The 121,596-nt window shown below is 41.2% G+C and overlaps 2 protein-coding genes across 2 annotated transcripts; one reads left to right on the forward strand and one right to left on the reverse strand.

Moving 5' to 3' along the window:
- Nucleotides 1-13,297: 13,297 nt before the first annotated feature.
- Nucleotides 13,298-38,361, reverse strand: CXHXorf58 (chromosome X CXorf58 homolog). The gene is made up of 9 exons (XM_081793600.1): nucleotides 38,187-38,361; nucleotides 35,129-35,270; nucleotides 33,986-34,085; nucleotides 32,096-32,190; nucleotides 31,624-31,735; nucleotides 25,111-25,242; nucleotides 16,429-16,658; nucleotides 14,140-14,302; nucleotides 13,298-13,607 (listed from the first exon to the last, which is right to left on the reverse strand). The coding sequence occupies exons 2-9, from the start codon at nucleotides 35,251-35,253 to the stop codon at nucleotides 13,419-13,421; spliced, it is 1,146 nt and encodes a 381-aa protein (XP_081649726.1). The 5' UTR covers nucleotides 35,254-35,270; nucleotides 38,187-38,361; the 3' UTR covers nucleotides 13,298-13,418.
- Nucleotides 38,362-38,514: 153 nt separating this feature from the next.
- On the forward strand, nucleotides 38,515-101,178 carry APOO (apolipoprotein O). Its single transcript, XM_081793601.1, has 9 exons — nucleotides 38,515-38,715; nucleotides 66,357-66,464; nucleotides 67,858-67,977; nucleotides 71,203-71,257; nucleotides 74,215-74,310; nucleotides 81,116-81,207; nucleotides 85,294-85,374; nucleotides 96,369-96,435; nucleotides 100,909-101,178. Exons 1-8 carry the CDS (start codon nucleotides 38,707-38,709, stop codon nucleotides 96,402-96,404), a joined length of 597 nt encoding a protein of 198 aa, XP_081649727.1. The 5' UTR covers nucleotides 38,515-38,706; the 3' UTR covers nucleotides 96,405-96,435; nucleotides 100,909-101,178.
- Nucleotides 101,179-121,596: the final 20,418 nt, after the last annotated feature.

The raw sequence follows: 121,596 nt of genomic DNA on the forward strand, positions 1-121,596 counted from the left end.
TAAAATGTCTATACTACCCAAAGCAATTGACGCATTTAATGCAATCTCTGTCAAAATAACAACAGCATTTTTCACAGAAGTAGAACAAATAATTCTAAAATGTGTATGGAACCAAAAGACTCCAAACAGACATAACAATCTTGCAAAAGAAAAGCAAAGCTAGAGGCGTCACAATTCTGAACTTCAAGTCATATTACAAAGCTGTAATTATCAAAACAGTATGGTACTGGGGGGCCTGGGAGGCCCAGTCAGTGAAACGTCTGACTCTTGATTTCAGCTCAAGTCGTGATCTCATGGTCCATGGGATCAAGCCCCACATGTGCTCCATGCTGACAGCATGGAGCCTGCTTGGGATTCTTTCTCTCTCTCTCTCTCTGTCCCTCCCCCATTCTCTCTCTCTCTCTCTCTCTCTCTCTCTCAAAAATAAATAAATAAATAAATAAATAAATAAATAAATAAACAAACAAACTAAAAAAACCCAGCATGGTACTGGCACAAACATAGACACATAGATCAAAAGGACAGAATGGAAAACCCACAATTATATAGTCAATTAATCTTTGACAAAGGAAGAAAGAGTATCCAATGGAAAAAGGACAGTCTATTCAACAAATGGTGTTGGGAAAACTGAACAGCAACATGCAAAAGAAAGAAACTGGACCACTTTTTTACACCATTCACAAAAATAGATTCAAAATAGATGAAAGACCTAAATGTGAGACCTGAAACTACAAAAATCCTGGAGGAGAACACAGGCAGCAACTTCTCTGACATCAGCTGTAGCAACATTTTTCTAGATATGTCTCCTGAGGCAAGGGAAACAAAAGCAAAAATAAACCATTGGGACTACATCAAAGTAAAAAGCTTCTGCACAGCAAAGGAAACAATCAACAAACCTAAAGGCATCTATGGAATGGGAGAAGATTATTTGCAAATGATGTGTCTGATGAGTGGTTAGTATCCCAAATGTATAGAGAACTTATACAACTCGACACCCAAAAAACAAATAATCCAATTTAAAAAATGGGCACAAGACATGAATAGGCGTTTTTCCCAAAAAGACACACAGATGTCTAACAGACGCATGAAAAGATGCTCAACCTCACTTACCATCAGGGAAGTGCATATCAAAACCACAATGAGAATCACTTACACCTGCCAGAATGGCTAAAATCAATAACACAAGAAACACCAGGTGATGGCAAAGATGTGGAGAAAAAGGAACGCTTGAGTAAATGCAAACTGGTGCAGCCACTGTGGAAAACAGTATGGAGGCTCCTAAAAAGTTAAAAATAGAACTATCCTATGATCCAGCAATTGCAATGCTGGGTATTAACCCAAAGAATACAAAAACACTAATTTAAAGGGACACACGCACCCCTATGTTTATAGCAGCATTATTTACAATAGCCAAGATATGGAAGCAACTTAAGTGTCCATTAATTGATAAGTGGATAAGGAAGATGTGGTATATATACATATATATATATATATATATATATGCACACACATACACACACAATGAAATATTATTCAGCCATAGAAAAGAACGAAATCTTGCCATTTGCAATGACATGGATGGAGCTACAGAGTATATTGCTAAGTGAAATAAGTCATTCAGAGAAAGATGAATATCATATGATTTCACTCATATGTGGAATTTAAGAAACAAAACAAACGGAGGCACCAGGGTGGCTCAGTCATTTAAGCATCTGACTTTGACTCAGGTCACAATCTCACAGTCCATGAGTTTCAGTCTCGCATCGGGCTCTGTGTTGACAGTGTGGAGCCTGCTTGGGATTCTCTGTCTCTCCCTCTCTCTCTGCCCTTCCTCTGCTCTTGTTCTCTCTCAAAATAAATAAATAAAGTTAAAAAAAGAAACAAATGAGCAAAGGGGAAAAAAACAGAGAGAGAAGCAAACCAAGAAACAGGCTCTTAGCTATAGAGAACAAACTGATGGTTACCAAGGGAAGACAGGTCAGGGGATGGGATAAATGGCTGATGGGCATTAAGGAGGGCACTTGAATGTCTGGAAATGTTGAATCACTGTATTGTACACCTGAAACTAACATTACACTGTATGTTAACTAACCGGAATATAAATAAAAACTGTTTTTAAAAAAAAAAGAGTGGTTAGGGGCACCTGGCTGACTCAGTCGGTTGAGCGGCTGACTTCGGCTCAGGTCACGATCTCATGGTTCATGAGTTCCAGCCCCGCATCAGGCTCTGTGCTGACCAGCTCAGAGCCTGGAGCCTGCTTTGGATTCTGTGTCTCCCCCTCTCTCGCTGCCCCTCCACTCCCCCGTCTCTCCAAAGTGAATAAACATTTTTAAAAATGGTGAGAGTAGACATTCTTGCCGTATTCCTGATCTTAAGAGGAAAGTCTTTTACCATTAAGTATGAGGTTAGCTATAGAATTGGGTTTTTTTAGAATGCTCTTTATGAAATTGAGGAAGTTCCCCTATTTCCTAATCTGCTCAGAGTGTTTATTATGAATGAGTGTTTGATTTTGTTAAATGCTTTCTCTGCATCAATTATGTCATCATGTAATTATTCTCCTTTAGCATGTTGATATGATAGATTACACTAATTGATTTGTGAACACTGAACCTTTACATAAACTCTACTTGGTCATGGTGTATTCTTCTTTTTATACATGGCTGGATTTGATTTGCTACTTTTTTTTTTGAAGATTTTTGTGTCTAAGTTCATGAGCGATACTGTTCTGTAGTTTTCTTTTTTGTACTGCTTTTGTGTGGTTTGGCTACTCTATTGTCCTCGAAATGAGTTGGGAAGTATTCCCTCCTTTTCAATTTTCAAGAATAGTTGCTATAGAATTGGTGCTAAGACTCATAGAATTTTAAATCTGGAGGACACTTGTGAAACCACCAAGTGCTGATTGCGACCTTGATATGACTATAGAGACACCAGAGACTCCATTTTTTTTCTCTCTAGGTAGCCAAATCCAATTGTAGATATCTATACCTTGGAGGATTAGCAAAGGAATTAAAGTGACTATTTTTGACACAGAGTAAAAAGAAGATAGGATGGTCAGAAGGAGCTGAAGAGTCATTTCCTAACTAAGTTGACATTTGCTCTCTTCACTGCCTTATAAACTCAGGAAATGACAACTGAATTCAAATACTGAGGAAAGAATGAGCCAAAGCAGTAACGGCTGGTGAGCCTTAGGTCCGTTTTCCCCAGAAGCTGACTCTAAGGATTCCAGTGCAAGTAGTTTATTTGGAAGGTACAAAAACACACAAACGAAAATCTCAGTAGGAGAATGAGGAAGTTACTAGAGAAGTAAGACAAGGAAGACAAGACAGCCAATAGTATGCGTTAAGTTTGTTACCACTAAGGGTGACTAGAATTTAATGTGCTGGGGAGGTTCTAAGAACCAGTATCTCACACACACACACACACACACACACACACCCCTCAGTTACTCCACCGAAGACAGAAAGAGCTGGGATATTTACACACCGACTCATTTCAAGCACTGAGGGAGAGCCCCTCCGGAGGGGTATAAATTGGCACTTTGTGGCTTGCTGCGTAAAAACCAGAAGCAGTGGGCTCCAGTGGGAAAATGCCCTGAACAAACGTTGGTCTGCTTACCACCAACCACACCAGTTTTACCGTTGCTCCCAATATTTATTTCTTTTCCAGGTTTTGCATTTGTCTTTCAATCCACTCTTGTCTACTTTTTGTGGCTGTCTATGCTGACAATTTACAAAATCACAATTTCCCAGGTTTAAACTTAAGAGCGAGGCCATTAAATATGTATACAGAATTTTATGAATAAGGAAAGAAAGGCAGCCAGGGCTGGTAAGCTGGCAGTTAGGCTGTGTGTACCAAAGTAGTAAAGGCAGAGGGACATGGGCAGCATGTCTACAGCACCTGCCCCAGCTGGGTAGGGGAATCGCATTTTGGAGACAGAGAGAAAAATTACCTTCCAGGGGAAGAGTTGTATTTTTTTAGGAGGAAAATATGAGCACCATGATTTCATTTTTTCCGAAACTGTTGAAGCTGTAGAGATATATTCCTAGGAGTGACACCCTAACATTTTTGTCAAAAATAATATTCATTTGATGCCATGCTTTCAGAAATAATTGGGCAAGGCAAAAAGAGACTGGCGATGCATGGTCTCTGCATACAGCATTTTTTCTTACTTGAAACTGATATAACCTGATTATCATGCTCTGATCCTACTGTCTTTAGTATGTTACAAGAATTACATTAACTTACTTGTGCTAAATGAGAAAGCATTCTCAATGAGAAAAAAAAAGTAATGGATTGCATGCTGAGAATAACCTAAGGATTAATATTTAAAGTTTCTCCAGAGATGATGTCATAATAAACCTCACCGGGACAGATAGTATCATGGCACTAGTCATGGACTTCCGGAAATGCTGATCCAACATCTTTGAACACTGGAGGCCTTTTATTTATAGAAACCCGTAATAATTATTGATCCCAGATAAGCTCAGGTTGTGTTTGATTCTTTCTTAATATTCCATGATGGAATGGTGTAATTTGTGCCATTTATTTTTTCAGTCTGGTCCATAACTATCATATCTCAATATTTTCACTTTCAGAAGTTTGCATATCTCTGCACGTGTTAGAGAATTTTGGAGAATATAATTTGACAGGTTAATTTGCATGCTAAGGATTGTCATAATTTAATATTATGAGGCAGAAATGAATATTCACTTTTCCAAAAATACAGAAGGAAATGACTTCCTCTTGGAGAACTTTAAAAAATGATACACATGAATATTTTAAACTTAATGTCATTTCTATGAATCATAGCTGAAGATAATACTGTAAAATGATAGAGTAGGGTTGAAACATTTGAGGTTTTGGGCAATCTTCACTCTTTCCTATCTTCTTGGCCCACAAATCTGAACATCTTACCTTACTTGCAAGCAAAGATTTAATAGTACAAGTGAAATAAGCTTGTGTTCCTAAAACCTCATTAATTTTATAAACATTATATATGTATATGTATACGTATATGTATATGTATATGTATATGTATATGTATATGTATATGTATATATAAGATACTCACTAGGAAACTACGAAAATAAGCCAGAAATCTATTTTAAATTAAACTACAGTTAAAATACTTTACTCAAGTACTGTTCATAAGCAGGAAGCCTTGATGTTTGATTTTAAGCAAATCAACGTTTCTTCAAGTTGTATTATTCTAGAAGTAATTAGCATTAGTTAAAGAGACTACTATTGCTTTATCATAGGAAAAAGTTGTAGAGAGCAGCAAGTTATAGAATCTTATTATTCGGTGTCCTTTTTTAAACTTAAGATTCTGATTATTTAGAAATATATAATGAAATTTCCTCCTCTTCTTTTTTTGTAATTAAAAAAAAATCTTTATTTATTTTTGAGAGAGAGACAGAGTGTGAGCGGGGGAGGAACAGAGGGAGAAGGAGACACAGAATCTGAAGCAGGCTCCAGGCTGTCAGCACAGAGCCTGACTCGGGGCTTGAACCCACGAACTGTGAGATCATGATCTGAGCCGAAGTCGGACACTCAACCAACTGAGCCACCCAGGTGCCCCTCCTCCTTTTCTTTTTAAAAATCCTTTATTGCTGAGTCCCTACAAATAGTTCCTATGAAATTTGCAATCATCGGCAGCAGTGCCTGGCAAATGTACTAGCGCTAAAATCAGCCTTGAAAACAGAGGTTTCTGTACAAGCGGTTCAACAGTTAATAATTTCTTCGGGGAGGCATTGCTGCACGAATTCTATACTATTACCAAGATTCCCTTTGTTAGTTAATATATGTTTTGCACATAAGGCCTACCGCTTTTGGAGATGCCTTCTGATTTGGCAACCAAGCTAACGTTACAGCGTGAACTGTAACAATTTGTCCCTCAAGATTCTGTCAGTTGCCTGAAATAATGAAAGTCTTTAAAAAATTACTTAAAAAATAAAAAGATTTTCATAGTGCCCCATTCAGACATTTAATAAATGTTCAGTACATAGTTGCTGAATTAGTATTTTGGTTGTCATTGTTGTTAATAATAAAGAGCAAGTGTCTAGAAACACCTACCAAGTCACCGGAAACACAGAGGGCAGAAGAACATGTTAAGCTATCCCAGAAGAATTCAACCAGCAAAATTCAGATCACGGGAGACGCTACAGATAAACAATCCAGTTTGTCAATAAACTGTAAGGGGGGAAAAGAGGTGGATGGGGGACCCACAGATAAGAGGTAAAAGCCATATAAAAATAATAGGCGAAACAAAAGCGTAGTGTTTGTCATTTGTGGATGCATGTTTACGTGACGAAACTATAAAGCAATGACATGATTACCATCAAAGTCAGAATTGTGACTACTCGCAGGAGATGGGGAGCAAGTGGGGAGCTGCCGGGGTGGTCAGCCATGGTGCTTTTGCCGACATGGGTGGCACTTACAAAGTTCTGTTGCCTTACAGTAATTCATTAAACTGTGTATTTGTTTTACACGGTTTTCTACAAATGTGTTATACTTAACTAAAAAGTTTAAGAAATCAGCAGCCAACATGAGAGCACAACACAGAAGGGAGAAGAGATGTCCAATAGCACGCTGTTTTGGCATTTCTACCAGACAGATGCAATACATATAAACGACATTGAGATTAGAGGGTCATAGTAAAATGTAGTAAAATAATTAGCAAGTGATGAGTTTTGAATAACTAACTGTTATTTAATATGATAGTTTACTTCATTGTAAGTTTATACAATGTCATTTTTAATAATGGCTGTATTTAACAAGTGGCTTATGAAATTTCCAGAAGCTTCACAACCAGCTTGAGCCAGCTGAGCATGACCTACTCTGGCACACTCATGTCTTCGTCCCAACAATTCTGCTTTCTTGTGTTAAATTTTTTTTTTTTTTTGGTTTTTAAAATCAAATGCATACTTGCAGAGAGTTTTAAATGTCAAACAGCTCTACGATGATAAGTGTAAAATCTACTAGACTCTGCCTCTCTTTCTACCATTTCCTGATCCTTAGAGGCAACCATTTCAATTCCTACTTTAACTGATTCTGTTGAAGATACCAGTCCTAATGGATGAGGGGCCCACCCTACTGTAGTATGACTTCATCTTAACTAATGACATCTGCCACACCTCTCTTTCCAAGTAAGGTCACATTCTGAGGTAATGAGGGTTAGGACTTCAAAATATCTTTTCTGGGGGAGAGGACGGGACACATTTCAACCCATAACAGGGACTTGGAGTTCTAATTGCTTACACAGATTTTCAGCCAAGTCCTTTTCCTTCACCCTTCACTTCCAAAGGTAACTAGTTTGTTACTGCCAATTCCTGAGTCTTGCGGGGGGTCCCATGGTATAAAGTGCTTTGTTTCTTAGCTTTCCTCAAGGTCAGTTTAAGATACAGTTTCTCAGGCCTGCCATGTCAACTACCACTTGTAAGTTTTCCAACCGACAAAATTTTGTCGCTCTTCTCTCTGCTATTATTATTGAAGGTTTACGCCTTAAAAAATCTCTTTACTGTTATTTTATTGGGGTTTGAGGGTGGAGCTGAAACTTAGATAGATAGTAAAGCCAGCATTACTAACCAGAAGTTCTTCTACATGCATCTTCATTCTCTCCTTCTCAAATGATGCCTTCTTTCGTAATTCTCTCGCATCTCAAAGCACAACAAAACTTTTTAGGAAAGAATTTCTCTAATCTCTATACGTGTGACTAGCGGATGGATAGATAAAGATGGGATGAGGAGAGGGAGAGCCAAATTTGGTTGATTTAAAGCCCATCTTCTTTGATACCACTCTGCCTCCGTGAAGTGGATAAACAAACAAATATAGTGGTCACCACTCACAAAGAGAATGGCTGGAAAGCCATCCGACAATGCATATGAACAGCTATAAGAATGTTTAAAATCTCTGATGCGGTAAGTAGTGCCACTCTCAAGATTTTATCCTGAGGATAGAATTCAATAGAATGAAGCGACGATGTGGACTTTCACTAATGAGAAAATGGTGGGCTAAATATTCTGAACCATTCCACCGCAAAAACCATAGAAAGTAAAAAAAAATACAGAAAAAAAACCCATCTTTTTTTTTAAAGGTCAACTTTTCTTTTTTAACGTTTATTTATTTTTGAGAGACAGAGCACGAGCAGAGGAGGGGTAGAGAGAGACGGAGACACAGAATCCAAAGCAGTCTCCAGGCTCCAAGCTGCCAGCACAGAGCCCGACACGGGGCTCGAACTCCTGAACTGTGAGATGAGGACTTGAGCCAAAGTCAGATGCTTAACCGACCGAGCTACCCAGGCGCCCCCAGAAAAAGCATCTTTTAACATGTATTGTTGGGCTTGTAAGAAGGAAAATCCTCAGGAGTGAAAAAAACAGAGGGAGCTCCAAACTAACTGTGGTCATGACTGATGACTACAAACACATTCGCCACTCTCAGGAACCTAAAGTCTTGGGTTTTAATGACCTCATGTGTGTGGGAGACAAGATGCTGGACTCAGGGAAGGTAATGAATTGGGATGGAGACTTCTGCATAAAGGACCTCTGTCTCAAAGGACAGTAAAGTAAGACAAAATGGAGGTAGAAGAGAGAGAATGCCGAAGAATCAATCTGTAGCATAACTGAAGAGCACAAGGTACAAACAGAAAATTTTTAAGCTTGTCAGAGAGAAAGGAGAGATCATCTAAAAGGAACAATAACTAGTCTGGCAGCAACAACTAGACTGGTTTGCTGAGAGAAAACCATTGTCTAGGTAGAATTTGATACCTACTTAAATTATGTATTTAAGAATAGGGTGAAATGAAGGCATTTTTCAGAAAACCCAAACCTGAGAGTTATCACCAAAAGAGGCTCATTAAGGGAACTTTTAAAAGTATACATTAGGATAAAGAAAAACACGATCCCAGGAGGACAGTCTGAGATTTGTACAACAACAATAATGTCTGATTTGGAAGTTAATAAGATGGTGCTAAAATATTGAGTAACAATAACTTTTAGGACAAAAGGATGGTGATTAGCCATCCTAAGGCCCCTGGATAGTTTGGGACGGAGGGCGGAGCTGTTGACTTAGATTTTCAGTACACATGCTGAAATTTAACAATAATCACTAACAAGAGAAAAAGAGTGTCTTACTTCCAAAACAATAGAGGAGAAATGTGGAATGAAAACAATAATCTAAGAGAAAATAAGAAGGGGGGGAAGATATAGAAAAAGCAGGATAGGGATTACTAAGTAAATTGGCAAACAGAATTCCACATACCGACAATTAATTAAAACCACAAAAAAGTGTAAATGATCTAAACTCACCAGTGAAAAGAAAGATATCCTCAGATTGGACTAAAATGAAACAAAACAAAACAATCCAGATATCTGCTATATCCTAGAGAACCTAAAATACAAAGACATTGGTATATCAGAAATAATTAATGGGGCACCTGGGTGGCCCAGTCGGGTAAGTGTCCGACTCTTGGTTTCGGCTCAGGTCATGACCTCACAGATTGTGAGATCAAGCCCTGCATCGGGCTCTGCACCGGCAGTGCAGAGCCTGCTTGGGATTTTTTTCTCTGCCCCTCCCCAGCTCACGCTGTCTCTGTCTCTCTCAAAATACATAAATAAACTCTTAAAAAATTAAAATGTTTTTAATGTGTCTTTATTTTTTTTGAGAGAGAGAAAGAGAGAGAGAGCATGAGCAGGGGAGGGGCAGAGGGAGAGGGAGACGCAGAATCTGAAGCAGGCTCCAGGCTCTGAACTGCCAACACACAGCCCGACGCGGGGCTCGAACCCACGAACTGTGAAATCACGACCGGAGGTGAAGTCGGACGCTTAACCAACTGAGCCACCCAGGGGCCCCTAAAAACATTTTTTTTTAATTAATATTACCTGCTGGAATAAACAACCCCTAAGATCACTGGGGCTTAACACAACAAGGTTTAAGTTTTGCTCACATCATAGTTCATTAGGCCAGGTTGCTGCTCTGGCTGTCATTCCTTCCATCAGTGACATAGGAATCTGGGATCTGTTGATCCTAGTTCTGCCATCTTGGAGTTCTTTGCCTTTGCCTTGCCTTATATGAGAGAGCACATATAAGTCTATGCATGACATTTTAGGGGCCAAGCCTAGAAGTGGCATAGATCTCTTCTCCCCACATGCCTCAGTGGTCCCAACATAACTGCAGAGAGCTGGGCAATGTGGTCCTGTGTTTTCCCAGGAAGAAGAAATGGAATGGGTGAGCGTCTAGCCAGGCCCTGACACATAAAAAGGTTGAAAATACAAAAAGATGGAAAATGATATTCCAGGTAGACACTAAGCAGAAGAAAGCTGGAGTGACTGTCCATATTGGGCAAAATTGTCCTCAAAGCAAATGTGTTATTAAGAATAAAGATAGTAACTACATAAAGATAATGTTCAACTTGCCAGGAAGAGACACTCATTCTGAAATTATAGATGTATCCGATGATATCTTTAAGTAACATAAAGCAGAAATTGACAGAATTATGAGGAGAAAACACTGATATATACCTTGCTCACTAATTGTTGTCATGCAGACCAAAAATTAGTAGTATATAGAAAATGTAAATAATACAATTAACAACCTCAATCAAAAGGACACAAATAGAAACTTGTATCCAACTACAGAAAATGTGCACTTTTTTCTTTTTTTTTCTTTTTTTAACATATATTTATTATTGAGAGACACAGAGAGACAGAGCATGAGCAGCGGAGGGGCCGAGAGACGGGGAGACACAGAATCTGAAGCAGGTTCCAGCTCTGAGCTGTCAGCACAGAGCCCGACGCGGGGCTCAAACTCACAAACCGCGAGATCATGACCTGAGCCGAAGTCAGATGCTCAACCGACGGAGCCACCCAGGAGCCCCTGCACTTTTTTCTTAAGAGTGCAAGAAACATGAATGAAAACTGACCATGTACTTGGCTATAAAGTCAGTAAGTTTCCCAGAATTGGTATCAAATTATGTTCTCTGATTACAGGGCAATTAGGTTAAAAATAAGTAACAGAAAGATAACCAAAGGTAAAAAGATTGTATGAACATGTTCACTCTAGTGTTAATCACCAACAACAGTGAAAAATTAGAATCACTGAAATATCCAATGATATGGGTATGGTTAAGTACATTATGCCACATCAACCCAATGGGCTACCATGTGGCCATTAACAATTATTTTTTAAATGCACCATGTTTAGATATAATATTAAGTAAAAATTTTAAATCTGTAAGTTACTTATGATTACCACCATGTGAACATATGTGTGTATTTATTTTGTAAGTTATTCATTTATTTTGAGAAAGAGAGAGAGAGTGAGAGAGAGTCCCAAGCAGGCTCCTCACCACCAGCACAGAGCCCTATGTGTAGCTCGAACTCACAAACTGTGAGATCATGACCTGAGCTGAAACCAAGAGTCACACACTTAATCTACTGAGCCACCCAGGTGCCCCCAAATATGTGTGTATTTAGATTAGAAAGATAAAAGCAAATGAAAACAGTTGTTATAGTGATGAGATCATGTGTAATTCTACCTTTAAAAAGATTTTCTGTGATGTGGTTACACTGTTTAATGTGAGTTAAGATAATCAATAGAAGACATGATCTCCGTCTGGCAGCTGATGCTACTTATGCCTTAATATCCATTATCCTTTTCTTTTATAACAATAGAATTTTAGTTGGGTACATATCTGCCCCAAACAAGTGTACATTTCCCAGTCTCCCTTGTAGCGAGGCATTGCAGTGGGACAAAGTCAGAGCCAATGAAATAGGAGAAGTGGGTGCCCTGAAATGTAAAGACTCTGTCCTTCCTTTGTCTTCTTCTTTCATCTTGTTATCTCAAATCTTCCTTAGTTTTGTTGTTACACATACTATGGATAGACTGAACCGGATATACATTTGATTGAATGAGGGACTGCCTCCCAATTTAATGAATGACAGTACATATGACTCATGAGGACAAATATGTGTTTTCTATTCAACCAGTGTCCAGTACAAGGTCTGAAAACAAGGGGATTGTCCATCCTAATTTTGGATATCAAATGATAATATATTATAGTGAAGAATACATGTTTATATTAAATATATTCTAGTGGGAATCATATGCATTTACTCCAATATTCCTTATCATTTAAGAGAACGTTTTAACAGGGGTACCTGGATGGCTTAGTCCGTTAGGCGTCCGACTCTTGATTTTGGCTCAGATCATGCTCTTACGGTTTGTGACTTCGAGCCCCATATCAGGCTTTGTGCCGACAGCACGGAGCCTGCTTGGTATTCTCTCTCTCTGCCGATCCTCATCTCGTGCTCTCTCAAAATAAGTAAATGAACATTTAAAAAAAGAGAGAGAGAATGTTTATGGGGCACCTGAGTGGTTCATTCCGTTAAGCATCTGACTTCGGCTCAGGTCATGATCTCGCAGTTTGTGAGTTCGAGCTCCCCGTCGGGCTCTGTGCTGACAGCTCGGAGCCTGGAGCCTGCTTTGGATTCTGTGTCTCCCTTTCTCTCTGTCCCTCCCACGCTCATGCTCTGTCTCTGTCTCAAGAATAAACATTTAAAAAATTTTTTAAAAAGAGAGGATGTTTTAAAAGCAAATGAGATCCATTTATAGGCTGCTTTGCCTGAGTTAAATCAGCAGTCGATCTTCACATTTTAAATTTTAAACCAAATAAAAAATTGTATTTTTATAGTTCAATAAAGAATACACTTTGTTTAATTATCATAGCTGCTGGTAAGGTTTGATATAATCCAATAGCCTAGATCACAAGAAGTATCAATAATTTATACTATATCAGGAATAAAATTATCAATTCAAAAGGAAATTGATGAATATTCCTCAAAACAATTTTAATATTTGAAAAATATTCACATACAACTTGAAAGCATGCACAACGTTCTGCCCCAGGTCCTTAGGATCCTGGATAATGATTAGGTATGCTATGTCATGCCTACTGTAGCAAAAAATTCATTATTATTTTTATTATAATTTAGAATAGGTCTATCACAAGGTGCTCTGTGAAGACAACATGCCAGTTTAAAAAAAAAAAAGGAACTGGAAGCTGACTCAAGAGCAACCTTTTCTTCTGTGAATTCTGATATTTATGCTAAGCATGACCTGTTCAGATGCTTTTCAAAAATGAAGGAAAATCAAAATTGAATAAAAATTCCAGGGACTAATTTGCACATCATTTCTTGACTCAAACTGGATACAGCTAGTTCGAGGGCATCTACTAGAAATAATTTATTCAGATTAAAATTTTGTCAGTAAAAAATATTTGTACTTCTAGTAATACAAAAAGGGCTTAAGAATCGGTCACACATTTATTTGGTTAAGAGAGCATCCCGAGGGCTTGTGGACATTTCATTGTCCTTTAATACTCATATTAGCAAGACAAGCACATTGTTAAATGATTTGGGTTTCTATCAGTTAGCTGTGCATTGATATGATGGAGAACTATTAATACACAAGCCTTGACACCAGGCAAATAATTCCTTTTCTTCTTTTTTCAATTCCTCATCTGACATGGGTTCAACTTTCATGCTGTCAGAAGATGGGGAGGAGAAGACGACTGTCTTTTTTTGCTTTGTACGTGATGTATCTGTCTGTGGTTCCTAGGAAGAATTATAAATAAAAGACGGAAAAAAACTGGTTTTTACTACTTTGTTTTTATAGTGACTGTTTATACTTAGCCTCCTGGTAAAAAACTTAGAGCAGATTCTTTAAGAATTACAAAGTAACACATCAATACGTGCTGGTAGGAATATACTGAGGGCGACTTTACACATACCGCTTTTGTAAGTTTAGATAGAAATGGATTTTGTTTTGACAAAATCACCATTAGCATCGTGCTAAATCGACAGCGTCAACGTACAGAGACGACAGTTTTTCATTGCTGCTGTTGTCGTTCACCACCTCATACTTATGCGGAGCCCAAACAGCCAATATTTATCAGGTTAGCTCTATTGTTGAAGAATTTTAAAAACATGGGGCACCAAGAGGAACATAGCTTTAGACTATCTAAGTAGATACCAAAGGCATTTCAACCTTCACCTTGGAGATAAGGAAAATTCTACTTATAGAAGTAGAATTACTTACAGTTTGAATAGTGTACAAAACAATGAATTCAGTACAAGTTCAACTTACAGTCCCCACAGAAGCATTTTTTTCTTTAGCCATCTTGTAAGCTTTTTTCATTTTTTCAACCTTCATTTGAGCTTGCTTAGATCGACGACCCAGATGTTGAATTTGACTCTGCTGTTGGTAGGGCCCATACAAAGGTTGGATAGTTGGAAAGGATGAAGGGCATCTAGAAAAGATTTGTATTATAGACAGAAAAAAATGCACAAAATAACATTTAAATGTAAAGCAAGTTCCCTATTTTTTTAAAGCATCTTCCAGCAAATGTATCATAGACCTCAGTTTTTGGAGCAGTACTGCATGTAACTTTTTAGGCCAAAGTTATCATTTCTGCTTAAATTCCACAGCACAGTTCCTTATCTGTCACCTATGAAGGTGTATAAATGAGGATGTGGACCACAATGATGGTGAAAATGATAAAACATGGTATCAATCTAAAATCCGTTTTCCTGGAAAATACCATGTAGTAGCCACTTGAATCTTTTTTAACACACCATATACTAACACCAAAAAACGAGTAAATTTCATAATGGCCGAAAACAAGCTGTTTTTATCAGTGCTGGGATCAGATACAGGTGGTGCCACGCCCTACGCCTTACCACTGCAAAGCACATAGGCCCAGCTTCCAACTGACAGCATTGGCCTCACTCAGCCCGAGGGCTTGCTTGCGAAAACAAGAGCCCATGTGTGGAGAAAGTGCCCGAGAATTACTACCTCACCTCCTAAGCAGTCCTTAGCCAATGACTGCTGCACATTGGCGTATACATATCCCAGCTCCCTGCCCCTGCAGGATAAGTTGAGTCACGTGTTCTACAATGGCTTGGACATTCCCGGGAGGGATTAAACTCCACTTACCCGCAGAGATAACCTGTTTGCTGACACACACTGTTTCGGCAGCCTGCCAACCATGGATGGTTCTGGGGTCACCTCCCAGATAAACTACTCATATTCAAATCTTTGATCTCCCAGGAGATCCCAAACTAATACTGCGTTCATAGAAACCTGTAAGAAAATACTTTTACCTCTTTAATTGATTTAGAATTTGGCTACTTAATTTGGCTCTTCCAGTGACTCATCTTAGCCAATCAATGGCAAGGGTTCAAATAGCAAGGAGCCGAGGGTATACATCATTTATTTGGCCTTGGTGGTAATAGGGTTAAGTTCTATATTCAGTGCTTATATGGATGAGTTAGAGAAAGTCTATTTCATGATGACAGACTGCCCCCTACACCAGGCCATCTGTCTGGCAAATGTATACCCTTGATCATAAAATATATGGGCTAAATTATATTATTGGGGCAGCACCACTCATCTCTAGCCCTGAAAAAATCCAGCGCATTTGCCTGATACTGGGTCACCAGTGTCTTCTTCATGTACTGAGTATTTTTTTCCTTTCAAGTATGACTCTGTGGAAATTGACTACCAATACATCCTCTTCAATCTGATTACCTCTTTCTTTTTCTTAAGAAAGAAAGCTCTTCACTTGTAAATAAGATGGGCTAGGTGAAACTTGGAAAGAAAAAAGGAATATAATGAGAGCAGTCGTATTCTGTCCATACTGTTTCAGATCATAATACAGTCTATTTTGCTACAACATGAGTTTCTATAATGTGAATTGGCTCACATGTTATTGCTAAAGAAGGGAATAATGTGACTGTAATTTATATGCAATTTGTCCTCAGCAAGGAGAGCCGGGATAGCAAGAGAATTATAACCTTCGGCAGAAAAGGAAAGAAGGTCCTCAGCCCTGTGTGCCACAGGCAACGGGAGCCCTTTTGGCTGTATTTATGAAAACGAGAATTAGCACCTGCATCTAGGGCCTCTCCCCAGAGTGGCACCCCTCAGCCCACGATCCACCCTTACGGCGCTCCACCATACTCCCCACCTTGAGGGGGTTTCGGTTATTGGCAGGTTGCCCGGCCTCTCGTGTCCGCTTACAAGGCAACCACACTAGCCCAGGGCCACACTTCCATCTGCGCTAGCACCGTGCCCACTACCCGCTCTAATTAAAGAGATGCCAGCATTTCCACTCGATCGTTCTACATGTTTTATATTTTCTGTGCTGGCCTCCAGCCATCCTGAGCTGCCTGTCTGCTGGTGCAAGTTATCTCCCCAGGTTCCAATTGTCCTTTTTGTTAGTGTTCTGTTTACAAAGATGCAGAAGTTTGGAGCAATCTGCCCCAACCCTGTTTTTCCCATATGCCATATTATGATCTTTCATGAGCTATTTGGCAGAAAGTGAACATTTTCAGAAATGCCCCTAGTATCGCAACCCAGGTAAAATGTCACTTTTACCTAACTTCAGAAACAATCCGTAGCTGGTGCTTACGCATCTCTTCCGTTTGTGGCTTCTGTAACAGACACTTCATTTCTTTTTGTAGACGGTGTGAGATTATTCCAGACTCTGCATAATGAACTATGTCATATATTATCATCGTCCTGGGGATGTTTTTGAGGTTTAATTTTCGCCAGTAGTTATTTCTGCCACCATAGGATGCAGGAGTCTCATCCAGAAGACTGGAGTACTATATGGAAACAACAGGTAAGAATGATTGGTTGTGGGTACTCTAGAATGTTTTTAGACACATTTCTCAAGGTTCACGTGTCCAATGTCACTTCATCAAAAAGCATTCCCTGATCCCATCTCTGAACCTTATCAGCAACGTTCTTCTATGGCTTCTTACCGACTACTTGATGTTTTAGTTATCTGTGTACTTAGCTCCCCACCGGAAGTGCGCAGGGTCCTTGTCACGCAGCATCATGTACACAGTACCACACTAACTCTTTATTTAATGCATAAACATTTTAATGGCAAATATATGATCTGCATACCTGGTGGTACTTGTTCCTAACATGCTTAGGTTGAGAGGACATTTGCATAAGCCTTTTCAGAAATAATGAGTTCATCTCTGGTACTAAGGGGCGAATTTCACTATTTTCATTTATAGTATTCGTAGAAATCCCACTGCTATTTATTTTTTGAATTTAAAATATCAAATTAGGAAGGTTAAAATTCAAATATATATAATCAATTCAACCTTATAAAATGTTCATTTAAGAAATAAAAATAGGGGAGATGCTCTAGCAACTGCCCGTACCACGGCAGCCATGATCTCCCTAACGGACACCCAGAATGTTGGAATGGGATTAACAAGATTTGGAGTGTTTTTCCTGTTCTTTGGAATGATTCTCTCTTTTTTTTTTAATTTTTTTTAATGTTTATTTATTTTTGAGAGAGAGACAGAATGCGAGTGGGTTAGGGGCAGAGAGAGAGGGAGACACAGAAGCAGAAGCAGGCTCCAGACTCTGAGCTGTCAGCACAGAGCCCGACGCGGGGCTTGAACTCACAGACCTCGAGATCATGACCTGAGCCGAAGTCGGACGCCTAACCGACTGAGCCACCCAGGCGCCCCATGATTCTCTTTTTTGACAAAGCACTACTGGCTATTGTAAATGGGTTTCTTTCCTGTGGTCACTGGCTTTATTAGAAGAGTGCCAATCCTTGGATCCCTTTTGAATTTACCTGGAATTAGATCATTTGTAGATAAAGTTGGTAGCAACAATATGGTATAACAACAAGTGAACTGAAGACTCATTTAAAATATTGTATTATATATAAATCCTTTGAGGAATATTCAGCACAAAATGAAATGACATGAAATAGCTTGTAATGTTCTTTACAGAAGTTTAAAACGTACAGTCTACAAAGTACCCATAGCAGTTAACAAAGAAGAACTGAGAACAGGCTTCTAATCAAGTGATTTGAGAAGTCAGCGAGCAAACTAAAGGAGATGAAATCTATGTTACAATACTTATTGAAACTCTTGAAGGCGATTTTTATTGTTTATCCACAATGTGTGAAACACAGCTGTCCTTGGAGAACTGCAGTGCCTGTTTCTTTCCTTTTTATTTTGAGGGTGCAGGAACACGCACAGGCATTTGCTTTTTAGAAATATCCACTGGAATGGCAAAAATATTTCTAGTTGCACTGTGTCTCTGAAAGTGATGCATGAGTTAGCTTGGATTATGTCATTTTAATGTATTAAACCCAAGGAAAACCCAGTTTTGATGGATGAATCACCTTTTTTAAATATATAAACGTATGGCTAAAATAAAACATTGGTGGTTCTTCTGATCCCTAATATTTTAAAGCCAGATGAAAATCTGAACTAGATATTCACTGTTGGAATACACAAAGGTCATTTATTCTTTATAAACGAACACTCAGAACTACTCATGTGTCTTGAGAGTCTGACTTGAATATCTGTATCCTACATTATATGTAAGCATCTAACAAAAAGAGTTCTTGACCATGAAGTAGTCTGTTACATTGAATAGTCTTTTATTTAAGATACTAAATGATGCAAACCTAATGGATTTTTCCATGTCATGGTGTTTTCCTTTCTTTCTTTCTTTCTTTTTCTTTCTTTCTTTCTTTCTTTCTTTTTTTATTTTAGCAGTGGTTTTACTATTTTGCTTTTCATAAATCGAATAACTATTGGTAATGTTTACTTTAAGATGTAATATGTTAAAAGGTTAAACTTATAGGTATTTGTTAAGGGCTTTTCATGTAAGGCCGAGTTTTCCTTTATTTTTAGCCTTTTCATAACATAAAAATCAATACACATGATGAATGCTTCATAAGATGCTTCGTCTTGAGTTCATGGAGAAAATATCTGAATCCACATGCTAAAGTTAGTTTACAGTAATTAAATGGGCTATAGTTTCTTAAAAACATGACACTAAAAAAATGTGTTGTTTTTTCTACTATTGATGCTTGACTGGCAGTAAGAAACAGTAGTTGTTTCTTGGTAGTTTTCCAAGCTGGCAGCTTTTCTGGTAGATGTAAGAACACATTTCAACAGCCATAGTACTGTTTGTTTTACCACTAATGACTGCACTATTTACCTTTTTTTTTAACAGTTGCAAAGCTTTTTAATGCGCAAAATTATAATTTAAATCTGTGATTTTTATTTACAAACATGTCTAAAAAATATATCATAGATTGCATTATTTTTGTATGCACAATGCACAAAGAACTCCCATTTTTGCTTGTCAAAAGAAGGAAAGACTTGGTCCACAGTTTAATAGTTCAGTCTTGTGGATTACTGTCTTTTGGTACTGGCATTTGACTTATGACATAATCAGTGAAACTAGATGATATTGACAAAATGAGACTCCTACCTCAATAGTTCATGGAATAATAAAAGACCTAGTGTTGTGTCTAATGTTCTTCAAAAAAGTAATATCCTCATTTGGAGAGTGTCAGATATATACATATTTTGGGGATCGACTTAAACAAGTTGCCCTGTAGGACTCTTCTACATATTTTTGACTGATCCATATTATTTTCAGTGGCTAGATAATTCTACCTTTTTAGAACAAGAACAGTATCTGTTAATGTAATGAACATTTGTATTATTTAGCTCCTTTGTAGACATGAATTTCTACCAAAATGTTCTTTGCACCGTAACAGAAAACTTTTTCAAAATCTTATTTCATAAGCATTATTAGAAGTTGTGTAAAGGATTTGATAATTTCCCAGTCCTTAGTAAGATTGAGGGGCTGGAGCAGTTTTCAGTTTTCAAAGAGCCAACAATTAATCTCAAATTTGAGTTTGGGACTGCTTGGCAGCGCTATTTCTTATTCAGAACCACTGATGAGGCTCTATTTTTAAACATATTAGTCTTCTGACAGAAATCACTGTACATTGTATTGTTTCTTCCTTTCCAAAATGAGCCTTCTTTGTGACAAAAATGTACTTTGATTATTGCTATACAGATGGAGGAAAAGGTCTAATACTACCTAGCCTTAAGTGTACCTGGCACTGTTCAAATGTATTTTCTGTAACACAAACATTCTTGCAATGTTTTTCTTTTCCCCTTATAAATTGTAATTCCTGGAATAGTGCTGCTTTAAAAAGTCTCAGAGTCATTTTATATGATCTAACAATGGAATATTGTAAATACACTAGTCTTACCTCTCAATAAAAGGATACTTTTCTGTCAAAGAAAAAGAAAGAAAGAAAGAAAGAAAGAAAGAAAGAAAGAAAGAAAGAAAAAAAAAAAAAGAAAGAAAGAAAGAAAGAAAAATAGGGCCAGGGGAGCCCAGGTGGCTCAGTTGGTTAGGTGTCCAACTTTGGCTCAAGTCATGATCTCGCGGTTCGTGGGTTCGAGCCCCGCATCAGACTCTCTGCTGTCAGTGGAGCCTGCTTCAGATCCTCTGTCCCCCTCTCTCTCTGTCCCTCCCCAACTTGTGTACCCACACTCTTCTCAAAAATAAATTTAAAACTTAAAAAAAAACTTTAAACAAACAAATAAATAAGTAAATAAATGGAATAGGGCCAAAGGATCTACAATGCTGGGAAATAGAATATCAGCTAGGCATTTAGGGTATCTCTCTCTCTCTCTCTCTCTCTCTCTCTCTCTCTCTCTCTCTCACACACACACACACACACACACACACACACACACACAAGCAGTCTTTCTTTTGATTATTTAGGCAGGTACAAATTTTAATTACTACCATTTGATTGAATAAGCCCAGTCCTCCAACAACACTTTCAATTTCAGTTTCCATAGTGTAAGTTAGTAATTGTATAAAATGCAAACTTTGCTGAGAGCTCTTCAGTCCATAGGTCACTACATAAATAACAGATGTGTGTAGTGATTAGTGACAAATCAGGTCGCTTCTTCCAAAATGTGTCACTGATTGGTCACCGAGGATCTGTTTTGTTCAGTTCACACAGAGACAGCAAAGTATGTAGTTGTATCACCTCTTTGTCTCCCGGTGATAAACCCATGTGACATTTACCCAAAAAATATATATATAATAAAACAAAAATAAAAGATAATCAAAAGAACAGGCCAACAGAGAAACACAAAGTGATAATGTTGGAAATGTAAATGGAGTTCTACAAGAAATAGGTGACCAAGGGGATACTGACATTGCCATCATTCAAGAGCTTGTGGCTGGGCAGCTAGAGGAACTTGGTGAAGGTGAATTTACCAGCATAAATGAGGAAAGTGGTTGTGACAACAAGGATGAAGCTGGCCCAGAGGAAGTGACACTGAAAAAAAGATACTTCACATTACAAGAACTCTGAGATTTCACAACATTTAAAGCGTAGGGGTGCCCGGGTGGCTCAGTCGGTTAGGCGTCCGACTTCAGCTCAGGTCATGATCTCATGGTTCATGGGTTCATGCCCCATGCCGGGCTCTGTGCTGACAGCTCAGAGCCTGGAGCCTGCTTCAGATTCTGTGTCTCCCTCTCTCTCTGCCCTTCCCCCATTCATGCTCTGTCTCTCTGTGTCTCTCAAAAATGAATAAATGTTAAAAAAATTTTTTTAAAGTGCAAAGGACAGGGGCACCTGGGTGGCTCAGTCAGTTGAGCGTCTGACTCTTGATTGCAGCTCAGGTCGTGATCGAGCCCCATGCCAGGTTCTGCGCTAACAGTGTGGAGCCTGCTTGGGATTCTCTCTCTCTATCCCTACCCCGCTCTCTCTCTTTCTCAAAATAAAGAAACAAACATAAAAATTTTTAAAAATAAAGTGCAAAGGATAAAATGTTGGTAGGTAATCTAAACTTAGGAAGGAGTAGGACAATTCACCAAGGCATAGAAAAGATGCTCACTCCGTATTGTAAGTTACACGAGAAGAAGAAGAGGCAAGTGCAGTTGAAACTACTGCTGATAAACTGTTTTTTAAAGCTTTATTGGGATTCACATCCCATACAATTCACCTATTTAAAGTATATAATGCAATAGTTTTTAGTATATTTACAGTTTATATGTTTTTTACAAAGAAATGAAACACTCTTGATCCTCAATGTTCCTAATGTTTTAAATTATAGGGTGATAAATGTTTTGCTTTTTTTCCATTTTCCTATATAACAGATAGCAAGAGAGTTTTTAATGTTTTGATAAGATTTAAAAAAAATTTTTTTAATGTTTATTTTTGAGAGAGAGAGAGAGAGAGAGCGCAACAGCAGGGGAGGGGCAGAGAGAGAGGGAGACACAGAATCTGAAGCAGGCTCCAGGCTCCGAGCTGTCAACAGAGCCCGACGAGGGGCTCGAACCCACATACTGTGAGATCATGACCTGAGCCGAAGTCAGACGCTTAACCAACTGAGCCACCCAGGTGGCCCATTGAGAAGATTTTTTTTAAAGGCATGGCACAATCATGATTTTTCCCATTGATTATTAAATTTGCTTTGCACAGTTTCAGCTTGCACGATCTTTTTTTTAAAAAGATTTTATCATTAAGAAATTTCTACACCCGATGTGGGGCTCGAACATACAACCCCGAGATTAAGAGTTGCATGCTCCACCAACCAACCAGCCAGGCACCCGTGCATGGTCATTTTTAGGGCCCCGCACTACGGTGTGAAGTGAGCACTGTTTGTCTTGCTGAGAGTGGAGCAGTAAAATGGGTAGACACCTCAGAACCATCAGTGACCTGCTCTAAACTTAGCTATGTGACCTTGGGCAAGTTTTTAAAAATCTTGTTAAACTCCATGTTTCTCATCTGTTAAAGGGTCACATAATTCACAAAATTGAGGATTGAAGGAGATAATAAGCAAATGAAGAGCTAAAAACAGTGCTGTGTCCATAAAGGGCTCAAAAAATGTCAGCAATCATCATGTCTCTCTCTCCCAATATGTCTATCTGGGGACTTCTTTCTATGACACCAATCCTTGGCTTAGCCACAGTCTGCAAGTACGTGACCCATGTCCTTAGCAAAGACAGTCGGCATCCCCAAGCACTACTTATTTCCCGGTTCAATTCTCTCATTTTCCAGGTTAAGGCTCTAAAGGAAAGAAAACACAACTGGGAGTCTCTAAGGCATGGCAGTAATTTCATGTGTCACACTGACACAAGTGAGTGAATAGTTATTATTATGAGCCAGAATTTTGGGATCCCTTGTTTCTTTAGGACTTGTAAAATGGCGGTAATAATAGTACCTACCTCTTAGGATTGTTATGAGAACAAAAGGAGTTGGTATTACAGTAGCGTTTGCTATTATTATTATTTAGGTATCTAGTTTACGTTCACTGATTTAGCACTGCTGTCCAACCTGTTATGCAGACCAGAAACCGAGGAGCCATGCCCGGCATCTTCCCTTAGCTTGCCTCCCTGTCACCAAGGCTCCACTCATTTTATTCTCTAACTATCTCTTGTGTCTCTAGCCTCACGGCCCTCAACCAAGAGACCACCATCTCTCCTGAAGTACAGCAGAAGCATCCAAACTAGGAGAAAGCTCTCGCTGTCTGTCCTCAAATCCATCCTGTACACTGCAGCCGCATGGGTCTCTTCACTTACTAGATTAGATTACCTCATTTCTTAACACACTGTACCAGCTTCTAGTTGGACACAGGATGAAAGAAAAGAAAAACACCTCACTATGGTCCAAAGGCCTGCCTGAAGCTCTCTTACCAGCCCTCCGGGCCACCGACATACCAAACCCTCTGCTCTCTCTTCTCCAGCCCCACAGACCTGCTTTCAGGCCCTGCATTTCTTCCTGCCACAGAGTCTCTGCCTGGGGCGCAGCACCTGCTCAGCCCCAGACTGAGGCTGTGACACATTGTTGATTGCCTGCCCGTCAAGCATTTCCCACTTCTCCCTTGCCTCCAGAGCCCTGTTTTGTTTTGTTTTGTTTTGTTTTGTTTTTCCAAGTATGGAACAGTAATATGTTCCAGGAAGGAGGGCCCCAGCATATGAACCATGATTGTTCTAAGTCAATCATGGAAAACGGTCCCAAGTCCCTTTATCAGTGATTAGTTTAGGGGGAGCATGTGATCCAGTTCTGACCAAAGGAACCAGAGGGGAAGTCTGCTGGGGGCTTCTGGCAAAGATTTTTCTTCTTGAGATAAAAAGGAGAATTACGCTTAGGAGTCCCCTTGTTCCTGCCTTTGAAGGAGGTTGAGAACGTGATAGGCATCTTGTTACCATGTGAAGGAAGAGAAGAGCACTGGAATGAGCTGACCCAGAGCCCTGACGTCCTGGGGCTGCTGCATTAGCTAGCCCAGGACCCACCTACCTGTGCACTTCGGACATGGGACAATAAACGTCCTTTGTTGTCTAAGCCTCTTGTGGCTGGGAACATTCTGTTACTAGCAGCACACAGCATCCAAACAATAATCGGACCCTTCATTACCAGGCCAAATCTCCATCTTGCACTATTTTAGCACCATGTATTTGAGTTTTTGACTTTTTTACTGAGATAAAATTCACGTAATCTAAAATTCACCATTTTAACCATTTTAAACTATACAATTCAGTCTAAATAAACATTGTATCACTACTATCTAACCACAAAACATTTCCATCACCCCCAAAAGAAAGGCCACATTCAGTAGCTATCACTCCCCAAATGTAAAAAGCCAAATATTATACAATTCCATTAATAGAAACTACCCAGAATAGGTAAAGCAGAGACAGGGAGACAGAAAGCAGATCCGTGGTCGATAAGGGCTGGAATGATGGAAGAATGGGGAGTGACAGCTTAATAGATACGAACTTTCCCTTTGGGGTGACAAAAAGGTTCTGGAACTAGATGGGGGTGGTGTTTGCACAACATCATGAATGCACTTAATGCCAGTGAATTGTACCATTTAAAATGGTAAATTTTGGGGGTGCCTGGGTGGCTCAGTTGGCTAAGCATTCAACTCTTGATTTTGGCTCAGGTCATGATTTCACAGTTTGTGAGTTCAAGCCCCATGTCGGGCTCTGCAATGACAGTGTGGAACCTGCTTGCAATTCTCTCTCTCTCCCTCTCTCCCTGCCCCAACCACCCTCGCTCACTCACACGCGCTCGCTCTCTCTTTCAAAATAAATCAACAATAAAATGATAAAATGGTAAATTTTATATTGTGTGTATCTTGTTACAGTGAAAAACATGTATGATCCTTTCTTCTTGGAGTACAAGGCCAGAGCCTTTTTTTAATTGTTGTTTCTAATATCTAAATCTCAATTCCTTACTTGCATGTAATCTTGCAGGGTGACAATATCAATTTCATCAGTTATTTTGAACTTCTGGAAAAAACGTTCCTCTTCCATAACTTGATGACAAAATCTCCTTTTCCCCATTATTTTGCAAGCATCGGCCACTGCCTATAAAGAGAATAGAAAATAGACTTTTAAAACAGTAGTATAATAGCAGTAATTACCAGTGCACGATTCACATATTGCTTCTGACAAACACATCAAATGTTGTTCCTTCCTTCTGGCAGCTTGCTGGTCAATAAAAATACTGTATTTACAAAGAAAAGACTGTATAGGAATTTTTAAACCACTTAAAATTTGTTTCCATAACCATGTCTACATAGTTTTAAAACGTAGGTGGAGCAGTAATGAGTTTACAATTCTCAGAGAAACACGTTTTTTTTTTTAATCTGTTTTTCCCCCTCAAAAAAACCCCATTCTTTTCCCTTAAAAAAACACAACAAAACAAATCTCTAACGTCACTCATGCTGTCAAGGCAAAGAAAACGTCCTTGGTTGTTACATAGGTCGCCCTGGGAACTGCTCTGAAAGGTGTCACCGGGTGCCTCTCTTTCATGTGTTAGCTAATCCCTCACCCCCAAATGGAAACACGGACGTTTCAGATTGCTTAGACTTCCCTCTGTTTCACACTTCATTCTCAGGGGCCAGAGAGTAGCAAAGCAGTTTTTTTTCAGTCCGAACTGTCAGCATTTTATACTCAAGGAAAGCACCTGAGAGGGCAGAGGTACAGGAATGACAGTAAGTGCAGAGGACCAGATCCCATCCGGCCCTATTTGCACCGTACCCTTCCACATACACCCATCCTTTGCTAAGCGCTATACATAGACTGTGAGTAGAGACTTAAGTACTCCCCACCCTTGTTCCCACCCCCCATAAGTATGTGCTGACTCTTCTAACACATATTTATATTACATATCTGTGCTTCTGGCCACAAAGCATATGCTTATGAGAAGGGAGACTGGTGTAGATGAAAATCCAAATATCTTTAGATTCCAGATTAGTCTCTCCTTTCCTTTGTATCTCAGGATGTGTATTTGTGAAAGCATGGGAACTCCGTGTTATAAGGCTGATAGGAGGGTGGCTGAGACGAGATCGAAATTTGGAATCTCTGTTCTTTTTTACTTAACATACAATGTAACAATGAGCCTGAATGTATTTCCCATTTCAATTTTTACTTTTGGTATTGAGAATATTCCTTTTTAAGTTTTTCTAATTCCAAAGCTTAAAACACAGACACGTATGGAAAAGGAAAGAATATTCAAATGGTTGTAGTTTTATTCCTAATGTGCTACCTGCAAGGGACAGAAACAGCTTATGTGATGGAACCTTCCTTTAGGCAGATCATCTTTGTTTTCCATTTCATTAGTTTCTTTATACACTATGCCTCTAAAGAGAAGGCAGTATTGGCACGTATCTCCATTATGCTTTCTTGCAATTAATTTCCTGTGGGTTCTCATTAACCATCCTCACAGTGATACTAGAGGTAAAAGCAAATAAATTGTACAGTGAACAAGTCTGAAAGCCATATAATTTTTGCTCTGAGGATTTCTTTAGATACAACTATATTTTACTTTAGCTTAAGTTACTTAGTAAGGGTATTTCTTGTCAGTTCTTCCCCACTCTACTCCACTCAGCCACCACCCACAATCCCTCCCAGCCCTGGTTTCCTTATTTGCACAGCGCCTCAGCTGTGTGGCTCAGCTGTGTCGGGCCCAGCCCAGTATCCAGCCAAAAAAACCCTATGCCTGGCAGCGCAGGGCAGGCTCGCTGCCCACTTGCGACAGGGGTTTGAAAAAAGTTTGCCCTCCGACGGCCAGGATGTTCTTTCTCAGGCATCTGCCGCGTAAGGCCAGATTCGGGAAAGTACTTCTGGGTAGGAAGGGATGGGAGAGAAGAGCCCAGACCCAGGTGAAGGGGAAGGGCGGAAACTGGGCAAGAAGCCCAGGACAGCAGCCAATCAGACTAGAATTCAAGAGGCAGGTTCCATTCTTAGTGGGTGACTCAAAAGGCCCAAGAGGGGCATCTCTAAATGTGACACCTCCCCTGATACCTGGCATCACTGTGGCTCAGAAGCCCCCACAGCCCTGCCGCTGGCCCAGATCCACACCTGCGCTTGTCAAGTTACTCTGCTATCTGAAGTCACTTCCCCGGCTGCCTGGAAATTGACACTCTCGAAACTAGCAAAAGCTGGCATCCCTGCACGGGAACCGTGTTTCTGGTTTGGAGCAGTACAGTGATATACAGGCTCAGAATTGATAAAACCACCACAACCACTGGTGTTGTTTCAACCTCAAAGTGTGCACAGGGCAGCGGACAGACTGAGAGTATGCAAGCCTCAGCTCTGCCCCTGACAAGCCCCTCCAAGTTCCAGCTTCCTTGCAGTCAGAATGGGAGTAACATGCACCTCACCAGAGTTATCGGGGGGCCGTGGAAGAGAACACATTTAGCAGGCCTCCTGACTCAAGATTGGTTAAGAACGCAGGCTCTGGAGTCAGGATTACTGGGTCTTGATAACGGTTCCTTCGCTTTCTAGATGTGGGACCTTTGGCAAGTTACTTAGTCTTTTAAAACTGAGGATAACAACAGGCTGTACATTCTAGAGTTTATGAGAATGCAATGATAATGCACACGAAATGTTTAACATAGTACTTGATAGTGCTCAATAAGGGCAGCTAATATTAATAATAATGTTTTTCCTTTTTATCTAAATGCCCAATCCTCAAAAAGAACAGGGATCTTCAGTTGAAACTAATGGTTGCTGGATATTAATGTGTGAGAACGGGCAATTACTCAGAGGCATTCCAGGCCATGGTGTGTGCAGCGGGCAACTTTAGTGCTTGTCAGACTCCATTGTACGTAGGGTCATCTGGGGGGGGGGGGGTCTTGTTAAAATCCAGGTGTTGATTCAGTGGGTCTGGGGTGGGGGCTGACATTCTGCATTGCTAATAAGTTCCAGGGGATGCCGGTGCTGCGGGTCTGTAGATCACACTCTGAGTAGCAAAGCTTTAGAATATTCTAAATATAGTTGGGAGGATGAACTATAGTGACAACCCTCTGAAAATAAGCATTGCTCTGAAAATAGATCATCGAAGTAGGTAACTGAAATGAGATCTCTTTTTGGTACACGTGGCTATCTGATTGTTCTAGCACCATTTGAACTGACTTGGTACCTTTGATGAAAATCAATTGATCATCTATGAGCGGGTGTATTTCTGAATTCTCTATCTTATCTCATTGATCTGTGCATCTCTTTATGCCATCACGACACTGTCAGGATCATTTTAGCTTTTTAAATCTTGAAATCAGCTAATGTAAATCTTTGTCCTTCTCTAAAGTGGTTTAGGCTATTCTACATCCTTTCACTTGTTTTTACTTGTGTGTGTGTGTGTGTGTGTGTGTGTGTGTGTGTGTGAGAGAATACGTGAGAAATACCATTGGGAAATGGTAAGGAAATGAAACTAGAAATGGAAATAACAACTAGGGAAAAGACAGAACAATAACAAAACTCTGTGAAACTCCCCTTCTTCATAAGTGAACTTAGATTACATGTCTGAACTAAAACTGACTTGTTTATTTCATATTAAGAAGTAAGTGGGGGCACCTGGCTGGCTGAGTTGGTAGAGCATGTGACTCTTGATCTTCGGGTCGTGGGTTCGAACCCCATGTTGGGTATAGAGATTACTCCAAAATAAAATCTTAAGGAGCACCTGGGTGGCTCAGTCATTCGAGTATCTGACTTGGGCTCAGGTCATGATCTCACGGTGAGTGAGTTCAAGCCCTGCATCAGGCTCTGTGCTGAGAGCTCAGAGCCCAGAGCCTGCTTTGGATTCTGTGTCTCCCTCTCTCTCTGCCCCTCCCCCGCTCTCTCCCTCTCTCTCAAAAATAAATAAACATTTAAATAATAATAATAATAATAATAAAATCTTTAAAACAAGAGAAAGTGAACTTAGAAAAGTTGGATCAGTTTGCTAAACACACAATTTCTACATTCAAAGGACCTGAGTAGACTTATAGTGAGAAAAATTCTACTCCTACAGGTTTTCTATCAACCATGTATCCAAGTGTTAGCAGAGTTTGTTACAAAGTTGAACTAAAGGGAAAAAGGAATTCTAAACTGTTCTCTTGTGTTCTGATCATTTAAATCCCCTTAGAATATTTAGTGAAAAACTCAAATAGTGCTATCACATTTTTATAATAAGATCAAATATTTTTAAAAATATATTTGTGTGAGTATTTTTTATGGAAAAAAAGGAGACACAGTAAACTATTAACAGTGATCACCCCAGGATAGTGAAAGTCACAGCACAGAGAGAAAAGGCATGAGGTGGTTTTCTTTTTAAAAAAATCTCTGTGCTATGGGGCGCCTGGGTGGCTCAGTCGGTTGAGCGTCCGACTTCAGCTCAGGTCACGATCTCACGGTTCGTGAGTTCGAGCCCCGCGTCAGGCTCTGGGCTGATGGCTCAGAGCCTGGAGCCTGCTTCCGATTCTGTGTCTCCCTCTCTCTCTGCCCCTCCCCCATTCATGCTCTGTCTCTCTCTGTCTCAAAAATAAATAAACATTAAAAAAAAATTAAAAAAAAATCTCTGTGCTATTTCCTTTTTTCCCCAACAGTTACTTTGTAATTTAAATAAAAATTGAATTTATTATACAGCATTTTAATGAGTTTTAATATACACACAGTGCTTTCCAGTCACGAACTCTAAGTTTTTCATTTGCTCCAGCTTGTGGACAGTAGGGGCCACCAAGGGCAGATCCAAGAGAATTTCAGTTCCTGGAAAAGTCTCATTATGTAACCTCAGAAAACCAAGAATTGATGATATTTTATAGGAACAACGACAAGCTCATTCTGTACATAAATGTAGCACGACTTTATTCCTCAAGATGTAGGATAAATATCAACTTTTGCATTTGAAGTTATTCTATATAAATGAACAAATATTGTTTCCGGAACACCATATTCCATATGAAAACACACAGTCCATTTGATACATTCTGAAACTGAATTAAATTTTCTCTGATATTGCCTGAGAACACAGAGAAAAGCAGTCTCTTTTTCTTTTCTTTTTTTTTTTTTCAACATTTTTTATTTATTTTTGGGACAGAGAGAGACAGAGCATGAATGGGGGAGGGGCAGAGAGAGACGGAGACACAGAATCGGAAACAGGCTCCAGGCTCCGAGCCATCAGCCCAGAGCCCGACGCGGGGCTCGAACTCACAGACCGCGAGATCGTGACCTGGCTGAAGTCGGACGCTTAACCGACTGCGCCACCCAGGCGCCCCCTCTTTTTATTTTCTAATATTCTTCAGAGAATAAATGCCGTACATCCTGAATCTGATCAGAAACTCCCAGGGGCACCTGGGTGGCTCAGTTGGTTGAGCATCTGACTCTTGATTTCGGCTCAGGTCATGATCTCACAGTTTGTGGGTTTGAGGCCCACATACGGCTCTATGTTGACAGTGCAGAGCCTGCTTGGGATTCTCTCTCTCCCTCTCTGCCCCCCCCTTCCTCAAAATAAATGCATAAATATATTTAAAAAAAAAAAAGAAAACTCCCAGGCTGTATGGTCTTCTATCCTGAACACATTCCATTACTGACGATTTCAGATGGACCATACTTTTCATGTAAACTATTTCCAGAAGGCTACAGGAAAATAACCTTTGATGTATGGTTTATAAAAGGCTAAATATAAGAATGCACATGTTTTTCTCAATCATTGTCGTGTATAAAGGCCAAAGGAGCAAAACCTACACTGTAGATCCTTGTTATTAAAAGTAGGGTCCGTGGGCCAGCAGTAGTGGCAGCACCTAGGAACTGGTTAGAAATGCAGAATCACACATCCTGTCCCAGAGCTAATGAATCAGAAATTACATTTTTGAAGTTTATTTATTTATTTGGGGGGGAGAGAAGAAGTGGGGGAGAGGTGGAGAACGAGGGGAACAGGGGACTCAAAGCAGGCTCTGTGCTGACAGCAGAGAGCCTGATGCGGGGCTCAAACTCACAAACTGTGAGATCATGACCTGAGCTGAAGTCAGACGCTTAACCAACTGAGCCACCCAGGCACCTCAGAAACTACATTTTAACAAGATTCTCAGATGATTCCTATGCTGTAGATAGAATTACTGTATATATACTGGTATATATACCCAGAACTCAGGGCATTGCAGGGCTTGAACCCATGAACCGTGAGATCACGACCTGAGCTGAAGTCAGACGCTTAAGTGACTGAGCCACGTAGGCGCCCCCAAAATTTTAATACAAAGAAAAGTGATGAGTATTTTTAGAGCCTTATATAAGGAATTCTTTCCAAATATTTTTTAGCTGATAAACAGAGACCCTCTTGAAACATAATGCTTAAAAAAATATTACCCGCCTGCTGGGCTGTTTAATGGTGAAATAACTTAGTCTGTACATTTCAAGGGCAATTTAGATACTACATAGATGTTAAGAAGCTAAAGCAACATAAAATGTATATTGTGAAAGAAACATCACCTCACTCGATGGCTTTAAGAATTTTTTTCCACTGAAATAGTTGTAACCATGTCCTTCGGTATGAAGAAAAATTTTAAATACGATGACAGGCGGAAATGTTTCACCACTAAATCTGAAATAAAGACCCAACATTAGTCATCTGGCATCAGGCTTGGGGCTGAGTTACTTCTCCTCCGTAACAGGTAACAAAATGGATTACAGAGGTGAAAGAGTCACACTTTGGTGTGTGGGCTCACAACTATTCTCATTCGTGTGTCAGATTGGATACATCATGGAAAAGGAGCCACTCTCAAGGCAACTTGTGGCCCAAGAGTCATGTCTCTGTTTCTCCACATAATAAATGAAAATAAGAACAACACATTTACTCTGTAATTATACCCTGAGAACTTATGAGGACTTAAGAAAATAAATTTCTAAGGTTTCTTCATTTTAACTAAGTACTTCTTGAAATAAATCAGTATAGAAATATTACCTGAATCTAACTTTACACTTCATGCTAGGATCTTTCACAAGCTCAGCCTCTAAGGGGCTCACTTCCTTCAGTATTTGATGTGTCACACGAAGTTCCTGAAATAGATGATGATGCTATCAATGAAAAATGGTACCCTGCCCAGACGTAATTTACTGAAAATAACAGAGGTGGCATGGTGAAGTGAACAGCACGCCAGACTTGATGTTCTAAAGACCCAGGTTCTAGTCTTGGCTCCTCCGTTTATTACCTGTGTAGCCTTGAGTCAGTTACTTCATCCTTTTAGCCTCCAAGTTTGAGTAGGTGTCCCTCCTTGAGATCCCAGGCACTGTTCTTTCCCTCTGACAACACTTTTCACAATGTACTCTAATTAACTATAAACTAATCTGTGTCTTCCACTAGACTGTAAGGGGCGTGAAGGTACGGGATACTGTCTTTTTACTCTATCATGTGTTCTCAGCATTTAATACAGTCCTTGGAATACAGCAGGTGGTTAACAAATATTTGATATTGAATGAATCACTGTAAAATGAGGAAAATAACTGTAATGTCACTAGCTTTTAAGCACCTTTTATATACCACATGCTCTGTTAACGCCTTATATACATAACCTCATTTAATCTTTACACCTCAGCAATATTATTCAAAGATTATTGTTCTCAGCTTTCCAATGAGCAGGCTGAAACTCTGGGAGTGTCTGTAATTTATTCAAAGGCACGCGGGTAATAAATGGACAAGCCAGGATGCAAACATAGATCTCTCTGGCTCTAAAGCCCCCACCCCCTGCCCCCATATGACCCGGCCAACCTTTATGCCTATGACGATCACATAAAAAAGTACACCAAAGGCCTTTTATAATGACAAATCATTATTAATGTAAGGTAGGATCTTGAAGTGTCAGGACAACAGATTTTTTTAAAAAAGAATTAATTTCCTTTTTTCTGTTACCCTAAGCATCTACAGTTATACCAAAACCAGTATTATGATAATTAAATGCCAGTGCCATACATGAAGACAATGAACGGGTAATGGACCTGAACCGGCACCCACTTACCTGAGTGGGTTTTCCCTGAGGTATTCTGCTTACTGGCATCAGAAATGGGTCTGTGGCTCAGATGGTGAAGAAGTGTACAAGCTGCTCAGAGCTGCTAAAACTCCCTTAATGTGACTATTACTAATTACAGACTACTGTAATCAGGGGTGATATGCTTAGAATACTTGGTACTGCATGAAGGAAAGCTTAATACTCCGCTGGCATTGCCAGAGTTGTTCTTTTGGAGAGTGGAGGTGGGGCATGCCCACCTTTGGGGTGTTTTTGTTTTTGCTTTCGTTTCTGTTTTGTACTTAAATAGGACCATATTACTCACACTGCCCTGCACTTGCCTTTTTTCACTAATGAGCTGCCTTTGTTTGTATTGCAGAACCACATGCGAGGCTGCGAGGTTTAACACTACGAAAGCACCAAGGCTTATTTAACTAGCATCCCACAGGTGAACACTCTATGGTTTACTTTCTTTGCTGTTACAAACAATACTGCGATGAAACTGTACACGTGTTGTAGAATGCATTCCTAGAAGTGAGATTGCTGGCTGGAAGGTAAGGGCACTTTTAATTCAGAGATTTTTCTTGTTGATGATCACTGGCCCACATCTTCAAATAAGAAATTGAAATTTTTAAAAGATCTTATTTTGGTTTCAGAAAAGGAAATGATAGGCACGTCATTTACAAATAAATCCAGAAATATTCATTTAGGGCAATCCTAGAACCGCATGCGTTATTATTAGGTTCAAATAGGACATCAAAAAAAGGTTACATGTTCTATCTTTACTTCACACACCTTTTAGCTTGTAAGTAATTAAATCTTCCAGAGAAAACAAAAAGCAAAATACATACTGCTGCACGAATTGTGTGCTTTAGGAGTTGAAATATTGTTTTGTCCATATGAGATAACCAAGCTCTCTGTATCCTTTGGGCTGAAATATCTTTATTAGTTCTGAGAGGGAACAAAAAGAGGTTAAGATGAGTGAAGTAGTTTCCATTTTCCTAAAATCTTGGGGAACTCTGAATTTCTGCTTCTTCCCCCTGTACCATCCCATCCCCCACCCTAAGACTGACCTATGAGGAACATTTCGATGTGGTAATTGGAACTGGTCATTTGCAGAATCTAGTCAGAATGAGGATATAAAATATTTGAGAATATTTCCCTTGAGATCAAAAAAAAGTCCCAGCTAAAACTGTATCAGCAAAAGCATATATATTATAAATAAAAACGTGTGAAGGGACAAATCTGCTTTCTTGAAACATCCATGACCTAAAATGATTCCATTACAGTTAGTTCTTTAAAACACTGTCCGACTAGTCCAAGTCAATGAAAATAGCATGCAGAATACTCAAAGTTACGGTAGGTCCAATTTTCTTCTGGGAACAGACAACCATGCCCCAAAAAGAGAAACTCCCTTCTTTGATCTTTGCTTGAACCAGGCTCATCCCGTCAGGTCAGGTAAAAGAATTATTTTACTTTTGATCATGTGTCAGTACTAGCGAATTGTAGGGACCACCCTTTCCCAACCCCCACCCCCCCATCCCATCATTACCCCTCACAAGGCCTCATGTAAAGAGAAGTAGGTACTCTTATATAAAGTCACCATTAGCTGGCGAATGCAAACTACAAGACGCAGAGTTGAAAAGGCCTGGAGTATGGAAACAAAGCTTTAAATCCTAGCTGATGCCATTCATTAGCTAGTTAACCTTATGCAAATCACTTACCTTCTCCCAGTGGCTGCTTCCTCACTTATAAAATGTAATAATAAGACTGCTTCACAGTTGTCAGGATCAAAGAAATGTGTGTTAGCATGCTTTGCAAATTATGAAATACCATAATTATTATAATTACTATTCAATTCAAAAGTAATTTTAAAACAGACAAAAAAACCCTCTAATTTATAAAACAAGAAGTGTTTGATGTTAGCTGGGTAAATACCGTATGGAAACTGACCCGTGGTGGAAAATGATAAAGGACGAAAGACAGCTACTTACTGTTGTGCTGCCGTTCCCTTTACAGTATTTGACAAATGCACTTTGTGGTCTTTTCCTGAGCATGGCTTATCTGGTTTCAGAACATCAGTAACTGATGCCTTTGAGAAGCACTTCCAGTGCTTCATTTTCCTGACGAAGTACTCTGAAAGTACACAGATTCGGCATTTGAGGTCATAATCTATATTATTGCACTGTTTGGACAAAACTGAACTGCCATATGGTTGTTGGGCTAATAACAGAACCCTTTACAAAGGAAGGCAACATGGATCTTAATGTTGCTTACAGTTTGCATGCTTTATGTACTGAAAATATTCTGAGGTATATGGAAAAGACAAGTGGATCTATCCATAGCCTTCTAACTGGCCTTCAGTCTCCAGTCTGTGTGTCCTTCTGGGTTCCTCCACACTGCAGCTGAGTTAATCCCGTAGAGCAATAATCTAGCCTTCTCACTCCCTAACTTAAAATCTTTCAGGGACACTTCATTTCCTCCACATTGAAGTCCACACTCCTTAGAATGGTGTTCCAGACTTTTCTGTCTAGTGTCCAATCTCTCAAACATCAAAATACCAACTTTCATCAGCATTCCTCTCTAGACTGTGAGAACAAGAACTTGTCCACAAAATTAGTCAATGTCTTACACACCTGTACCACTGATCATGCCATTTCCTCTCCCTGCAGTGACGTCTCCACCACCAGCAAACATGAACTCAGGCTCCAAGACACCAGCTAATTGATGCCTCTTCTCTGAAGTTTTCCACCCTCTCTTTTTCATACAACTGCTCACCCTGTTTCCAAGGTCCCATAATACCATACACGTTTTTCTTTTACAGTACTTCTCATATTGCATCATAATTTGTTTTCTTGGCGGTCACCCCAATAAGTTTGTTGAGGGCCGGAGGCATCTTGCTAACTATGGAATCTTCCGTGCCTACCGAGAGTGCAGGGTTTTTACATGCTTGCCTGAGAACTTTCTGTCCTGGTTTTATCATGAAATAGCAGTGAGACTTTGGGCAAGTTCCTTAACCTCTCCATAGCTGAGCTCCCTCCATGGTAAAGTGAGAGGGTGTATACTAAATGATTCCACCTTTGGAATCATTGTCAAAGGTTTTCCATCCTTTGACACATTACTCCAATTTGAATGTAGTTCTGAAATTTGAAGTCACTGCTTAGTCTCTTCTACTAAAGCAGGGACTCTTTATCCTTTCTTCTGGTGCCATGGACCCGTATGGACAGACTCTTTTTTTTTTTTTTTTTTTTTTTTTTTTTAGAGAGAGAGACAGAGCATGAGTTGGGGAGAGGGGCAGAGGGAGAGAGAGAGAATTTCAAGCAGGCTCCATCCCATGACTCTGATATCATGACCTGAGTCAAAATCAGGAGTCAGATGCTTAACTGACTGTGCCAACCAATCGCCCCTGGACAGACTCCTTCTAAGAATTATTTTTTTTAAGTTTATTTGTTTTGAGAGAGAGAGAGTGTGTGCACACGTGGAGGAGCAGAAAGAGAGAGAGAGAGAGAGAGAGAGAGAGGAGAGAGAATCCCTAGCAGTCTCTGTGCGTGGGGCTCGAACTCACAAGCCATGAAATTATGACCTGAGCTGAAATCAAGAGTCAGCTGCTTAACTGACTAAGCCACCCAGGCACCCCTAAGAATTATGTTTTATAAATTTATAACATAAAACACGTACGATCACAAAGGACTCCACAATTATATTGAAATCACTGTCAAAACATTTTCAAAATCAAAACTATAGGAATTTGTCCTCTTTATGCATTAAATAAAATGAGAGTTCTCAAAACTACTGTACTCGTCAAGAGGTAATGAGCAGAAATGCTATGTCAAGATGTCTGCTACGACTGTACCATTATATGAAAATATCTGTACTTTCTACTGGGGAGAAAGTTGCCAGTACTGCTGATACTACTGTGCTTTACTGCCTACACTATAATTGAAAGAAATGCTAAAGTTCAGCTACAGATGAGTGAAAATAAAGTTGTAATTTTTTCCCCATCTAAGTTCATACACCCCCTGAATTAAGAACTCTTACCCTAATCTATCACTATACTTCACACTTTTATATACACGTGACATTCCATTACTGATACAGAGCCTTCAGAGGCTTTTCAATATTTGTCCTTGGGGATATGGATGGGGATGGCTTGGAATATACAAATGTCTGGATCAAGAGAAAATCAGCCCATAACATCTGGGAGTTGGCCTGACACTCACAGCTGGGCTTTGGTGTTACCCTGGCTTCCTAACAACACCCATACCAGAGCAAAGCCGGGCTTCCTTGAATTCGCTCCCACATGACCCAACCAAAGCCCAAATCTTATTATACATCTTTCTAGCACCCCCTTAGTGAGATGCCCCGTTGTGCCAAGTTGTGAGTTTTCCTCGCAGCAATCAGAGATATACTCAACTTGTACAACTACAAGTGGTTGAACACTTGTCTTTGGTCTTGGGCTGGAAGGCAGCGACATGCCACCACACAAACCACAAAAATCTTCCAGATGCCTGCCTGGATGAATTTACACTTTCTATGGGGTGAGGAAGCATAATACAGATTGAAATATGAAACCCTCATTATGAGACACTATAACAATTATTAGGCGAGATCACAGGTTTTAAAGGCAGACTACCTAGGTTTGGATCCCGGGTTCCCACTTTTTCGGTGTGGCCTTGTACAAATTACTTCTCTGTGCCTCGGTTTCCTAATCTACTAAACTGGGACTAATAATCATACTCATCTACCTGGGTTGTTGGAAAGATTAGATGAATATATGTAAGGAGCTTAGATTAGAGCTGAGCACATAGTAAACACTACGTTAGTTTCTGCTATTCTTGTTAATAAGATAAGTATTCTCATTATTACCTATTTCTAGTAGTATGAAGGGACATGTGATTCCCAGGGACGGGTATACGCTTAAGTATTTTAAAGGGAAAAAAGTCAGGGCCTTTCGAGGGCCTAAAGGACATGGCAAATTATATTAGATTTAAAACCTTAGGAACTTCCACCCCACGGTAAAAAAAAAAAAAAAAAAAAAAAAAATCTGAAAACCTTTTGTGAGATAAATCCAGGCCCCAGAGGTCGGCGACTTCCGGCCATGAGACTTTCTCGAAGCCGCTCGATACCCGTCGAGCGCCCCCGCCCGGCGTCCTCGGAGCAGAGGATTCCCAGCCCAAGTCGCTGGGCGCCCAATCGCGGCAGCGAAGGCCGATTCCCAGCGCGGCGCGGTGCCCGGCACCTCCCTCCTCGCGCCCCCGCGTGTCGCCCACACGGAGCTCGTGCTTTCCTGCCGCCTAGCAACGGCTGGCGCAGGGGCGGAGCCTCCTGGAGGCGGGGCTTGCGTTCCCAGGCAGTCTGAGGAGCGACGCGCTGCAGCTCGGCGACGCCGCTACCAGACCAGGCTTCTGAACTAAGCCTTCGCGGGATCGAATTGGCTGTACGGCAGTCACCCGAACCGCGGCCCGCTTGCGGTCAGAGGAATCAGGGCCCTACCCGGCCGCCGTAGCGACCTCTCTGTAGTGGGCGGGGCCGAGGCCGGGGTGACCCCGCGGGAGCCACCTCTGCCAGCAACATGTTCAAGGTGAGAGCGTGGAGCCGGGTCACAACTGTCACCGCCCCCTCCCGGCCTTGTGGAGCCCTGCCCGCGCTCTCGTGGGCCTCTCCGGGGGCCAGGCCCGGCTCACCCTGAGGCTTTTCTCGCCTCTGGGCCAGCTGCGTCCCGACCCAGCGGTTCTTTTCACCGGTCACCTAGGAGCGAAAGGTTGCTGGGCGGAGGCGTGAGATCCCGGGATGGGTGGGTGGGCCCTGTGGGTCTTGCTCTCGGGAATAAAACACTTCGAAAAGTTAAAGTCCCCCCCAAAATAATCACACACACCCCCGATGGTGCCCTCGGGTTCGTGTGTAAGGAGAGGCCAGCTCAGGGCACTGCAGAGTTCGGCTTTGGTTGCCTGGCAGGATCAGGTTTCAGAACCTGACGTGTGAATGGGGGAGGGTCACCTTCGGAGAAGCTGCTGCAGGATTTGGGGAAGCTGGTATGGCAATGTGCGAATGGCTGGAAGGGTGGTAAGCTGCAACTTTGTTCCCCTCTCAAGTGAACATTATTTGGTACAGACAAGTCGACCCCATTGTTTTACATTTTACAAGTTCATTTCCTTTGAAAGAGATCGCCTTTCAGAGTGAAGACTTTGTTTCAAAAATCTGCATTTTAAACTTGAAGCCATCATTCTATTTAAAAAAAAAAATAAATGATGTTTTCTATCGTGAAAAACAAATCATAAGCTCCCAGAAGTTAGTGTACAACATTGAGTCTTCAAGAAGCACAGCACCTGTAAAATAGTGCTAATGAAATCTCAAAATTGTACTACTCATTTAGAAGTTTTATTGTGCTTCTGCAATGTGCTTAGGGCACATTAGGACACGCTATAAAATCAGAACATGGATTCAGCCTTCCAGTCTTGGCATTGCCACTTTCCAGCTGGGTGACCTTGGGCACATCCCTTAACCTTTCTGTGCCTGTTTTCCTGTCCGTAAAGTTGGGGGAATAGCATATACTTCATAGGGTTGTTATAAGGAGTAAATAAGTATGTTTAAAGCACTTGGAAGAGCCTTTGGCATATAGAAGTGCCATCTAAGTGTTTGCTTTTAGTTTGTTTTCAGGCAGCTCACAGTTTAGTTACGGGACAGATCCCATAAGCAGTTTACATTCATTTGATAAATTTGTGTTGAACACCTATTGTGTGCAAGGAGTTCAGCTCAGTTTTAGTGTTGCAACAACAAAAGATGTGCTGTGATCCGTTTATATGGGTATCACCAATCTACTGTGGTAGTAGAAAGGAGAGCAGGATCTCCTCTGCCTCGGGGGTTCCCCTCTGCACCAAGTGTTCTTAACCTGTGGTCTTCAGCCTCTCCGAGGGTCTGTAGATAGAATTCAGGGAAGTCCCTAAACGCTGATGTGAAAAAACTTCATTTTCACCAATTGCCAACTGAAATGTAGCATTTCCTTCAGTTACAAGTGTATGTAACTGTATCAGTTAGCTTTTGTTAGGTAACAAGCCAATGCAAACCAGTGCCTTAAAAGTATAATGATTTGTTATGTCTCACGGTCAGTGGGTCTGCCTGGGCGGTTCTGCTGGCATCCCCCATTGGCTGAATTCGGCTGGTGGCTAGACTGTAAGGTGGCCTTATTGTCATGTGTGAGGGCTTGGTGCCTCCATTGTGCCTACCTTGGGCTTCCTCACATGGTCACTAGGTCCTAAGAGGGCAAGTCTGATTGTGCAAACACTTACCTGCTTGCATCACATGTGCTGATGTCAAAACAAGTCACGTGGCCAAGCCCAGAGTCCATATGGAAACATTACTCAAGAGTCTGGCTATGAGGAGATGTGGTTCATTGGGAGCGATTAATTTAATAAGCTAGTACAGCAATAAAGCACACTAGTATTAGCAATACTCATCATCAGTGGAAGTCACAGGACCAATACATATCATAGACATTTTCGTAGCACAGTTATTGCAGATCTCAAGGTATCAATCATTTGTGATCATCACGACTTCAATATTACAGTAGTTATAAGACTCACTGTTAAGTCTTTTTATTTAATGAGCTAATAAGCCTATATTCCTATATCTGATTTTGAGTTTTAAAAATGTTTTTCTAACTATTGAAGTATAGTTGGCATTTTATACAGTTAGAAGCATTATTTTGAGTAGTGGTCCATAGGGCTCACCAGACTGCCAAGGAGATGTATGGCACAACAAAAGGGCATAGAACCCCTGGGGACTTCAGGGGAAGCTTCACAGAAGAGACATTTACATTTAGGTTTGAAAGCCAAGTAGGAAGTACTAGTATATCTCAGGTTAAATTAGTCAAACACGTAGTTTGAGTAGAAAAGATCACAACAAACCTTGGCAGACACCTAAGTGTAAGGAATAGGCAGAGGAAGAGGGGAGGCTAGAAATCTGGTAAGTAGGTGTACAAAAGGGTGACGTTTAGAAAATCAAGGGAAAAAAGTTTCATGGACAGGCTATGTTAGGATGGTTTCAGCTGGGAAAACCCACTTGGTTAAATAGTAAGGAGAATTCTCTCACAAAGTCTAGAGGATGGGTGGACTCCAGTGGGTCAACAATGTCATCAAGGACCTGGTCCTTTTCTTGGCTTTTCATAGTAAGATTGATTTCCCTTATGGTTGCAGCGTAACAGGCAGTAGTAACACGTTTTCTCATTCACTAGAGCAAGGGAGAGGACAGAACTCCCACGCTTGGGTCACCCTCTTCCTTCAGTCTGATTGGACCAACTTCAGTCACATGTCTGCCCCTCAGCTGATAACCATTGCCAGGGCAATGCCATGCTCTGATTGGCCGAGACTAACAAAATCAACTGGGGATGGGGTCAATTTATCTCAATCACCGGGGAGAAAAATGAATTTATGAACACAGCGGGGAATGGAATTCAGATGTGCAGTCAACAATGTCCATTACAGAGAGATAAGTTCGATGAATTTGGAGAAGTGCTCATTAATTTGGGCAATTTGGAAAGCTTCCATGACCTTTATACATGTGGGTTTACTGATAAAAGTGAAAGCTATATTAACGTGGGCTGGTTACTGAGACATGAGTAAATGGACACATTGTTGGTGGGGTTGATAAGTTTGATTTTCTCCTTTAAGGGAAGGAGAGAGGAATATGGTAGGTAACTGGAGAGGCCTGTTAGGTCAAGATTATAGAGTTGTTTTTGTGGTTGTTCCACTATTCAAGATTTGACAGTGTTTATGGCCTTAGGGAGGAATGTAGGGAGGAGCCTTTCTTTTTTTTCTATATATATAAACTAAAAAATTTTTTTTAATGTTTATTTATTTTTGAAAGAGAGAGAGAGAGAACATGAGCGGGGGAAGGACAGAGAGAGGGAGACACAGAATCTGAAGTGGGCTCCAGACTCTGAGCTGTCAGCACAGAGCCTGACACGGGGGCTTGAATTCACGAACTGCAAGATCATGACCTGAGCCGGTTGGACGCTTAACCGCTTAACTGACTGAGCCACCCAGGCGCCCCAGGGAGGAGGCTTTTCTAAGAGAGAATTCCTCAGCTTCAAAAAGGAGGAAAGATGTTGCCTTCCTCCTGTGAGGTAGAAGGAAAAGGGTGGGAGTGATGGTGGACCAGTGGTTCTCAGCTGGACAGGACCACCCAATTGGGATACATTTTGGGAACTCGGATTGTGCTGCACATGTTTAATTTAGTTGTGTTGAGCATTTATATACTGAAATATAATTCCTATTATAAATCTTTTCCTTTTGTTCTCCATTATGTTACCATCAAATCAGGATACTGGCCTCTCTTTTTTTCGACTTATGCATGTAGTGGGTGATGAATTTTATTTCAAGATAGCAAAGCAGTCACTTAGAAAAATAGTTGTCATAAAATGGCGATGTCAGGTTTAGTAGTTGAGGAAGGTGAGAACCAGTGCCTCTTAAAATTTAATGTATGTGCAACTCTGATTCGGTAGATCTGGGGTGGGGCCTCAGAGTCTCCCTTTTTTAACACACTTCTGGATGGTATAGATGCTGCTGCTCCCCCATCATACTTTGAATAGCATAAAGTGAGGCAGGTTGGTAGATGAATGGTTTCTTGTGTTTTCCAAAGGTGAGTGGTTTTATGAATGTGGTGGGATTTGGAAGAGGCAGTGACCAAGGAACAAAAAAGATCGGTAAGAGGCTTTGATTGCTCTGCTGAGAGCTGCTTTTGTGAGCTCTATCATGATTGCTTCCTGGGAAGTGGAGACTAGCAACTGGTAGGATTGATCTGGGTTTGAGAGTTATCAGCTTGGGTCAGCCAGGACTGAAGGGAATAGGGATTGATAGTATAGATGTTGGTGGAAAAAGTACTGTGTGTGTGTGTGTGTGTGTGTGTGTGTGTGCGTTTGTGAGAGACTAGTTGTGCACACATACAATTAAAATATTTGAACTGTAACCATTGTTTTGATTTAGTTATCCATCTTCAGGTCAGTAGGGGGCACTGGTGGATTAAAAAACACGTTTGAAAAGCTGCCCAGTGCGTATTTTCATTCTATTCGAGGAAGTACTTTTTCTGGGTGCTGCTGCTGGAATTGAATATATACACCCCATCCCCAGATTCGTGTTACTAGATTTCATTCATTACCCAAATGTTTATCATAGTCCAGCTATGGTGAGCACCGTGCTACACCCTGGTGGGTACAAATGAAAACTCCCAGTTCTTACCTAGGAGACAATTTGCAGATTTGGCTGCACACAAGAATTATTTGAGAGACATTTTCCAGGGCCCTGCGTCCATGGGTCTGATTTACCTTTTTTAAAAAAATTTTTTTAATGTTTATTTATTTTTGAGAGAGAGCGTGCGAGCGGGAGAGGGGCAGAGAAAAGGGGAGACACAGAATCAGAAGCAGGCTCCAGGCTCTGAGCTGTCAGCACAGACCCTGATGCAGCGCTTGAACACAAGAACTGGGAGATCATGACCTGAGCCGAAGTCGGACACTTAACTGACTGAGCCACCCAGGCGCACCAAGGGTCTGATTTACTTTTTTTTTTTTTTTTTTTTTTTTTTTTTAGTTTTTTTTATTTTTTAATATATGAAATTTACTGTCAAATTGGTTTCCATACAACACCCAGTGCTCATCCCAAAAGGTGCCCTCCTCAATACCCATCACCCACCCTGCCCTCCCTCCCACCCCCCATCAACCCTCAGTTTGTTCTCAGTTTTTAACAGTCTCTTATGCTTTGGCTCTCTCCCACTCTAACCTCTTTTTTTTTTTTTTTTTTCCTTCCCCTCCCCCATGGGTTTCTGTTATGTTTCTCAGGATCCACATAAGAGTGAAACCATATGGTATCTGTCTTTCTCTGTATGGCTTATTTCACTTAGCATCACACTCTCCAGTTCCATCCATGTTGCTACAAAAGGCCATATTTCATTTTTTCTCATTGCCACGTAGTATTCCATTGTGTATATAAACCACAATTTCTTGATCCATTCATCAGTTGATGGACATTTAGGCTCTTTCCATAATTTGGCTATTGTTGAGAGTGCCGCTATAAACATTGGGGTACAGGTGCCCCTATGCATCAGTACTCCTGTATCCCTTGGATAAATTCCTAGCAGTGCTATTGCTGGGTCATAGGGTAGGTCTATTTTTAATTTTCTGAGGAACCTCCACACTGCTTTCCAGAGCGGCTGCACCAATTTGCATTCCCACCAACAGTGCAAGAGGGTTCCTGTTTCTCCACATCCTCTCCAGCATCTATAGTCTCCTGATTTCTTCATTTTGGCCACTCTGACTGGCGTGAGGTGGTATCTGAGTGTGGTTTTGATTTGTATTTCCCTGATAAGGAGCGACGTTGAACATCTTTTCATGTGCCTGTTGGCCATCCGGATGTCTTCTTTAGAGAAGTGTCTATTCATGTTTTCTGCCCATTTCTTCACTGGGTTATTTGTTTTTCGGGTGTGGAGTTTGATGAGCTCTTTATAGATTTTGGATACTAGCCCTTTGTCCGATGTGTCATTTGCAAATATCTTTTCCCATTCCGTTGGTTGCCTTTTAGTTTTGTTGGTTGTTTCCTTTGCTGTGCAGAAGCTTTTTATCTTCATAAGGTCCCAGTAATTCACTTTTGCTTTTAATTCCCTTGCCTTTGGGGATGTGCCGAGTAAGAGATTGCTACGGCTGAGGTCAGAGAGGTCTTTTCCTGCTTTCTCCTCTAAGGTTTTGATGGTTTCCTGTCTCACATTCAGGTCCTTTATCCATTTTGAGTTTATTTTTGTGAATGGTGTGAGAAAGTGGTCTAGTTTCAACCTTCTGCATGTTGCTGTCCAGTTCTCCCAGCACCATTTGTTAAAGAGACTGTCTTTTTTCCATTGGATGTTCTTTCCTGCTTTGTCAAAGATGAGTTGGCCATACGTTTGTGGGTCTAGTTCTGGGGTTTCTATTCTATTCCATTAGTCTATGTGTCTGTTTTTATGCCAATACCATGCTGTCTTGATGATGACAGCTTTGTAGTAGAGGCTAAAGTCTGGGATTGTGATGCCTCCTGCTTTGGTCTTCTTCAAAATTACTTTGGCTATTCGGGGCCTTTTGTGGTTCCATATGAATTTTAGGATTGCTTGTTCTAGTTTCGAGAAGAATGCTGGTGCAATTTTGATAGGGATTGCATTGAATGTGTAGATAGCTTTGGGTAGTATTGACATTTTGACAATATTTATTCTTCCAATCCATGAGCAGGGAATGTCTTTCCATTTCTTTATATCTTCTTCAATTACCTGCATAAGCTTTCTATAGTTTTCAGCATACAGATCTTTTACATCTTTGGTTAGATTTATTCCTAGGTATTTTATGCTTCTTGGTGCAATTGTGAATGGGATCAGTTTCTTCATTTGTCTTTCTGTTGCTTCATTGTTAGTGTATAAGAATGCAACTGATTTCTGCACATTGATTTTGTATCCTGCAACTTTGCTGAATTCATGTATCAGTTCTAGCAGACTTTTGGTGGAGTCTATCGGATTTTCCATGTATAATATCATGTCATCTGCAAAAAGCGAAAGCTTGACTTCATCTTTGCCAATTTTGATGCCTTTGATTTCCTTTTGTTGTCTGATTGCTGATGCTAGAACTTCCAGCACTATGTTAAACAACAGCGGTGACAGTGGGCATCCCTGTCGTGTTCCTGATCTCAGGGAAAAAGCTCTCAGTTTTTCCCCATTGAGGATGATGTTAGCTGTGGGCTTTTCATAAATGGCCTTTATGATCTTTAAGTATGTTCCTTCTATCCCGACTTTCTCAAGGGTTTTTATTAAGAAAGGGTGCTGGATTTTGTCAAAGGCCTTTTCTGCATCGATTGACAGGATCATATGGTTCTTCTCTTTTTTTTTGTTAATGTGATGTATCACGTTTATCGATTTGCGAATGTTGAACCAGCCCTGCATCCCAGGAATGAATCCCACTTGATCATGGTGAATAATTCTTTTTATATGCTGTTGAATTCGATTTGCTAGTATCTTATTAAGAATTTTTGCATCCATATTCATCAGGGATATTGGCCTGTAGTTCTCTTTTTTTACTGGGTCTCTGTCTGGTTTAGGAATCAAAGTAATACTGGCTTCATAGAATGAGTCTGGAAGTTTTCCTTCCCTTTCTATTTCTTGGAATAGCTTGAGAAGGATAGGTATTATCTCTGCTTTAAATGTCTGGTAGAACTCCCCTGGGAAGCCATCTGGTCCTGGACTCTTATTTGTTGGGAGATTTTTGATAACCGATTCGATTTCTTCGCTGGTTATGGGTCTGTTCAAGCTTTCTATTTCCTCCTGATTGAGTTTTGGAAGAGTGTGGGTGTTTAGAAATTTGTCCATTTCTTCCAGGTTGTCCAATTTGCTGGCATATAATTTTTCATAGTATTCCCTGATAATTGTTTGTATCTCTGAGGGATTGGTTGTAATCATTCCATTTTCATTCATGATTTTATCTATTTGGGTCATCTCCCTTTTCTTTTTGAGAAGCCTGGCTAGAGGTTTGTCAATTTTGTTTATTTTTTCAAAAAACCAACTCTTGGTTTCGTTGATCTGCTCTACAGTTTTTTTAGATTCTATATTGTTTATTTCTGCTCTGATCTTTATGATTTCTCTTCTTCTGCTGGGTTTAGGCTGCCTTTGCTGTTCTGCTTCTATTTCCTTTAGGTGTGCTGTTAGATTTTGTATTTGGGATTTTTCTTGTTTCTTGAGATAGGCCTGGATTGCAATGTATTTTCCTCTCAGGACTGCCTTCGCTGCGTCCCAAAGCGTTTGGATTGTTGTATTTTCATTTTCGTTTGTTTCCATATATTTTTTAATTTCTTCTCTAATTGCCTGGTTGACCCACTCATTTGTTAGTAGGGTGTTCTTTAACCTCCATGCTTTTGGAGGTTTTCCAGACTTTTTCCTGTGGTTGATTTCAAGCTTCATAGCATTGTGGTCTGAAAGTATGCATGGTATAATTTCAATTCTTGTAAACTTATGAAGGGCTGTTTTGTGACCCAGTATATGATCTATCTTGGAGAATGTTCCATGTGCACTCGAGAAGAAAGTATATTCTGTTGCTTTGGGATGCAGAGTTCTAAATATATCTGTCAAGTCCATCTGATCCAATGTATCATTCAGGGCCCTTGTTTCTTTATTGACTGTGTGTCTAGATGATCTATCCATTTCTGTAAGTGGGGTGTTAAAGTCCCCTGCAATGACCACATTCTTATCAATAAGGTTGCTTATGTTTATGAGTAATTGTTTTATATATCTGGGGGCTCCGGTATTTGGCGCATAGACATTTATAATAGTTAGCTCTTCCTGATGGATAGACCCTGTGATTATTATATAATGCCCTTCTTCATCTCTTGTTACAGCCTTTAATTTAAAGTCTAGTTTGTCTGATATAAGTATGGCTACTCCAGCTTTCTTTTGGCTTCCAGTAGCATGATAAATAGTTCTCCATCCCCTCACTCTCAATCTAAACGTGTCCTCAGATCTAAAATGAGTCTCTTGTAGACAGCAAATAGATGGGTCTTGTTTTTTTATCCATTCTGATACCCTGTGTCTTTTAGTTGGCGCATTTAATCCATTTACATTCAGTGTTATTATAGAAAGATATGGGTTTAGAGTCATTGTGATGTCTGTATGTTTTATGCTTGTAGTGATGTCTCTGGTACTTTGTCTCACAGGATCCCCCTTAGGATCTCTTGTAGGGCTGGTTTCGTGGTGACAAATTCCTTCAGTTTTTGTTTGTTTGGGAAGACCTTTATCTCTCCTTCTATTCTAAATGACAGACTTGCTGGATAAAGGATTCTCGGCTGCATATTTTTTCTGTTTAGCACACTGTAGATATCGTGCCAAGCCTTTCTGGCCTGCCAAGTTTCAAAGGAGAGATCAGTCACGAGTCTTATAGGTCTCCCTTTATATGTGAGGGCACGTTTATCCCTTGCTGCTTTCAGAATTTTCTCTTTATCCTTGTATTTTGCCAGTTTCACTATGATATGTCGTGCAGAAGATCGATTCAAGTTACGTCTGAAGGGAGTTCTCTGTGCCTCTTGGATTTCAATGCCTTTTTCCTTCCCCAGTTCAGGGAAGTTCTCAGCTATAATTTGTTCAAGTACCCCTTCAGCACCTTTCCCTCTCTCTTCCTCCTCTGGGATACCAATTATGCGTATATTATTTTTTTTTAGTGTATCACTTAGTTCTCTACTTTTCCCCTCATACTCCTGGATTTTTTTATCTCTCTTTCTTTCAGCTTCCTCTTTTTCCATAACTTTATCTTCTAGTTCACCTATTCTCTCCTCTGCCTCTTCAAGCCGAGCCATTGTGGTTTCCATTTTGTTTTGCATTTCGTTTAAAGCGTTTTTCAACTCCTCGTGACTGTTCCTTAGTCCCTCGATCTTTATGGCAAGAGATTCTCTGCTGTCCTGTATACTGTTTTCAAGCCCAGCGATTAATTTTATGACTATTATTCTAAATTCACTTTCTGTTATATTATTTAAATCCTTTTTGATCAGTTCATTAGCTGTTGTTATTTCCTGGAGATTCTTCTGAGGGGAATTCTTCCGTTTGGTCATTTTGGAGAGTCCCTGGCGTGGTGAGGACCTGCAGTGCACTTCCCCTGTGCTGTGGTGTATAACTGGAGTTAGTGGGCGGGGCCGCAGTCCGACCCGATGTCTGCCCCCAGCCCACCGTTGGGGCCACAGTCAGACTGGTGTGTGCCTTCTCTTCCCCTCTCCTAGGGGCGGGATTCACTGTGGGGTGGCGTGTTCCGTCTGGGCTACTTGCACACTGCCAGGCTTGTGTTGCTGGGGATCTGGCGTATTAGCTGGGGTGTGTAGGCAAGGTGCACGGGGGCTGGAGGGGCAGGCTTAGCTCGATTCTCCTTAGGTGATCCACTTCAGGAGGAGCCCTGTGGCAGCGGGAGGGAGTCAGATCCGCTGCCGGAGGTTTGGCTCCACAGAAGCACAGAGTTGGGTGTTTGCGCGGAGCGAGCAAGTTCCCTGGCAGGAACCGGTTCCCTTTGGGATTTTGGCTGGGGGATGGGCGGGGGAGATGGCGCTGGCGCCTTTGTTCCCCGCCAAGCTGAGCTCTGCCGTCCGGGGGCTCAGCAGCTCTCCCTGCCTTTGTCCTCCAGCCTTCCCGCTTTCCGAGCAGAGCTGTTCACTTATGACCTCCCAGACGCTAAGTCGCGCTTGCTGTCGGAACACAGTCCGTCCGGCCCCTCCGCTTTTGCCAGCCAGACTCGGGGGCTCTGCTTGGCCGGCGAGCCGCCCCTCCGCCCCGGCTCCCTCCCGCCAGTCCGTGGAGCGCGCACCGCCTCGCCGCCCTTCCTACCCTCTTCCGTGGGCCTCTCGTCTGCGCTTGACTCCTGAGACTCCCTTCTGCTAATCCTCTGGCGGTTTTCTGGGTTCTTTAGGCAGGTGTAGGTGGAATCTAAGTGATCGGCCGGACGCGCTGTGAGCCCCGCGTCCTCCTACGCCGCCATCTTCACAATACTCAGCTGATTTACTTTTTAAGTGAGGTCCTGGAACCTCTGGTTGAAAAAGCTCCATCCCCACCCCAACCCCGCCAGGTGAGTGAAACTTAAGGTTAGTGGCTCAGAAACTGCCCATTCTGATGTAGTAAGTGCTCTGATGTAAAAGGGTTGGGGGAGATAGAGAGCAGTAGATCACAACTTTGGCTCCACATTAGAATCATCTAGAGGGCAAGTCCTGCTGCCTGGGCTGCAGCCAGACCAATGCCATCAAGATCTCTAGGACTGGGATGTGGGCACCTACTTTGTAGGGTTAGTAGCCAACCTTGACAGCTACTAACTTAGAGGAATGAGCACCAGCAGGGGGCATCAGGAGACTTTGTAGAGGAGTACATGCTTGTTCTGACCTCTGGAGCTGGGCAGAGGGACACAACTTGAAGGGCCTTCCCAGCAGAGCAGAAAACCAAGGACACAGAAGTAAAAGTTCCGCATCGTGTTAAGACAGGTTTCCCCGTGTTAACTATGGGCAAGAAAGATACTCAAGTTCTCTGTAGCTGTCTCCTCGTCTGTAAAAAACAAGGCTAAGACTAGTACCAGCCTCACATTTTTGTGCAGATTAAGTTAACTCAGACCCAGGCACAGTGCTTGGCATAAAGTAAGGGCTTGATAAATGTGAGCTGTTACTTTTAGTTGGCTTCTTGTAGGAGGCTGCTGCAGTAGTGTTATGGTGGTGCACAGTCTTGGGGCTTTCCAAAAGTATTTTTTAATTTCAAATTTTGGTTGTTGATTAGATGTGGCACAGGAGGGAAAAGGAGAATCTAAGGGTGCTGCCCAGGCTTTTAGCTTGGAAAATTGAGTGGCTGTTAGAACTACTCAGGGAGATGGGAATGTAGAAGAAGGCTGATGTGGATTTGGGGGAGGGAGGTGATCATTTGATTTTGAAGAGATTGGACTCGTTGAAGTGTCTGGACATTATTATGCAGTGACCAGTTGACATGGAATCCAAGGGTATGGACATTGGTTGAGAGACGAGGGTTGGAGATGGAATCATCAGACGCCTTGAGGGAGAGAATTTGGCCTCCTGAAAACTGTGGCAGTTTCTTCCCGAAGGGCAAAAATGTGACCTGCCCTCAGAGCTCCCTGCTTAGAACAGCCTGAGGTGACTGTGTCCTTAGTTGTAGGGCATTATTACCTCACATACTCTTTGTGACTGTTTGGTCTTGATGTAATGCCTCTATTGCCCATCTTATTTTCTGAAATTAGTTTTCTTATCATGAATAGTATATCAGTAGTACAAAATGAGGGGAGTGGGCACCTGGGTGGTTCATTCGGTTAAGCGTCTGACTTGATTTCCACTCAGGTCAGGATCTCATGTTTTGTGAGATTGAGTCCCCAGCCCACACAGTGGGCTTTGCACTCACAGTGCGGAGTCTGCTTGGGATTCTTTCCCTCTTTCTCTCACTGCCCCTCTCCCCACTCTCTCAAAAATAAATAAATTTAAAAAAAAAACTGAGGGGAGAATACTACTACTAAATGGAAAAGGAAAATCACCTGTAGATTATAAAAGAAATGCTGCAACTTTATTTTACTTGAATATTATTTTAAATGGCACATATTTTGAAAGATAATAAAGATTCCCTCCTACAATTTAAGCATCTCCAAAGGTCTTCTTGAGAAATTATAGTGAATACATATATTTATACATACACACATATATATTTGCTGTGTACATATGTATATATATATAATGCATACATATTTACTCATGTAAATACATATTTATGTGCAAGATTAATTGGATTCTTTCCCGTTTGTTACCCTTCAAAGATGTCGCATGGTAGATCACAAAGAAGAAAAACTACCCAGCCCTTGATGCAGTCAGAAAGCACGGGCTCAGGTTCTAATTTATCGTTGTTTCTGGTTTCTGGCTAATCAATTTGAATGAGGTTTCTTAGTTTCTGAGTCCCCTTATCATGGTACTGTAGGGACAGTAATATGCCCCTCCATTTTGCACATGATTGTTGGGGGCTTCAAATAAGATCACATGTGACAAGAATGGTAAATGAAGCGCTGTATGAACGTAAGCTGTTTTCAGCCCCTCCTGTATCACATCTGTCTACTGAAGTGATCTAGAGTTTCAGATTAGCATCCTGAACTTAGGACTGTCACAAGTAGATGAAACTTGGATAAATTCACTTCTCATTTAGAACTGAATTCTGCTCAGGACACTATAACACTCTTCCTTCTAAAATGCTAATGGCCCCCTGTATGCAGCTAACACTGGAAGAGGAGAAGGAAGAAGTAGATGAATTGTACCTTAAAAGAATGGGGAGCAGAGACAGAGAACAGTAGATAATGGACTAGACATTTATGATAAATGAATTTATTACCCTGTGAGGCCTATGCAGATTTGTAGACATTTATGATTAGAGGATCTCTATGTATACCTGCTCAAGACCTATGTCTTTTCTAGGCTACACTGGAACTTTTTAGAAGCTAAGAAATGAACTTTGACATTTGTTTATATGGTACGTTTAAAATTACTGCAAGTAATTAGATGCATAAGACATCTCTATAGCAAAGAAACGTATCTGTTTCCAAAACTTGGCACTTGACTTATTTATAATATGACAGGAAAGTGCCAAAAGATTTTTGAAATGAAAGAATTAAAGAGTTGATTTTCCCCAATAATGCTTAAGTGGAATTTTATGGTTCGTGCATGCAACATGAAGGTTTATGTAGATATTTTCGGGGGAAAGACATTTCAGTCTGAAGTTCAGTCAGACTTAGAATTTGGAAGTTACTTGTTTTTTTACTTTGAGTTTTTCCTAATTTGTGCGTGGCTCCATGCCAGTTCTATTAGAAAACAGTGCCAACTTCTTAACGTAGCGGGTTTTAAAACTTGTGTTCGTTGTATACTAAAATAGTTGTAGAAGCAAGAATTTAGAGTGAGGGTTGGAGAGTTTTTGACATGCTAAGAGACTCTAACTTTGAATATTAAGCTGAGTTTTTATGATAATAGCATTATAATACAGTTGTATTTTGAATATTGTTTTACAGGCACTTTAAATAGTCACCCTTTGTCTTCCTACTTCTTTCTGACTCTTTGAAGTAACTCCGTGTGTTTTATTCAAAGCCCACACTGGCTCCGACTTAAGGATGTCTTTGTTTGGCTGGGTGACAATGAGGAGCCAGAGATAGATTCACAAGTGTGTATTAATAGCTCCGGTTGGGAAGGGATATCCATCGGTTTCTTTTTTCAGATATGTCTGTTCATTCGTTTAGCGGTCTTTTTAAATAGGATAAATGAAAATAGTAAAGGTTTCTTTTTCTTTTCTCCCCCATCCCACAGATGTCAGTCCTTGTGAAATAACAGAATGTTTTTCTTTGTGCTTGCTGAAATGAATCTTCTCTCCCCTTAGAGGTGCTGATTCACGTGTCGTATTATGACACGGGTTAAACTGGCAAGTAAGTAAGCACCAAATGATACGAGGACTCCAACAAGCTTCCTGAATCCTCTGTTGATGACTTACCTCACTTGGCAAATATTGACCCTGAGCCTGTTTGTGGACTTGCCTCGTTGGGGAGCACTGTTAGAAGTTGCTGTGTATAGTCCAAATATTGACTTTTCTTGTTTTTGTTCCGTGTTTTTGCAGAGATTTTCATTATGAATCCGGATTATCATCAGCTGAATAGAGCCTAACACAGCAGCTTTTTTTTTTCCCCATAAAACAGTTTTGCAGTTTTTCCCTTAAGGACGAAAATGCCGTGAATAAATGAGATGAGCTTGAAGGCAGTTGTCGTCAGTGGGTTCCGGTGTCCCCCGTGCGCACAGTGGTTTCTGAGGAAATGAAACCTGGGTTTAGATAGACTTTGCTTTGACAGAATAGCCCTTCCTCTTAGAAAGTGTAGATTTTTTTTTTTAGTTACTTTAAAACAGAAGCGTTTGAAAGACAATTCTTGAAATAAATTGTTCCCTCTGATTTTTTTCTTACCTGTATCCCTTTAACTTGGGATTGAAAAGATTCATCTTGGGGTGCCTTCCGAGAGAGAGAGAGAGAGAGAGAGAGAGAGAGAGAGAGAGAGAAAATATCTATGGGGGTTTAGGTAAGCAGTGGTAAATTTCTGTCTGAATGAGGAAGTTCAAGATAAATTTGAAACGTGGTAGATTACATGTCATGTGTGTTCTAAGACTCAAAACCTGCCTGAAGGAACAGTGATCTCACTCATTGGCCTTGAGGTTTCCTTCCTATTTATCAGACAAGTTTATTATTTTTGCATGAATTTAACAAAAACCGGTAACTATTTTTAAAGAGTAGAATATGAAACAGTTGCCAATGAAACATAGTTGCTTTGCTGACCTAATTTTGTGGTGAACTCTACCCTCCAAAGATAAAATAGAAGTTGGTTTTATGTTAGGCAAAGATAATGTTAATCTTGAAGAAGACAGCCTTATCTCCTTGGATCACAGTTTGTTTATAGTGGATGAGGAAGAACTGGGAGATACCAGTTACTCTACTACAGAATTACAGAAATGAGTTTCTCATAAAATAGTTCTGTGTTTGTCATGGTTGGAAAACTGTTTTTCTCTTTGTAGGTTCAAGTCTGAACTCTTAAAATACTAGCTTCCTAACCCGTTTACTATGAAACAGACTGAAATGATTGCGGTTTCTGTTGTTGGGAAAGTGTAAACGCTCCCAAACTTATACATGCAAATAAATGCCCATCCACGTGGCCGTTTTGGAAGGACAGATTCATTTCTCCTGTCAATATATTTCTTCCAAAACGTGGCATCACTGATCGATAGATTTATTAAAAAAAATGTCTTCACGGATCAAAATATTTTTGTCCCTCTTCATTTGGAGTTACCTTCATCCTTTGTGGCAAATTCTTTAGAATATACTCAGGAACAGCCACTTTTGTTCTTTGCATAATACCAAATAAATCAATGTATGTTGTGTAAACGATAGGAAATACAGAAAATACTGAAGAATCACCCTTAATCCCACCACTTGTACAGCTAACCACTGTTCACATCTTTTCAGATCTGTTTCTGGGCATACTTACACATTCCCTCAGTTTCACATTTTCAAAACACTGACAAATCCCTCTTCCCCTTTAAACAGTGCCATTTTCTAATCTCCTTCTCTCGCTTTTATTTCAAATATACAGAGGCTGCTTTTCCTTCAGGCTCACAATTTGATCTGAAAGCATTTAGAAGTGTAAGCCGTATGATCATATATCAAAAGTAAATTCCCTTTATTAATTTCTTATATAAATAGTTGCACTAAATTCTCACTCACTATTTGACCTGTCAGAGTTACTACTTTGAAGAGAAAACATTTTTGAGGAGGCATACTGTTTATTTTTCTTTCTGGCTGCGTTGACTTTCTGTAATTAAAAAAAAAATTTTTAATCTGTATTTGTTTTTGAAAGAGAGAGAGAGAGTGAGAGTGGGGGAGGGGTAGTGAGAGAGGGAGGCACAGAATCTGAAGCAGGCTCCAGGCTCTGAACTGTCAGCACAGAGCCTGACGCAGGGCTCGAACTTACAAACTGTGACGTCATGACCTGAGCCAAAGTTGGACCCTTAACCAAACTGAGCCACCCAGGCGCTCCTGATTTATTTATTTATTTATTTATTTATTTTTTACCATCTTAACCAGTTTTTTTATTTTCATTTTTTGGTATTGTGGTAAAAAAGAAACCCCACACATAACAAAAACCCTACCATCCTAACCATTTTTAACTGTACAGTTCAGCAGTGCTAAATATATTCACATGGATACATAATAATCTCCGGAACTTTTTTATCTTGGGAAACTGGAAGTCTATATCCATTAAACCATTCCCCATTTCCTCTTCCCCGAGCCCCTGGTAACCACCATTTTACTTTTTGTTTCTGTGAATTTGACTACTCTAGATACCTCGTATAAATGAAATCATACAATATTTGTCTTTGGTGACAGGTTTATTTTATCTAGCATAATGTCCTTGACAGTTGGGTTGCTTCTACTTTTTGGCTATTGTGAATAATGCTGCTGTGAACGCCGAGTGTGCAAGTATACCCTCGAGACCCTGCTTTCACTTTTTTGGGTTAAATATCCAGACATGGAATGCTGGATCATATGGTAACTCTATTTTTAATTTTTGTGAGGAACCTCCACACTGTTTTCCTGAGTGGTTGTACCATTTTACAGTCACGCCCAGAGGGCACAAGGGATCCATTGACTCTATGTCCTTGCCAACATTTGCTGCTTTCTTGTTTTTTGATAGTGGCCATCCTAAGGGATAGGGGGTGAGAAAATACCTATTTTTTAAAAATAGTGTATAAGTTAATACTGAATAACTGTTCCTTTTATTTATTTTTTTAAATGTTTATTTAGGAGTGCCTGGGTGCCTCAGTTGTTTAAGCATCTGACGCTTGATTTTGGCTCAGTTCATGATCTCACTGTTCGTGAGTTCGAGCACCACATCTGGCTCTGCACTGTGTCAGTGAGGAGCCTGCTTGGAAGTCTCTCTCTGTCTCTGTCTCTCTCTGTCTCTCTCTGTCTCTCTCTCTCTCTCTCTCTCTCTCTGTGCCTACCCTGTGTGTGCGCACTCTGTTTCTCAAAATAAACTTAAAATTTTTTTTTAAATAAGATGTTTATTTATTTTGAGAGACAGCATGGGAAATGTCCCCACATGCATTTATTTTCCACGGTGACAGGTATAAAAATGGTCTTGTGTAATAACTTTGGAAGCAGTTGCACATTTTAATGGATAGGTTATATGACCACTAATTTATAATAGCTAAAAATGTAATAATTAAAACATCAGGTTTATTTATGCAGTTTTCTAAAGTTTATTTATTTATTTTTGAGAGAGAGAGAGAGAGCATGAGCAGAGGAGGGCAGAAAGAGAGGAATAGTGAGAATCCCAAGCAGGCTCCGTGCTGTCAGTGCAGAGCGCAAACAGGGATCGATACCACAAACCCGTGAGATCATGACCTGAGCTGAAATCGAGAGTCAGACACTAAACTGGACTGAGCCATCCAGGCGCCCCAACTGTTCTTTTTCAAGTCAAAACAGTAAAGATAAATTTCAGGATCCCATTGTCTGTATTCTTCTAGCCCCTTCTCAGAGAAAGAAAGCCTCTATTATCAGTTTGTGTGTGGCCTTTCAGATGAGAAAGGATTGCTATATAAAAGCAGGTACTATAGAATGCTCATTACGGCAAGAAGGCATTTTTTTTTTATTTCACGAATAAAGACTCATTTAATTTCTCTTTATTTGTAATTCAGTTTACAACACATTACTAAGGGCAGCAATGTAGCCTGATTTGGGCAAAATTGTTGATTGTTTTCATCATTTTGTTTTACCCTAAATTCTTTCACATAGTTTATTTTTCATTTTATGTTCTTTTTTTTTTTTTTGAAACAAGAATTTCCTCAAAAGTATTGTTAGTTTTCATAGGCCTTTTTTAAAAAATCCACTTCAGATTTTTATCTCTGAAACAACTGAAAAGAATCAGATTAAAAGCATTTTGTTTTTAATGAAAAATATTTTCAGATGGAAATTCTTGCAGAAAGGTTGATCGAAGATCAAAGAGCTGGTGTAACTTTTGGAGGAAGAATACATAATTATGCCTCATTTCCTATAAATAGGAGAATATCTAATTTTAAATGACATTTACTGTAAAAATGTCCCCACGTGCACTTATTTTCCACAGTGACTGGTATAAAAATGGTCTTGTGTAATAACTTTGAAAGCAGCTGCACATGTTGGTGTACAGGTTGTATGACCCCTGAGTTATATAATAGCTAAAATGTAATAATTAAAACACTGGGTTTATTTATGCAGTTTTTAAGAGTTTACTTATTTTTGAGAGAGAGAAAGAGCATGAGCAGGGGAGGGGCAGAGAGGGAAGGAGAGAGAATCCCAAGCAGGCTCTGTGCCACCAGCGCAGAGCCCGACATGGGGCTCCAACTCCCAAACCGTGAGATCATGACCTGAGCCGAAACCCAGAGTCAGATGCTTACCTGACTGAACTCCAGTCACCCCTATTTATGCAGTTTTTGATGCCAAATTATTTTGAGTATGTTATCAAAACCACATCTGACTTTGATATTAAAAGGGAACTTCTTGATATAGAACATTTTTTATATTATTAAAGCAGCAGCCATGGTTTATGGTTCTGTATTTGCTCTGTTTAGAGATCATATCTACTCATGTGTATAGCTGGAAAGATAGTGGTGTGTCAAATCATCCGCACGTTCCAAACTTTTGATTTCTTTTGTTACTACTTTTTAGAGGCTGGTCCTAATCACAGTAAGTCTTAAGTCTGTTGGGTGGCTGCTGAAGGAAAGAAATGTGTAAACTTTCTGATTATTTAGGCTGCCTTCTCTCTGCAGTGGTTTTCCAGAATTTCCAGTTGTGGTACATTATTCTTTTCTCTGTGTTCCTCCTGTCCTTTGTCGGTTAGTATGCTCATCACAAGTGGTATAATTATTTGTCCACTGTTTTAGATTGTGGAGGCAGCAACCACATCTTACCGTCTTTGAAGTCTGTTTTCATTGTTTCATTAAAGAGTTGCTTTGATGTTATCCTTCGTGTGGCTTGTAGGACCATTAAATGAGGTGGGGAAACTCGGAGAAAAACAGGGTTTTGGAGAAAGGAAGTTCATTATGAGGTAGCAATGAAACACTTGCTGAAGATGTTCTTGGGGAGTCCCACACATGCCTGAGGCTTAGTGAGGGGCTGGGATTGGGAATACAGATTTGGGCATCAGTAGCTGTAGGGTGGAAGTTAAATACTTAGATTTAAATGAAATTGCTCTAGAGCGAGAAGGAGAGAGGGTTAAGGTTTTACTCTGACTGACCAACCTTGAAATGGGCAGAGGAAGAGAAGGTCCAAAAGGAGAGGGAAGGAGTGCCCTACAAAGCATGTACAATGGAGCTACATTAGAATCCTGGCAACTGAAGGAAGACAGTATGAAGATGATGGAGGGGTCACCAGTTTCGGGGTGCATCCAGGATGCCAGATGTCCATTGGAGTTTCGTAACTGGGAGGCCACTGGTGGGCTTGGGAAGGACACTTTCAGGTACGTTGCGTAGTAAAGGGAGGAGGGAATGGAGTAGAGGAAGCAAGTAAGAGTCTATTTTTCTAACTTTGTATTGAAATCTTACATACAGAAAAGTGCACAGATCACAAGTGAATTTCTACAAATTGACCATACTAGCATACCTAGTACTCTAGAAGCCCTCATGGCCCTTCTGGTCACTCCCCATCTTGCTATGGGTATCCACTGTTCTTTTTTTGAAAATATTTATTTAAGTAGTCTCTATATCCAACATGGGGCTCGAACTCATGACCCTGAGATCGAGTCGCATGCCCTTCTGACTGGGCCAGCCAGGCACCCCAGTGGTATCCACTATTTTGCCTCCTAACCATAGACTGTTTTTAAAGTAAATTTGTCAATGAAGAAAGAGAAGGATGGGTGGTAGAATGAGAATTAGGGGTGGAGGGTATTGGTTGTGTGGTGTTTAAGATGGGAAACATTTTCTTCAATGTAAAGAAATTCCATAACTTCTCCAGTAGGTGGCCAGTCACTGTTTCTTTTTATGTTTAGGACAGTTTTCATTTAATTCTTTCAAATGTTTTTAAAGGTAAGTATATTTGAGTGTTTATACAAACTTAAGTTTAATAACTGTTCCCCAAACATCTGCTTGTGAAATACTGATTTCCTAAACTTGGCTGATTGTGGGAATAGATTCTTCAGCCCCCCAGAGGTTTACTGAATCAGACACTGGGTGGGGGGCAGGGCAGGGAGGGAATGTGTTGGAATCTATACTCCTAAAAAAAGACTCCCCAAGTGATTCTGAAGTCTCTTGTGTACACAGGCCTGCAAAGTGAGGCTTACATTTTATCAAAAAAGGAAACTGGTATATATTTTAAATGAAGAGCCTAATAAAATAATAGATCTGTAATTTGGGAAGAAGGGAAGATCACCCTTCTCAAAAATGGGAGAGACTATATACTGGATTCTCCATAAAGTTTAAAAAGAAAGTAAGTTGTCAGGGTGTGAGCCCTACCATTCATGAGCACGCTTGAGTAATTCTCAAAGTGGCTTATTTAGCTTGAGGTTTTTATTTGTCTTTAAAGCAGTTTTAGGGGCGTCTGGGTGGCTCGGTCGGTTAAGTGTCTGACTTCGGCTCAGGTCATGATCTCACAGTTTGTGGGTTCAAGTCCCGCGTCAGGCTCTGTGCTGACAGCTCAGAGCCTGGAGCCTACTTCAGGTTCTGTGTCTCCCTCTCTCTCTGCCCTTCCCCGCTCACACTCTGTCTCTCTCTGTTTCTCAAAAATAATAAATTTAAAAATGTTAAAAAATAATTTAAGGCAGTTTTACTGGGACGCAATCAGAAAGTGGTTCTGGAGCTACAGAGTCCAGGGTAGTCCACTTTTATTTGCAAAACAAGGACAGTTTAGCTTTTTGGGCACCCATTATGAGCTGAGTGTTTATGACCTCACCAGTTTCATATTTTGGTTGACTGTGTCCAAGAATCTCCTTTGCTGCTGTAGCTGAAGGATAAACTCAATCTTAGGCCTGAGGGGTTTTGTTTTTGTTTTGTAATTTATTTTTAAAATTGTGACCCTAGTCTTTTTGAGTAAACTCATTACCTTCCCGGAAACTCTGTAAGGCAAGGACCGTGACTGCTTAAGTGTTGTGGCATATTTAGCACTGTGCCTACATGGAGTAGGTATGCAATAAATACTTGTTTTTGAAATAAGATCGTCGTTGAGCTCCTCTAATCGTTAGAGCTCACGTACCCCTGCTTCCGCAACCAGATTTGTTTTGCTCTCCTCTGTTTTTGATGACCTTCAGTGGAAAGAGTAAGAAGCAGAAAGGCTGTAAGGCAATGGTGGCCCTACCCCATTTACAACACTTCTTTGTTAGGGCCCCATCCAACCAACTGCCAATCCTAGTGGTCAGTTTACATTGATGAGTAACCCTCTCTGGGCTATGGAAAACCAAATGTTGAAAGACAATGCAAATGTCTAAGTTGGAGAATATACCTTAATGAGGGAGAGTTTAAGGTCTCTTGCTGGGGAGGGGCACCTGGGTGGCTCAGTGTCCGACTCTTGACAGTCGGCAGTTTGTGGGTTTGAGTCCTCCATCGGGGCTTTGTGCTGACAGTGCGGAGCCTGCTTGGGATTCTCTCCCTACCCCCTCTCCCTTCCCCTACCTCATGTGCTCTCCCTCTCTCAAAATAAATAAATAAACTTTTAAAATAAATAAATAAATAAATAAATAAAATTTAAAAAGATATCTTGCTGGGGAATAGAATCAGAAAGAAGGTTTAGCCGCACGAGCCAGGGAACTCCAAACCCCCCTGAGGTTTGCAAAGCTAGGGGTCACTAGCTCACCCTTATCTGAGTCAAATTTTAGTTTTCTCTAAGACTGAGGGTCTCTTACAGCTGTATTCAGAACCTCAGACAAGCCAACACATTGCAGTCCTTACTTTGAGACCCCCATCTAACAGGATAGGTTGGATCTAAAGCAGTGAAGCTATTGCATCTAGTTAGTCTGTAGCTCTAGCTTAGTACTCATTGAAGAAGCAGCTCTAACAGAGTGGGCTTGACTTCAGTTTATCAAGCCAAAGTCATCTAATCTGAATTAGAGCATGTCTGATCTCTTGGAAGGGGCATATGTACCCATTTTCTGAGCTAAGCTGTCTGCCCTGGGTAGAGAGTGAACCTTGCAAACAAAATTCTCGAGGACTCTCACTTGGGACAGTGGTGCTTAGGCCAGGTGTAGGTACAGCCTAGAGGTTCCAGCTCCTCGTCAGAAAAGATCCACGGAGGATCTCACTTCTCAGGAGGTATTTTCAGTCTGGTTGTACCATAATGGGTCCAGACCCGTCATGGAGAGAGAATACGTTTGTGTTCCTGTCTCACACGAGGCAACCCAACAGTAGTGTCTGTGGGAGAAAAGGTGATAAAGTCAGAGCTTTAGTGATTATGACCCAGACCTTGGAAGTTGATTACACCTTTCTTCAAGACACCTAACTTCCAGATTAGTGTTCTTTTTCTCCCTTGGGGAACAGAAGATTCTTCTTTGACTCCTCTTTCGCTCTTATACTTTCCTGGAGTGATCTCTGCCCACTTAAACAGCCTTTCCCTTCTCAAATTCTTACATCAGATGGGTTGGCCTGAATACTCAATATGAGCTCTAACAAGTTATGACAGCCACCTGGCAGCCCCCCCTCCAGAATCCCCATATGTGATAACATCTGGTCTGGACAAGGCAAGATGGGGTAGTCTCTCACTAACAGGAGCATCAGGCTCGTCTGCCTGTGCACCTGTTATCGAGGCTCCTTAGGTGGGTTTGTGTCACAAAGGTCACTAGCACCTGGTTCCTTACCATGGTCAGATATCCTTAGGAATCGCCCTTGGCCCGCAGTTCCCACTCATTTTGGCACAAACGTGGTGCGGTTTGGGTGCACGTGGGTTTTTTGAGATATAGTTTACATATAGTGAGATGCACAGATGTTAAGTTGTACGGATCTTACAGTAATTTGAGTTTTAACAAATGTATATATACCTTTTGTGACCCAAACCCCAGTCAAGGTATGGATCATTTCTGTCATCCTGGAATGTTCCTTTGTACCCCTTCTCAGTAAGTCCATCCCCTCCCCATGCTTCACCTCCCAGGCAAGACTATTCTGATATCTATCACTGTGTATTATATCTGAGGCCTTGGCTTAAAAAAAATGTTTTTTTAATGTTTATTTATTTTTGAGAGAGTGTGAGTGGGGGAGGGGCAGAGAGAGGGAGACACAGAAATCCGAAGCAGGCTCCAGGCTCTGAGCTGAGAGCACAGAGCCCGACGGAGGCTTGAACCCACAAATGGTGAGATCATGACCTGAGCCGAAGTCAGACGCTTAACTGACTGAGCCACCCAGGTGCCCCCGAGGCCCTGGATTTTTAACATACGGATTTTCTTGAAGTCTGGTTGGTGAGAGATGTCAGAAAATAATATTTGTTCCAGCAAATCAGTGCTTCTCAATGTGGTGGTGGGGGCTGTGAGGTGGGATGCCCCCCAGGTGTCTCTCGCAATGTCTGGAGACCGTTTTGAGTCATGACTGGGAGGGGTGCTATTGGCATCCAGTAGGTAAAGGCCAGGGATGTTGAGAAGCCCATAGTGCACAGGACAGCCCTCACATCAAAGAATGATCTAGCCCCCAGTGTTAATAATGCTGAAATTGAGAAACCCTGAAGTAAATTATGTGCTCTCTGCTAAGAGAATTGTGGCCCTAGGGAGTGTTAATCTGTAGATCTCCCAAGTCTCCTGGGGTGAGGTTTGTTTTTTCTTTGTTTTATTTGTTGAGACCCTGGGGGAAACTGAAAGAGCAGCTGCTGGAGGGGCCTTGCTTGGTTGCTCCACCCTTGTGTCCACAGTGCTTGCTGTGGGATGGGTGGGAGTGAAGGTGGTTATGGAGGGGGCGGAAGACTGATGGGAGAAGAGGAAGAAAGCAACTTGAGCAATAAAGAGCCAGTCTTTGCTTAATATTAAAACTAGAAAAGTGGATGAGAGAGAAAAATAAATAAAGTCAGAGTAATCAAGAGTCCAATAAAATGTTAAAAAGTAAACACCATGAGATTGAAAAGATGAAAGGGAGTGATAATAATCACTGAGAACGTAAAGGTGGAGACCCGAATTAAAACAACAGAAGGCCAAGGGGTGAAAAATGAAATATGTGAGAGGTAGATAGGATTAAGGACTGAAAGCTGGAATTTAGAATTAAAAAGGTCAACGTGAGGCATTACATCAAACAAAGATGAAGGTAGAGGACAGTATGAACCCCAAATGCTTGGAGGCCCCAGTGCTGGATGGGCAGTGGGAAAGGGCGAGGCACCAGCTCTTGCCGATAGGAAGGGAATCAAAGTCCGGGGTGGGGCTGGCTGGCTCAGTGGAAAGTCCCCAGTTCAAAGTAGCATTGTCAGACCCAGGGGGCAGAGAGCACTGAGTTGGCACCTCCAGATATCAGCAGCCTAACAGTCACTCTGCTGGGGTGCCAGGAGCAACCACACTGACTTTTACCCTGGAAGCAAAAGAAATTTGTGGCAATATTGCCTTGAAATTAAGCCCTTTCAAGGTGAATACTTAACTACTTCAGGGTATGTTAACTATTTTTAAACCAGTTAAAGTCACAACCATTCTTTTTTTATTTTTTTTTTTTAAATTTCATTTTGGAGAGAGTGAGAGTGCGAGCAGGGGAGGGGGCAGAGGGGGAGAGAGAGAGACAGAGAATGAATCTCAAGCAGGCTCCACACTCAGCACGGACACAGGGCTTGATCCCACCACCCTGGGATCATGACCTCAGCTGAAATCAAGAGTAGGGTGCTCGACCAACTGAGCCACTCAGTCGCCCCATAGTCACTCTTTTCAATAGCGCTTAGCTCTTTATTTGCTTCTGAAATGTGAGAATTTCCCTTTTTGTGTATAACTCCAGGCATACATTTCAACAGGTATTTTTGTTACTTTTTTAGCATCGTATGTTTTGTGAATATTATGGAATAGCCTAGTCTTTCACATTGCAGGCACTGCAAATCTCAGTAATATGATTTCCATGTGGCTAAATCATGCCTATGTAGTGAGAACAAGTCAATCACTCTTTTTTTTCCCACCTCTCTTCCATCTTTTCATGCAGGCAGTAAACAGTTACTGAGCATTTCTTATGTCCTAGGCACAGTCACGGGCACTAGGGAGACAGAGTAAGACACAGCACCACAGTGAAAGGGCTTCTAATCTAGTAGGGAGAACTTGGTAGACATAAATAAATGGATAAATAAGGGGAAAAGAAAGAAAAAAAGCTATGTATCTCCCTGCTGTTAGGCAGTTGTGCAGAAAGACAAAGCAAATATAAGACATTCCAGGTAGAGCAACCAGCGTGTTTAAACCCAGGAAGCTGGGCAACAGCATGGGAGAAATCTAGGGAGTTTGTAGCTGCGGGAGAAGGCAGAGTGGCAGAGAGATGAAGTGACAGAAGGTCGTTAGGATCGGATCATAATGGGCCTGGTTTGGCCCCATAGAAGTCCTAGATAATAAATAACAAAGGATCTCAAATAAGAGTAGAAGATAATCAGTTTGTAGTTTACAAAGATCATCCTTGTGTATTGTAGTGGTTTGAGTCATCAGAGGGCTAGGTGAGTAGTTAGAATGCAGCTAAAACCATCCAAGAAAAAAAATGAGGGCCCAAGGGAAGATTGTACCGGAGGGGATAAAGTGGAGAGAGTGAATTGAGATCATTTAATAGTCAGAATGAACAGGACTTAATGACCAATTGGATGGGCTGGTGGTAGTGAAGATGACCTCATAGTTTCCAATCGGGTGGTCGGGTTAGGTGGTGACACCATGCCTGAGAGGAAGTAGGGGAAGAAGGGGGCAAGTCTGGGGTAAAGATGCTAGATAGTCAAGTGCTGTGTAAATGTAGGGGTTTATTACTGGGGGAAAAAAGCCTTCTGACTTCATTCCACAGCAGACACCCGTCAGGCCAAGTGTGGAGTTGGAGACACAGACACGATCCTGACGAGTCCATTTTGGACCTGCTTGTGAAAAAGTAGAAATGTCCGGGAATAATCGGATAAACTGGGTGGGAGCTCAGGAAGGAGCTCTGGGCTGGGACTGCAAATCTGGGAGTCACTGGCTTCACGTTGAAGCCCCGGGTGTGAGTGACCCAGTGAGGGAGAGCAAGGTGCAAAAAGATACTGAGTTGGGGAACTGAGATCAGGGGAGAATCTGAATGGGAATGGAAAGGGAAAGCTTGTCAAAGTTTACTTATTAGAATTACAGAAATAATATTTGCTGTGCTCAATGAATCACTAGGTAAGATCATTAGAAACCTCTTCCATTGTTCGGACGCCTGGGTGTCTCGCTCAGTTGAGTGTCCAACTCTTGATGTCAGTTCAGGCCATGACCCTAGGGTCATGGGATGGAGCCCCACGTCCAGCTGTATGCAGAGCATGGAACCTGCTTGGGATTCTGTCTCTCTCCCTCTGCCCCTCTCCCCCAGCTCACTCTCTTTCTCTCTCTCTCTCTCTCTCTCTGTCTGCCTCTCAAATAAAGAAATCTAGAAACCTCTTCCATTGTTGTTGGTGGAGGGTACATGTATGTGAGAGAAATAGAGAGAGAGACTATTCTATAATTTTAAATTCATTCCATAGCATTTCTCTGTTATTTTTTTTATGTTTTATGTTTCTTTCTTTTTTTTTTTTTTTTTTGAGAGGTGGGGAGGGGCAGAGAGGGAGGGGGACACAGAATCCAAAGCAGGCTCCAGGCTCCAAGCTGTCAGCACAGAGCCCGATGTGGGGCTTGAACCCACAAACCGTGAGCCATGACCTGAGCCACAGTCGGACACTTAATTGGCTAAGCTACCCAGGTGCCCCTCTCTGTTATTTTTTAAAGTGCACACGTGTGTGTGTGTGTGTGTGTCTTTTATTTTACTTGACAGGCTAAGTAGAAAAACTTAGGAACTACTGTCTTGGAAATTAAGGTAAAGGTGAGCTAAAATTTGAAGTCCATGAGTGCGCATTTTTAGTTTCTGACTTCCATCAAACTTCAGGAATACGTCTATTTCTCATAAAGCACAATAAGCCTTCTGGGGGCAGAAGTTGCTGAGTTTACAAAAATGCTCATGTTATGCACATTCAGTTTGTTGCATTGATAGAAGGCTTAAGACTGCTTCTGTGTTTCAGGTAATTCAGAGGTCTGTGGGGCCAGCCAGCCTGAGTCTGCTCACCTTCAAAGTCTATGCATCACCTAAAAAGGATTCACCTCACAAAACTTCCGTGAAGGTTAATGAGGTAACATGCCATTCGTGTTGTGATATATTTTGAACATCTGCTTTAGTTACCATAGGAAGTATGCAAATGGTCTGTCAGGAGATATGACAGTTCAGAGGACATGTAAAAGGAGGAAATATATTTCCTTACAGCTTTTCTTCATGGGAAGCTACTAAAGTATAGCTTTTTCAAAAAATAAACTTTAATTAACGGTACTTAGCTAAGGGCATAATTAAAGAATATTGCCTAATTTTTTTTTTTTTTGTGGGGAATCTGCTATGTCCCAGTAGATTGTAAGCACAACTCGGCTCTAAGTGATCTGCCTCATCCTAGACTGCTTTACAAGCCAAGAAAACATTTGCATTTTTCCCTTTCTAACAAATTAAAGACCTGGGTTCATTCTTCTTCGTGGCCAGATTAGTGGCTCATAAATAAATGCTTAATAAATATTGGATAAATAAAACAAGAAATCTTCTCTCCATTGTTTATATTCTTTTTTGTCTTTACTTCCCACTGATTATTTTGGGTATTTGGTTTCTGTTGACTTAGTGTATAGTCACATAAAGATATACCTCTAATCATGGGCCAGGTTACTTGAACGGTATTTACCTAAAGCTAATTAGTTTATCTTTTGCCCTTTACACTCTTCTTCTCAGACCTTGGGACATTGGCAACATTGGCATTTTTTGAGGGTGAAGAAGGCAACCATTGTGTGGGGCAACCCCATTGGGTGGGGAAGAAACTTACTGTCCTGCTTAGATTAGCACCAGACTGATCACTTGAACTCAATTTTTAAGCGCCCCCCCCCCCCACGTTAGAGTAATAGAACTGTTTTTCCAAACTGAACCTAAGGTGAAATCCCAAATGCCAGTATGTAAAATGGATGAAGGGGGTTGCTTTGTCTGCCACCGCTAGAATGGGAGGAAGGTAGGGATACCTCATAGTCCTGTCTTCTTGGCCTTGTCCTTACTCATAAGTGCGAAGATCCTCTGAAGGAAGTTTCAGGGCGCATGTAACCCTTAGAGCCACTGCAGTCTGAATTATTAGAAACATGATGTTTACCAGGGCACCTGGGTGGCTCATTTGGTTAAGTGCCTGACTCTTAATTTCAGCTCAGGTCATGATCTCAAGGTTTGTGGGTTCAAGCCCCACGTTGGGTTCTGTGCTGACAGTGAAGAGCCTGCTTGAGATTCTCTGTCTCTCCTTCTCTGCTTCTACCCCGCTTGTGCTCATTCTCTCTCTCTCTCTCTCTCTCTCTCTCTCTCTCTCTCAAAATAAATAAATAAACTTAAGAAAAATGTTTTTAAAAAGAAAAAAGGGAATATGATGGTTACCGATTTGCCAACTGATTACATTCTCTCATGGCTGTATGTACCTTTTTGTTTCTATTTGTTTTGTTTTTTAATATATGCAGCTTTCACTCTACTCCGTTCCTGAGAGTCCATCTAAATATGTGGATGAGCCAAGGACCCAACTTGAAGAAAGCATCTCACATATCCGACATTATTGCGAGCCATACACAAGTTGGTGTCAGGTACAGCTGTTCTGAAAGTGGAGTGATGCTTTATTGTTTAGAGTCAGTAGTGAAATCTCTAGATTGTCTGCGTGTTTTCAGAAAAAGGCACAATAGAGGACTCTAACTTAGGATGCCTCACTGACAGCGTTCACCAGTGCCATCTCTGAGGGGGACAGAGAGCCCTAGCTTCCTGGTGGCAGCTGTTGCCATAGCTGCAGAGAGGATTTCCCTCCTACCGGGCAGGGTGTAGGACCTTGGCTAGAGAGTGGGCTGGCAACTATCTTCTTGGTCGCAGCTATGAAAACATCATTGTCTCCCAGAGGGAGATTTGGGGCTGGAACTCGAGTAGAAGGAAAAGGATATAGTGTAAACATTTATATCAGAATTAGAAAGTTTTTCTCCCCCTCGAGATTCTACAAGTGAGTACCATTTTAACAGGAATGGTTACACAACATCTTGAATGCTATAATCAGAGGGTAGATAACTAAAAATGTGTGGGATTACATATTTGAGTACTGAACTGTTTGCCCCAGCCACCGAAGAGCTACATATGCAGATTGGCTTCCGTCACTGCTCAGGTTTTAGATCAGGCCCTTGTTATTATGTTCGTGGAAGCACTTTTGCAGTTTTTAACATCTGAGATGGAAGTTTACACTCTACAGAACACTTTTGTGGGCTTTGATACTTAAAGTATTTGTCATACGTGATCTGGATTTCAAAAATTGATAATAGATTAGTAGAAAGTGTGTTAGATGTGTGTGACATGGTCTAGGTTTACTTTGCTTGAGATTTACAAACTGAAGTTTCATCTAGAACGTGTTTTAAAATTTTTAATTCCACTGTCTGTGCCAGTGCTGAATTCTTTTCACCAATTTAGAAGAAAATAGTAAGCATAGACTCTATCACCAATATAAATTAAGCCAGTATACTTAAGTATCATAACCATATTATTGAGTTATGAATATCTGAAGACTTTTACATAACATGTTGTAAAAAGCTTAGACTTTATTCTCTTGTTCTAGAAGATTTTTAAACCATCTGGTTAAGATAAGGTCAGCAAATTTGTGCAAATATTTTTGTATCATGTAGACATGACTACTCTTTTTTTAAAGCTTTTTTTTTAATGTTTATTTTTGACAGAGAGAGAGAGACAGACAGACAGACAGACAGAACATGAACAGGGGAGAGGCAGAGAGAGAGGGAGACACAGAATCAGAAGCAGGCTCCAGGCTCTGAGCTGTCAGCACAGAGCCCGATGCGGGGCTCGAACTCACACTGTGAGATCATGACCTGAGCCGAGGTTCGACGCTCAACCGACTGAGCCACCCAGGCGCCCCACATGACTACTCTTATTTCATGCTCTTTTTTTTTTTTTTTTGGTTATAAAAGTACTTTGTCTCTTAACCTTTCAACTTAAGATTGCCTTTTGTTTTTTACTTTTTCACCTGTGCATGATGCTCAGTGCAGCAAAATACCTCTCTAGATGATAGAATAGTTATCAACATGTTTGTTTGCATGACTTCTATATAAAAAGACTGTTTTGTGATTACAGTAGCTTTATTTTTATACAGAATGAAGCCTTATTCAATAAATATATTTCTAATTCCTGGCTCCTTTTTCAGCCCAACAATTTCTAGTCCCTTTATTTAAGAACGAATTTAATTTTCCTTAATGGTGAAAAGATTATGTGAACAAAAGAAATAGGTCATCACTCTGGATATTTATCTATAGCTGTTCTTTCTTTTTATGGGCATAAAATACCAATAATTGATTTTAATGAAGCAGTATTCAACTTTTTCATGTTCTTTATGTCCTCCTCTGAATTCAGTATTTATTGTTTTTTGTTAATTTTCCTACTAATCTGTAAGTATATTTTATTTATTTTTCTTCAAATTTTTATTTAAATTCCAACTAGTTAGGGGCGCCTGGGTGGCTCAGTCGGTTGAGCGTCCGACTTCAGCCCAGGTCATGATCTCGCGGTCCGTGGGTTCAAGCCCCGTATCGGGCTCTGTGCTGACAGCTCGGAGCCCGGAGCCTGTTTCAGATTCTGTGTCTCCCTCTCTCTCTGACCCTCCCCTGTTCATGCTCTGTCTCTCTCTGTCTCAAAAATAAATAAACATTAAAATAAATAAATAAATAAATAAATAAATAAATAAATTCCAGCTAGTTAACATACAGTGCAATATTGGTTTCAGGAGTAGAATTCAGTAGTTCATCACTTACTGTTTAAGGGCATTTAATAGTATTAGGTTAACTTGTTCTGACTTGGACCAAATTAAATAAAGCAAATCCTTTTCCAGGTGGCAGCTGGTTCTGATACCTTCTGATACCCCTGTGTCTCTTTTCCTGTCTTTATTGTAGACTTCTTAAAGGTGGGGTACCTTCTAGCTAGTCCCTTGTTTTCTTTAGGATATATGATGTTCATGTACAAAGCCATGTTGTTGTTGTTGTTGTTGTTGTTGTTGTCATTGTTATTAAGAGAATGTTAATACTTCATTTACTCCAGGATTGGGGTGTCTCTCAAAACATGGATACAGACTCCCTTGTCCTTTTCAAACTGGTCATTCCTGCTCCAGATGGGCAGTTTTCACATACAGACTCTAAAATCATAGTGTATCAGGAAATGGACTTAATATGAAAGACAAATTTAATCTCACAGGAAAAAATTGCCACTTTGATTATCAAGGGGATTGATTTTTGCCTGTCTCTCAGAATGTAATAGAAGAATAAAAAGGCTGGGTTTGTTGAAATCACTCTACGTGAAATCTCCTTCCTGTGGTAATAATAAACTGTTCTCCTGAACAATTTGTGGTGAAGGGGAAATTACAAAAGAAAAAAAGAACATAAAAATACCCAGATGGACACTATATCCCTTTGTTCAAAAAGTGTTATTGGGGCAGCAGGGTGGCTCAGTCAGATAAGTGTCTGACTCTTGATTTCAGCTCAGGTCATGATCTTGCAGTTTGTAGGTTCAAGCCCCACATCAGGCTCTATGTTGACAGTGCAGAGTCTGCTTGGGATTCTCTTTCTCACCCTCTTTCTCTGTTCCTCCCCTACTTGTGCTCGCTCTCTCTCTTTCTCTCTCAAAATAAATAAATAACCTTTTTTTTTTTAAAAAAAGAAAGCTTCTCTTTAAAAAAAAAGTGTTATTAACATGAGAATTTATTCAGTAAAGACGATTATATTTGTTGCTTCTCTGTAATCAGCATATCCTTCTCACTCATTTTCTTTTCACCTCTTTAGGAAATGTACTCACAAACTAAACCCAAGATGCAGAGCTTGGTTCAGTGGGGGTTAGGTAAGTTGATTTTTAATTAGGCATAATCAGTTTCTTCATTAACATTGGACTTTTTAACTGGGATCCCATGGATGGGCTCCAAGAGATCTGGAATTCCTTAAAGTTGTATGCAGAATATTAGAGCTATGTGGATTTTTCTGGAAAGAAGATCTATTGTTTTCATCAGATTTCAGAGAACTAGTGTCCCGTAAACATTTGGGAAGTCTCTTCAGGATCTCTTCAAGGATCGTTGGGCTAACAAGTTCAGATACACTGGATTTTACTTTTTCTTTACATCTGTTTCCAAGTGCAATGCCCTAACTCACACTAACCCATACTGACTCATCAGTAGGTTTTCAGAATCAGGTTAGCTCCTGTGTATGGCTGTTAATACATGTTACAGAACTTTAGAGGCAAGAAGGAACTAGACTGGTGTGCCTAGGGAAGGCCTTATTGCATAAGTAGTGTTCTTATATTTTTTCATTGGGTTTTTATTGTCCTTGATTGTTTTTCACATCAGCTTATGCCGTACACTTATAAACTAGGTTCATAGTCTATATTCTGACTAGTGTCCATCAGAAACCAGTGAATTAATAGACATTGATCTTATTTCATTCTCCTTACTGGGCATCTCAGCAAAGAAAAACTCATGTTTTTGCAAGTGTTTGTTTCTATGACTGAATAAAACAAGCACGAATATGGTTTATTTCCTTGAGAGGATCATTGTAGAGTGTTGATGTGCTGATATGTGATTACTAACATCCATGAATAATATCATGTATGAGTGACATCTTAATTTTATTAATTTTATAAACACTTACTTAGTTTTTATTACATGCCAGGAACTAGTCTAAGTGCTTTAAAATATTAATTAATGTATAATCCTCATAACCCTAACAGTTGTGTGCTTTTCTTATCTTCATTTTTAATCTGAAGAAACTAAAGAACTCCTGTGATTGAGGAGATCTTTCCATTGTTACCTGTCACTTCCCAGTGACTCATAGCAGTAGGCATTATTGGCAGCGTAAGTCTTGTTTTCCTTCTCTTGGACTGGTTACTACAAAAGCTCTTCAGAAGAAACATTCCATTATGAGTTGTGTTGTCGTCTGCCAAGGCGATCTGTCCATTTCCCGGCAGTCGCAGCCAAGACATGTTACCAGAAGCTGGGCTGTGGCTTCACTGCAGTCTCTTAGCTTATCTCCTTTTCCGTTTCTTTGTGATTTACCCACTTCACCTCAGCTCACCAAGGCCATCTGGGTGCCCTTCTATCAACTGCTCCGTGTGCACATCTCAAATTGAAAACTCCGTGCTGGTAGGCAAAAAAAAAAAAAAAAAAAGGGAGGGGGAGTAGAACATTGCTTCAGATGACCCAGACAAAAAGATGGAAAGTGAAAACTAGGTTAAAGGCAAAATAAATAAAAGGCCAGACAGGAATCCATGCAAATAGCACAAGCCGTAGAGTAGTATTTAAAATGATCACTGCATTTCCCAGATAACCTAGGAAATGGAAAACTGGCATGTATCTGCTCTTTTTCGGGGGAGAAAATTACCAAGTGTTCTGGTTAGTTCAGTTCCGTGTACATTTACTAAGTCACCATCACAGCAGGCATTGAAGATCACAGCCAATTAAGACAGTGGTCACAGCCACTGAGGCACATATCATCAATTACTCACCACTGGCACAAATACAGAGACCGTCACAGAGCACTGTTGAAGGGGCAGAGGAAGGAGACTAGTTTGGTGGAGATTGGAGGGATGGGAAGAGTCAGGGAAGAATTTCTGAGATGAATCTTGGAATAGAGTTAGCCACACCAAGATGTGCGGGTGGAACTTGGGTAGCATTCCGCACAGAGGGCACAGCATGATCAAGGCTTGGAGGAGTGACTCAGTGTTCCATGTCCCGGAAACTGGAAGCAGATAGGGAATGCTCTAGATGGGGTTGAGAGAGAGACGTGAAGGCTTTTTAAGTTACAGCCTCTCTGAAACCCATTTGCTAATTCATTCAGTATCCATCAACACGTAGCAGTGCTTTTAGTAAATATCTGTGGGATGAACATCCACTATTAGCACTGAGGGAATATAACATAGAAGTCTAAGCGATCCACCATTCAGGAGCATACGTTCTCCTTGAGGAGACATAAAACACACCCCTGAATAATTAAACACAAGGTGCCGTAGGATTACGTACCAAATGATGATGGTACAGAGAAAAACTATGATGGGATATCAGAGGAGAGAGAGAGGCGTGGTCTGATAAGTATAATAGGAAAGGCTTTTCTGAGGAGGTTAGGAATACAGATGGCCCTTATTTGGTGAGACTGGCTCAGTGGACAGGAGAAGAAGCATCATTTCAAATGAAGCCATAAGGCATGTTGAGGCCTGACACACAGGCTCACATATTGCATTTATTTGTGTTTGTTTCTTCTATCACCATTGACTATTTCCCACGTATACTTGCACTACAAGTGTCCTTCATTGTCCAAATGTATTCTATACTTGAGTTCAGATAATGAATTCACATAGCAAAGGACACATTAGTCCCTGAGAGTCTCATGTGTTTGGTTCCTGACTTTTAGAGAACTTGAAGCAAAGCTTCAAGATAGCGACAGATCTGTCCAAGTCTATTCTGTTTCTGTGTTTGGACAACAAGGAATCCCTGTATTGGTATTTCTTCCCTTGTGAATAGTTGATTCAAATCTGTTACATCCAGGGATATGAAGGTAATTGGACATTTCTTTATTGTCAGTAGGTCATCAGACCAGAAGTGTTTGAAAATTGAATACTTGCCATGTGAATAGTAAATCACATTTATATATCGCATAAAAAGAATGTGTTGGGAAAAAAAAGCATATTAAAATAAAGCAAAGAACACATTATCTGAGAAGCATTTGATACTATGTATACTAGTTATATGTAAGATTTTTTTGTTTTGTAATGGGCAATTTATGGAACTGTTTCCTGGTCTGATTCTATTGTAGACAGCTATGAATATCTCCAAAATGCACCTCCTGGATTTTTTCCAAGACTTGGTGTTATTGGTTTTGCTGGCATTCTTGGACTTCTTTTGGCTAGAGGTAGGTGCAATTTTGTGTGTGTGTTTTTTAAACAGCTCATAAGGGATAGATAAGAGGTATTTGGTTCTTTCTTTTCATTTGCCAGTTGTCAGAATAATGAGTTGGTTCCTGAAATATATATATATATATATATATATATATATATATATGTAAATTTAAAATTCAGTTGGTTCCTGAATATATAATATAATATAATATAATATAATATAATATAATATAATATATATGTATAATTGATATGGTTATTTTCTCCACTATATTTGATTTTAAGCATATATGGAAATTATAAAAATATGAAATGGAAGAAATTATATACTCTTGGTTAAAAAAAGAATATCATTATCCTTTATAGGCACATTTTCTTTTTCTTTTTATTTTTTTTAATGTTTAATTTCGAGAGAGAGAGAGAGAGAGAGAATGTGAGCAGGAGAGGGGCAGAGAGAGAGGGAGACACAGAATCGGAAGCAGGCTCCAGGTTCTGAGCTGTCAGCACAGAGCCCAACCTGGGGCTGGAACCCACGAACTGTGAGATTATGACCTGAGCCGAAGTCAGCTGCTCAACTGACTGAGCCGCCCAGGCGCCCCTATAGGCACATTTTCTTGATCAGATTACTGTCTTTCTTTGCTACACAAAGAGTGAATTTTTGTTAACCGAAGTCTGTCACACCTGAGTAACTGTTTCTGTTTATTTCACTATTGGGTATGGGTATTAATCACAGTATAAATAGAACAGTGATTTTGTTAATTTCTTGATGTATCATAGTTTTGGTTATCAGTGATGCTATTAAAACTTTTAAAACTTTAAAAACATTTAAAAGCTAACGAATGTCAACTGAAATATATTACTACACCATACTGCTGGATTGCAAAACATTTATAGGAAATAAAGGATGATAAGGTACTTCACTATAATGAGATGAATGTGTTACAAACTACTGAAGTTTCACTGACTATAAAATTCAGACTTTACAGAATTTCCAAAATAGAGAGTTTATGAACCCTATGATCAGACCCTCATAAAAGATTAACTACAGTGACTGCTTTGGTACCCATTCCTCCTATTTTAAAAAGCTTTTCTGGGGGTGTCTGGGTGGCTCAGTCGGTTAAGTGTCCAAATCTTGATCTCAGCTCAGGTCTTGATCTCACGGTCCTGAGTTCAAGCCCCATGCTGGGTCTGCGCTGGGCATGAAGCTCACTTAAAGAAAAAAGAACCATTTAAAAAGTTTTTCTGTACATGCCTTGACTGTCATTTTAGAATCTAGAGACAACCTGTGGAATGAAGTCCTGTTGTAGTTTCCATGCCTTCCTCCCATCTTGTGCAGAATATGTAAGAACTAAAGTTAGAGTTCATTTTTACTAATCGACTTGAAAAAGAGTTGAACCAATTTTTTTCCCCCAAACTTCTTTCCCCTCCTTTTTGTAAAGCTGTCCAAAAAAGCATTCCTGTCTTATTTAGACAGTGTTTGGAAATTATGAAGATCCCAAGGCCAGGGTTCTGGAATCTTGGCTACTGTTAGGGAGTCAGGAATGTGGAATCAAGTGAGATTAGCCCCCCGCCCCCCACATGGTTAGAGCATGGCCCTAAATAAAGCCTCCTCCGCCGGGCGTGTTGCTGTGCTCCCTAGCGTTTATCCCCCTGCACATCCACTGGGATGACCATCCCGAGGAGAACTGCGGACTACGCTCTCCTGGGCACAACAGCAGCATAAGGACACCCACTGCTGCGGGTTCTATTCCTTTGTTTTTGCTTGCTGGTTTGTTTGTTCTTCTCTCCTTTTCCTTCTCCTGGGAGGGCTCAGTAGGTTTAACATAATGTGACACCCTAATTCGTTTTCAGAAAAGTACATGTGCACGTACACATTCCCACACATGTACTCGACAATGGGCCTTTTCCTCAGGGTGCTGGGGTAGAAGGGCCTGACGTGAGCAGTATCAGGTGGTGACTCAGTAAGATGAGCGGGATGGTAGGTATGTTTAGTGGATGGTTGGTGGTTTGGGGCCCCTCGGGTAGATGGTCCCCTATTCTGGCAGCAGCAGGGTGGGCCCAGAAGAGCCCTCCTGGTGGGATTTCTTTTCTTTTCTTTTCTTTTTTTGTCTTTTTAAAAATTTTATTTTTTAATAAAAATTATATACATTCAAGGTGTACAACATGACACATTGATAGATTTACATGGTGAAATGATTACTCCATTCAGGCTAATTAATATATCTTCTGTCATAATTACCTTTTCTTGAGATGAAAGCACCTGTAATCTCTGTTAGTTAATTTCCAAGGTTCAATATTATTAACTATAGTCATTATGCCGTACATTACTCTTTAGACTTATTCTTTCTACGTAACTGCAACTTTGTACCCTGTGACCAACATCTCCCCATTTCCTCCACCTTTCTGCTCCTAGTAACCGCCCTTCTGCTGTCTGCTTCGATGCATTTGACTTAAAAAAATTTTTTTTTAATGTTTTATGTATTTTTGAGAGTGAGGGTGTGAACCAGGGAGGGACAAGGAGAGAGGGGAACGTATGATCTGAAGCAGGCTTTTTGCTGACAGCGGCAAGCCCCATGTGGGGCTCGAGCTCACAAACTGTGAGATCATGACCTGAGCGGATGTCGGACGCTCAACCAACTGAGCCACCCAGGCGCCCCTGCATTTGACATTTTAAGATTCCATATATCAGTGAGATCATGCAGTTTTTGTTCTTTCTCTTTTTGGTTTATTTTACATAGTATAATGTCATCCAGGTTCATCCATGTTGTTGCAAATGACAGGGTCTCTTTTTTTTAAAGCTGAATAATATTCCATTCATATGGTTACCACAGTTTCTTTACCCACTCCTCCATTGACATATTGTTTCCACATCTTGGCTGTTGTGACTAATGCTGCAGTGAACATGGGAGCCCAGATACCTCTTTGGGCTCCCGATTTCATTTCCTTCAGGTGTATACCCAGAAGAGGGACTGCTGGGTCATATCATAGGGTTTCTTGAGCATAACTGCTAAGATAGTCCGCCTCAGCTGATGAGGATGGCCATGGCTGGTGGCGACAAGAGGCACCTCTCTCGGAAGAGAGGTGAGTGGTTGATCGTTCAGAGGAAGTGGACTTGGCCTGGTCACTCACGGGTGGCAGGCAGTCATTGCCCACTGTCATTGCCTTCTGTGGCTCCTCCCTGCACCCTCAGCTTTGGCAGACATTGCTTTTCCCCTGGCAGTGCTGATAGTTACAGCCCACACCACTGGCCTCCTGGGAGCTCTGGGCACGGAGACGAGGGCGGAGGCAGGGGATCGTGCTTCCTTCATGAACTTCTGGGGCCCTCAGCTCATTGTGGGTTCCCATCAGGAGCTAGAGGTTCAAGAGCTGCCGCGTGCCAGTTTTCCCTAGATGACCGAAAAATGGCTGGATGTCAGGTTTGCTGCCCTTCACCTGGTCCCCATTTGTGTGAGCTGCTCGGGAACTTAAAGCTTCGAGCTTACAGGTGGGACACCGGGGATATAACAGCATTTTCTCTTCTAGAGTTATTATGTCCTTTCAATCCAAGAAGAGTCTATATTAATAACATTTGTCTCCTGTGACCCTAGTTCCATCTTTGGAGACATGTCTTTTTAAAGTTTCAAACCAATAGGGGCGCCTGGGTGGCTTAGTTGGTTGGGCAACCAACTTCAGCTCAGGTTACGATCTGGCAGTTTGTGAGTTCGAGCCCCGCGTTGGGGGCTCTGTGCTGACAGCTCAGAGCCTGGAGCCTGCTTTGGATTCTGTGTCTCCCCCCTCTCTCTGTCCCTCCCCTGCTCACGCTCTGTGTCTCTCAGTAATAAATAAACATAAAAAAAAATTAAAGTTTCAGACCAATAAGCAACACTTAGGTTATTCTTACTGCATAAGTGTCAATAACATACATTGTGCTTGCATCTATCCGTGGCCCATGTCAAAAACCCTGTGCCTCTCAGCAGAGACTTTCTAGGTCCAAGTTCATTTCTAGAGAATTCTCCTGTTTCACTCTCCACTAGTTTTCTTAACCTCATTCTCAGGTTTCTCCCGGTTCTGCATGCTGCTTCTATTCTGCCCGTTCCCCTTTTCCCAGGGCTCTACGCGTAGCCGGGACGCAAGGGTGCAAGAGTGCCTGTCTTCGGGGGTCATAAACACACCAGGTTCAGTTACTCTCCACTGACAAAATCCATAGGAAGAGAGATGAACGGTGGTGAAACAAAGGAATTTATTTAAGTGAGGCTGACACCGGAAAGATAGCAGACTAGCATCTCAGAGACTGTCTCCAAAGTGCTGAAAATGCTTCCAGGTTTACGTAAGGGAAATGTGGAACAAAGGTCAGTGGATAAGTGCAGGTAGTCAGTAAGGGTCAAGGCGGTGTCTTGCGGTCAGTCACATGGGGTCTTGCTGGCTCAGGGGGGTCCGTATTGCTTAAGGGGGTAGCTTCCATATTCCCATCAGAGGATGCTTTGCTCAGAGTCTTTTGCCTGAATTAAGAGATAAGCTGGAAAGAGGAATTTAATCAATTAGAAAGTGCAGGCTGAGGGTCACCTGGCTGGCTCCATTGGTAGAGCATGTGACTCTTAATCTCAGGGTTGTAGTTCAAGCCCCAAGTTGGGTGTAGAGATAACTTAAAAGCAAAATCTTAAAAAAAAAAAAAAAAAAAGGCAAGTGCAGACTGAGGTCAAAATGGAGGTAGTTGAAGGCCTCTCTCATACATCGTCTTGCAGTCTGGACTGAAGCTCAACACAGCTGTGGTCTTGGGACATGGCTTCCTGCTTTCTTGGATTTGACCCCCTTTTTTTGGGTTCCATGCCATCTTCTCCTTGGTTTTCTTTGCCATGTTGTTGAACTACGTGGTCAAGTCACTTTCAAAAAAGCCCTTGTTGGAGGGAAACTTTCCAAATTCTTCCAAGTCTGAAAATTAGTTTCTCTTTACTCTTATTCTTTTTCCTCCCTGAACTCATTAATTAGCAGTGGAGCTGTTTAAACAACCCTAAATATCTCTTTTATTATCTTATTATTTTATTTTACTCCTTTTGATTTTTTTTTTACTTTTGTCATTTCCAAGTACCTCTTTCTTGTTCTCTGAATGTTTCTTTTTCATAGAACTCTTTTTTCTTTTAATTGGGGTAGCTTGTTGAATTTATCAAATTCATTCAGTGATACTTAATAACACGTTTAGCTTGGTTTTTAAGTTCTTTTGTTTCCTACCAGGTCATTTTTTCCCCCTTCTTGCTTGTCTTGATCTCCTCTTTTATGTTGCAGGCTTTCCTCAAATGACTGGTGGTCCTTGGTTGTACAGTCATGTTTAAGAGCAAGGTGATTGAAATGCTATTAAGAACTTTTAGGGTAGGGGTACCTGGGTGGCTCAGTTGGTTAAGTGTCTAACTTCAGCTCAGGTCATGATCTCGCGGTTTGTGAGTTCAAGCCCCACATCGGGCTCTGTGCTGACAGCTCGGAGCCTGGAGCCTGCTTTGGATTCTGTGTCTTCCTCTCTGTCTGCCCCTCCCCAACTTGTGCTCGCTCGCTCGCTCTCTCTCTCAAAAATAAATTTTTAAAAATGTAAAAAATAAAAACAAGAACTTTTAGTGTATAGATGAGGCTTGCTGGCCAGCAAGTTCTACCTCAGGGTGAGCTGGAAGGGAACTGCCTCTCTATGTAGGGTGCCTCCACCCAGGGCCCACCTGAGGAGGGCTCTACTCTTGGGCACAAACTGTCATGTGCACGCACACGAGCTATCTTGGTTCTCAGCAGGAAACTCATGGCATTCCTTTAGAGATACTTCTCCACCTTTCTGAAAGTCTGCCTGGTTAGGCTGGCCACAGGCAGTTTTGCACTAAGATGGCACGGAGGAAGGAGAGAGTCACCTAGGCTGTGCACAGGACTCGCCTTTGTGTCTGTCCGAAATCCCCCCATCCCCCTGCCCCATCTCTCCCGACCCCCCACCCCCCGCATCTTGATGCTTGGCTGCCTTCTCCATCCTTCACAGGACCTGCCATGTCTGGGCTGCAGGGGACACTCTGCTCCCTTCACTGCAGCGCCTCCTCAGGACTTCACAGCCGTGTGTCCTCTTGCTTCTGTTCGCCCACCATTTCTGGAAAATTAGATGACACTTCTTATCTCCCAGTGGCCCCTCCACACATTTCCTTTTTGTTGTGGATTTATTATCTGTATTTTATTCTTTTACCGTTATTTTCATGGAGCATTAGAAAGAAGAGGAAGGCAGTAGTTGTGTTCGGTACTTAATAAGAAGCCAGTTTACTGTAAAAGAACATAAACCTTAGAAACCAAAGTGCTGTGTGCTGCTTTTCAGATCAGTCTTTGTTTCTGCTTCCTTAGAAGCGGTGGTTTTCTTGAAAACATTGTGCAGATGAAAGAAGCCAGTCACAGAGGACCACATATTATAGCTGCATTTATGTGAAATGTCCAGAGTAAGCAAACATGTAGAGACAGAAAGTACATTAGTGCTTCCCTAGGGATGGGGATAATAGGGGAATATGGAGAGTGACTGCTAATGGATATGGGGTTTATTTTGGGGGTGATGAAAATATTCTAGAATTGATTGTAGTGATGGGCTGCACATCTCTGTGAATACATCAGAAGCCATTGAATATACACTTTAAATGGGTGAGTTGTGTGAATTATATCTCAGTAGAGCTATGAAAATGTGTGGTTCTCTCCAGTGCATATGACATTTTGGGGCACATTCTCTGTTAATGTAGGACCAAAGAAAAGAAGTCATATTCAGTGTTAGATATCCAGGGCAAATTGTGATGGTAAGGATAATGACTCATCTGATGGTATCTACAACTTTTTATTTAATAGGTTCAAAAATAAAGAAGTTGGTGTATCCCCCTGGGTTCATGGGATTAGCTGCCTCTCTTTATTATCCACAACAAGCCATCGTGTTTGTCCAGGTAAGTAGGCCCAGTAAGCTGGGGTGTGCTTTATTCTTGCTTATGTTTGTTTAGGTTTATTGCTTAATTTTCTTATTTTGCAGCTTTTATAGCAGTAGGCTAAAATTTCTTTGCACACAAGATGAACTACCACCAATTTAAATGTTTTTCTCCACTACATGCCTCAGTTCTGGCCCTCCTTCCAATCACGTCAGTGTTCAGAGAATGCACACTCATTTGAATATTAGTCAAAGAAAATGAGGATAACTTTTCTTGGCATAGTTACATGGAAGTCTAAAGACTCAGACTCCAAAGCTGATAGTTACGGGTCATTCTCCATTTGGATGTGTCTGGTCACAGCCTGTCCTCCTTGGAGCTGCAGGCATAAGCCTGTGCTCTGGCCCCCCGCACCCTCTTCCTGGTCCTGGTGCCATCCTCCCTTGCCTTGCTGGAGGCTTCAAGCAAGGCAGTCCCTTCTGCTGGGAGTGCCCTTCCCGGGGCTCTCAGTTGGCTGCTTCTTTCTTTCCCTTCAGGCCTCAGCTTGGTGGCATCCTGTCAAGTAGGAGAACAGAGTGGCAGGCGAGATGGGTAAAGCTACGTTTTAGTCTTCTCAAGGTCCCATAACAACATACCATAGACTGGAGGGCTTGAACAACAGAAACTTATTTTCTCACTGTTCTGGAGGCTGGAAGTCCAAGATCAAGGTGTTGGTAGGATTGGCTTCTCCTAGATCCTCTCTCCTTGGCTTGCAGATGGCCACCATTTCACAGTGTGTCTTATAATTTGTCTTATAATAACACCGTTCATATTGGATTAGAGCCCTACTCTTATTACCTCATTTAACCTTAATTACAGGCCCTGTCTCCACATACAGTCACATTGTGGGTTAGGACTTCAGCATGAATTTTCAGGGACACAATTCAGTCTATAACAGCTAGACTAGCCACTTGCAAAGTGTGATTCCTAGACCATCAGCATCAGAATCACCTGGCTCGTTAGAAATACACATTCCCGGGGCGCCTGGGTGGCCCAGTCGGTTAAACGTCCATCTTTGGGTCAGGTCATGATCTCATGGTTTGTGAGTTCAGGCCCTGCATCGGGCTCTGTGCTATCAGCATGGTGCCTGCTTCAGATCCTCGGTCTCCCTCTCTCTCTGCACCTTCCACACTTGCTCTCTCTCTCTCTCCAAAATAAACTTAAAAAAAGAAATGTACATTCTTGGCCCCAACCCTGACAGACTGACTCAGACACTCTGAGTGTTAGGGCCAGCCACCTGTGTTTTAGCAAGCCCTCCAGGGGATTTGAATGTCCGAGATGTTTGAGAACCACCGATGTAGACTGGACTTCCTCAGGGTGGTAGTGTCTGGACTTAGTGGAACTCTAGACATAGAGTCTCTTGGAAAACTGGAAAGAACAAGACAGGCTGTAGGTTTTCAACTCCTCGACAGCATATGGAGACGGGGACCCAGTTGCTAGAGGTGCCCTATCACGTGGAGACTTAGTCCCAGGAGGAGCAGCAGTACGGTCATTACATTTGGGCTCTCGGGGCTCTGAGCCAGACTGATCTGACGTTGAGGTTCTGGAGTAGTCTTCATGACAGGACTGAGTCTGGATTCCTGGATTGTGCTGCAGTTGTAGGTGGGAGGCCAGTGCCTCCGGCTATGAGAAATTGGTGGCTTTAGGAGCAGATGCCAATAAGATCTCTCTTTTTTTAAATGTTTTTATTTTTGAGAGAGTGCACGTCGGGGAAGGGCAGAGAGAGGGGTACAGAGGATCCAAAGCAGGCTCTGTGCTGACAGCAACAAGCTCGATGTAGGGCTTGAACTCATGAACTGTGAGATCATGACCTGCGCCACCCAAGTGCCCCCAGTAAGATCGTTACAGCATGGGCTTGACATTGTTTATAGCAGTCCTGGAGGCAGACAGTTAACATCCCTCTGCCTGCTTCAGCTCCAGCTCAGGAACAGTGAATTATGTCTGCCTGCCCTGTGTCACAAAAACAATCATACATCATCTCAGTCTCTTGTGGTTTCAACAGTAAATGGATAGGGTCTGGACAGTAGGCTTGGCTGCTGGTTGAGAAGCATATGTGGCTTCCCCCTGAGTAGAGGCCTTTTTTATCTTAGGTGCCACAGCATATGTTGCAAAAGATCTTTTGTATTCACAGCCAAGATAGTGGAATGAAAATATGAGTTGTATTCTAATTTATTTTTAAAGTCAGTGGGAAGGAGTTTTGTCTTTTATTTTGTGCTTAGAGTAAGCCAGAACAAAACCATTGACTTTATTTTCACTAGATATAAAACATTAGTGATCTGTTTGAGGTGATGAGAAAGTTCTGGAAATGGATAATGGTGATGGTTTTTAATGGTTAAAATGGTAAATTGTACATATATTTGGCTATAATAAAACAAAAAGAGACACCAGTGATTGAAAGAGATCTTCTGTAACAGTTTTAATGTCATTTAATTCCGCTTTCACAGTTTAAAGTTTGTGTATGAATACCCTGACCTTGGACCAGCCACTTAATTGCTCACGTTTTTTGTTCAGTAGCATTTGGGTAGAAGTACTGTAATAAAACCCTTTTTAAATGGCAAATCTTGTTTTCCTCTCAGAAATTTAAAACACCAAGAATTGTGTTATATACATGGTAAATGCTCGATGGGTCTGAGAGTATCATATATTTTAAGAACAATTAGAAGAACTAGAAGACTCTAAGTTATAAGAAACCAGCTAGTAAAACCACTGGATTTCCTAACACTGTGACCTTAGTTAGACAAGTCACTTGGCCTCTGAATATTTCCTTAAAATCTTTGCCTATTTACTGCACAGGGCTATTATTTAGAATAGAGATAATTCATGTGAAAGTACTTTGTAAACTAAAATGCTATACGTAGATCAATGATTATAACAATTAGAAAGGGAATAATAACTGCTTTCAGAAATTTGAAGAAGAAATTTCACGTGGAAGAGTAATCAACATCATATGTATAGGACCAATGAATGCAAATTCCTAGAAGCATATTTTTTAAGTAGGCTCCACACCCCACATAGGGCTCGAACTCACAACCCTGAGGTCAAGAGTCATACCCTCTACTGACTGAGCCAGCCAGGTGCCCCACTAGAAGCATTTTTTAAAGAAAACTCAATACTAGGGGCGCCTGGGTGGCTCAGTTGGTTAAGCCTCTGACTTAGGCTCAGGTCATGATCTCACGGTTTGTGGGTTTGAGCCCCGCATCGGGCTCTGTGCTGACAGCCCAGAGCCTGGAGCCTGCTTCGGATTCTGTGTCTCCCTCTCTCTCTGCCCCTCCCCTGCTCACGCTCTGTCTCTCTCTGTCTCTCAAAAATAAATAAAAACATTTAAAAACAAAAAAGAAAACTCAATACTAGGGGCATCTGAGTGTCTCAGTCATTTGAGTGTCTGACTCTCGGTTTCGGCCCAGGTCATGATCTCACAGTTGATGAGTTCAAACCCCACATCGAACTCCACGCTGATAGTGTGGTGCCATGCTATTACAATATCATATTAAGTAGTGAGTTCCTTGGCCCCAAAGTATTTTCTGACCCTGGGACCTACCTCTCAGGATGTTGTAGAAGGGATCTTGGATCAAGAGGCAAAATCCCTATAGAAACTTGAAGCCTTTTGTTTTGGGTGACCTGGAAGAACTACGAACATCTTTCATTGGGCTCACCTATTTTTTACCTCAGCCCCTACAATGAATGAGTGATTTTCAGCTGGGCCAATGTGACTTGGTTGGCCATGATGCACTAGATGAGATAGGCAGAAGCCTTCTTTCTGTGTCTCACTTTCAGGAATTTCATATACCAGCAGCTGACCTCCTACATTTTTGTCCTTATACGCCTGTAATTTATGGCAAATTATTTTAAACAATAACTGCACAACCAAACTATGTTTTCTTCTTATGCTACAATTCTTACTCGTTTTATTTGCTTATGTTGCACAGTTTTAATGTGTATGTCCAAAGACTTCTGGGGTCGTCATATGCTTAAATACAGCTCTTTTGAAAAGAGTAAAAAGGAAAATGGAAGATTCTGGTTCTAACCAGTCATGTATGGAATAGCAATGGATCTTTTATATTTTGTTTCAAGGTCAGCGGGGAGAAATTATATGACTGGGGTTTACGAGGATACATAGTCGTAGAAGATTTGTGGAAGGAGAACTTTCAAAAGGTGAGAAAGATCTTTTTCATTATCTTCCTTTTGGTGTAAATATATGGTTTTCTAGGATTTTGTAAAATTCTTGATAACCTTGGTGCCTGCTCTTGCTTCTACTGTTTGTTTTCATTTTGCTTCTAGCTCAGATTCTCTTTTGGTGGCCTTTGTTGGAGAGCAATAAAAATCTCCGTGCATCCGGCTATTATCAGCAGGGCTGAATAAGTGGTGACCATAAAATGCATTCCACTGCAGTCTTAGATCATAATTTCCACTCTATCATATTTATAATGTGCTCAAAGTGTAGCGTATTATCTGAAAGTTTTATCAAAACTGCATTCAAAGGGAACATACTGTGCTCCCAGGCAAAAAACAACTAACCAAACAAGGCTCCTCCTCTTGCTATTTCACTTGTTATAGGCCCCCTCCTTTCCCTGAGCAGGACTGTATCCCTTCATCCCCTAGCCTTCTTGGCCCAGTTCAGGGCATGAGCTGTGGCGTAGTGGGGATCAGCCTCCAGCTACAGACCAAATTCTCTGTGCTGACTCATGGGTGGATAAGCGGAAGAGGAAGGAGGTTGTGTAATTGTAAGGTGTCGTCTTTCGTCTCTTCTTGCAGCTACATAGCTGACTGAATGTTGCCCATGTTTGCTGGAACACTCTACTCTGATAATGAAGAACGGGTATAGAACAAGGCATGGTGTTTCCTCCAAGCACTTGGAGGCATTGCGCAAGAAGGAAGAACTAGGGTTCTTACGTTAATAGACCTTCTACATTATAGATTGAAGAATGTTCTTTTTGACTTCTCTCATCTCAAATAAAAAAACTCTTTGAAAATATGAAGAACTATCTCCAAATTGAAATCCAGAATTTTGAACTGGAACTTGGATGTAACATTATAGAATAAATTATAAGCCCTTCTCGTTGTTTACATAAATCATCTTCCAATGAAATCTTAAGACTTATTTTTGTATTAGTGTTATCTACAGGAATTAGTCTCTATTGAGCCTGTTCAAGCTAGCTTTGGCTAGGAAGTCCTGTATTAATATCAAGTGCCTTTTGGCAATTCCCTTTAAAGAATAAACACTCTTAGTTTTGTTTTCATTCCTCTGATATTTTTTTTGGAAGCTTGCTTTCCTGTTTAAAGAATTCCTTAAGTCCACACTGAGTTTTATATGGGAAAGGAAATAGAATGTCAGGTAAGCTATACACAGCCCTAGAAAGAAAGGTGGAAAATGAAACTCATCCTCCGTTCCAAGTGGTCACTGTGGTGTTAGCACAGATACACGTGAACTGAAGCCATTGGGGGGGGGGGTGTCTCCTGGGAGCCTCCGAGTGCTCACTTGAGGTGCCCGTTGGCAGCCCAGACTCACTGCAGATGAAAGCCGAGGAGGGGATCCCCACAGAGCCGCTAGCTTGGAAAGAGCTTTTTCTGCTCTAGAATCCAGCCCAGGGCAGAAACAACGGGACTGTGGCTGGAATGCAAGTCAAACAGGCCAGCATTTTATGGTAATTTGAAAACATTAGATGTTAACACTACTCACATTTATATGCGAGTCTTTGGGGAGTGAGATAGTAAAGATGTGTAATTAGCTCATGGCTGGTCTGCCTTTTTACCTCTGGTCTTCTGTGCCCTTGCCCTCTCCAGAGTCCTTGAGAATGTAATGTTCTTCCATTTGTTTACTCTGAAAGCCTAATTTTCCTGATGGTTGTCTTTTCTCAGTAGAAGGTAATAAAATTGATGTTGACTCAACATTTAACACCAATTGTAGATGAAGAACAGAAGGCTCTAATCAAAATTTGATATACTTAGATTTCGGGAACTGTTTGATAGTGAAATGCCATTGTTTTTCATTGATTGCTCTTCACCCTCCTTCTTGGATTTTGTGGCTTTTGGTCGTTTTTGTTTTATTGCTGAGAGCAAAGATTTAAGCTACTCTGGAAGAGGAATCCTTTGGGGCTCAGGGACTGTCTCTTTGAAGGGACCTGGGGCACACTTTATGATTGAGTTTTTTGTTTGTTTATTCCTTAGCTTATTTGGAAATTGGTTTTCAAGTCAGGCTTGAAATTAGCAGTCTCAATTAGATGTAGTCTTATGCATGGTTGTGCTTAGTTATCCCTGTAGTGATCTCACAAATGTACGTGCTTGTGATTCTTTTTGTGTTTTTTTTTATGTTTTTATTTTATTTTTGAGAGAGAGACACAGTGAGAGCAGGGGAGGGGCAGAGAGAGATAGAGACAGAATCTGATGTGCTTGTGATACTCAACTAGTCAAAGAAATTTGTGGACATTGTATTTCAAACAGGGCCCTGCAATCTTCAGTGGTATTAATGATGGATGGCCCAGTTCTCCATTATATTATTTGCCATGGAGCTGTCTTACTCTCAAAGACCCTAAATAAGTCTGTGGTATTTTTCTGCTCTCCTACATCCCTTTTGCCTTTTAGGAATTAATACTAAGTGTTTGCACTGAGTCTTCGACCAGTAAAGTTTAGATCAGGTGGTCTTTCAGTTTTGTCATTGTCTTTGGTCAGTTAAGAGAAATTTATCTGCTTCAGCTAAAATAAACTCTCTGTCAGAACTGTGCAGAAACGACGGGTGTGTCCAGAAATAATATTATCATCCTAGTGTGGTCTAGGGTGTTGTTTTTTGTTTTTGGGTTTTTTTTTTTTTTTTTTTTTTTTTTTGAGATTGACAGTATCTGTTGGATTTTAAACTCTCTTTACAGGGACACCTGGCTGGCTCATTTGAGCATGCAACTCTTGATCTCGGGGTGGTGAGTTCGAGCACCACATTGGGTATAGAGATTACCTTAAAAAAAATCTTTGGAAAAATAAATAAACTCTGTTTACAGACATGCACACAGAGTTTAAAATCCAACAGTATAATGACCACATATATACCAACCATCCATCTACCTTTTAAAAGATAGGAAATTGCCCATGTCTTCCAAGTTCTCCATGCCCTCCATGTCCTGCCCTGTCTCCCCAGAAGGAACTACTCTCCAGAATTTTGTTTTTCATTTCCTTTTTTTTTTAATTTTTTTTTAACATTTATTTATTTTTGAGACAGAGAGAGACAGAGCATGAATGGGGGAGGGGCAGAGAGAGGGAGACACAGAATCCGAAACAGGCTCCAGGCTCTGAGCCATCAGCCCAGAGCCTGACGCGGGGCTCGAACTCACGGACCGCGAGATTGTGACCTGAGCCGAAGTCGGACGCTTAACCGACTGAGCCACCCAGGCGCCCCACATTCCCTGTTTTTCATAAAACACTGTAGTTGAACTTGTCTGTTTTTTGCCTTTAAAATATAAAGATATCAAATATACATACAAATAAATATAAAGAGTATATCTAGATGGAGTCTTAACTATATGTACTCTTTTGTAACTTGTTTTGTCCCCTTATTACGGGCCATATATAGCTATAGTTTATTCATTTTCACTGCTGTAGAATATTCCTTTGGGGGAAAATACCTATGTTGATGACTAGTTTGGTGGTTTTCAGTATATCGTTTCACACATAGCTCTGAACATTTTTGTACATGTGTCATGGTTTATTCAGAGCTTTCTTGGTTCATAGGGTCTGCACATCCATTTTACTAGATGATACCAAGTAGTCTTACAAAGCGGTTGCCACTGTGGTAGCTTTAAAATAGTTCTTCACTCTGGGGTGTGTGTGTGTGTGTGTGTGTGTGTGTGTGTGTGTGTGTGTGTTGCTTTATTCTCCAATTTTATTTTAAAAAATTTCAAAACTACAGAACAGTTGCAAAAACAGTATACAATGACTCTACCCTTGGTTTAGATTTAGCAATTAGCATTTTGCTACATTTGCTTTGCCTCTTACTTTGCATGTGTGTAGGCACTCACACATGCCTATATTTTCTTTTTCTGAACTATTTGAGAGTTGGTTGTAGTTATCATTGCCCTTGCCACTCATACCTAATTCAGCATGTATTTCCAAATAACATGAGCATTCACTAATATAATCACAATATCATTATCACACTGAGGAAAGGTACATAAATATTTACATAAATACTACCTAGTTATGCAGTCCATATTCAGGTTTCCCTGGTTGCCCCAATAATGTGTGTTCTTGCAACAACTTTTCAGTTCATTTCTTATAGGGTGTCAGGATGGCCGAGTGGTCTAAGGCGCCAGATTCAAGGTGCTCAATTCATTTCTTACAGCTTAGTGAATTAGTATAAGGCAAACACCCTTGTGACCATCATGTAAGAACAAAAAAAAAAAAAAGAACTTTACCAACCACCCCAGAACCCCCTCCATGTAGCCCACTCCAGTTACAGTCCTCTCCCTCCATCCAAAATTACCTAGTACCCTTTTAGAGTAATAACTTCCTTATCTTCCTTTGTGGTTTTATCACCTTGTCACTTTAGTTTTGCCTGTTAGTGTTTCTGACTTTATATAAACCCTTTTAAGTCTTTTTCCCCCCCTCTTTTTAAATCACTTTAAATCTACAGGTTCCCCTTCCACCTTTTTATTTTCCTAACAACATATCTATTAAAAGAACCTGGCAGGGGGTGCCTGAGTGGCTTAGTTGGTTAAGCATATGACTTTGGCTTAGGTCCTGATCTCACGGTTCATGGGTTTGAGCCCCACATCGGGCTCTGCGTTAACAGTTGAGAGCCTGCTTGGGATTCTCTCTCCCTCTCTCTCTGTGTCCCTCCCCCACTTGTTCTCTCTCTCTCTCTCTCTCTCTCTCTCTCTCTCAAATAAGTAAACTTAAAAGAACTTGGCATATTGGACCTAGAGAGTTTCCATTGGTTTAAGCTTTGCTGATGTCACACATAAGGTGCAGTTGACCATGTTCCTGTCTTCTCTGCACTTCCTGCAGATTGGCAGCTGGATCCAGATGATTGCTTGATGAGGTTCGTGTTTGAACCTGTTGGCAAGGCTGTAGGTCTATGTAGGCACATAAGTCTAGTTTTTGCTTTGCTGTTTTGGTGTTAGCAATGCCGAGACCCTTTGATTCACTGGGGGTTAGAAAATGGCTATATTCTACCTCTGCCATGTCATTTTTCACATATTAGCTGGAATACTTAAATAAAGAACCACTTCCCTCATCTACCATTTAGTTACCCAGTTATAGGAAAGACAGGACAAATGCTTCATTTTTTGTTATGTTTCCAATTTTCAAAATAATGAATTGGTTCCCACTCATCCTCAGAAGGTCACCAGTTAGTTGGGGTTTTTTTTAAATATAATGTATTGTCAAGTTGGCTAACATACAGTGACCAGTTAATTTTTTTAATATCATCATAAATTTATTGCTTTATACATTTTTGATTTGAATGTTTTGTAATTCTTATTCCTTATTAAAATTCAAATCATCCCTCTGGCTAGTAGAAGTTGGCTTTGAGCGCTTTTGACATGAGCCCCAAGTAGTCTGTGATAGTTTCCTTGATATCTGGCATGTCAGAATCATCTCAGAATTTCTTTTTTTTTAAATGTTTGTTTATTTTATTTCTTTTTTCCTTTTTTAAATTTAAATCCAAGTTCGTTAACGTATAGCATAATAATGATTTCAGGGATAGAATTTAGTGATTCATCACTTACATATAACACCCAGTGTTCATCCCAACAAGTGCCCTTCTTGATGCCCATCTCCCATTTAGCCCATTGTTTGTTTATTTTTGAGAGAGAGTGAGTGCAGGAGGGGCAGAGAGACCGTGAGACCGAGAATCCCAAACAGGCTACACTGTCAGCACAGAGCCTGGCGCAAGGCTAGAACTCATGAACCAAACCGTGAGATCATGACTTGACCTGAAATCAGGAGTCAGACACTTAGCTGACTGAGCCACCCAGGCGCTCCTCAGAATTTCTGGTTGTAGTTTTAATGTACATTTCCTTGATCACTAATGAGGTTGAGCATCTTTTCACGTTTATTGGTTTCTTCTTCTTGAAACACCTACTCATGTCTTTTGGCCATTTATTGTATGACTGATTTGTTCCTTTCTTAATGATTTATAAGGGTTCTTTATTTTTTTCCTAGATGCTAATGTTTTTGGTCACATGTTTGCAGATGTCTTCTCCTAGTTTGAGGCTTGTCCTTTCAGTTCAGGTGTCTTTTGAGCATCAGAAGTTCTTAATATAGTTGGTTTTATTGACTTTTTTTTCCCATTGTGGTTTTCACTCTTTGAATCTAGGAGCTTAATAAAAGCCTGCAACTATTTGCTGATTGTCCATTGCTAATATGAAACCCTTTCAGATTAGTATCAGCCCAACGTCTGAGTGTCCGAGATGGAAGCCAGTCATGGGTGCGAGGCCCCAGGCCCACAGATGGCCCTTTTGGAGTTCTTCTCTAATTAGCCAAACACAGCAGTGTGTCTCGGCAAATGGCATGTTTAGTTTTCACTGGGTTTCTAAAAAGATGTAACAAGTTACTATGAAGGAATTGTAGAATGACTGTTAAAGGCCAACAATAACTAAAAAGTAAAATCTTCATAATTCGTTAAAGGGCAGGAAAATACATGAAGAAATATAAACCTGTTACTAATGTGAAAACTGAGCAGAACTTCTGAACTGGGCTTTTAATAGTTGTGTTCAGTCCCCTGCTGGCTCAGCAGGAAAATGAAAGGGAAGCAGCAACCACCACCCTGAGTAAATATGCCCTGCTTTCTCTTCCTCCATTCCAAATTCCTTAGCTTGCTAAGCACACTCAAGTCTTGCTCTGAGTAAGTTACGTGGTTTCAAAATGATCCTCTTGGATATTTCTATCACTAACGGAGAAATACTGCATGATTCAACTTATATGAAGTATCTAAAATAGACTCGTAGGACCAGAGAGCAGAATGGTGGTTGCCAGAGGCCGGGGGGGAAGGGAAATGGGGGGGTCACTCTTCAACGGCTATAACGTCTCAGTCACCCACGATGAATATGTTCTAGGGATCTGCTCTACAACATAGTGCTTATAGTCAACAGTACCGTATCAGACACTTAAAAATTTGTCAGGAGAGTAAATCTCATGTTAAGTGTCCTCAACACAATAAAATAAAAATAAAAATAAGGGCAATATGGTGGGTTTTCCATAAAGCTAAATTTGTTCTGATTTTGTGCCTTCTTTAGCTTTTGCTATTAAAAATTCTAAGAAATAAAAGTACCAGGCACTGATTTTTCTTTTTTTTTTTTAAGCTTCATTACTTAGCAAAATAAAAAGTTGGAAATACTGGGTGGTGGGGAGCATCTCCTTTTATTGAAAGGCGTAACACCTTGGTATCAGAAAGGTGGACAAGGCAGAATGCAGCATAGCCTGATGGCCAAGAAAGTGGACTCTGGAGTAGGCACTCCAGGCTCCGCCCTGCCCCGCCCCACCCCGCCCCGCCCTGCCTCTTACAAGGTTACCTTGGAACCTTGGGAAATAGCTGCGGCACTCTGGGAAATGGGAGTAGTATTTCATGGTACCATTTTGAGGACTAAATGAATTTATCCATGTCAGAAACCCATCAAATAACTCTAGCACATGCTAGCCATGATAGATGTCATGTGACACTGCACATTTTTGCTTCTGCTTGAGAAGATAGTATCTCTTGATGGAAAATGGAACCATTGGGCTTATGTGCATTAGCCAAGAGACCCCCCCCCCCACCAGTGTTTTGGTTTCCTATTCCTGCCACAACCAATGACCACAAATTGGCTCAAAGTAATACAGATTTACATTATCTTAGACTCCATAGGTCAGAAGTCTGGCGGCTCCAGGGGAGAATCCATCTCCTCCTTCATTCAGGTTGTTGACAGAATTCACTTCAGTTCCTTGGGGTTGTAGGATCAAGATCTGTTTTGCTGGCTGCCAGCTGAGGGCTGTTCCTAGCTTCTAGAGGCTGCAGCTTTCTGTGGCTCACAGCCCTCCTCCTCCATTTTCAAAGCCAACCAACTGCAAGTTGAGTCCTTTTCACGTTCCATTTCTCTGACCCTGTCTCCTGCCTCCTTCTTTGACTATAGGAACCCATGTGATAATCCAAAATAATCTCCCCATTGAAAGGTCAGCTGATTAGCAGCCTGAATCCCAATGCCATGTTAATTCTCCTTTGCTGTGGAAAGTAGCAGTCACAGTTTCTAGGATTAGGATGCAGACATGTTTGGGGGAGGCATGATTTTGCCTATACCATATCCAGTGAACTGGAATGTCACTGGAGTCTTTAACAGGTCATTTATCCTTACCTTTTATTTCCTCTAAGTGACCTTTTACATAGGATAGGTAATGATTATTGAGCACTTGCTGTGAGCTTGGCCCTGGGTACTAAACTCTTTATGCACAAAGAGTCTGTGAGGCAGGTTCTATTATTATCCCCATTTTACAAATGAGGAAACTGCATTTGGGGAAGTTAAGTAATTGATCAAAATAATCAACTGACGAGGGGCTCAGACATTTCAGTGGGCTGCTGTACCCTCGAGGTTTATCTGGAAATCTCTTTTCACATGGCAGTGCATACTAATTAGCAATGCATGTTTTGATTAAAATAAATGTTTTGATTTTGGTAATAGAAATTAACATCCATGTTCATGGATGTGGTAAGAAAATTTTCTTCTGTAGCCTAGCCAAGTTGACACATAAAACTAACCATCACAGTGCTATTTAGTTTATTCCTCTAGCCCTATATTGTCCAATATGGCAGCCACTAGCTATTGAGTACTTGAAATATAGCTGGTCTGAATTGAGGCGTGTGCTGTGAATAGAAATTCACAGCAAATTTAGAAGACATGGTACAAATAAAAAGATCGTAAACTATCTCATTTTTGTGTTGATTATATGATGAAATGATAGTATTTTAGATATGTTGTCTTAAATAAAATGTATTAATTACTTTAAAAAATATTGAAACCTGATAGGTATTAAAATTAACTCATAAGGAGAATGAGTTATAAAATATTTCAAATACAGTTGTCTGAAAATGCAAAAACAAATTTAATTTCTGGCTTGTGCTAAATCACAATCTGTCTTTTGAAGTCAGCATGTTGTTTTTTTCTGAGATCATGGCAGTTACTGCCAAGAGAGGTCTGATTTGTGATAGGGTGGAAGGCCTCAATATTTCTTTAGTCATGTTTTGTTACACTGTAAGTGATACGTAACCAAACAAGAAAAATTTCCTAGCAACAGAGTTGTTTTCCTCAACTAGAAGAATATTTTATGTGCTCCTTTTCTTAATGTCCAAAAGATAAAAAAGCTTATGTATTTAGCATCTTAGATTTTTGAGATTGAGATGTTGGTGAATATAGATAGTAGAATGTATAAGACTATCACTACAAGTACTTGGCGAGCATTAGGTTAAGGTAATTCAGACCTAAAATATATTTAACTAGGTAGAGAACTCTTTGGTTTTTATGACAGACCCAATTGCTGGACATGGTTATCGTACTTAGCTTCATAAGCCTCTTTTTTTTAAGTCTCTTTTTGTTCTTCATTAATTACATACCCAAACTTTTTTTTTTTACCCTCATCAGATTGCTAGGTTCTACTGCATTTCATTTGTTTATTCAACAAATGTTTGAATACTGTGTGCTAGGAGGTCCTAGGGATATTGTGACCCCACGAAGCTTATATATTAGTGAATGATTCAAACATGAATGAAAGAATTATACAAATTAGGAAGCACATGGGTGCTATGAATGTGAATAAAAGGTTCTCATCTAAATGGAAGGGCAGGTGACAAGGGAAAGCCTTGATCTGAAGGATGAATAGCATTTAGCCAGGCAGAAATTGGGATAGACCAGTCTAGGTCAAGGGATACATTTATGAAGTTCTCATCCTGGGAAAGAGCTTGGCAGATTGGAAGAGCAACAGCAAGAAGGCCTCTGTGTGTGTGTGTGTGTGTGTGTGTGTGTGTGTTAGCGTGCCTCTTGAGGAATAGAGTAAGGTACACAGTACTGAGTCCTATAGAGCTCTGTTTGGAGCAACAAGTAGACATGGTTTTTGTATGATGATCCACCAAGCAATACATAGGGCCTTGTTTCCCACAACTCCATTGTCAAGTGGATGTGATTTGTATATAGGGTAACTGTATAATTTATCATCCAAGTCAGGATCATACACTTGAGAGTGAAAGGGGGTACCGTTAATTATGCTGGGACAGTGGGTATAAACTAGTATGGCTTGGGCAAGCCAGGATGTATGATCACCGTGCTTAGAGACCAGTTTTCAACCACTCCAGTAAGCCTGGAGTTGCCTAGAAGCCATGCTCTGAAATAACGGGGTTAGGTCTGTGTTCCTCCTTTCTCCTGGCTAACTACAAGAAGGCTACCATCAGAATCTGCACCAAGTCTAGACCACAGAACCCCAGCCCCATCACCTCCTCACCTGTAGCCTGCTGTCTTCAGGTTGCCATCTCAAGAGAGCTCTGCTCCTTGATGGACATCAGTTCTTATTAACATGTTTTCACAGTTAAAGTGTTGAAAACATATAGGAAAGAAAGGAAAGCCTTAAACATTTAGCACATGAACATTTCCTACTAGAAACTTTCCTCCATCACTTCTGGTGGTTGACGTGACCTAATTATACGTTCCCAGATGGTGGCCAGGCAGAATGGGTGTGGTCCAATTATAACCTCTTTCTCAGTAAACATGTTGTGTGATTTGACCCCTATGGTGATGATACACAGAGAAGAATAGCCTTATTCTTTATTTTATTTTATTTTATTTTATTTTATTTTATTTTATTTTATTTTATTTTATTTTATTTTACTTTATTCTTTAACAATGATGGTGGCATGAAGTAGTAAAGAACTCGTTTCACTCTTGATTTGATATTTTATAGAATCAGCCGTTTGGCTGACTCTCTGTGCTGAGGATTAATAGCAATTTATTACAGCAGGGCCCTCAGGGAGCCCTAGCAATTGCTTCAGTTAACTCAGAAATGGGTCATGTTGCCTTATAATAATATTTCATGTTGTATTCAGCCAGATACTGAAGATGAGCACTTTGAGACATTCCACTCTTGTTTTAAACGTTTTATTGTTTCTTTTTAAACTGTATTAATGTTCTTACTTTTTGTTTCATAAGCCAGGAAATGTGAAGAATTCACCTGGGAATAAGTAGACTGCTCCATGGCTCTGCCCATTTTAATCAGGTAAAGAACAAGGGAACTCTGTAGTTCTTTTCACCATTGTTAGCACCAGCTGAAATGACTTGTCCATAATTTAATGTAATCAATTATAGCGGTTTCAACTTCATGTAGGTACATAGAGGTCAGGGTGTTGTTTTCTTCTGTCTTTAATTGTGGGCTTTGGTGCCTTCACTTATGTGTTCATTCCTGAGAAGTATCTGGGTTTTTGGGCAAGCTAGAACTTGACAGTTGGTATTTGGCTACAAAACTACAAAACTATTTCAAACAGTTGAAAAGTGCCATTATTTCTTAGCTTTATGTTTTCTCAAATAACACTTTACTATGGTAGGCACCCTTGTATTCATATAATAGTCATTATATAAACATTTGTTGAATGCATGATGGTTGTAGAGAAACTCAAGATTATATAGAGATATTATAAGTGCCATTGGGAAATCATAGGTATAATTATTTTTTCTTTAAAGATTGAGTAACCTGAAGCTGGAGAAAATTAGGATGCCAAATGAAGCCAGAAAAATCAGTGTGATTTCTTCTGGTCTTATACTCAATTCGCTGTTTATTTTCATTCATTTGGTCAGCATTTACTCATGAGTACCAGCTAAGTACAAAACATTAGTTATATTAATATTACTTTTTTATGTATTAAAAATTATATGATAGCACTTGCAATCTCCTGATAAGATCATACTGAGTTTGCAGATAGTCTAAATACTCAGCTATAAAAAGTGACTTCAGGGATGCCTGGGTGGCTCAGTCAGTTAAGCATCCAACTTAGGCTCAGGTCATGATCTCGCAGTTTGTGAGTTCAAGCCCCGTGTTGGGCTCTGGGCTGACAGCTCAGAGCCTGGAGCCTGCTTTGGATTCTGTGTCTCCCTCTCTCTCTGCCCCTCCCCTGCTCACGCTCTGTCTCTCTCTCTCTCAAAAATAAATAAACGTTAAAAAAATTTTTTTTAAAAACAAAAGGGACTTCATTCTGGTATATCCATAAAGAGGAATGTTGTTATGTTTCAGTAATATTTAATTGCATGGAAACTTGTTAAATGGAAAAAAAATAGCATAATACACTTTTAGAAAGGATAAAGACCAGGAAATACAACAAAAAAATTAAGTATATATCTTGGGATAGTAGAATTATGGATGTTTTTTATACCTTTTCTTCTTCTTTTTTTTAAGTTTATTTATTTTGAGAGCGTGTGTGAGCAGGGAAGGGGCAGAGAGAGAGAGGGAAATAGAGAATCCCAAGCAGGCTCCACGCTCAGTAAGGTGCCCAAGGCAGGGCTTCATCTCACAACTGCGAGATCAGTGATCACAACCTGAGCCAGTATCAAGAATTGGACTCTTGGGGCGCCTGGGTGGCTCAGTCGGTTAAGCGGCCGACTTCGGCTCAGGTCATGATCTCGCGGTCCGGAGTTCGAGCCCCGTGTCGGGCTCTGTGCTGACAGCTCAGAGCCTGGAGCCTGTTTCGGATTCTGTGTCTCCCTCTCTCTGACCCTCCCCCGTTCGTGCTCTGTCTCTCTCTGTCTCAAAAATAAATAAACGTTAAAAAAAAAAAAGAATTGGACTCTCAACTGACTGAGCCACCCAGGCGCCCCTATAGATTTTCTTCTATATAACTTTCTATATTTAAAAAATTTTTTTAATGTTTTTATTTATTTTTGAGAGGGAGAGACAGAGCACAAGCTGGGGAGGAGCAGAGAGGGAGACACAGAATCTGAAGCAGAATCTGTGCTGAGCTGTCAGCACAGAGCCCAACACTGGGCTAGGACCCACAAACCGTAAGATTATGACCTGAGCCAAAGTCGGCCCTTAACCGACTGAGCCATCCAGGTGCCCCTAACTTTCTGTATTTTAAAACTGGCTGCAGTGAATATGAATTTTCTTTTATATCTTTTTTTAAAAAAATCACTGCTACATTGATTATAAATCGTGGCTGCTATTTACAATCCACAAAAGCCCTCAGCCTGAGGTTTTTCTTTCTCAGGCTGTCTGCATAGTTTTGGAGACACAGAGAGTCATAAGATCTTAGAATTTGAGAGAAGTCATCTGGCCCCCCAGCCAGCCTCAAGCATAAATACCCTGTAGCCCTGCGTGTTCTAACTTTTCATCTCCACTGATAGGCAGCTCATCCCTCAGGGCAGCCATCTTTGGACAGTTCGGATTTTTAGGAAGCTGTTTGTTATACTAAGCAAAAATATGTCCTTTTGTAACTCTTATGCAATGGTCCTGATTCTGCCTTGGGGGTCACAAAGAACAAACCCAGATCCTCTTTCACATCTCGGTCCTTCATATAGTAACCCCAAGCCGTACTTCTCAAATTTTGTTATACGAACAAATGACTGCAGGAGCTTGTTAAAAGGCAGAGGCCTAAGCCCCACCCCACCCTAGAATCAGCCTCTCTGGGGAGCGGCCCTGAAGGTGCATCGGATGGACCTGCCGTTGGAAGAGAGACTGGAGTGTGAATGGCCAGGAAGCCACCTATGCCCTCCAGAGACTTTACATTGAATATAATTATGTTTCTCTGCAGGGACAATGAGACTTGAAATACCGGGAAACTACCTAAATATCTATTTCATCTTTCCCAGATATTCTGGGCCATAGTTCAGCTTACTGTACATACAACCTTGATTTCATTCTTTATTTTTTTACATCTCTATTGGAGATGTTTTTTTTCAATTATAAAAGTGGTGCCTATTTGTTGTAAAGAAACTAGATAAATATTTTTAAACTTTGTCTTGACCTCTGTTCCTTTCCCAGAGATAATTTCTGTAAATAGTTTGGCATACCGTTCCAGACTTTTTTCTCTGTGTGTAGATGTGTGCACATCCATACCTGCTTTTGGTTTTTTGACACAATGCGCTTATATTCCTTGTACTGTTTTGCGAGTACACTGAAACCTCCATGAGGGAAAACATCACAATTTTATCATCACACCTAAAGAAATTAACACTAATTTGTTAATATCATCTCATATTCAGGTAGTATGCAGATCTCTCCGATTATCTTTTTGCATTTGTTTGGTTTGAATCAGGATCCAAACAACATTTCCCCATTACATTTGACTGATAGGTCCCTGAAGTCCCCTTTAAACTATAATAGTGCCTTCTCCTTCATTTTCCCCTTGCCATTCATTTTTTGAGAAACAGACCTATTTATCCTTTAGAGGATCCCACATCCTGGCTGTGGCTGAGTGCATCCATTTAGTGTCGTTCTGTTTATCTGTTGGTTCTGCTCTTCTCTGCATTTCCCATAAAACGATAAATCTGAAGGCTTAATCAGATTTACATTCACTTTTGGTAAGAATACTTCATAGACAGTGCTGTGTTTAGCTGTGTTGAACAAATGAGATAACTTGCCTTGTTTCGCTTAATATGTTATGTACATATTTTTCTCTTAGTACTTAGAGATCTTTCTTTCTCATTCCTCCTCTTAGCTGCTTACTAATTTCCTAGTATGGACTACCATGGCCTATTGAATCCTTATCAATATAGGTTGTTCCCAGTTTGTAGTTCTTTTTTTTTTTAATTTTTTAAAATGTTTATCTAATTTTGAGAGAGAGAGAGAGAGAGAGAGAGAGACAGAGCACGAGCAGGGGAGGGGCTGAGAGAGAGGGAGACACAGAATCCAAAGCCTACTCCAGAGTCCGAGCCTGATGCGGGGCTCTCAAACTCACAAACTGTGAGATCATGACCTGAGTCAAAGTCGGATGCTTAACCGACTGAGCCATCCAGGCACCTCAGTTTGTAGTTCTGACAGTGCAGTAAATGTATTGAATTCTTAGACAAGTCCAAAACACATGAATAAACTGAGATAGAAAAGGTAAGCTAGAGGGTTACATGTTTAACTTAAGAATTTTTGGTTTTATATTAAAAGATATATTTATATCTAAAAGATATATTTATATCTCTAAAATATTTATAAACCCAAAATTGCTAAGTAGATTCATTACATATTAGGAAAAGAAGCAATCTGGAGAAGAATTGGCTTGGTCTTTGGTGTGTCTTTGGAGGATGTATCTTCCACTCCAGAAGAGAACAATGGGGTGATGTAAAGAAAGGTACACGTCAGAACAACAGTGATAGAATCATGCTCTCCTTCATCACGTGGGCGGAAATGTAATCGTTTGGTTTTTCAGAAGGGGAGAGATGTGTGTGCTGTACCACTTAGGCATTTAATCTTTATTCATTTATCCATCCATCTGTTTCATTGTGCTCAGGTACACAGCCAGTGGAGAATCTGAATGTAGTTTGGAAGAAACACAAAACCTTTCTGATTCGTAGCTTATGCATCTGTAAAATGGAAATAATTATAGTTTTCTCTGGCTCATTATGATCCTCACGGTCATATGATGGTAATGAGTAATGTAAATATTTGATATGGCTTCTCAATTTAAACCTAATGAATTTTCAAAAAGCAAAGTTTTAGAGTTTCTCTTTTTTTTTTTTTAGCAGTTTACTTATGGTTTTCTTTTTCTTTTAGTTATAGGTAAACATTGGAAACTCCATGCGGTAAACCAGTATTTCTACAGAAAAAATGGCAGAGAAGTCAGTACTGAATGTAGTAAATTGGCTTTCTTCTTCAGGAAAAATTAAACGAGACTTCTTTGTTATCTTGGGTGATACCATACTCCAAGTGGACTAATTGGAAATCTTTTCACCTAGAGATAATGTCCAGCCTTAGAGCTCGTCATTCTCATGTTGCTATTTATATACATAATTAAAATTCCAAGTTAAAAAAATTGTTCTGCGTTTTTTTTTTATATTATTGATTGACAGTTCAAGCGTATCTGGTGCCCATGTGTGTGGTATGCGTGGTGTATATTGGTGTATATGCATGTTGTGTCGTGTCTCTCTGAGTATACATGTGTGTGTGCACATGGGTGTGTGTGTGTGTGTGTGTGTGTGTGTGTGTGTGTGTGTTTAAGAAAACCATTAACTTAAGGGTCTGACTTTGGCCTAGGTCATGATCTCACCGTTCCCAAGTTCAAGCCCTGCATCGGGCCCTGTCCTGACAGTTCAGAGCCTGGAGCCTGCTTCAGATTCTGTGTCTCCCTGTCTCTCAGCCCCTCCCCAACTCATACACTCACTCTCTCTCTCTCTCTCTCTCTCTCTCTCTCTCTCTCAAAAATAAATAAACATTAAAAAAAATTTTTTTAATTAAAAAAAAAAAAGGAAACCAGTAACTCCTCTCAGAGCAGTACCAGCTGGCAATCTTCACAGTCCAAGCCCCGCAACTATCGAGTCAAGCAGGGTGGCTCTAGAGCTGAGAGACGATGCTCCGATGGCCAGTATGAGAACAAAACCTGTAAGTAATAGTTGGCATGACAGTAATTAGAACACATACAAAGGAAACAGTAACCGTGACCCCTTGTTGTGTTCCTTTGCCTCCCAGCTTATCCAGATCTTCCACTTCTTGAATGTCAGCGCAAGAGGCGTAACGAAGTGGGCTCTGTCCTCTGTCGGTGGAGGAATGGTATGTGGTTGCGTGTGTGGGTTCTGTGTATATAGGCCTTGTACTCACTTTTGGAGCCCCTGCCTGTGCAGCTCACTGAACTGTATTTTCAGTGCTGATGGGACAGCAGGGGAAGAGCATGTGAAAGAGAATTGACAATTTCCAAATTTCAGTCAGATTGGAAATGAAAAGTTGTCTTTGTATTCTTGTAGTGTCAATTTAATTCCTAATTGGTGACCGTCCAAATTTGACAGCATTTGGTAAGATAGCAATACAGAAACAAAACGTGCTCATGTTAATATTAAATACATTTGATGGAGCCAAAATGGCAGGAATGTTGCCAGCATTGTTACCGGACTAATGAGCTGAAGCATATTTGTCCCTAGAATAATCCCTGTAGTGACCCAGAAATCTTTATTTCCTTTTTTTGCCGAAATACTTTTGTGTTACTGTGCCAGTCATCCAAATATATTAAAGCTGTGCCTAAATTTAATAACTCATAAATATACCATTATTATTTCAGGCTTTTCCCATTGGCTTGGCTTCTTATATCACCCCCAGAAAGCAGAGACTCCACAAGTTTCCTCATTCTTAGGATTGCTTGATCTAGAGAAGATGAAGAAATGGCTCACACCACAGCATGCTCTACAGATCGTTAATCAAAAGGTATTTGAGTGCCTCCTAACTGTAAGGTATTACTTCCGATTTTGAACACTTTAGTTGATATTGAAACACTGCTTTGAAACCTCTTAACTCTTGCAAGATGGGAGACGGACGTGGGGGGTCACAGCGCCGGCTCCGAGTAGTTTGTAGCCTGCATTTACGACAGCAAGCTCATGACTTTCCAACCAGCCTGACTCAGTTGCCCTTTATGCTATGATCTTTTCCTTCCAGGGTTATTTGTATCCAGTGCCGTCTGCCTTTTATATTTTCATGCCTTCCACGAACCCTGAACTGTAGGGAAGAAAAAATTTGCATATTGTAAGATCTTGCATTTCTCTAGCTCTTTATACTTTTCAAAGTGTGTGTTTGTGTCTTCTTGGCTTATTCCTGATCTCAGTACGTTTATACTCTGGTTTTCTCTGTCCTGAGGTAATGCTTTCTACTTGCATTTACACTTTTTATTCTGTTTCTTATGACTGGTTCCCCTTATGATAAAACTATGAATCTCAAGGGGCGCCTGGGTGGCTACATCGGTCTCGGCTCAGGTCATGGTCTCACGTTTTCTTGAGGTCGAGCCCCACATAGGGCTCCAAGCTGACAGTGTGGAGCCTGCTTGGAATTCTCTTGTCTCCCTCTCTCTCTGCCCTTCTCTGACTCATGCTGTCTGTCTGTCTGTCTCGCTCTCAAAATAAATAAACAAATTTTTAAAAAACACTATGAATCTCAATCCAGTTTAGCTGCAACTTAATCGGCACAATTCTATTTGAATAGCGTTAGAGACTTGAGAGGGAATGTTCTCTACCATACAGAGTGATTTAAGTTCCCCTGAAGAGACAAATGTGATGTGGTCTGTTCTGTGAGGATGTGGTAGCTTTGTCATAAATCAAGATTGCAAAGCAATTGTTTCAATGGGGGGAAAGGGAGCAGAGGTGGTAAAGAATGCCTTCATCAGTCTTACCACCTGTGGTACCCCTTTGGACAAAATCAAAACAGTAGTAGATGGAAGAACCAAGGCCAGCTGAGGGACCACCCACCTTGGCAGTGCAGTAGCAGGTGCCTGGGCCACTGGGTTAACAGCTTTCATTGTTAAGAGCACTGCCAGATCCCAGCCCAGAGGGGGCCTGTGTAATGTGAAGTACTTGCCTAATTGATCATTGACATTATATTCATATGGCCTCAAGGAAATTCAAACTGTAGGTAAAATGTTTGTGTTCACATATACGGATGGAATAGTGTGCCTTGCTTGTGGTTAAATAGCAAACCGACAGTTAAAATTAGGCCATGTAGTGAGTACTACTGATTTTTATTCGTTTAAAGATAAAGTTCAGAATCCTTAATTTCAGCCCAAAAGAGACAGATTATGTTTTCCTCCTTGTCCTACATTAATGCACTTTGCACTCATTTTCTGGGAAAGGTTTGATGTGTAGAGAAACGCTTTTCCTTGCGACCAACAGTATTCATGCGTATTATATAAGCTGAATGATTTAATGTGAGTGTAAAAGTTTTCACTTTTTAATCCAATGCACCCATCCAGTCTAATGCAAAAACCTCTGTCAGAGGGACCAGCAATATATTTGGGGGACTAAATTCTCATCCAAAGCTTAATTTTAATTAAAGGTAAATCTTTGAAATAAGAGGAATCTAAACTGGTAAGGAAGAAGTAAAACTCTCACTCTTTGCAGAAGACATGATACTATATATAGAAAACCTTTAAGACTCCACCAAAAAACTACTGGAACTGATAAATGAATTCGGTAAAGTCGCAAGGTATAAAATCAGCGTACAGAAATCTGTTGCATTCCTGTACACTAATAATGAAGCAGCAGAAAGTGAAATTAAGAAAACATTTACAGTTGCACCAAAAACATAAAATATCTAGGGATAAACTTAAAACAGGTCAAAGACCTATACTCTGAAAACTATAAAACACCGATGAAAGAATCTCAAGATGACACAAGGAAATGGAAAGACATTCCATGCTCATGGGTTAGAAGAACATTGTTAACATGTCTACACTACCCAAAGCTATCTACACATTTAATGCAATCTCTACCAAAATACCAACAGCATTTTTCACAGAGTTAGAACAAATAATCCTAAAATTTATATGGAGCCACAAAAGACCCCAAATGGCCAAAGCAGTCTTGAAAAAGAAAAACAAGGGGCGCCTGGGTGGCTCAGTCGGTTAAGCGTCTGTCTTTGGCCTAGGTCATGATCTTGCCATTCCTGAGTTCGGGCCCCATGTCCAGCTCTGCGCTGACAGCTCGGAGCCTGGATCCTGCTTCGGATTCTGTGTCTCCCTCTCTCTCTGTTCCTCCCCTGCTCGCTCTCTCTCTGTCTTTCTCTCTCAAAAATAAGTAAAGATTAAAAAATATTTTAAAAAAAGAATAAAAAGCTTCTGCACAGCAAAGGAAGCAGTCAACAAAACTAAAAGGCAACATACAGAATGGGAGAAGATATTTGCAAATGACATACCCTATAAAGGGTCAGTATCCAAAACATATAAAGAACTGATACAACTCAACACCCCAAAAAGAAATAATCCAATTTAAAAATGGGCAGAAGAAATGAACAGACATTTTCCCAAAGAAACATAGAGATGGCTAACAGACACATGAAAAGATGTTCATCATCAGGGGACTACAAATCAAAACCACAGTGAGATATCACCTCGTACCTGTCAGGATGGCTAAAACCAACGACAACACAAGAAACAACAAGTCTTGGTGAGGATGTTGAGAAAGGGGAACCCTCATGCACTGCTGGGGGGAATGCAAACTGGTGCACCTACTGTGGAAAACAGTATGGAGTGTCTTCAAAAAAAATAAAAATAGAACTACCCTACAATCCAGTAATCACACTGCTGGGTATACCCCCAAAATACAAAAACACTAATTCAGAGGGATACATGCACCCCTGTGTTTATAGCAGCATTATTTACAATAGCCACAGTATGGAAGCAGCCCAAGTGTCCATCAGTAGATGAACGAATAAAGAATACGTGGTATATATATTCAGTGGAATATTATTCAGCCACAAAAAAGAATGAAATCTTGCCATTTGCAACAACATGGATGGAGCTAAAGAGTATTATGGTAAGCGAAATAAGTCAGAGAAAGAAAGACAAATACCATATGATTTCACTCACATGTGGAATTTAAGAAACAAAACAAACGAGCCAGAAAAAAGAGACAAACCAAGAAACAGACTCTTAACTCTAGAGAACAAACTGATAGTTACCAGAGGGGAGGGGGTGTGGAGGGATGGGTGAAACAGAAGATGGAGATTAAAGAATACACCTATCATGATGGAAAAAATATAAAATGATTTTTAAAAAGAGAAATAATGGTTTCATTCACCACCAGCTGAAAGTAACTTGCTTGCAGTTTTGGTTTTCACCTTGGACACCTCCTGTCTGATGTTTTGTTTCCCTTTTGATAGGTTCAAATTTCAAGTCCACAATCAGCTAAGCACATAGTTCTAAAGGTACAGTTAGGGCAGACTCTAGACATGACCAAAGTTCAGCCTTATTTATGTTTAGCAAATGATAGCCAAAGAGCTTTCTGGGTGGGGGCACCTGGGTGGCTCAGTCAGTTAAGTGGCTGACTTCAGCTCAGGTCTTGATCTCACAGTTCCTGAGTTCAAGCCTCATGTCGGTCTCTGTGCTGACAGCCCAGAGCCTGGAACCTGCCTTGGATTCTGTGTCTCCCTCTCTCTCTGCCCCTCTCCCACTCCTTCTCTGTCTCTCAAAAATAAATAAATGTTAAAAAAAAATTTTTTTAAAGAAATTTCTCTGTGGAGCAAGTGTTTCACCGGTTTACGTCTTGTTCTTTTGGCAGCGCTGAATGAGTGACCTGTAGCTCACATTTAAGGGCCTTTGTTTTGTTAATCAATTCTAGAGCTTTGTTGTTACACTTTAGCTCTGACTCTGGAAAGCAAAAGAAGAGCTAAGGAAGTGACTCTTCTCCTGGCAGCCCCCAACCTGTGAAATAGTCTGCAGACTCAGCATCTGCGGAGCTGGGAGCTCTCTCTTCTCAGGTACACGTTGGAAGACTCTCCCTTCAGTGCTGGCTTGTCTTGGGAGTGTAGAGGACAGGTGGACAACAGAGTAAAGGCAAAGATGGAGAAACAGAGAGGATCCAGAGATGGCTCTCCACACTGGAAAGGGAAGTCGTAGCAAGTCCTTCAAATGTTTAGATGATGCAACGCTCGCATTTTCAACACCTTGTTCGCTACAGGGAAAATACCAGCTTTTCAGTATCAGCTGTCTGGTTTATTTTCCCTATCTCTTCTAAATTAGGAGAAAATGGCCCTCAGTTAATGAGTGTCTGAATCCACATGTGACTTTCTCCTGAGACCCCAGAAAGACAGTAAGAGAGGGATTTCATTTTATTTTTAATTTTTATCCGCTGGAACAGAGGGATTTATAAGTTGGCATTAGCACACAGGGAAAGGATAGGGAGAGAGAGACAATGGGACTCCTGGTTTTTGCAACATGCTTAGTGGAACCGTTTGACTCCTGAAACTCTGTGCCCATATAATATTGACCCAAATAGAAGTAACAAATATTTTTTAAAAATTTTTTTGACGTTTATATATTTTTTGAGAGACAGAGCATGAGCATGAGCAGGAGAGGGGCAGAGAGAGAGGGAGTCGCAGATTCCGAAGCAGGCTCCAGGCTCTGAGCTGTCAGCACAGAGCCCGACGTGGGGCTTGAACTCACAAACTGCGAGATCATGACCTGAGCTGAAGTTGGACGCTTAACCGACTGAGCCATCCAGGCACCCCAACAAAAATATTTTAAAAAGAATTCCAAGAAAAGCAAGGAAGTTAACATTAGGATCTCATATTTACTTTGTAAACTTTGGTTCTGCGTGTTCAGTGGGGCCCTTCCTGTAATGAACGCAGTATGATACACTTCTCTCCATTTTCAAAATTTTTAGAAGGTTATGGTGTCACTTTCATCTATGGCATTTTGTGGGTCATATCTCTCTGATTTATTTTCTGAATCCTTCTTCAGGCATGCAACCCTCCATTACAACACTACTCAAGAATGTTTGGGGGCATGTTCCCTGGGATTCAAAGTCATGTTGTTTCCGTGAAGAAAAGCAGACTACTTAGTGTACTGTGAGACTTCCTGCTGCTCTTTCGAACCAGAGGTGGTCATAGTGCCCCCGGGGCCTTCCCTGTTTTGTGTACCCCGCTTGCCTCATGTTGGTGAGGGTGGTGACGGATGTGTCCTCCTTTCTACATCCCCTTTCTATCCTATCAGGCAAATGTGATGTCTGCTCCTCACTTTGTGTTCCTGGCTCTCTGTGGACCCCACTGACCTAAAGATGCTTAACCTACTAGTAATAGATGGCTTTGTGTGATTGCTGTGTTTCCTTTGGGACACCTTCTGTTTTTGTTACTCCTTTCTAGGCAGGCTCTGAGATTGACAAAACCTTTTGAAGTTGTTTCTATTCCTATTGAATTCACCGTCACTCTTACATTTCTAAAGAACTAAATTTCCAGACATGAAAACCTTTTCTCTCTGAACTCCCAGATCGCCTTCTAGATTTCATATGTCCTCGTGCATGTTGTGCCCTTGTTAGTTCACACCAGTTCTACTAGATCTCTAGTAGACTACTCTCCCTGAGGTCAAGACAAGTATCTTTTCTTCATGTTCCCACAGTGCTGACCTAAGGTACTGACATATCATAGCAAAATGTGTGCTGAGTGTATTCTTTAAAGTTCAAAATTGCATTATGATTTGGTTTTATTCAAGCCTTTGAGGGAACCCATAAGCACTGGATTTGTCCGAGAATGTGTGTCCCTCTGTTTCTGACTTCCAGATCTAAAAACAGAGGAGGTTGAGCTCTGTACTCTCTAAAGGCTTCAGTCTCTGTGACTCTTCCCCTTTGGATAAATTAAGCAGCCATTGAGTGCATGGTCTAGGTATTGTGTTATAGTGTGCAGGGAGAAGTAATACAGTTTACGAAGACAAAACAAGCACACTAAACAATCAGAATAATTATAGGGCAGCCTCATTAAAAAAAAATTTTTTTTTTTTTACAATTATTCATTTTTGAGAGACAGCACAAGCGGAGGAGGGGCAGAGAGAGAAGGAGACACAGAATCCGAAGCAGGCTCCAGGCTCCGAGCTATCAGCACAGAGCCCGACACGGGGCTCGAACTCACCCTCATAAACTGCGAGATCATGACCAGAGCCAAAATCAGATGCTCAACCGACTGAGCCACCCAGGTGCCCCAGGGCAGCCTCATTTTAAAGTACAGATTAACTGGGGCTCCTGGGTGGCTCAGTCGGTTAGGCGGCCGACTTCGGCTCAGGTCATGATCTCACAGTCCATGGGTTCGAGCCCTGCGTCGGGCTCTGTGCTGACAGCTCAGAGCCTGGAGCCTGTTTCAGATTCTGTGTCTCCCTCTCTCTGACCCTGCCCCATTCATGCTCTGTCTCTCTCTGTCTCAAAAATAAATAAATGTTAAAAAAAATTTAAAAAAAAATAAAGTACAGATTAACTATCTGATAGTAATTCCATATATTGATCTTATGCAAAAAAGCACCCAAGGATATTTGTCTAAAATGTGAACATACTGTACCTAGGCAGTGGTTTTACATTTTTTGTGTACACGAACATTTTTAGAGAAGGAAGAAGAGTAATCAGAGGAAAGAAGCTTCTTAAAACGGGACACTGGTTTTGGATGGATGGTTTTACTTTTTTTTTTTTAAGTTTATTTATTTTGACAGAGAGGCAGGGAGCAGATTGAGAGAGAGAGAGAGAGAGAGAGAGAGAGAGAATCCCAAGCAGGCTCCATGCAGAAGTATGTGAACCGTGGTGAGATCATGGCCTAAGCCACCCAGGCACCCTCCCCCCAGCTCATTCTTAATGTTTTTGCAGATTTAATATCCTATTACTTTAAAGTACAAATAGGAATTTAAACATCTGCCTTAGAGTAGTACCAGATGAGATCCTTCAGGCCCTGCTTTAATGAATAGATATGTTTTATTTAAAATTAATACCTATCTGCATAATAAGGTGTGCTACTGACCTTTAAAAATCTGTTAGTAGCTTAAACATGCCGCTATACAGTATTTACTATAGTCATATACTTACTTTTTTTTTTTTTAATTCATGGATAAGATAAAAAAATTAAAAAAAACAAAGGGAGCACCTGGGTGGCTCAGTCAGTTGAGCGTCCGACTTCGGCTCAGGTCAAAATCTCACAGTTCGTGAGTTCAAGCCCCATGTCAGACTCTGTGCTGACAGCTTAAAGCCTGGAGCCTGCTGCCGATTCTGTCTCTCCCTCTCTCTCTGCCCCTCCCCCACTTACAGTCTGCCTCTCTCTCTCTCTCAAAAAATAAATAAACATTAAAAAAATTTTTTTTAATAAAATTCATGTTTAGGATAAACTTCAACTCACTGAAATGATAATAAATCCTGAATATTAGTAGACACCAATTCGAATGTTTCCTTAAGTAAACTTTAAATTAGAGCTTGAATGAGTGCCCCGGCCTCTGTGAAGAAGAGAGTTAACATAGCAAGCACAAGACTGCCATCTTTAGAAAGGCCTGCTTACATGCTTGGCACTTAGGAAACTCAGTTTCTCATAAGTTCCCAAGGCTGGTAAAAAGCTGGGCACCAGACCTGACACATACATTGTTTGTGCAAATGATGTGATTTATGACAAACACCTGATGTCCTTCTAGGAATTGGGAATTTTGGTAGTTGCTGGGCCAGGGCTGTCTGTATGACCAGCCCCCAATAAAAAGGTTGGGTCCTGAGTCTAATGGGCTTCCTTAGGTAGAAGCATTACTTACACAGGTGTGGCTGCATTTTTTCTGCTGGGAAAAGGAACATGTTCAATGTATCCCCTCCCAGGCAGGGAAGGAGAGAGCCCGTGAAGCCTGTGCATGGATGTCCTCCACCTCTGCCTGTGTCTTTTTCCCTTGCCGGTCTTGTCGTGTACTCTTTGCTGTAATAAACGTAAGCCTAATCCCAACTATATGCTGAGTCCTGTGAGTCATTTTAGTGAACCTCCAAATGTAGTAATTTGTACATACTCCAAATGTAGTGATTACCTCCAAAGGTAATCTTGGGTACCCCCTGAAACAGCATGTTGAGATGGTATTTGTTTCATCTCTGTTATGCTATCTTCCCCTCAGCTTTAGAGGAAAAATATAAATAAAAGGACTATTATATTTATATTAAATATTTCCAGGTCACAAGACATTAAAAAACAGTTTTTATTCATCTTTTTCAAGCAAAGAGAAAGTAGCTTTTGAAAGCCACAGAAAGCTCTAAGCTCCCTTGTTTAGGCCAAATTAGTGATTGGATTTTTTCTGATTCTTACAATAGAGTCTTTCTTCCTTCGCTCACGCTATGGAGGCAGGCTGTTTGGGCTGGTTCATAAGTAAATAGGTCATAAACTGCACTCCATTGAAAAGTGACGTACTTATGAAAGCATTTCTTTGTCCTACAGAGAGAGTACTGGCTCATCTCAAATATTGTTCTCAGCCTAGATTAGAATGCTGAGGAGTACACATTGCACATTTGGTTTTAAACACAACAGTGTAATTGTCTTTTGACGGTGCCATAAATATTTTCCTGGGAAAGCACTACCAAATAGGTAAGACTTTTAGGAAACTGTGTGGGATCACGGACCTGAATGTAAGAACTAAAACTGGAACTCTCAGAAGACGACAGAGCAGCAAATCTCGGTAAAAGAGTAAATCGTGACGTTGAGTTTGGCAATGGTTTGTTAGTTACAACACCAAAAGCACAAAGGGGCAGAACAGATCAATTAGACTACCTCAAAATTTAAAAACTCTTGTGCTATATATAAATAGTAATATCAAGAAAATTAAGAGACAACCCTTTGAGTGCAGGAAATAATTGCAAGTCATATATCTGATAAGAGACTCTATCCAGACATATATAGAAAGAACCTTTACAACTCAACAATACAAAGCCACCCCAATTAAAAGTGGGCAAAGGATTTGAACAGACATTTTCCCAAAGAAGATGTGCAAGTGGCCAATAAAAGAACGTGAAAAGATTTTCAATGTCATTAGCATTACAGCAGTACAAACGAAAACCACAATGAGATACCGCTTCACGTCTACTGGGATGGCGATAATAGGAAAGACAATAACAAGTGTTGATGAGGATGTGGAGGAAATGGTCCCGCGGTTCTTCACAATGTTAAACATAGAGTTCTCCTATGACTCAGAAATTCCACTCCTCAGTATATACCCAAGAAAAATGAAAATACGGTCCACATAAAAACTTGTACACAAATGTTCATAGCATCATGATTTATATCTGCCCAACAGGAGAAACAACTAAACGTCTTATCAAGAGATGAATGGATAAACAAAATGTATTTTCATACAGTGGAATATTACTCAGCCATAAAAAGGTATGAAGTACTAGTATATGCTACATCTGAAAACATGATGCGAAGTGGAAGAAGCCAGTCACAGACTGTACGGTAAGACCACAAATTGTATGATTCCATACATTTGAAATGTCCAGAAAAGGTGAATACATAGAGCAAGTAGATCAGTGGTTGCTGAGCATTCTGGAGGGTAGGAGTGGAGTGGAGTGGAGTGTATCCATCAGGGTTCACCTAGGGAAGCAGAACACGTGGGAGAGATACTGAAAAGTTTCCTGCGAGGAACTGGCTTAGGGGATTGTCGGAGTTAGCTAGACAAGTCCCAAATCCATAGGGTGAGTCATCAGGAAGGGTATGGTGGGACTCGGGCATGAGCTGGAGCCACAGTCCACACGTGGAGTTTCTTAGGGGAAGCCTCAGTTCTGCTCTCACCCCTTTCAACGAATTGGACCGAGCCCACTTCGATCAAAGTCAGCTGATTATGGACTTGAATCAGATCTACGAAATATCTTCGCAGCAGAACCAAGTTGATACATAACACCGGCCGTCGGGGGGCCGAGCCTGGAGGGAGTGTGACTGCTAATGGTTTTCTCCTTGGGCTGATGAAAATGTTCTAAACTTGTGATGGTTGCACAGCTCTGTGAATATAGGGAAAACAATTGAATTACATGCTTTAAATGGGTGAATTGGTTTGTGAATTATATCTCAGTGAGGATGTTAGTATAACAAATAAGGTATAAATACTGTATGTGTACTGGAACATCCATGTTCGTAGCAGCCAGGAAGTAGAAGCAACCCAAACGTCCATTGACAGATGAAAGGATAAACTAAATGTGAGATCTCCATACAGTGGATTACTCAGCTTGAGAAAGGAAGGAAACCCAAAACAAACAAAACTTAAAAAAAAAAAAAAAGTTAGGAAACCCATCACACGCTGAGACGTGGATGAACCCCTTGAGGACATTATGCTCAGGGAAATAAGCCAGTCACGAAGACAAGTGCTGTGTGCTTCCATGGATACCAGGTTATGTAAAGTAGTCAAATTCATCGAAATAGAAAGCATGGTTGGCAGGAGCTGGAGGGAAGGGAGTTCTTGTTTCATGGGTATAGTTTCAGATTTGCAAAATGAAAAAGTCCTGGAGATCTCTTGCATGGCAATGTAAATATATTTAACACTACTGAACTGTACAGTTAGAAATGGTTAAGAGGGTAAATTTTACATGTTATTTGTCATAATTTAAAAATTGGGGGAAAAAAAGACTTTGTGTCCTGTGTTGCAGAGCAGCACCCATTACCTCAACTCTGTCTGCCCTGACGTCCTGTTCTGTCCCATACAGGGCTGTATGGTCTCTGCAAAGATGAGGGAATTTCTCAAAATGCCTTTAAAATATACTTAGGGAGTTCACGTGATATTGGCACAGTTGTTTCTCTTTGTGGCTTATTTTAAGTTTATTTTGAGAGAAAGAGAGAGAGAGAGAGAGAGAGATGAGGGCAGAGAGAGAATCCCAACCAGGCTTCACACTGTCAGGGTGGAGCCCGACGCGGGGCTCGAACCCACGAACCCGTGAGATCATGACCTGAGCCAAAGTCAAGAGTCGGATGCTCAACTGACCAAGCCACCCATGTGCCCCTCTTTGTGGCTGATTTTAATCTCATTAACCTAGTTCTAGGAAGCTGATGATATTTAGAGATGGTGAGTTTAGAGGATAAAAATTTGAGGTAGAACTGTTCACATGTATTTTTTCTCATTAACTGCAACAACTAAAAGCAACTGAAAATCAGGTCTTGAATGATAGGAATGTGGCTGCCCGGCTTTTGTCTAACTTTGGTGCACAGCAGGGTGATCTTCAGGGAAGTGGAGTGGTGCCCACCCAACTGAATTCTGGGGCTGTCTGGCCTGTTCAGGCTGTGAGTGGGGAAGCGAGCAGCCAACGGCCCAAGTGTTGGACCGGAAAGCATCCTCGCTTCTTGGTTTATCTCTTTCCCCTCTGAGATATACTGCCTCTTGTTGCAGTTGACAGACTCCCCAGGGGGAGGGACAGCTGGAACTGGCAAAGGCAGGCAGCCTGGGGGCCTTGTTGCTTCTGCCAGGAAGGCCCAGGCCTTAGCCCAGAGGTTCTCAAATCAGGCGGTTCTGCCCCCAGGCAACACTTAGCGATGAAGTCTGGAGGCATTTTTGGTTGTCTCAACTTGGGAGCATGAGTGCTGGAGGCATCTGGGGAGAGGCCAGTAATGCTGCTAAACTTCCTCCAAAGCACAGAACAGCCCCCCCCCCCACCCCCCCCCCCCACACACACAGAATGATCCAGTAGTGCTGGAGGCAAGCAACCTTGGACCTTTGCAAGACTAGCCGTCACCCGGGTCTTGATGGAAATCCATCTTTGCTCGGGTGTGTTTTGATCTGCCAGCGTAGTTTTCTTTTGTTTGTTACATTCTCACTATATTATGTTTTGTTTGTCTGTCTTTTGTCTGCACCATCTCCCGCCCCCCCCCCCCCCCCCCCCCGCCCAGCAGGTGCAATATACTAATGACTAATACAAATTCCAGAAGTCTGCAAAGATTAGAGACCTCCTTCCTCCTCACTGCTCTGGCCCGAGAGTCTCACATAAGTTGTGGGTCCTAGTGAGATACAGCCAGTATTTATTTCATCAAAGACTGAAAAGGATTTAATTTGCTCTAGTAACTGGGCCTCCTCCCTGCCCCCCAGGGCTTGCCAACTCCTCTTTCTGTCTTTGTCCTGAAGTCTCTGACCCCTTCCTGCCTCCCCAACTCCTCCTACTGTGGTGGGAACAGGCAAGGAGTGAAACTCCTGGGGCTGGCCCCTGGGAAAAGCAGACCTGCAGGGCTCAGGGAAAGTCCCTGGAACCTTTGGCATCGGAGGAGTGGGTAGAGAGGAAGGACTTCTGGAAACTTAAAAAGCTGAATGGGGAAGGGCAGGCGGGGCGGGGCGGGGGTGGGGGGTGTCGGGTGTCCCAGCGTACCTGGCCATTCACCATTTTTAGTGGAAAAGAAAGGAAGTGTATTGAATGCCTTCTAGGTGCAGGGCATAGTAATCTTATTTAATCCTTTTAATAATTCTGAGATGAGGACACTCAAGTCCCGCACAATCAAATAACATTTTAGGCCACACAACTAGGAAGTGGCCGAGTTGAGATTTAAATCAAAGGTGCGATTCCAAAGGCCAAGCTTCTTGTTGAGTCTTTTGGTGAGACCAGATAAGAAGAGTCCTGTCCTTGGGCACCTGGGTGGCTCGGTCAGTTGAGCGTCCGACTTCGGCTCAGGTCATAATCTCGCGGTTTGTGGGTTCAAGCCCCACGTCAGGCTCTGTGTTGACAGCTTAGAGCCTAGAGCCCGCTTCGGATTCTCTGTCTTCTCTCTGTCTGTCCTCCCCTCTCATGCTGTCTCTGTCTGTCTCAAAAATAAATAAACATTAAAAAAATATATTAAAAAAAAAAGAGTCCTGCCCTCGAGAGGGCTTCCAATCTGGTGGAGGGGCAGACAGGCCCACAAATTAGTATACGGAAGTTGTATTAGGTATGGCCTCTTTGTCACTTCCCTGTAATCAAGTTAATTGCTCAAACACTTACATATCCAAATTAGTAGGCAATCCAGTACTGTGTGCTCCTGTCCCTGTCTCTCTTTCTTCCCCTCCTCATTGTTGTTTTCAAGAAGCCCAAGTGTTTGAACCCCAGGGCTTTAGGTCTGAATTGATCAGTTCTGAGTGAAAGATAGCTGTGTGGTTCTTATCACCTGATCACTACAGAGATTCGTCATTGCCAGCGCTGGAGTGGTTACCAAGGTTACCACTCTTTACACTCCTATAGCAGCTGTTTATACTCCCGGACCCAGCCATCGTCCCAGAGGGAGTCCCCACGCGCTAAGGCGGCTCCGGCGTCAGGCATGTACTGCCAAGCCTGCTGTGATCAAATAGGGCCACGGCAGTATTTCTGGTCCCACGTGTTCTTGTGGAACCTCCATCCCTCCGCCAAAAGGTGGGGTCTAATTCTCCTCCCTTTGAATGTGGGCTGCCCTCAGTGACTTCCTCCTGTCGAAGTGGATGCAGTAGAGGCAAGGCTGCTTGACTTGTGAGGTCAGGTCGTAAAATGTGATGTGGCTTCCTTCCACCTGGTTGCCCTGCTGCGCTCTGGCCCTGAGGACCCAGTCACCCTGCTGCGAGGAAGCCCAGGTTGTCCGGAGAGGCCACATGTAGGTGTTCCTCTGACAGTTCCAGCTGCGGCCTGGGCAAGCGGCCAGCATCAAATGTCAGACGTGACCGAGCCAGCCTTCGGGTCTCCCGAGTCACACGATGACCTGTCCCTGTTGTGCCATGCCGGAAGTGACGATTCACTGAATCCACGAGCGTAATAAATGCTTTTTTTTTTTTTTTTTTTTTTTTTTTTTTTATGCCACCGACTTTTGGGATCGTTCGTTGTGGAGCCGTCACAACTGGAATACCCGCACCTGTGAGGTTTTCGCCCTGCCGTTGAGGTCACCAGCCCAGATACCTCTGTCTTCATTGCTTTTTTTTTTTTTTTTTTTTTTAATTTTTTTTTCAACGTTTTTTATTTATTTTTGGGACAGAGAGAGACAGAGCATGAACGGGGGAGGGGCAGAGAGAGAGGGAGACACAGAATCGGAAACAGGCTCCAGGCTCCGAGCCATCAGCCCAGAGCCTGACGCGGGGCTCGAACTCACGGACCGCGAGATCGTGACCTGGCTGAAGTCGGACGCTTAACCGACTGCGCCACCCAGGCGCCCCTGTCTTCATTGCTTTTAAAGGCTTTGTCAAAGGTCAACCTTTGTGGGGGCACCTGGTGGCTCAGTCAGTTGAGCGTCTGACTTCGGCTCGGGTTATGATCTCACTGTTTGTGGGTTTGAGCCCCCATCGGGCTCGCTGCTGTCAGCACGGAGCCTGCTTCATGCTTCAGATCCTGCTTCATGCTTCAGATCCCCTCGTTCCCTGCCCCTCCCCTGCTTGTGCACACTCTGTCTCTCAAAAATAAATATAATCGCTTTTTAAAAATGGTCAACCTTTGTGTCATTCTGACACCTCCTGGAGAGAATTCATCTGCATCACCTATTTTGACATAAGATTCAGCATGTTATGTGAAAGCTACTCGTGTCTGCATCCTGGGTCAGCTCTGAGCTGTCTTGGAGAACAGGCCCATGTGTTCTCTGTCTTCAGTGGCACCTGATGTGTGGCAGGGCTAACAGTTCCTTATGTAATCCCTGCACGAACCAGAGACTCAAAATTCAGACCCGTTGTACAATATCAGATGTATTTAGTAGTTCTGTTTATGTGTGTGTGTGTGTGTGTGTGTGTGTATTTAAAAAAAACAATTCTTAGAGGCTCTTGGGTGGCTCAGTCTGTTGAGTGTCCAACTCTTGATTTCAGGTCAGGTCATGATCTCACGGTTCATGAGATCAAGCCCCGTGTTGGACTCTGTGCCGACAGCTTGGAGCCTGCTTGGGATTCTCTGTCTCCTTCTCTCTGCACCCCCCCCCCCCCCCCCCCCCCGCCAACTCTCTCTCAAAATAAATAAACGTTTACAAAAAACCCAATTCCTATATATATCCATACAATGGAACGTTATTCAGCCTTATAAAGGAATCAAGTTCTGACGCAGGCTACAACACGGATGAACCCTGAAGATACTATGCCATGTGAAAAATAAGCCAGACACAAAAGGACAAATACTATAGGAGTCTACATATATGAGGCAGAGTAGTCAAATGGTCAGATTCATAGAAAGCAGAAAGTAGAGAGGTGGTTGCCAGGGGCCAGCAGGGAGGAGAGGAGGGGTTAGTGTTTAATGAGGATTGAGTTTCAGTTTGGGAAGATGAAAAGAGCTGTGGGTGGTTGATGGTGATGGTTGCACAACAGTGTGAATGTATTTAATGACCGTGAACCATATGGTAAAAATGGTAAATTTTATGGTCTGTAAACTTTACCACGTTGGGAAAAAAAGATTTCTGTATAACCTGTTATTTTTGAATATCACCAAGACTACATGGGACCCATTACACAAACTCAGCCCTGGGAGAAGCGATAGAGATGCTTTCTAGACAATTTCATCTCTTCCTCAGAAAACTTCTGTGCGAGAGCTACATAGGAAAAGAGGTCAAGTGCACGCATTGTGAGCCACTTCCCTTTCCTATCATGTGCCATCGAGAGCCTTTGCGTTGAAAGTTCAGCCCGTGATCCTCCCCACATGCTTCCCAGTCCTGTGGCTTCGGCTCTGTCATCAGACTCCAACGTGGCAGAGCTCCTAAGGTGCACATCTCGGCCACACGCTCCTTATGGTGCCCGTGGACTCAGCAACACCAATTCTCAAATAGAGCCCCCCAGGTATATGGCCCCTTGGCCTGAGGGAAAGAGCGCTGAGCCAGAAGCTAGAAGGCCTGGATCATTCACGTCCCAGGTCTGCGCCTCACTGCCTGTGTGGCCTGGACAAGTTGTTTTACCACCCTGTTCCACTCTTACTGCCCCCCACTTGTCACAAATACTTCCTGAATTACATCCTCATACAATGTGTGCTCGCCTACTCTTCTCTGATTAAGACCATTAGTCAGTCGCTCTCTTACTGTCAGTTTAATTAGATTGTGAGGGGGCACTGGATAATTTTGCTGTGTGAAGAAGGCAGGCGTAGAAAGGGTCAGGAGTGAGGGAGGTAGATAGGCCAAGGGGAGTCTTTGGTGAGTGCCACAGCAGTGTGCTGGCTTTTAGGGGCAGGGGAGAGAAGTCGGGAGCTGGGAGATTGTGCCAGGAGATTGCCAGGCAAGTTAAACCACCTTTGCAGTTTTATTGGGGATATATCATAAAAACAACCTAAGCTGGGATGCCTTTATGAGGTAGAAGACTGGTACCCTCCCTAGACTGAGTGTGATGTCTTGAGGAGAAGAAGGGGAGAGGGGATGTATATTTCTGAGACCTTTCTCCTAATTCTGTATTTTCTGACAGCTGTGTCGGTTAGGATTGGGTTCAGCTGCGAGTAATAGAGACCTTAAAACTAAGGGCTAAAAATACACAAGTTTATTTCTCAAATAAAAGAAGTTTAGAAGGTTGTAGTCCAGGGCTGGTTTGAACGCTCCATGGTCATAAGGGACCCAGGCTCCCTCCGTGCTCTCTACTTTGCCATCCCTAGGATATGGTCATCATCCTTATAGTCTAATATGGCTGCTGGAACTCCAGCCATCACATCATACTCCCAAGCCGCAGAATGGAAGAAAAGAAGAAAGAACACACATGCCACCACCCTTTCAAGACTTCCCAGAACTTCCACCCATTACTTAAGCTTACTTGTGGACTGTTACTTAACCTTGCTACAGTGGAGTCTGACAAATGTAGTTTTTTAGCTTGGAAACAATATACCAGCTGAGAAACTGGGATTCTTTTAATTTGAGAGAGAATTGGAGAACAGACATTTGGTAGGCATTTAGGCCTATCGTGGTCATTAGAAAATCCAGTTCACTGAACCACATGTTCCTTTAGCATTTATTAAGGGGTTGTAAATGTAAGAACCACTTTAACCTTAAAACTTGAGGCTCCTTTTCGTTTGCAACTACGTGGATGGAACTAGAACCACTTTAACCTTAAAACTTGAGGCTCCTTTTCATTTGCAACTACGTGGATGGAACTAGAGGGTATTTTGCTAAGTGAAATTAGCCAGTCGGAGAAAGACAAATATCACATGACTTCACTCACATGAAGACTTTAAGAGACAAAACAGATGAACATAAGGGAAGGGAAACAAAAATAATATAAAAACAGGGAGGGGGACAAAACAGAAGAGACTCATAAATATGGAGAACAAACTGAGGGTTGCTGGAGGGGGTGTGGGAGGGGGGATGGGCTCAATGGGTAAGGGGCATTAAGGAATCTACTCCTGAAATCATTGTTGCACCATATGCTAACTAATTTGGATGTAAATTAAAAAAAAAACTTTAAGCTCCTTTTGATGTGTTGTGTATAAAGATACTAAAGGTGTGCTATTCATTCAACAACATTTGCCAGTAAATGGCAAGCATAGCCCCGGAGATGAAAAGATGAGTAAGGCACAGCTTTTGAGCCCGTCCTCCCTTTATCACTACTGCTCCCGCTGTATACATTTGGGCTGTTTTGGGGCGCCTGGGTGGCTCAGTCGGTTAAGCGGCCGACTTCGGCTCAGGTCATGATCTCGCGGTCCGTGAGTTCGAGCCCCGCGTTGGGCTCTGTGCTGACAGCTCAGAGCCTGGAGCCTGTTTCAGATTCTGTGTCTCCCTCTCTCTGACCCTCCCCCATTCATGCTCTGTCTCTCTCTCTGTCTCAAAAATAAACAAATGTTAAAAAAAAATCATTTAGATTTGGGCTGTTTTGCCTGGCTCTGCACACCCATGTTCTGAAAACAGCCGTGACTCCCTGCAGATGGGGAGGTCTCGGTCATACCTCGCGGGGGAAGCAAGCTGGTCATGACATTTTAGGCAACACTGAGATCCCAGAAAATAGGGAATGCAGTGTGAACATCTATTGTTTCAAACTGAAGAGAGCTGTTTCCCTTGAAGGGAAACAGTTAGATTTAGCACTAAGAATAGAGCAAAAGAAACATGGGCCCAGTGCCTTCAGCTGAGAAATGAATTTCGTTAGAGTCACATTTATTGTCTATTGTCTCCATTGGTCGTTCTGGTTGGGCTGAGATCTGATTTCCACCTCAGTTCTCACAGTCAGTGCTATTACTTCCCTTTGTGTGACTTTTGGGAAAAACTTCAATATGAATCAGATTGTGTTGTTAGTTCCCACCAAAGAGAGACTTTTTTTTTTTTTTTTAAGGCAGGGAGAATAGACTCAGACTTAGATCAAAATACTTACATCACAATGGAATGTCTTTTAGCAGTACTGTTGAGTCCTCTGCCTTTCATTGTTTCAGAGGCTGCAGCTGAGTGAGTGTTCCTGTCCTAATTTAGACCAGAGCGCACCTGCTGCTTAAACCCTGAACTTCCTTAAGCTCAGCCCTCCTTTTATAGTTTTTTGTTTTTATGTTTTTTTTCTTGATATTTACAAACCTGAGATTTATTATCGGATGCTTCCTGGTCAAGGGAACGCAGAAAACTCTCCAACTTAAAGGGAACATTGAATTTCTGGATTCCCAGCCTTTCTCATTCTTATAGGCTAACTATGGATCTTCAGGCTTCCCAGAGGTTCCACGAGCGATCAGTCTTCCAAAATGTTCTTCCTTTAAGTTGCCAGGATTCTATTTTTGATATTTGAAACCAAGATTTTTTTTAAATGTGTGGTAAAAAAAAACCCCACGAAATGTAAATTTACCATCTTAACCATTTTTAAGTGTACATTTCAGTAGGATTAAATATATTCACGTTGTGAAAAAGATCTCCAGAACTTTTTCGTCTTGTAAAACCGAAACTGAAACCCAGTAAATGACAACTCCCCATTCTCTCCTCTCCCCAGCCCCTGCTACCACCCTTCTACTTTCTGTTTCTATGGATCTATTTTAGATACGTCACATAAATGAAATCATACGGTATTTTTTTCTTTTTGCAACTGGCTTATTTCACTTAGCATAATGCGGTTTATCCATGTTTTGGTATATGACAGGATGTCTTCTTTTTTTTTTTAAGTAGGCTCCACCCCCTACGTGGGGCTTGAACTCACAACCCTGAGAT

The sequence above is a fragment of the Panthera onca genome, chromosome X, assembly GCF_046562875.1.
Source record: "Panthera onca isolate mPanOnc1 chromosome X, mPanOnc1 haplotype 2, whole genome shotgun sequence".
NCBI classification, from domain to species: Eukaryota; Metazoa; Chordata; class Mammalia; order Carnivora; family Felidae; genus Panthera; species Panthera onca.

Excerpts from the sequence above, each read along its gene's own strand:
- CXHXorf58 (XM_081793600.1), bottom strand. The coding sequence starts at position 35,253 with ATGAAGCACTGGAAGTGCTTCTCAAAGGCATCAGTTACTGATGTTCTG. Across the intron at positions 34,086-35,128 it reads AAGGGAACGGCAGCACAACA|AACTAATAAAGATATTTCAG; the intron begins GTAAGTAGCTGT and ends GTTCCCTCTCAG. Across the intron at positions 25,243-31,623 it reads TCTTAAAGCCATCGAGTGAG|GCAGTGGCCGATGCTTGCAA; the intron begins GTGATGTTTCTT and ends TTCTCTTTATAG.
- APOO (XM_081793601.1), top strand. Across the intron at positions 66,465-67,857 it reads CTTCCGTGAAGGTTAATGAG|CTTTCACTCTACTCCGTTCC; the intron begins GTAACATGCCAT and ends TAATATATGCAG. Across the intron at positions 71,258-74,214 it reads CTTGGTTCAGTGGGGGTTAG|ACAGCTATGAATATCTCCAA; the intron begins GTAAGTTGATTT and ends ATTCTATTGTAG.